The sequence below is a fragment of the Nansenia antarctica genome, assembly GCF_963989245.1.
Source record: "Nansenia antarctica genome assembly, chromosome: 15".
Taxonomy (NCBI): domain Eukaryota; kingdom Metazoa; phylum Chordata; class Actinopteri; order Argentiniformes; family Microstomatidae; genus Nansenia; species Nansenia antarctica.
Window position 1 is genome coordinate 16,598,205 of NC_137685.1, and position 144,179 is coordinate 16,742,383.

The 144,179-nt window shown below is 43.5% G+C and overlaps 3 protein-coding genes across 3 annotated transcripts; 1 reads left to right on the forward strand and 2 right to left on the reverse strand.

Annotated features, from left to right (window-relative positions):
• Window positions 1-12,836: 12,836 nt before the first annotated feature.
• Window positions 12,837-19,437, reverse strand: LOC308171191 (neuronal acetylcholine receptor subunit alpha-4-like; the record flags this gene model as incomplete). Its single annotated transcript, XM_080546043.1, has 7 exons — window positions 12,837-12,962; window positions 13,307-13,471; window positions 14,353-15,051; window positions 15,302-15,481; window positions 15,991-16,110; window positions 16,759-16,910; window positions 19,380-19,437. The coding sequence occupies 7 exons, from the start codon at window positions 19,435-19,437 to the stop codon at window positions 12,837-12,839; spliced, it is 1,500 nt and encodes a 499-aa protein (XP_080402169.1).
• A 1,015-nt stretch (window positions 19,438-20,452) lies between these two features.
• Window positions 20,453-26,522, forward strand: LOC308171192 (CMP-N-acetylneuraminate-beta-galactosamide-alpha-2,3-sialyltransferase 1-like; the record flags this gene model as incomplete). The annotated part of the gene is made up of 5 exons (XM_080546044.1): window positions 20,453-20,589; window positions 20,786-20,831; window positions 21,220-21,339; window positions 22,125-22,203; window positions 26,485-26,522. 5 exons carry the CDS (start codon window positions 20,453-20,455, stop codon window positions 26,520-26,522), a joined length of 420 nt encoding a protein of 139 aa, XP_080402170.1.
• A 68-nt stretch (window positions 26,523-26,590) lies between these two features.
• Window positions 26,591-86,286, reverse strand: LOC308171193 (beta-1,4 N-acetylgalactosaminyltransferase 2-like; the record flags this gene model as incomplete). The annotated part of the gene is made up of 11 exons (XM_080546045.1): window positions 26,591-26,775; window positions 27,180-27,408; window positions 27,779-27,922; window positions 29,207-29,388; window positions 31,222-31,308; window positions 31,836-32,013; window positions 32,981-33,037; window positions 77,524-77,804; window positions 78,798-78,981; window positions 81,096-81,103; window positions 85,959-86,286. The coding sequence occupies 11 exons, from the start codon at window positions 86,284-86,286 to the stop codon at window positions 26,591-26,593; spliced, it is 1,863 nt and encodes a 620-aa protein (XP_080402171.1).
• Between the last annotated feature and the right edge of the window lie 57,893 nt (window positions 86,287-144,179).

Consider the following 144,179-nt stretch of genomic DNA (forward strand, 5'->3'; position numbering starts at 1 on the left):
TAATCATGGTCATTCTTTCTGCCATAGTTACTGATGCTCTCTAGTTGTGGCATGCACATTTATAGCATTTTCGGTCAGGGACTTTTTGAGCTATTTGACCAAAGCGGGGAAAAAGAATAATAAGGAGTATACCACCAATAACAATACTGTTCCTACGTAGTAGTAGTAGTAGTAGTAGTAGTAGTAGTAGTAGTAGTAGTAGTAGTAGTAGTAGTAGTAGTAGTAGTAGTAGTAGTAGTAGTAGTAGGAACACTAATTAAGACAAGTATCCCAGTTCGAGTGGCAGCTGTCATGTGAAAAAGATAGGATACTACATGAAAACCATTGTCTTTTTCAACATATTTAAACATATGGACATTTGATTTTCATTTGAACAATATTGATGGATGGAGGTAATATAACTAATCAAATGAAACAGAAATTATTATTTTCTTAAATATTTAATCTATTTGTAAAATGGAATTAATGGAAATGCAATTTTCTTGTGAGCAAAAACAAGACACCCCCCACATGTATTGCTACTTTGTGTATTGCTACTCTGTGTGTAAATGATTAGAACATTGTTAGAGAGGATTTTGGAGGAGCCTGTCTTATTTAAACCTCAGACATTTAGTTTGGTTTGCTCTTGATTGTTGAAGTGAGTGGTGTCACCATGGAGAGATAAATCGAGCTCTCTGAGGCCTGCAGAAAGAGGGTTGTAGATGTGGATGAGTCTGGGAAGGGATTTTATAAAAAAAAAAAAAATGAAAAAAAAGCTCAAAAAAGCGTATCAATTAATAGATAATTGATCGTTAATTCTTGCGATTATCGAAAAAGAAATGTTGATTGTTTGCCCAGCCCTAGTTTGACTAGACTTTTTAAATAGGCACTACATAAACACTGTTATATCTGTCTGTTTTTATTGTATGTATTAATGTATGTGACCTATGTGTGTTTTAATGTGGAAATTGTATTCTTGAGCTGCACTTCTGCCTGTCAAAGGAGAATTTCTGTCACTCTGTGACAGACAATAAAGCATTTTTGAATCTTGAATCTTGAATCTTGTACCCTGTACCAGTGGTAAATGTCTCCACAACCCCCTGCCCTCGAATGGTTAATTGCTTTTCTACAAAAGCTACCACATAATATAAAAATACACAGATGTAACATTATTTAAAAAGACACAGTTGTAAGTTGTAACATTAAATTCATTTATTTACAATAATTAATCATTTCTTGACTTACTTGACTTAGGTCCTTGTTCTTCGGGTGTGAAGAGTAGGGCCTCCGACGAGTTGACGCCGCCGGTCTCAGACTCGGCATGTCCCGCTGCCTCTCGACGGTTCTCCTCCAGGTTTCTTTGGGGCGTCGTCCCCTTTTTCTTCGTCCATCATTCAGGGGTCCATCTGAGGGCTGTGCGTTGATGGTCATCCGGGCTTTTCCTCAACACGTGGCCGATGTACTTCCATCTTCTCTTTCTGACCTGCGTGCTTACTTACCATCTCTATACCAGCACGTTCTCTCACTTCTTCGTTTGACGAAGACTGACTGCTGTTCCACAACTTCTATCATTTCAGAATACATATATCCTTCCGCCACAGAATATAGTCCCATAAAACAACATTAACGATTGCATTGTAGGGGTCATCCCTATGTTCCCCGGGTCCTATGTTCCCCGGGTCCTATGTTCCCCTGTTCCGCACTTCCGAAAAAGGGTTCTATGTTCCCCGCTTCCGAAAAAGGGTTCTATGTTCCCCGCTTCCGAAAAAGGGTCCTATGTTCCCCGCCTGCCGTTGTGTCAAGCGACCTCATGTGTCGTTATGTGGTACTGCATGAGAGTTTGATTTTTTTTTTTTTCTTTTTTTTTTTGGGGGGGGTCTTAAGATGACTTGGAAATAATGAAGAACACAATGAATGTCATAGTATTGTCTCAGCATTTTATATAACTCCCTAGATAGATCATTTTCGAGATGGAATTGAAAATCTTATATTCCTAAAAGAACACCAGTGATATATATATACACATTATTAAATATTTTTTCTATATTTTTGTCAAACGAAATCAAATAAATACAGTAGAGATATCAATCCAAAATATAGGCTTTTATTGCAACCAACAACAACAACAAAAAAACTATGTTTGTGCAAACATGGTGTTTGTTTCCAAGACCAAGCATCAAAATGCCAACCTATGGGACAATACTGTACATCCCATTGGCAGGACGTCACGTAACAGCGCAGTGTGTCTCTAGGTTACAGTGTCACATATCCCATAATATAATCCCTAAGTAACTAGCCAGTTTTCGTAGCACAGTGAGTGACGTCTTCGAAATCGAAAACACAGGCTATAGTGAGACGCGCGTCAAAAAAGGCTCACAGGCGGAAACTACATCCCGAACGATAGTTCCTCCCTAGGAAATATTAGTTCCCACTTCACACGAGATAGATAGATTAGATAGTTTGACTGTGTGATAGATAGATAATTTGATATTTTGAAAGTGTGATCGATCGATAGTTTGATTGTGTGATAGATAACTTGATATTTTGAAAGTGTGATAGATAAATCGATATATCAATAAAGAAAAGAGTGTAAAAAGAAACAACTTGCATTGCTGTCATGCTAGCGTAGTGGTTAAGGCTGCGGACTGGAGTTCCAAAGGTTGCGAGTTCGAGACTTGACTAAGTCATTCATTTTTTTTTTTTTTTACATTTAACCGAAGATTTCATGCAAAGGTTTCAAACACCATTGTAATCGTGTCAGTTCTTGTAAATTAGCCTGCACCATAATTTTATAGCCTACAATACTTTTTTAGATGAGATTTTAGATTAGATTCAGACAACGAAATGCAGTAAAAAGTGCGCCTGAAGAGGGATTCGAACCACTGATATAAAATGACGATTAAATCCTATGGCAGCAGTCAATACCACTAGGCCATTGTGGCGATATGACGGTTTGTAGCCTGCTGCGGATATCACCACAGTAGTAATATTCATTTATTAAAATATGAACATATAACAATAACTGGGGCTAGTATGACCTACGCATTTAATCGGTCAGCAATTTCTTGCCAAACCATTTCCCTCGCCTTGTTAATTGCGGCAGTATTGCACTATTTTACATCTTATTTTTCCGTCTTCATAAAAATCTATAATTCGGAATGCTGCGCAAATGTAGTACCCCTGCAGAGTGGAGTATCTTCATTTCGACAGATCGACACTTCAGGGCTTTTTATGTCTGCGTGCACGCGCCCATATCGAAGATTTGTAAGCCTGTCTTCTGTGAACACTGATGACACAAGGCTGATCCTCGTTCGAGGAATCACCTGAGGCTTGATTTCCAATCTCGAGTTCCCTGAGCGCCGCTATACTGATCCACCTTTAGTGGAATGACCCGCTGATTAGTCACTTTTACAACGAGGTATGACTTGTAAGGATCATGCATTTGTGGAATGAGCAACACAGCTAAACGTGTGGGTAGCGGCCCAACATTTGCAATTGTATGCATGGATTAAAGAAATATTTTTTCTATATTTTGGTCAAACGGAATCAAATAAATACAGTAGAGATATCAATCCAAAATATAGGCTTTTATTGCAACCAACAACAACAACAAAAAAACAATGTTTGTGCAAACATGGTGTTTGTTTCCAAGACCAAGCATCAAAATGCCAACCTGAGACAATACTGTACATCCCATTGGCAGGACGTCACGTAACAGCGCAGTGTGTCTCTAGGTTACAGTGTCACATATCCCATAATATAATCCCTAAGTAACTAGCCAGTATCCGTAGCACATAGAGTGTGACACATCCTCTTGCACACATCAAATCCTCGGGGGATCCTGGCATACAGAGATGTAGTCTCTTTCACTCTAGTGTTTTAGTAGTCAGGCACTAATAAGGAGAGGCCTACTGTTTCACTGCTGAAACCTGGTAATCCTGACACATGAGCTCTAGTGCAATTATCAGTCCTAACTCTGGCATCACATATATTGTAATAATAACTATATGGCTTACTAAGTAAACAGGTCCATATAAACTGGAAAGGTACAGACATCTTTCAATAACAAAACTATGGTACAGCAATAACTTGGCAAAAACAAATGAAAGAGCTAAATAACATGTAAACAATGGCATACATGATGGCGTAAACAATGGCGTACAGCTTATTCTAACTAATAATAACAATAATAATAATAATAACAATAACACAATTAGGCCAATAACAATAATAATAACAACAACATAGGCCAAAGTGCTATCAAAATAAATGTGGAAATCTAGCCCATACGGACGCTACGGCTGACAGCCCTCCAGTACGAAGCCAGATCTCTGTGGCCCTGCATGTACTGTCCTTTCAGCCTCAGTAGACGGGCCTCCAACTCCCTCCACTTCCGTCTCCTTGTTGGGGGAGCGTGGCCTCTGTCTGCCATTCCCAGTTTACCCTCTGCAAGCGTTTGCTGATCCTTCAGGTGCCGAAGGAATTTCCAAAGTGAAGGATGGCGCACTTGGACAGCATCGTTCAGAGTACGATGATAAGCTAGAACAAAAATACAGAATTATAACTTATTAGCCTATTAATGGCCTATTAATGTGCAAACTGGTTCTACATCTGCAGGCTGATCTACTAACGGTGTGCAGTGAGGATTGTTGATCTTTCCAATGTAGAAGATAGCGGGCCTTATTTGAAGTATATCTCAACTTCCCCTGTGTGTGAACTTCAATTAGTATTCGTTATTTGGGATCTTAGTAAATCAGGCCCTAAATGTTATTAGTTTGGCATGAACATTTTGACATTGAACATTTTCCCCTCTGTGTCTCCTCCTTTCACAATTTTAAATCCTTTCTTAATCCTTTCTCAATCACGGTGCCCGCCCATGATTGGACTGATGTTATGTCCATCATCATTAGCGCGCCTGTACGTGGCAACTCGTCCACCTGTTTAAAGAGCCCTCCTGTCCTCTGCTGTGTTTGATGTTTCGTTAATTTTTGTTTCGGCTCATAGTTAAACCTCGATATACGCACAGGCCCAGAGGTGATAGGATAAGAATGAATTAACCCATAATTAGCAGACAATATTATATTAACAATATAAAATAATTAACTTAATACTTCAGATTTAGTTATTAGATGAAATTATATTTTTTTTGTTCAGATCTGTCATTGTTACACTTACATTCAACATGATTATTGGTCCTTTGCTCCATGTTTCTTTCGAACACATTCCACATCGCTGGTGGGAAGGCCGCTCCAGGATGGACATATGTGTTACGAACATACGCAAGGAAGTCTTGTAACTCAGGGTGGTTCATCAGGGCACGCCTGGTGTTTCTGTGGTTGAGGAGAAGATCAAAATTGATCTGGACCAGAGGCAGAGGCAGGTGTCCTAAGGCCATCACCTTGAGATGAGATGAGATGAGATGAGATGAGAGATGAGATAACGTTTATTGCCATTTATGCATACACATTAAGCATACACATATAGGAATTTGATTTGGCGTTACAGTAAGAGCATTTCTAAATGCAATGCAAACAAAACAACACAGGACAGACAGCAGTGCAGACAGAACACAACAAACCTTGCGGATGACTGCTGCCAGTGGATGGTCATGACGGAATGGACCAGCCAATCCAAGTGCCTGTACCCTCTTCCACAAGGCTTGGTTGAAATGGAAGTAGCATCCTCCGATTCTGGCTTGTGGCAACTCCGTTTCAAGAGCAGTTTTCAGCGCTTGCTCAAAGTCACAGATGACTTTACGCGGACGCCAAAGGTGGTGGGTGATTCTCCTGAGTGACGTTTTGACACACTGGAACACTTGTCGGTAGTGTCCAATTGTACGTTGCTCCATGAGGACATGTACAAGGGGGACAACGAAGCCATGAATGTCCCCGAGTATAGTAAATACTTGGTTGTATGGGCGTGGGCACGACTTGAATGTAGCATCCATGTATAATGTCCTGCAGTGTCGCAGCTGTCTCAGGTTGTCCTCTGTGGAAAACACTGCTATGCCCCACTCACTGTCTTGGTGCAGGAGGAAATGGTCTCTGCCCCATGTCTCAGCCCATTGACCGTCGATCCGTACATCATCAACGGTAGCTGGGACGGGAGGGATTACTGCAGCTCTGGCTCTGGCCATAACAGACCTAACTGAGGAGAATCTTTGAGGAGGACGCCCGCGACCTCCACGCTGGATGGGACGGCCCCGCTGTAGACCTACGCACTCAGCATCGTAAATGCGCTTGATTGGTACTGTGGGTTCTCTCACCACCTCTCCAGTAATCACTTGGCGAAATTGCGCATTGTTCACCATTTGTGTATCGGGGGCATGCACATGTTCGCGGACCTCCCGAACTTCTATGTTGGGATTGACCCCCTCTACATCAAAGATGTTTGTAACCAGAACTGTCCGGCAGTCTTCTCTCCAACACCGCCACCGAATATTCTGTAAATTTGTGCGGTGTTTCTGGTACCTAAAGTTATCCAGAACTAATATTTTCCCCCCTTGGTCTCCAGTAATTATTTGAGCCATTGTCACTACGCATGTGTTCCGAACATACCGGTATGTGAGGAAGTCTTGTAACTCAAGCTCAATTACAATTGACCTTAAAACAATTGATAGGGGGTGTTACGCCCTCTGGTGACTCGGAGAAGAAGGGCGCAACAGAGACACACTAAATATCAGAGTGCAACATTGTCCCCTGACACATACAAGTATATTATATCAATGTGTGTCTATGCAGTATCAATAGCATCTAATTTAGATTTTTTATTTTAGTTGTTTATCTAAAGAAAATAATATTTTAAAATAATGAATTATCTAAAACAATACATTAAAAACAATCTAAATGATATGCTACATTTAGCATATCATGCTACAATGATATGTACATTTCAAGCCTGCAAACTGCGACACTTTAAATGAATGTGCAATAACACTATGTGCAATATGACAACCCTAGGGTACATAAGGTTGCCGAGAATAGGAAATGTTAGAATAGGTATAGCATAGCATAGAGTACAGCACAGTGTTTTATTTGTACAGTATAGTATAGTGGATAGTGTACATAGCCTTTATTTATGTAAACCAGTACTATATCAATGACAATAAAGACCATTCATTGATTCATTCATTCATATTATCAATAGCATACCCCTTTTATAATTAGCATACTGAATTTCATTCTCAGATTTGATATAAAGACTATCAGAGTTGGGTCATTTGTGAAGACATTAATGTGTGAATAGAGCAGATTAATGTCTGAATAGAGCAGATTAATGTATGAATAGAGCAGATTAATGTCTGAATAGAGCAGATTAATGTCTGAATAGAGCAGATTAATGTATGAATAGAGCAGATTAATGTGTGAATAGAGCAGATTAATGTGTGAATAGAGCAGATTAATGTATGAATAGAGCAGATTAATGTATGAATAGAGCAGATTAATGTCTGAATAGAGCAGATTAATGTCTGAATAGAGCAGATTAATGTCTGAATAGTGTCGTGTTTCGTAATGTAAACGCGTGAGACAACTGTTAACTATATATCACGTACTTTATTAACCATCCAGTTCCACCATTCATTCCACTCTGCCCGCTTTCCCACTGTGCATGCTCTCCCCTCTATCCCCAACTCATTCCCATTGGTCTACAGCATAAGCGTCACACCATATATTTATTATCCTTATGTTCTAACTAACATAACACCACAAATAGAGCAGATTAATGTCTGAATAGAGCAGATTAATGTCTGAATAGAGCAGATTAATGTATGAATAGAGCAGATTAATGTTTGTCCATCAACGTCGAATTCTGACGTCTGCCGTGTGAGACCAGGGGCCTCATTCATAAAGAAATACTTGAACGTCATCTTTGACTTTCACGTAAGCACATTTTTCTAAACGGACGTGAGCATTATTTATAAAACGGGCTGAGATGGTTTAAAGTTGCGTACGTGCTTCCTTCTATAAATACCAAACATACTTGGAATTGAACGCAGGTGAATGAGGTTTGTATTAACGCCCTGTGATAGAGGCTCAATTATAGCGGCTGAATGAAGCCAAGTGCTATAATATAATATAATACAGACAGACAATACTGACAATATTATATACTGTCTGTATTATATTATATTATAGCACTTGGCTTCATTCAGCCGCTATTTGAGCCGCTATCACAGGGCGTTAATACTATATTATATAGGCGTGCGTCTGGAAGGGGAGAGGGCAGTAATACCACGTTCATTGATAAAATGACATAAGGGATGGAAAGGGGGGATGGCAGTTTTAGAAGGGGGATGATTTGGACTGTTTTTATTTCAGGGGGGATGCCATTCCCCCTCATCCCGACTCAACTCGAAATCCAGTATCATTTAGCGCGTGGCCGGGCAAGGCATAGGCATGTTGAAGAGAGATAGACAGCTCCGTAGGGATATAAAGAAAGACTGAAATACAATCATAAACATTAGTTCCCTTTCAATCTTGAATTAAACTCATTTTCTCGGCTGATAACAACATCGTTAATTTTATTACGAGCCACTTGCATGAATTACAATAGGCAACGTTTTTCCAGTGCAGCTCACATGCCTGTAATAACTCCGCATAACCAGTAGGTAATGTACGTAAGCAAGTTGAATACTCGACGTCGAGCTACGATCGTTTCCACGATCAAATTGACTCACGTTGACATTTTATAAATCACTACGTTGACGTGGTTTTCTACGTACGACACGGGTAAGATCAACATTTGATCTAAGCACCCGTTATGAATGAGGCCCCAGGCTGATTAGAGTTAGTAGATTTGTGACAGCCCCCCAGTGTGTCTGAATTGGAGTCCTAGTATACTGTACTTCCAAATGGTTTAGCATGGGTGGTCAGGTTCAGTACTAGATTTGGGCCGAGGTCCAATAGTGTCCTACCTACAAAAGGTTTTGTACATATAATCATTTTGTTCATATAATAATGTTGTACACATAGTAATCCACAGTATGATTATGCATTTGTGTATGTTGTTTAAAAAAAAAAAAAAAACCTAACAGTATAATTATGTATTTGTGTATGTTGTAAAAAAAAAAAAAAACATGCAGTACTACATAACGACACCTGGGGTCGCTTGACACAACGGCAGGCGGGGAATATACGGAAGCGGGGAACATAGAACCCTTTTTCGGAAGCGGGGAACATAGAACCCTTTTTCGGAAGTTTTCGGAAGAGGGGAACATAGAACCCTTTTTTTTTTTTTTGCTAAGAAACAGGGGAACATAGGACCCGGGCAGACCCGTCACCAGGGCCCAGTCTTAGGGTGGGCCAATGAACTGCATGGGGGGGCACAATTAGTATTAACTATTTTATATAATCCGATATGCTATGGTATTCGTCATGCAACACTGACATGCATAGTAGGTTGCAGAGGCTAAATTGGACACGTAGCCTACCGATGAAGACTAGACCTAAAATTATCAGAATGCAGCAAATAACATAACAATAAACACAGGCGAAGCTGGTTTATTACAAGGCCTTGTCGACCCGAGTAGGCCTAAGCTAAAATTATTTGAATGCAAGTTACTTTATAGCGTGGAGAGGCCAAGTTGTGCATTACAATGCGCACAGGTCAACAATTGGCACCAACCCGGCACACTTACAAGAACAAGAATTAAATAAATGCCAGGGATAGCCTACGTAACTAAAATTAGGAGACTGGCACGCAATCAGTGCACTTCCAAAAGGGATACAGTATGACCGACCGATCGTGTGATCATCACATTAAAACCACCCATCTACAGCAAATAGGATCAGCCAGATCCTCATCATTGAACACGTTATACACAAAGCACATTAAATATAGCATAACCGTGCAAACAGCTCATCTCTCCAGTTGAAAAAGCTGTCGAGAATACAACTAGCAAAACATCACCACGGCGTGTGCTCACACGGACACACACACACACACACACCCGGCTCAGAAAAGAAGGAGGCGGCGTTTTTCAGTGCTGAATCTCCTCATCAGTAAGTCCTTCCACTCATCCTTGAACTTGTGGGTGAGGTCCTTTTCGAAGGCAAGCTGAATCAGTTGAGCCTTGCGCTTGTGCAACATGCTGCGCCGATGCTCAGAGAAAACATTTTTAAGTGTTGAAAAATAGTTTTCACAAGTCGCGGTAGACGCTCCCAAAGTTAGGGCGAGTGTATAAGCTTGGATGACAGTTGGCATGGCCTGGAGTGCTGAGTGGAATGTATACTGAGAATATTGGCTATTGTCCATTGTCCATCTTTGGGGGGAAACGAGGTGTCCTCCATCTTCTTTACCAGGAACCCACCACGAGCCACAGCATATTCAGATTCAACCACTTCAGTTCGAGCTAATCTTAGGAGAGGAGTGACCTTCGATGGATCCATGAAATCCTCGGCCTCTGGGTTTAAAGCAGCCAGCGCACCAATGAGCTTGCAGCTGCGCTCTCCAAAACGCGCATCCATCTCTCCTTGCACAGCATCAATAACACTGTAAAACACTCTCAGGAACTCTGTCTTTTCGCCAGTGTCCCTCTGTGACTGTCCAACCGTTCCTTCAACTACAAATGCACCAAAGCTCTTGTTAATTGTGCGTCTTGTCTTAGTTGGACAGCTGGGACCAGCCTCTGCAGTGGCTGAGGCTGGAGGAGAGCAGAGGTCCCAGAGCACAGTAAACTCATCCTCTGTGCGCAGTGATTTTATGCATTCAGATGCACTGTTCACAAGAGTAACCGCAGTGAACAGATCCATGTTCTCGCTTTGTAGCAGTCTGTTTGGTGGCTCGAAAAGTAACAAAACTTTCATCAGGGGGCTAGCAAGGCTAGTAGTAGCCCTAGCCCTAACAGTTGGGCTAGTAGGACTTACCTCACTAGTGGTAGCCGTCGGGGTGCTAGTGTCAGGCTGCCCACAGTTGCTAATGCTGGTGCTACGTATGTCCATCGGGGTTGGGTGCAGCTGCACCTTTCGAGGATTTACCGGTAATCCACTTTCTTATATCCATCTTTATTCAAAAAGCTTTATCCATCAAAAAGCGCAGATTTCACTCAACTGCTCAGTGCTCGCCTGCCTCACACAACTGAAATGGCGGGAGCAGCAGCGTGCGTAACGTGCAACTTTCAACTTTCAACTTTCAAATGATTGGTTGTCACTAGAATCCCGTCCAACAAAATGAAAAACACACTATTGTTTCTCAATTTTAATGTCTTCATTTAACATTTTTTTTTTTTTTTTTTTTTTTTTTTTTTAAATATCTGGCTGCCAGTTGGGGGGGCACCAGCACGTCTGTGGGGGGGCCTGGCCCCCTGAGGCCCGCCCATAGTGACGGGCCTGGACCCGGGGAACATAGGACCCGGGGAACATAGGCATGCTCCCGCATTGTAGGCTTGGCCACATTCACTTGGCTTTGAGCCAACTTGTTCGTGATTGGTGCCTTGGAATGACACTCCAGATTTGTCGACTGACATTGGCTAAACAGTGGGCGGAGTCAGCACAGGTGTTCTTAATCAGATTGATTGGGAGGCGCATTGATACTGGAAATGCGGTCGGAGCTGAACTGAAGGGAGTTGGGGGTGTTTACCACTGTTGCTAGCCAATCAGAATCCAGTATCGAAACATGAATTCTATATTGTATCACAGGGTGCTTGAGGAAAATGTGAGACCATGCAAAACTGAAGCTAAAGCAGATGTGGACCATGCAACATGACAATGACCCAAAACATGCCAGTAAATCCACCAACGAACGGCTCAAAAGAAAGAAATGGAGAGTTCTGGAACGGCTGAAGTGAAAGCCCGGATCTGAATCCTATTGAGATGCTGTGGGGTGATTTGAAACGGGCTGTGCATGCAAGACAAGACATTGATTGATTGATTGAGAACTTTATTAGAAGATTTGCAGAAGTAGGTACATGAAAGTACATATTACATACAAGGTCAACTAACAGGATAAAAACCCAAGAAAGCCACTGGCTTATTTCAATTGGGGTCCTTGATACCCCTCAAACACCACACATCTGGAATAATTCTGCACGGAGGAATGGGAAAAACTGTGTCAGAGATTTAATTGAGGTTATTTCAGCCCAAAAGTGCAATACCAGCTATGAGGGCAAGTTAGTTTTCATTTTTAAAAAAAACACATTTCACTTACTTTCAGAATGTCCTTTTGGCCATTTATTTGTTATTTATAGCTCATGGACCTCAATATATCCTGTGTATCAACAGCCAGTCCAGGTGCGTCCCAATGATCTAAAGCAGCAGCGTCCTCCTCTCTCTATCTACATATCCTAAATACAAAGGTTCCAAACAACGTTCCAAACAACGTTCCAAACAACGTTGACGCTCAATATCTCTGAACGACCCTAAACGGAGATAGAACCGTATAATTCTAAGCTCACGATACTGACCTGGAAACACAGGACAGAAGAAGACAAGAGGGAGGACGACTTTCAGCTGATGGTTTTAATCTGTTCAGGTCTATAAGGTCAGTGCAGAAGAACAGTAGGAGACAAAGAGATAAGGAAAGGCAGCACTCAAGTTGAGGGGGGGTGGCATGGCCCCCCTAAATAAAAACAGTCAAAATCATCCCCCTTCTAAAACTGCCCTCCCCCCTTTCTATCCCTTATGTCATTTTATCAATGAACGTGGTATTACTGCTATTTCAACATTTAGTTTTGCGCATATTGAGTAAAACACTGTGGGCGAGGGAGGGGGCACGCACACATGCAATGACATTTTTACCAAGTCACTGACACTGAAGTCACTGACGCTGTGGGGATGCTAAAATTGTCCCCATATGATCAAATCCACCATCCCCCCTGATTGTCTTTTACAACTTGAGTCCTGAGTAAAGGAATGGAGTTTCTAGATCATTCCAGCCAGCCAAGGAGGCAGGAAGAGGCCGACGGTCCCCAGGATGCACACCAAGATGAACACACAGAGGAAGATGCGGTCGATCACCATGGCGACGTACTTCCACTCCTGCTTGACCTGTAAGGCAATGGACACAACAATACATCCGTGTCTCAGTCCAGTCAGAGAATAAGACAATGTTGATTATTAGTTCTGTTATTATGATCATAATGTTTCCTTATTATGGGAACCGGTTTTAACTCTGTTGTAGTGTGTTGTTGTGTAGTGGTCATGTGACCTTGAAGAAGGTAGCCACATCATGAACTCACTGGCATCATTTATCATTTAAACTTTGTTTTACGTAGAACAGCACAGAACCCATAAGGTTGTGAAAGAATTGATTTCTCTTTCAAAGCATGTAGCTGCATGCAACACAAAACATACACCATACTGTATCCTTATTCAGTCACTCATCCACCTACAGAGAAGTCCATGTCTTCAGCTCGGAGGTGGTCAGCGATGTACTGCACCCCCTCCACAGCCTTCCACAAGGAAGGGGACAGGGAGAGGAGACCCTGGGCGTCCCCGGAGTTGCTGGAGCCTCCAGTCTTGGTGACGTCTGCCCGGCCTGGACCCCCCCCCGCCTCCTGTGTGACGCCTACACAGGACAGGACAGCTCTGCCTCCTCTCCTCCCCCCCCCAGGGGGTGGGGCTGGTTCTGGGATAGAGGAGGCTGTGGCTTACTGAGGCTTTTACCATTCAAGCTCTGCGATGAAATACAATGAAAATAGAATAGAATAGAATAGAATGAGCATTTTCGATTTGTTGGGGGGGGGACAAGCTGATATTTGTCTTCTACCTTTGCTGACCCTCCAACACATACGCACACACACTCATCCACACACACACACACACACACACACACACACACTCATACACACACACACACACACACACACTCATAAACACACACACACACACACACACACACACACAGACACACACACACACACACACACACACACAGACACACAGACACACACCTCTAAACTGGGGTCCTGAACCAGCATCCATGCATTACCTTGGAGGCCTCCTCGTGCAGGCTGCAGTACTGGATGCTGCGAGAGCGACCGCGGACAGAGCTCTGGGGCCTCTCTCTCTCTCCCAGGCCATACTGCACACTGAGGGAACGGAGCTTAGGTCTGGCCTGGCAGTGGTGGTGGTGGTGGTGGTGGTGGTGGTGGTGGTGGTGGTGCTTCTCCCTGGGGCGATGGGGGAGGTGGGGGTGGAGCAGAGGAGGAGGAGGAGGAGGCGGTGTGGAGCAGCCTGCCCGGGTGGAAGAGAAGGAGGAGGAGGAGGAGGAGTGGGGTGGTGGTGGGGGTTCCTCCAGGAGGATGGTGTACTGGCTGTGGCTGGAGGAGAGTGACCCGCCCAGACCCAGAGGCTTCTGCTGCTGCTGTGGTAGTAGCCCCACCAGGGGGGCCTCCGTCGCCGTGCGCCGACCCAGGGAGAGAGAGGATGAACGGGCCAAGCTGTCCTCCCGGGCACCCTGAGGGGAGGTGGCAGAGGAGGAGGTGGAGGGGGAGAAGTAGGGCTCGTCCCCGGCCCCGGCCCCGGGCCCAGAACACACACCGCTACCCCAGACGCCTTTCCCCCCCCCACCGCCACCGCCGCGGCCGACCCTGGTGCGCATCATCTCCACGAGCTTCCCGCCGTCGACCTCTTTGACCGCGGCCGGAGGAGGACGCCGTATGCACAGGACGCCGGGCACGACGTCGAGGAAGACGGCGCGCACCCAGCGCGGCATGGTGTGCGTGCGCGGCGAGCGGTGGTGCACGTTGAACACGAAGATGGTGATGATGATGATGGAGAGGGTGACGAAGATCATGGTGAAGAGGAGGTACTCGCCGATCAGCGGGATCACCAGCGAGGTGGAGGGGATGATCTCGGTGATGAGGAGGAGGAAGACGGTCAGGGAGAGGAGGACGGAGATGCACAGGGTGATCTTCTCCCCGCAGTCGGAGGGCAGGTAGAAGACCAGGACGGTCAGGCAGGAGATGAGGAGGCAGGGGACGATGAGGTTGATGGTGTAGAAGAGAGGGAGCCTCAGGATGAGGAAGGAGTAGGTGATGTCGGAGTAGACCTCGTGGCAACATTCGTACTTCTTGATGTTGTAGTTGGCCACGGCGCTGACGAGCACCCACTCACTGCTCTCCCAGTAGTTCATCTGCGGTCCGAGAAAGAGGGCAGGGAGAGAGGGAGGAAGAGAGGGAGAGTAGAGGAAGGGAGGGAGGGAAAGAGAGAGAGAGAACAAAAGAGAAAGAAAGCAAGAGAGAGAGAGGTGAGAAATTATAAAGGCGTTCCGTTCATATTTACCCATAACAGCCTGGAATGGAATGACAGGGGAAAAGAGCAGAATTCTCACCTGGTCCACCGTGCAGGCCCACTCCCCTGGTACACATTGGCTGGCCACTCACCTGGTCCACATTGCTGGCCATGCTGACCAGGTCGATCTTGGCTCTGTCGTAGGTCCACGAGCCGAACTTCATGGTGCAGTTCTGCTGGTCGAAGGGGAAGAAGGTGACGTCAATGCTGCAGGAGGACTTGTAGATGTCCGGGGGGACCCACTTGATCCAGCCGTCGTGGAAGAGGTGGGCCTTGGTCAGGTGGGTGACGTTAGAATTATACGGTTCTATCTCCATTTTTGTCAAAATTTAGTTTTTTTACATAATCTGATCCATTAGGTGTTTATTAATGCCTGTGTGGTGTTATTTTTAAAATGTTGACATTTTTGAGTTCAGTAATTAATAAAATACAATGGTTCCATCTCACAGAACATAATGGAATGTAAAAACGTTGACGCTCAATATCTCTGAACTACCCTAAACGGAGAAAGAACCTTCTAATATAATAATTCTGAGCTCACAAGATGGAGAGGTAGAGTATCTTAACTCCATGGTTAGTATGTGGATGGAATGTATATGTACAGCATTCTGTATTTAGGGTATTTGGATGGAGTTTATTAGGTTGAGGCTGGTTGAGGTATCAGCTACCTCCATCAGCCTTCCCTGAAATGTATATACTATCATGTATTTGAGGGTGGCGGGTAGCCTGGAATATAGTGGGGGGCTATAGTGTATCAATAATGACACTTTGGGGTGAAAACCGAAACGTACTTGTTGTACAGAACGATGTCTGGTCTCCAGATGAGCTGTGAGGGGATCCTCATGGACGTGATGTTTTCATATTCTCTAGGGTTCCACCTCAGTTTGTAGTCGTACCACTCCTGAAAGAGCAGAACCAACAGTAGTATGGCAACAAACAGACACCTCGACACCAAAATCGCTATTGTCGACAGTATCCATATGGTTCAATGGAGAGATACTCACTTGTTTCACCCAGACATTTGTGTTCATCATTTGATTTTTCTCGTCCTTGGAGAAAAAGAACAATGAGACAGAGTTGGCTGTTGGAAGGGGATATGTACTGTATGATCATGGTCTTAAATGACTGATAAAGTGCAAAATCATGGTACCCCTTGAGAAGAAAGGTCACATGTTTCAACTGTCATACTGTACTATTAGCACCACAGATTCTAATTCATTATAATAAGGGAACGTAGGATCCCTGAAGCAGGGGGAGGCTGGTGGAGGTAGAAGTTGGAGGACGGGCTCATTGTAACGCATGGAACGGATTCAGGAACAGTATCAACACATGTTTCATGCATTACACTGAGCATGTCCACCGATTTCTACCTCCACCAGTCTCCCCCTGTCTTAAAGTCATCTGTATCTCTAGTATGATGATCATGCATCATATCACATATCAATAACAATATTTGTTGTAAGTTGCTTTAGATAAAGGCGTCTGTTAAAAGCCAAAAGTGTAAATGTAAATATCACAGGAGTGAAATCAACGGTTCATTGTCCCTCACCACGTCGATGAGCTGAGCGATGGACAGGCCGAAGCGTACACTGACCACGTCAGTGGTGTTAGCCACGGGCCGTGCTAGCTTGTTGTAGCGGCTGAAGAGAGTGTTCAACAGCCTGTCCTCCGCCTGAGCCCTGGCCCCGGGGTGGGAACACTCTGGAGGAGGGGGGGAGAGGGGGGAGAGGGGGGGAGAGAGGGGAGGGGGGAGGGGAGGAGGGGGTAGAGGTGGGAGGAGGGGAGGAGGATGTTGTTTGGGATGAGTAGGATAATGATGAGAATTAGGGGGAGCATCAAAGGGGAGGAAGAGAGACAGAGAGACAGAGATCCAGTCGGAAATGAGAGGAAGATGGAAGATGGAGGGATGTGAAGAGGGGAAGGTAAAAGGAGTGGTTTTAGAGGGAGAGGGAAGAGGGAGAGAAGGACGAAAAACAAACATTATTTTACATACAATTACACATCACACGTAAACATACATTCTTCATTGTAAAGTGTATATGCACCTGCTTGGATTGTTTGACTAACAATACAGTACACGCTTCATGGTTCAATCCCATTTTATGTCCACCATTGATCAACCGCAACATCCAACATCCAATCTCCATCTGCTTCATATTCCTCCCCTAAAATATAATGGATCAATACCCGCACAATGGAGCTCTTCATCTTTTGAGTTTGCATGCAGGGAGCATACACTACCTTCTCATCTATCCTTCTCTGGCCCTCAATGTAATCCCTGTGTTCTCTACTAGAGTAATCCCATAATGGTAATACCAAGATGCCTTTCCCGTCAGTAATATCTGTACATGAACTTGAATGACCTACAAAACGAAGTCATATAACCATAGCAGTGGAGGCTGGTGGAGGTAGACATCGGAGGATAGGGCTCATTGAAATGCATGGAACGGAATAGGGAACGGTTCCTTATTCCATCCCATCACATTACAATGAGCCCGTCCTCCGATGTCTACCTCCACCAGCCTCCCTGAGCCATACATTCAATTGCATGACACAAGACGTGTGTTCTTTTGGCTACATCATGTGGCTCATACATTTGATCATGTGTGTATCATGACTTGGTTGTTTGAAAAGATCTCAAAAATAATATAATTGATGGTATAATTTGGGTTCATTCACAACTGAGACTACCTCTTCCCACTAGAGGGCACTGTTACAACATAGAGTCCAACAGTTTCTACTAACCTTATGTGTGCGTTCTGCAACGTAAGATTAGATCAGATTCAACTTTATTGTCATTGCATTGTACAGAGTACTGAGACAACAAAGTGTAGTTTGGCATCCAACCAGATAGTGCAAATAGTGGCATAGTGCAAAAGACATGATATTATAGACTGTGCATGATACTACAGTGAGTATAAATAAATGAGTATAATATATACATGAGATGAATATCAATATGATATGTACAGCTGAACAAGGGCAATAGGTCTCGTGGTATGTTACATGTCATGTAAGTTGTATAATTGGAGACCAATAATTATTACCATAATAAATACAGTATGTATAAACAAGCAGTATAGTGCAAAAAAGTTCAATTGAAGTCCTGAGTGTGCAGCCAGTAGAGGTATGGGGGGGTACACTGATACTGGGAGATCATGTTCCTCTTGTTGGGGGGTGGAGGGAGGGTGGTGGGTTCAGCAGAGGAACAGTTGCAGGGAAGAAGAAGCTGTTCCTGAGCCTGCTAGTGTGGGAACGGAGACTCCCGTTCCTCCTCTCGGATGGTAAGACGCAGTGGCGGCTGGTGCTAAAATGTTTGGGTGGGGCACAGTCTTAATAACCAGGGTTCCCTTTAACACATTAAGGGAACATTCATTACCACGTTGTTGGGCAGTGAATGTAGGCTATGTGTTAGGATTCTGTCGTATTTTTAAATCCGCTATCCGAAAAAACCGTTACGCACATAGACCTTGCTTACTGACCTCCGATGCATTTTATTAGAGTCCGATGCATTTGTTTTGTTATATTGACTTTGCGAAATTTCGCAATATGCAGAATGGAGTCATCAAGCTGTGAGGATGATGTTGTGCTCCTGTCACTACTTGAGAATAGAAAAAGAAACACCTATAACCATACTGAATTATACCTATATGATGCATTGGCAGTCTGTGACAGTGTGTGCACCTGCCCGGACCTTGCCCTTCTGCCTGAATTTGAGTATGATGCTGTGATTGTTTAGTGCCGTACGCTTTCGTGGTATTATATTGTGTGAATTATCACCTGTATGTTGTTTGACTAACCGCCGAGATAATACTTGAGACATGTACTTCCGTAAGCATTAATTAATCCAACTGTCCTGCAGTTCTAATTTGCGACGATGTGTCGCTCCACCATGCCGGAGTGGTCAAAAACAACTCTCAAAAGGCTTTTGACGGCCGCGAAAAACGCAGAAAATAGAACCTGTTACGAAAAAAAATATGACAGACGAATATTTCGGATTTGGTGTGCAAGCGTGATCGACACAACATGAGTTCTATATATATATATATATATATATATATATATATATTTTTTTTAAACGGACGTAAAAAAGATTTGAGTGGTTATGTTTGCTCAAACGATTTGTGTTTTGTTTCGTAGGGGCTTCACATTGCCGCTTTTAATAATCACCACGGTCTCCGAACATATCAAACACGGGTTTTGAACTGCCCGTGGGAAGAATGAACATGGACGACTCTGTCCATTCTTCATTAAAAGCTCTGTTTTGCTGTCTACCTTTCTTTTTTTGGAGCACGCCATGACTTATCTCTCATTTATTTCTCGAGTAGTCTCTCTCGTCGTCGCGTCACCCCCTGTGTGTGTAGGCTATCTCATCTCACTGACTCGAGCCAACAATGCTTATCAGAATGCACAGATTCCATTGGTTGACTAGTGCCGGTAAACCAGTGCTGTAAAGGCTAAAAAAGCTGCGCAGAATAAGATAGAAACGCTCCATCAAAATTTAATAATTCTCAATAATTTATCGGTTATAGGTCTGGGTCCGGATTGGACGGCGTCCGGGTTCCGGGTTCCACCTATTAGTGACCACTGTTGTTTCTTTTTCTATTCTCAAGAAGTGACAGGAGCGCAAAATCATCCTCACTGCTTGATGACTCCATTTTAGCATATTGCGAAATTTCGCAACGTCAATATAGCCTAATATAATACGCACCGGACGTCAGTGTGCACGGTCTCTATGCGTGATGTTTTTCTTCGGATGACGGATTTTAAAATACGCATACGCCTATACGAAAAAAACGCATCAATGTGCAAAGACCTTAGAAACAACCTTGATGCACAGTGAAGTGATCAGTGGAGAGAGGAAATGTACTTGATCTAATAGCTCTGGAAAGTTAGTATAGGAAATCAAACCAAAATTATATTATTATTATTATTATTGTTATTGTTATTATTATTGTTATTATTATTGTTATTGTTGTTATTATTATTGTTGTTGTTGTTGTTATTATTATTATTATTATTATTATTATTATTATAGAGGCAAGGACATATCAGAGAATCATATACTTTTTCAACATAATGACACAAGGCATTTGCTTATTGACTCCAAAAACAAGCATATGCTGTTACTTGAGTAATTGCAATGTTACAACATGCCCCGCTGTGGCGATAGAGGGTAAACTTCTGCCTATTCAATGTGTCACCCAGAATTAACAAGGCATCTACCAAAGGCTTTGAAGAGGATGTGGGGACCACTGAACCACTCACCACATCAGGCTGTGGACCTGGACAACACCACTCATCTGGTTTTGTTCCCTTTCAAGACTCTGGACCTCCAGTGGCTCCTCGGTGCCTTAACCACAGGCTCTCCTGTCAAGCAGTGAGTGACCATGGACTTCTAACTTTCTCTGAATTCAGAAGTTCATTTACTGATACCCTATTGTTAATTACATGTTTTGAAGATCTTTAAATGCTCTTTTAGAACATTATGACAGGTATACACTAAAAGCCATGATTACACAAAAAGGACATCACATCAAAATGATCAACTGAAGTGTTTTTGTTGTATTCAACAGCACATATGCACCAATTAAATCAACGATCAAAGCCAACAAGGACTTGGTGAGTCAATAAGAAATAGTTCCTGTATGGTTTCTCTAGAGTTGAAGATGTCAAATGAATGAGAAAATATGACCTCCTCTTAATTAAATGAGTTAGCAATGTCTCAGATGAATCAAATACTATATGGTCCATAAATTGAGGTTAAAAGTTTATTTTGCCAATAGAAATGAATTACATTACTTTAACTGCAGAGTGATTCTCTACTACGGTACTTTCTCCCTGACAAAATATCAACAGGACAAAATATGTTGTTATCTCCATTTTGATGCATTGTGTGTCCATCATTCTAATGTTGTGCACACAACCACCTTTTAGGGTGTACAGTCTATAGCTTCTGTGGAATAACTGCACTGATTGAGATAGCTAATGTAATTTATAATTCATGAAGGTAATGGTCCTGCATCCAACTTTCATGAAATATGTTCGTGAGATTTGGCTTAAAAAACATGGCCGATATCCATCCACTGGATTCATGGCACTGATACTTGCCATACACATATGTGATGAGGTAAGCCTTCCTTTCCATAAAAGTAAGAATGTTTTGCTAGTAATATGTTTATGTACAGCTCAGCTCAGGTAACAGCCCAGCTAAGGTAACTTGTATACAACCTGCACTGGGAATAGAACAATGACTAATTGTGACTGTCTAATGATGAGCATCATCCATAGAGATACAGTATATGACTAGAGAAGGCACTGGCCATCTTTCCCATTTATTACATTTGTGACATCATGAAGGGTGCCATGTAGTCAACTAGGGTGGGAAGGCATCAGCCAATTGGATCAACACATGGTTTATGTAGAGATTATGAATGGTTTATGGTTTTATAGGTTTATGTATAGATTATAAATGGCTTTCTTGTGAAGGATGCATATTTTCACTGTGAGAGATGCAGTGCCCCATATTTTGCTGATATTGACCCTGAATCTGATTCTTATTGACTGTGCTGTAAACTGGCCAGTCTGCCATTTGTTTTGTTTAGTTTTTATATGGCATTGGGCACATTTATGTTATATTTTGTTAATACCTGTGGTATTCCAGTTTACTGGTAATCTGATTGTTATTACGATAACTTAACTGTGAAGTTAATGCATTTGCTTTGTGTTTGGTTTGTGCAATGTCAGGAAATGAAGGGATTATGTACATGAGAGTTTCATTTTAAGAAATAAAGGCCTCCCTCTAATATAAGCCTGCCTCCAACAAAGGCCTGGTGCTCTCTGCGCCTCAGTAAATAAAGGCCCGGGACAATATTAGAGGATTTACGGTAAGTCACTTGTTTTTTTTCTTTTCAGGTGAATGTTTATGGATTTGGGGCAGACAGATTTGGAAACTGGAACCACTACTGGGATCCACTACCAACCAAGTTGATACGTATGGCTTCAGATCATAGTAGAAATTATGAGCATGCTGTAATAATGCAGCTCTTTAATAGGCAAAAAATCCAGATATTCAAAGGATCGTGATGAAGCTGCTTTTGGCATGGCATTGAACAATCGCCACTATGTAGATTTTGTTGTGAGGAAACCAATGCAGCAGAACATCTGCTTTAGTATTGTGCACTCCCCATGTGTCTGACTTTTGGTCTAATGTTCAGGAATAGCTGGCAAAAAGACAATATTAATTTTAAAAATATCCTTACAAAAAGCACTATTGGGTGACTAATACTCAATCAATACTCAATCTGTGCAGGCTCTAAGTGTTTAAAGTTTCAGGTAATATGTGACATATCACAGCACAAATGAAAAATATATCTATCAAAAATCTATTTCACTCGGTATAACCATGTCATGACGATTTTGTTCAGTCATACACGGTTCAATTATTATGTTATGATTAGACATTGTTGGGTGATTTTGTTATGATCAGTATTATACTCATTTATGACTTTGTGTAAAACTAGAATTACTGTGTATCAGGTGAATATAATTATTTCTATTTCTCCAAATAACTCCCTCTTTTGATGTATTTTTTGGGTGTGGCTGTGTTCGGAATAGCATACGAGCGTACTATTCATACTATGTATGACGTAGATTTGAGTATGTTGTGCGTTCACACTGCATAGGATGTGAAATTTGTGCACGCGAGAAATGCTCGGATGGTATATTAGATTCGCCTATATTTCTGATTATGCGGCGTGAGGATCATTTTCATACATAATTGAAAATGCATTGCGCGTCTATTCAGGCTCGTCAAACTGCGTCATACAAAGTTGTCATGCAGCTATTGTTTACATAGCTGCATGATGCTGCTTTGACTCTATTTGATACTCTTCAGCTGCAGCACCTTAGCTAAAGCCTGGTACACACATAAAGATAATCTGACCGATTTTGGCCCAATTTCCCCCCTTCCGACCAAGGACAGCAAACACCCGATTATCGGATGGCTCTAAAGATTATCCTAAACACCCGATTATCGGATGGCTCTAAAGGCCGATTTAAAGTTCTGCGTAAAGTCGACCCGTAGGCTACGTGTAAGCTTACGTAGTCCCGCGTGACCATGCGTAGCCTTGACGCGCTCCTCTCAAAAAATCTAAGTACGCGTCAGCTCTGTGATTGGTCCGCTTGGTAGCACATGATTCAGACAAGATTCCGACTCTCTCATCGGCCAAAATGCGGAAGCCATGATAGAAATGTAATTTACTTTTTCTGTAATTACTTATTAATAAAGATTTGAAAAATTATGATAACCATCGTATTATCTTAGTTTAATGTCATTTCAATGCATCATAGAACTTTTATTTACAACAAGCATAACAACAAAAAGGTCGCTATTATGCCGCTTTGAGCTTTGAGCTCCGTTGCGTTCCTAACCGGAAGAGGCACAGCACAGGGGCATAGAAAACACACTGCCACCTAGCGATGTGACGGTGTAATTGCAGCGTGGCCTACGCAGAAGTGTAAAGTGCGAGAGCCCTTACGTAGGGAACGTAAGCTACGCAGTAAATTCGACGCAGAACTTTAAATCGGCCTTAAAGATTATCCTAAACACCCGATTATCTTATTAATTTGATTAATTATTACATTTATATTTAATATAAATACATTATTATATATAATAATTATTATTAAATTATTATTATTAAATAATAATATATATTTTTATTATTATATTATTATTAAATTATATACATTTATATACATTTATTTATTATTTTATTTACTATCAAAAGTCTTCTTGTCTGTGGTCAAAACTGACAACTCTTTTGCCTTTCTCCCAAGTCTATTTGCCCTGTTGCACATGGCTGCCTCATACAGGTCAGTCAGCGTACTACTACCCTGATCACGCGAGATTTCTGGCTTGGGGGACGAAACTCTAGACTGTTGTAGGACAGATCTTTATGTATGTGGTGTTAGGGTTAGGGTTAGGGAATATCGGAGCACACCACACACAATACGATCAAAACGGTTAAATCCATGATTTTTTATTTACATGTGTGGGGTCTCTATCAGATAAAGAAATCTGTTAAGATTTAGAAAATCTTTATATGTGTGTACCAGGCTTAAGTATGATCACGGATGAGCGGTGGTATTTTCAATATTTTGGGAATTTACATGGTGAAATGCATTCTTAGACATGTCTACGTTGTGATGATTACAAAGATGCCACTTGAAATGCTTTATTCATTTATTTGTGTGTTACACACACACATACACTTGTTTGCCTAGTATTTGACTGCCTGTAGTCTCACGAATGGTCCCAGTATTGTAGCTGTAACAAGATGTTTACTTTATTCTCTTATTGTGATTGTGTATCCTGCTGCAATGCCAATGTTGAAGGACCTATGCCAAAGAGTTTTACTGTTGTGTACCTGTACATTGGATGTAATAAAAGCTATTCTTTTTTTTGGTAATAAATTATTTATTACAAAACAGTACACATGAAAAAAACAATTATAACACCAAACAAAATAAGTGTCTGTCCTGATCATTATTATGTTTTCCTTATCTTACCCCCCCCCCCCCCCATGGCGATAACATCCCTTCCACCCCCCCCCCCATAGTTCTTCATTACACTATATTTGGTATATCATAAAATCATAATAGTACATCAATTACAGGTTACATTCACATACAACACATCCTACAAACACAGTCTGACACTGACTCCATCAGCTCTTTTATCTTTTGCACAGACATTTTTACACCTCTTTTATCTATTGCAGAGGTCCATGTTTGAATTGTCCTTTCTTTAGCTCCATGTGTTCTGGCTATAGATTGTTCCATGTATAGTATGTCCAGGAAAGACAGCAGCCATTGTTTACGCGTAAGAGTATGTGGAGGGTTCCATCGTAATGCTAACATTTTTTGGGCTGCGGTAAGACCAGCAAATAAAACACGAGACATGGAGGCTGACAGATCCAATGATGAAGTATCAGTGGTGTGCCGTCAGGGCCAGCAAGGCCTTCTCTGCTGGCCTAAACATCATCAGAATATACATTTTATTTTAATATATATTTTCCACAAATATGTATTAATGATTCCCCATAGTCTATTCTCTTCATTTCATAGCTTTCCTCTTGGTTGCGCTGCTTCCAGTCTCCGATTGAGGGCTGGCCTTTATGTTAGAGCTTTTATCCAATCAAAATGTGTTGCTAGGGGGCTCAAAAATCTGCCCGCCTTCACATTAAACGGTGCTGCGGATTCGACCTGTAACTTAACATTGGAACGAGAAAACCTGTGGCGTACCTAGTAAACCTACGTAGATGCGAGCAAAAGCAACAACGGCGCCTGCTGTAAGGCTCAATGATGTCAGCACCCAGCACGTCTTTTGATTGGATACGCACTATTGCTACGCACTATTGCTACGCACGCACTATTGATATTCACTATTGAGATGCGGAACTATGCCGGTAGATGTGAAACTTTTGAAAGGGCGCAGGGAAACGGAGCCTCACAACGAAAGCTTTCGTTGACTGATCGATAATACTGATCGATTGTGTCCTGTTTTTGGGTAAACAATAACTTTCATTTAGGGGACACAATGAAAGCGCCAAGTCCACAAACAGAGGAAACTACGTTGAGCTTCTTTCTTTTCTGGCTGAAAACAACCCAGATTTACATTACCACCTGTCCACAAACAAAGTGTTTACTGGGACGTCAGGCAAAATACAAAACGACCTGATTTTTGCTATTGCTGAAGTGATGGAAGAAGAGATCAAAATGGAGATTAAAAAGGCACCCTTTGTCGCTATTATGGTGGACGAGACGACAGACGTGGGTAATGTAGCGATCTTAAAGATGTTAGTTTAACACTCTTCATTGTAAATGCGGATTTATTGATTAAAAATGCTTCGGAAATATTAATATAACTCTGTTGTACTTGTCTGACTATGTTAAGGTGATGCAACGCCCGGTTATACTGTGTTTCTGTCTAGTTTCTAGAGCCATGGCGTCATAACGATGGTATTAAGAGGTAGAATAATTCAGGTAGGAATGTGTCGGACATCACTGAAGGCCTAGGTGTGAAATGCACCGCCCGCCACTGTGAAGTATCATTCAAAATCAACAATCTCGGACAACAAGGTATATGGATCCCCAATAGATTAGATAAAGTGGAAGATATTAGTTTCCAAAATGCCTCCACCGCAGGACATTCCCAGTACATGTGTAAAAAGGAGTAATAAAAGCTATTCTGTTTCTGATTCTGATTCAGGACAGTTGGCTGACGTGGACAGAATGTTTGGGGAGTAAAACTAAAATAACCAGAGAAATTCCTCATGCCACATATGAATATATTTCCTGGGACACTAGACTTATAACTATCCATAACGAATGCATTTCAGATGGTTCTTGAAGAAGTGATGGCCCAGTTTGAATTCACGATCATCCTTCAGGTAACGGAAGTTATAGTACAGCTTGTTTCCTGCCTTCTTGGGCTGATGTGCGATGTTGACATGACTACAGGTGGCCACCAGGAGGCTGCCCAGGCCGTCCATGAAGAACTCTGAAACAGAGGGAGGGAGGGATGAGGAGAAAGAAGAAGGATGGATGAGTATACTGTAGCGATAATTCCCAATAACTGAATAATACCTGAAGCATTCGTAATGGGGTTAAAACAACAACTTGTTCAAGGTCAAGTAAAAAATATATATTTAAAAGAGACAATCTGGGATTGCTATATCCATATTTTATTTTTTTGTATTGGTACTTTGATTCCCAGATTGCCCCTTTCATAAAACCTTGGTGACTTTAAATAAACCGTTAGCATGGGAAGAGAGTGCAACTAAATTAGATGATTTGTGTGGACCCCAGGAAGAGCAGCCCTGCTGTTGCTTTTGGAATAGATAATGAGGATAAACAAATAAAATATTATATTATATAATTTTATAATATATAATAATATTTCACCCGAGTGTGCCACTCTCTTCAGCAGGGGGTCGAAGCCAACTCTCCTTATAGCGTCTGTGCGACCCAGGAGGAAGTTGACCACCCCGTCGGTGAAAGAGCATTGTGGGAAACCAGGAAGGCTTTGGTATTTGATCTTTGACTTCCTATACAGACAGCCGCCATCTTCCCCGTCGCCTTCCTCGTAGACCAGGGAGAAGTGGAAGGTGTTGCCGGCCACAGACGCGCCCACCTGCTCACACACAGAGAGAGGTAACAGATTGAGTTGGTGAAAAGGTCAATGCTTGCAAGACAGACTGGGTTTGAATCCAGGTTTTATTTTTTGGTCATGGTATTGTAGTAGAAACCATTGGCATTTTTGTTGAAAACAATAAGAGTGTCATGTTTGTTAGTACAGACTAGTAAAGACCAGTAAAGACGGATAAAGACCAGTAGAGTCCAGTGAAGACCAGTAACACCAATCAAGACCAGTAAAGACGGATAAAGACCAGTAGAGTCCAGTAAAGACCAGTAAAGACAGATAAAGACTGATAAAGACCAGTAGAGTCCAGTAAAGACCAGTAAAGACCAGTAAAGACCGATAAAGACCAGTTTTTCCTCACCACGTCCAGTTCAGGCATCGCCTCCATCACCTCCACCAGACTCTCGATCTTGGTCTGCGCTGTAAACAGGAAGTCATCATCCACCCACAGCAGGTACTTTGTGGTTACCTGGGAGACGCCCAGGGTCCTGCCAGCGAACCAGCCCTGAAGACAACAGAGCCACCAGGAAACAGTTAATATAAATAGTTATTATTATAATACAAATTCTAATTTGTATTATTAGGGGACTAATACTACCTAATATTGGCCTAATGGGGGTGCTATAGCAAGTGTTAGAAATTGCCAACTTTGAAAGGCCTATGTCCTAGTGTTGTGTCAATGCCATGTAATACCATGTAGAAATAGATAATCTTACTAGTGAATTTTGTGTTAGAAACAATTTTTAATAGTAAATTACAGTAATAAGTGGAATTGACCTCATCGTCATAGAGGTAGGCTGCAGGATTTGACGATGAGCCACAAGAGAGACAGCATTTGCTCATCTGACTCCCTGCTTGTCCAGGCTCTCAGTCCCTTCCCATTTGATCCAGAGGTATGATCTTGTATTCTTAATTACATTATTTGTATGTGTGAGCGTGATGATCTTAGTTGCACTGTGTGATTACCACTTTTTGCACTATTTGCTTGCTGTATTTCAGAGTGTGTATACACGTGATGTGGTAAGTTGCACAAGTGGATAGCCCCCAGCTTGTATAGCTAGTATACCTCCCCCCAGTTAGCCCAGTATTTTTGTTTATTGTAATAAAGTAGTGTTAGCATTTTGCCAAGTGTTTACTGGAACCCAGTTGTTATATGCCCTGTGTGGCTGGAACATTTCTGTGGTTACTGTACGTCAAAGCAAACTCCAATGGCATTCTATCAAACTCCAATAAAACTTTTTTATGGGTGTAATTCCCACAGTGGCATTGTCTTGCTAAGGTTGGTCCCCCAACCGCACCCTCCTGTTACATAGGTACAGTTACATTAAAAACTGGTCAGATTGAGGATGGTTTCACAACAACTCTAATGGCATTCTAACAATGAGGACACTGCTTTGATAGAATGCTGCGGAAGTGGTTTGCTTTGATGTATAGTAGCTGGTGGAACGAGAACTGTAGAATCAAACTTGGTATGTAGTATCAATAGAGTGAAGTGCTCCCAGGTTCCATTTTGTTTACTATTTGAACAAACAACATGGTCGCTTTTAATTATGAATTGCCATGGGGGCGTGGCCTCTCACATAAATTGTGAATAAGGCCCTGTTAATTGCTATTATTTTTACTTGTATTATTATTATTATTATTATTATTATTACATATGTTATTATTGTTATGATTATGTGTCACTTCTGAAACTTACAATTAACAATTAAACAATTAACCGTTTTTTCCACATCATTTTCCACACTCAAATAAATGATTAAACAAGAAACATTTGTGTGGTTTGTACCTGTGCCGGGGGCATGATGTACTGCTCTATATTGGATCTGTTGACTTTCTGAGGCTTCAGGCTGTCGTCAGCGATGATGATCTTCATGACTGGGTAGAAGGTCCTGATGCTGCTGATGAGGCGTTGGAGCTCGCTGTACCGCAGGAACGTCTTGGTCACGATGGTCACCTGGGAGTTGATGTCTACAGGGACAGATTATCACTGTGGTTAGATGCTGTAGTGATGTCTACAGGGACAGATTATCACTCTGGTTAGACGCTGTAGTGATGTCTACAGGGACAGATTATCACTCTGGTTAGATGCTGTAGTGACGTCTACAGGGACAGATTATCACTCTGGTTAGATGCTGTAGTGATGTCTACAGGGACAGATTATCACTCTGGTTAGATGCTGTAGTGATGTCTACAGGGACAGATTATCACTCTGGTTAGATGCTGTAGTGATGTCTACAGGGACAGATTATCACACTGGTTAGACGCTGTAGTGATGTCTACAGGGACAGATTATCACTCTGGTTAGACGCTGTAGTGATGTCAAACACATCACATTGGAAGGTGGAGATCCTGTTTGATTTAAAGGTAGATATTTTGACAATAGTTTGTTTTGTCCTCCCTTCAATCCTATCATGTGGTAACAGGTTACAATTAGGATACTAGGATACAGGTCTGTTGAAATTGTTGTTGTGACTGTCCAGGAACATTTTGTATTAAATAAAACAAAACACATTTTGTTCACCAAAAAAAAGCTGCCAGTAATCCTATATTTGTGTTAATTTACTTAGCAAAAATTACATTGCATACAGAGCTCTTGGTAAAAGCAGTCACACCAAGATACAAAGACTGAAACAAAATCAACATGTCTAGTACACACTGTGATGGAAAAAGACTGCATCAATAGTTTGCAAATTCAGCTAGGATACTGTAATTAAGTTCAGCTAAGATACTGTATTTAAGTTCAGCTAAGATACTGTATTTAAGCGGTCCATTTAGTGATATGGCCCGCTTAGGGGAGGGGGTGGCATCTACGTATGATTCAGAGTTCAGTGGGGCAGATGGGAGGAGGCGATACTATGGAGGCTCAGGCTGGGTGTTACGTCCACATGTGTTCTTGTTGTGTTTCCTTCCACTTCTATGTTCTCCTCTGTCATTCTCCATCCAGGTGTTGTCAATTGGCCAATCATTCCCTCATTCATCATCCCACTCCTGTCCAATCAGAAGGCTGCTCATCATCCAATCAGAGGGCTGCCTGTCTGTTTAAATGTTCCTCATTGTGTCTCCTTGTTAGTTGACTGTTTGGTTGTGTTTTGTTTGTTAGTTTGTCAACTCTTAGTTTCTTAGGTTGTTTGTGTTATTTCGTGCGTATCTTTTCCATTTTCCATTTAGTTGTTTGTTTAGATGATTTAGTATTTGACTACAGTTTATTTTCTATTTGTATTGTCACACACTAGCCATAGGAAACAGGCGTAGGTGAGATACCCTTGGGTATACATTACATCACGTAGGCTCATCTATGTTAAATACATTAGGCAAAGGAGCAGCTGTCATTATGTAGAATTGTAATCACTGGTAGGGTCTCACTTTATAATTTTGTTTCTTTGGGTTGACACCGCTCATAGTCTACCTGTTGTCCTATGGCTTGTGTTTTTGTACACCACCATTTGTTTATTAAATCATTGCACTTTAGTTCGTTCGTGTTGTGCCTTTCTTTAGTTATTTTCCCTCCCACATCTAAGTGGCAACTTACTTACACCCTTTATGTTACGGCTCCCCCCCTACACCCCCTAGACGTAGAGCCATAAGATCTGGGGTTCGTAACACTGGGGCACATGGGGTTAAACATCAATGACACCTTGAGAATAATTGGGAAACATCTGACTGGAGAGTGTGATCATTGCTAACAGAAAGAGACAATTGAACATGTTTTTTGCTTTTGTTTTGCTTCCTTAGAGGGACAGGTCCTTGCGTACCGGGTGGCAAAGGTAACAGCCCCTTCTATCCACCAGTAAAACAATCTACCTTTTCCCATGTCATATAAAACAGGAATCGATGGTCGCTGGATGACTATGGGGAAGACTGCCTCGTGCTGTTCATATGTGAAGTGAGCTGGGGAGAGAGGAGAGGAGAGATGACAAGTCTAATCATGTACAGAAGGATATATTTTAAGTACATTCAAACAGGCCCCTTGTTTCTTTTTACATTTACATTCATTTAGCAGACGCTCTTACCCAGAGTGACTAAAACAACAAAGTGCATTTGTCTAGACTAGGAAGTGAAACAACTGCATATCACAATCATCACCAGTATGACCTTCTATGACCTTCTGATGCCGGTAGCAGATTCATATACAGGTCCGGTATAACCCAGGTTCTAAACCAGGTTCTAACCCAGATCTAACCTAGTTCTAACCTAGGTCTAACCTAGTTCTAGCCCAGTTCTAATCTTGATCTAACCTAGATTTAACCCAGATCTTACCCAGGACTATATAACCCACGTCTAACCTAGTTCTAACCCAGGTTTAACCCAGTTCTAACATAGTTCTAACCTAGGTCTTACCCAGGACTATACTAATTCTAACCCAGTTCTAACCCAGGTCTAACTCAGATCTAACCCAGTTCTAACCCAGGTCTTACCCAGGTCTCCAGTGTGTATGTGGTACACAGTGCTGGTGTAGGTGAGTCGTTCCAGGAGGTTGTTGAGGTCAGCGAGGCTGGGGGACTGGAGAGTGATCCGACCCTGACCCTGACCCTCCACCTGGCCAGGCTCAGGGGCCTCTACAGCCAGGACACCGCTGGACACACGAACACTCACCTGCAGGTACAGAACAGGGCTCACACCATAGACTGCTTATATTCCCTGGGTGAGACCCACCATAGACATCTTATATTCCCTGGATGAGACCCACCATAGACATCTTATACTTCCTGGATGAGACCCACCATAGACAGTAATAGCGAAGCACTGTACTATAAGGGTCAATCATAGACATAATTTCAGTAAAAGCATTTATGTATCATTCATTCATTCAATGTATTTTCAGTATCCATGTTGAAAAACCTTTACTGAAAACAGGTTTTAAGATTCCGAACCATCACCAACTAACGTGTTGTTTTTACACCCGGTAGCGACGAAGGCCCTTGAAGCCCCTTGAGTTTCCAACCAACCTGGTAATTTGTTGTTGTTGTTGTTGCATGCAGAGCTAAACCTGAAATGATGTTGAAAATAAAGTTACCTGAATAACAAGTTTATTCATTTCCTTTAAAGGAAATGCCATTGATAACTAGTTTAGGAAGTAACGATGACTAGTGGTGTGTGTGTGTGTGTGTGTGTGTGTGTGTGTGTGTGTGTGTGTGTGTGTGTGTGTGTGTGTGTGTGTGTGTGTGTGTGTGTGTGTGTGTGAGACCTGGTATGAGGCTCTTCTGGAGAGGGACCACAGTGAATCCCTGGATGGGGTACTGTAAAGGGGAGTTAGACGGAGCGAAGAGCAGCCTGTTCAGACTGGACTTGGTCCTACAAGAGACAGACATGGTATATTTGGTAGATTTTAATTCAAATATTTGTACACACACACACACACACACACAACCACAACCACACACACACACACACACACACACACACACCATAATAAATGCCATCCTGCGCTCATAACAAGTCTCTACAGTTACACTATAAATGCCATCTCTCCCACCTGAGGAGGTGTTTCCTGTACTCCTCTGCTCTCCGTTGGACGAGGTCCTCATACTGGCCTTTGGGAAGGTGATCTCTCAGTATGTACGAGCCTGCTGGACAGGAGCACGGGGACGGTGGTGTGGAGCTGTTGGATGGCATGGCGCTGGAAATACACAGGAATGAGCTAAACAGCATGACATACAGTGCCCTACATAAGTATTGGAAAGAGTTTATTTTTAGATCTATACTCCAACAGTTTGGATTTGAAATCAAACAATCACTATGAGGTTAAAGTAAAAAAAAAAAAGATCTGCGCAAGATTTATAATTATAGCATACCACCTCGTTTGTGAACCTTGGCCATGCCAAAACTCAGAGGCTAACCAACAGCTACTTCCCTCAGGCGATCAGGCTCATAAACAAGCCTACTGTAGACTATTGACATATATATATATATATATATATATATATATATATATATATATATATATATATATATATATATATATGTATACGGACTACCTAAACCACAGCCACTTTACTACTTGTCATGTAATGTGTAAATTGTACTAATACTCATGTAATGTGATGTAACAATAAAACTTGATGATATTATGTAATTACTGATTAATTATATTACTGCTGACAGTAGCATAATGAGCGTACAGACATATCTTTTCAGCTCAACTACCAACAAATGCCTCCAAATTCATTGGTAGGTGCTTCATCATACAGTAAGTATGATGTACAGAGGTAAAAGAAGACACAATGCTTCCTCTTTCCAGTACTTATGAAGGGTACTGTAGGTTTACCGTCACAGTATACAGTAGCTACTAAAGTAGTACTACGCTTTGCTCAATAACTCCTCTATATATGCATATATAAGAACTATACACTCTTTAAAGGAAACAGGTTCTAGAAACAAAATGAGATTTAATGACAGGGTTTTTCCACAGGGACAGGCAAATCCTTAGGATGGTAAGGATTATGTAAACACACTCATATTGACATTCTCCACCTGAGAGGATGAGTGACTGATGTGTCCTCCTCTGTCTTGCTCTGGGGGAACACCTGACTTGGGTAATACATCCAGTAGTACATCATCCCCAGTGGTGAGAGAAGACACAGGAGAAGGACCACCAGCCTGCTGCGTCGATCCATCTGTCAGGAACGAACGCAATGCAACAGGTTTTAGATAACTTCAATCGTAATGCTGTAGACTTTAGTCTGATACAGTCTAAACACGCAGTTTCTTTGCTCAACCCTTTATGTATTTAGCGTTCTTCATTCATTCCTCATTAACCAGGCCTCTCTTGTAAACTTGATTGTATTTCAATAAATTGAATGAGTAATAAGTTAATGCTGTGGGATTGAGTCTGATATAATCATTCAGGGCAGTTTCTCTGTTACCTAACTTAAGACAACCGGCACACCGGCTTGCCTTCCTCTGCCCGGTGGCTGTGCGCACGGAGAGGAACCCATTTGAAATAAGCACAGTGTTTTGTCATGGCTATAACTTCCCAACATGGACCAATGACTTTGTAGGCTACTCTACAGTTAGTGTTTTCACATACATTCTTTTGCACTGATTGATTTTGATTGTACCAGATCGATGATAGGCCTATTGGGTTGCAGCATCCTTTGCAGTTTAATATGGAGGACGAATCGTGAAATACAATACACACATCGAAATGCAATAGGCCTACATGTTAGGCTATAGAAATGCAAATGGCAAAAAAAGGAATATTTGTGCCAAAATGAAATCAATAAGGCCGTATTGTATTTCGAGATGTGTGCATTACATTTCGAGATGAGTGCATTGCATTTTCGATGCGAGTTTTGGCAAGATAGGCACATGATAACATTCTGGCTGGTTGGTTGGTTGGTTTTGCGGCTGGGGGGGGAGTGGCTGTAAGAGAATTGTCGGCACAAATATTCCGTATTTTCGCATTTGCTTTTCGATACACATGTATTCAGGGGTGAAAGTGGTTTGAGTTTCTTACAGGAACTATAGGCTACTACCCCAACCTTCATCGTTTCATATTGTTCTCCTCCTGCCCCCAGCTTCATGCATCCCTGAACACACACATCGTGGTGTTGGTGTCGAAATTAGAAACACTTTAGGGCTGCCATGTTTCACCAAAAGTTTGGAATGAGAGTTTTTGGTGGTGGAGCGACCCAAAACTGTGCACGTTTTGGTAGCGGCGGCCCCTCTCTCCCACACAATTATTTGTGCTAGTTTCCTGCAATTTTAAACCAGCACAAGAAATGAAAATAATTGGAACATTTGATAAAACAAGAGAAATTCAGATAATATATCTTAAGTCTTAATAAACAAATACAGTAGCCTACAGAGTCTAAAACAAAATTGGGCCTCATCAAGTGAACTCAACCCCTTGGTCAGCAGCAGAAATACCCTTGGTCATCATCTTATATACAGTGCATAGATGGCTATCATGTTATACAGTACATACCAGGGTTTTTCCTGGGTCAGAATCAAGCCTTGGAGGTTGATGTTGTGCGCGCGCAGTACGCCCAAATTTTCTTTGAGGGACCCCCAATTGTTGTATTTGTATTGTAAATTGTAATTATTATTATTAATAATAATAATAATAATAATACGATGCGATTTGAAAGTACCAGTAGGCTACCAGATACGTATGCACATATTTTGCTACCAGGGTTGCCAGATGGAATTGACAATTTCCAGCCCAACCAGTCTAAAAGCTGCCGAATCCACCCGTCCAGTGTGACCAAAAGTAGCCCAATCTGGCAACACAGCTTGCTTATGGAAGCATATAGTGGACTAAATTCAAATGTTAATGCAATTTGAGATTGCATTTGCATGTTCCACTTTTGCATGCATTCTTTCAGACAATATTCAAATTCAAATGCAATTCTAATGAGCGGATGTGTTTCCTAGAACATATAAATGCAATTGCTAATCACATTATTGCATTACAATTTGAATATTGACTCAAATAACGCAGGCAAAAGTGGCAAATGAATATGCTATTTTGGGATTGCATAGTCATTTTCACATTAGAATGACAATTTGAATTTTGTCAGCTACAAAGCGGATGTGTTTACTAGAACATGTAGGCCTAAATGCAATTGCGTATCACATTATTGCATTACAATTTGAATATTGACTCAAATAACGCAGGCAAAAGTGGCAAATGAATATGCTATTTTGGGATTGCATAGTCATTTTCACATTAGAATGAACTTTTGAATTTTGTCAGCTACAAAGCAGCGCATGACTTTGAAAATTAAATGTCAAATGGCTTTGCATTATCATTTTAATATTGACAGCGAATGTGCACATCAGGTACATGAAAATGAAAATGCAAATCATTAGAATTGCATTTGAATTTGAATATTGTCTGAAAGAATGCATGCAAAAGTGGAACATACAAATGCAATCTCAAATTGCATTAACATTTGAATTCGGTCCACTATATGCTTCCATACGGCGCAACTGTAATCCCGGTCGGACTGTCTCAGTGCCCAGTACTGCCCACCCAACCACGTCGCGTCGCATCGGGTCTACTGTAAAGCGGGTTAACATGTCCTTTTCAAAGGTATTAAAATAGACGCAACGAAACATAACGTCAGCCATGTGTTTCCTTGTTGGAAATTATGGATCGTGAATCGTGATTGCTTCTGCACTCTGCAGCAATCGGATTTTGATTGACAGGCAGCTGCATCTCTTCCCCCAACGGCGTTCCGGCACAGAAAGTCTTGCCGGAACGCAGCACCGGACCATTCCGGCCCACTTTCACCTATGCATGTATTGCATTTCGATGTGTGTATTGCATTTTCGATGTGTGTATTCTATTTCATTGTGGCACAATTCGTCCTCCATAGTAGTGTAATGTGATTGCCTAGGGAAGCTCACCCAATTAGTAATTGGCTGCACCTGTAGCCTTGCCGGTGAACTCAGAGGCTGTCAGAGGCTGTGTTCGGAATAGCGTACTAGCATACTACTCATACTAGATATGACGTAGATTTGAGTAGGCGAGAGCGTTCACACTGTACAGTATGCGAGATTTGAGTATGCGAGAAATTTAGTATGCGAGCAATATTTCCAGGACAATTTAAGTGTGTTACGACTGTACACTTCTGGAGTACTGATTCCCCAAAATGCATTTCGCGTCCAGGGTTGCCAGATGGGGCGGGTTACCGCCGAATGGGCTACTGGATTTTGAGGTTATAGAAAGTTTAGGCTGTAAATTGCAAATCCCATCTGGCAACCCTGTGCGCTTTCAGCCTCGTCAAACTGCGTCATACAAACTTGTCATACAGCTGTTGTTTACATTGTCCGATAGCCTGGGGACCGAAAGCTTGCAATAAACATAGTTTTTTGCACAGATTTGAGTGTGCAGATGCTGCTTTTTTGCACTCTATTTGATACTCTTCAGCTGCAGCACCCCAGCTAAGTCTGATCACGAATGAGCGGTGGTATTTTCACTAAACTGGGCATTAACATGGTGAAATGTATTCTTAGACAAGGCTACGTCATGATTACAAATATGCCACTTGAAATGCATGAAATCCAAGTTTATTTGTGTCTTACACACATGTTCACCTAGTATTTGACTGCTTGTAGCCCAATCACGAATGATCCCAGCAGAGTAGCTTCAGACGGACAAGTTGGTTGTAGTTCTTGCTGCAGCAAGCCCACGATATGTTATTGCTCATATATATTTATTTTAGTCATGTTATTTTACCAACTGTTAAGACAACAATATAGTAAGCTAGTTACTTGAGCTAGCTAAAGATATTGCCCCCCCAAATCATTTTACAACTTGTTGTAATTATGTTACAATGTTTCTGTCGAACTCCGTAAGTAAGCAACATATGTAAGCAACGCAGGGTGCGTTCGTAAATTCGCTCTGAGAGCGCCGGAGCGCACACTGGGTTCAACGTCATAAAGGGACCAGATAATTTGATTGGACAAGAGTGCTGATCAAATTTCCAGGGCGAATTTACGAACGCAGCAGTAATGTAGCTAGGAACAGAAGACGAAAAAAACCGTCAGATCAGATATATAAACGGGTTATTTTGATAAACTGGACACATTTTAGGAATATATGTGGTTACTTTCTCGCCTGAAAACATATTACAAATTCATAAAATGACATGTTAACACTTGTAAAGCCAAAATTACATCTTTTAGCCAATGGAGGTTTAAAATGGAGGTTTAAATCCCCTGCTCCCGGCGAAATGCATTCTGGGAGGCAGTATGCATACTGTGTAAACGGTCGGCTGGTTTTCGCATACTTATTATGAATTTAGTAGGCAGTATGCAGTATATACTCATTGAGTATGCTAGTATGCAGTATGCTAGTATACCATTCCGAACACAGCCTCTGTCAGAGACTCTGCAGGACATTTAAGTCAGAGCCGGGAGACAGGCAAGGAGAACGGGTGCGCTGCGGTCTGGGTGTCTCTCACCCACGTTACAGGACTCACACTCATCCCGGGGGGTGGCGTGTTCGTGTACCAGTTAGGGGCACCGGCACAGAAGAGCCAGTTAGACAGGGGGGTTTAGGGGTTTTTCAAGTTAGCAATTCAAGTGAGCAATTCAAATTCAAATGTCAGTAATTCAAAATCAGTTTCTAGTGGCACAGATCTCTGCCCATAGGGCTGTCCTAGACCAGGTCACTGAATACAAATACTACTAGGTATCTGGCTAGACAGCACCCTATCCTATTGTATCTCTTTTATCTTGTTTTTTATCTTTATATTTGATCTGTTAAGCACTTTGGGCGGCTCTTGTTGTTGGGCGGCTCTCGGGCGGCTCTTGTTGTTGTATAAATAAACGTTACTTACTTACTTACTATCCTTCTCACACCACATAAACAGGTTACAATCTAAGGTCAAATCTAAACTCGGTTTTCTGTATAGAATGCGTTCCACCTTCACTCACTTCACTCACTCGCTAAAATAACTCTTGTCCAAATGACAATCCTTCCCATGTTAGACTATGGGGATGTCGTATACAGGACAGCATGCAAGGGCGCACTCCAAAAGCTGGATGTTCTCTACCACTCTGCTGTTCGGTTTACCACTAATGGCCCTTTCAAAACACACCACTGCACTCTATACTCATGTTAACTGGCCATCCCTGCACACCCGTCACAATATCCACTGGCTCATGCTCATCTACAAAACCATCCTTGGTCTGTTCCCCCCCCTACCTGTGTCACTTGCTGCAAATTTCATCTGCTGCCCACAACACCGGTCTACTCACCATATTCTCCTAGAAATTCCCAAAACAAACACTGCACAAGGTCAATCTTCTTTCAGGGCTGCTGCAGCCAATGACTGGAACAATTTACAGAAAACACTCAAACTGGACACTCCAACATTCCATTTCCAAATCAGCTTGTAAGGACTCTATCATGGACATTCTCACTGACACATGCAACTGTTTTTCAACCCTCTAGTGGTTTTTCCAAACCTGTTTGGCTGCTTACTGTCTGTCCGTCCCCATCCCCCAATCCTCAACTTGACGATGACCTGAATGGAGACTACTGACACTGTACATACTTTGTGTTTTGTCCCCCGCCCCCACCTGTGGTGTATGTCCCCACCTGTCCTACCCGCTGTACATACCTTGTGTTTTGTTGTATTGTTCTTCCCATGTTGGATGTATGTTTATCTTGTAGATAGTACTAGTTATTTGTCTGTATTATCTTGTAGATAGTACTAGTTTTTTTGTCTGTCTTACATGTAACGATGAATTGAGTATCAAGGACCCCAATTGAAATAAGCCAGTGGCTTTCTTGGGTTTTTATCCTGTTAGTTGACCTTGTATGTAATATGTACTTTCATGTACCTACTTCTGCAAATCTTCTAATAAAGTTATCAATCAATCAATCAATCAATCCCATGCATGCCTGTTTGACTTCCTGTGTCTGTCCAAATTTGCATACTGTATATTGCTAATTCTTTAATGCTGTTAGTGTGCTTTCTGCTGTGCTTAATGTGTGCGGGTTTATGTGGATGTGTGACACTGTCCCTTTAACTTGATGCTGTGACTGTAAGTGGAGGAGGTGTGATGTATGTATGTATGTTTCTATCGTTTAACTGTGCTGGAAATGCTTGGATGTGTGCCGCTGCCTGTCGTGTGTTCAGCCCCTCCCCCCTCCCCCCAAGAGGCTTTTGTCTTTTGCCAGGCCGCCAATGCAAATAAGAATGAGTTCTTATTGGCCTGCCTGGTGAAATAAAGGTGAAATAAATTAAAATAAAATAAAATAACCTTTCAAAACTGGGAAACAAGTGTTTCCACTCTTGCCATCAGTGGTGTGCCGTCAGGGCCAGCAAGGCCTTCTCTGCTGGCCTAAACATCATCAGAATATACATTTTATTTAATATATTTTTTCCACAAATATGTATTAATGATTCCCCATAGTCTATTCTCTTCATTTCATAGCTTTCCTCTTGGTTGCGCTGCTTCCAGTCTCCAATTGAGATTTGGAGGGCTGGCCTTTATGTTAGAGCTTTTATCCAATCAAAATGTGTTGCTAGGGGGCTCCCAAATCTGCCCGCCTTCACAACAGACGGTGCAGGGAATTCGACCTGTAACTTAACGTTGGAACGAGAAAACCTGTGGCGTTCCTAGTAAACCTACGTAGATGCGAGCAAAATCAACAACGGCGCCTGCTGGAAGGCTCAATCTGATGTCAGCACCCAGCACGTCTTTTGATTGGATACGCACTATTGAGATGCGTAGCAAGGTAATTTGCGTATCTTTATACCATCTGCAATCAGCTACAATGGCGGAAGGGGGAGAAGAGGCAGATGTGGTGGCAGATCTTAAAACAACGCCATTTTCTAGAAGAACTTTCCAGGAAAAGATAGACATTATCAGAGAACGGCCAACCCCGACTCTTGCGAGCCTTTCTCAGCGGGGAAAAGGGTTTGTCCGGCACTTTCAGATCGCTAACTATGAGCGGTACCCCTGGCTCACAGGCTCCGAAAGGCACTGCAAATTGTACTGCTGGCAATGCCTGCTATTTGCAACAGATCGATCGGGTGTTTGGAGCCACACTGGTTTTGCAAACTTGAGTTGTCTAACCAAGGGAGCAACGAGACACCAAAGCACGGCTGGGCACTTACAAGCAACGGTGCTTTTGAACACCTTTGGGGACACTCGAGTGGATTTACAGCTCAACAGACTGTACAACAGAGTAATTGAAGTATTCCTGAGGAAAGAAAGGAGGATGGATTTTGTTTTCAAATGAAGTTGTTTTGGTGAGTACAAAGCATTTTATTTTTTATTTTATTTGTATATATTTTTGTCATTTTATTTCGTTATTTCATTTTATTTTCGTTTCAATATTAACGAATTAATATATAGGTAATTAAAATTCATTTTATTTTCGTTTCAATATTAACGAATTAATATATAGGTAATTAAAATGACAAATATAGGCTTATAAAATAAATGTTTGATGCGTCTGTTGCAGGTTGCAAGAGATGTGGAGATTACGTGGGTGGCGCACGTGAATCAGCTGTGCAGTAAAAGTACTCAAGGAGACTTGTTGAATTGTTTTGTCACGTTTCTTGACGATAAAAGTGCCTTTTATTTAAAAGTTTTGACAGTATCCAAGCGAAGCGATCTTAAAGATCACACTCTTCATTGTAAATGCGGATTTATTGATTAAAAATGCTTCGGAAATATTAATATAACTCTGTTGTACTTGTCTGATTATGTTAAGGTGATGCAACGCCCGGTTATACTGTGTTTCTGTCTAGTTTCTAGAGCCATGGCGTCATAATGATGGTATTAAGAGGTAGAATAATTCAGGTAGGACTGTGTCGGACATCACTGAAGGCCTAGGTGTGAAATGCACCGCCCGCCACTGCTTGCCATTGTAGTTATGCTCTAACTTCCCAATGTTCGTGTTTTCGCTTTGTTATTATGAGGTGTTGTATGTGGATTGGAAAAAAAAAGACATAAAGCACAATTTTATAATTGTTAAATTGAGTCTATATCACAACAACATGTGCAGGGTTCAGAATAGTTTTCGAAGCCACTTTGTGCATAGGCTATGTTTGAGTGTAGGCCTATACGAGTCGTTTATATTTTAATTGTCGTTAAATCGTTTCCTCTATCGATATCTATCTATCTCCGCTCTCCACTGGCAAGACGGCTGTCTGTGGCTGCAAGCACATATGCATGTATGTCGTTAATTATCCAGGAAATACAATTAACCGCCTATACTCACAAACATTTTCTTTAAAGTTGTTGGAATTAATTTCAGTTCCCTAGTACAGTGTTAAACTAAACACAAAACATAATTCTGGTTCAATGCATTGCATTATTGTCTTGATATTCAAATGAGTCAAGACTAGGCTAAATCGAATTAGAATAATAAATATAAATTAAATGAAATTAAAACATAAATATCATAATTTACCTAAAGCATTAACCTGTTAAACTAACCTAAAAATATTGGTCCGGATGAGAAAAAACAACAGCGCTAGAATTATTTATTTTTATTTTCTTTTTTTACCGATTATAGTGCCTCCCACACAGGTGTATGCTCTCTAATACAATGCCAAACTGAACACAAAACACCACCATATTTTTGTCTTTCTAATTTAAATAACTTGCTTAGCCTCGTCTTTTAGTTTTAATATCAATACAATAATGCATTACATCACGAGACAAATAGCCTATTGTTTTAAAGTTCCAAAACTATACAAGCTGGATAGCCAAAGGTGACATTTCAAGACTCAATATCATGAAAAAACAAGCTGATTCTCACAATCATCATATCAATTTACCTTTTCAAATATCATGATTTAACTAAACTGCATGTGAGAGGTATTACCTGTGGCCGCCTGCGATGAAAAACGTTTGAATGAAAAAGGAATGAGCGCAGATGGAAAATCCAGGGCGTTCGCGTTACGCCTTTGCAGGTGGGTGTTTTTAACACTCGGTATTTCCCCCATCTTTTCAGGATTAATACATAATTGTATCCAAAAGCATGGGATAAATTCATGAATTGCAAAATAAAAATATCTGAACAATATATAATTATGTTTAAATTCCAAGTGTTTTGCCTCAACTACAGCAGGCTACAGTAAGGTCACTGAATCAGTAGCTTTACTACAGTATATTGAGCAGCCCATGTCTGTCAACTGCCAAAGATAAACTTTACTTTTTTGTGGTACTCTGAAAACTTACCGGAGCTTGTAGTGCTTATTTTATTAATTTCAAAGGATACCGTTTATTTTGAAAACCGTAAATTGGCCAAAAGGTCCGTTTTCTTCTTTGCACCCTATTAAGATGTTTTTAACATCTTTTATATGGCCTAAATGCTAGGTATATATACTGATCATAAGATAATCATCTTTTTCAACTCTAGTGGCAAATAATTTTGACAATCACAAGGCTTGACTCGGTGTGATATGAAATGCAGTAAGCAAGAGTTTATAATTATAAGGTTCTATCTCCGTTTAGGGTCGTTCAGAGATATTGAGCGTCAACGTTTTTACATTCCATTATGTTTTGTGAGATGGAATGGAACCTTTGTATTTTATGAATTACTAACTAAAAAATGTCAACATTTAAAAAATAACACCACACAGGCATTAATAAACACCTAATGGATCAGATTATGTAAAAAACTAAATTTTGACAAAAATGGAGATAGAACCTTATAATTCTAACGTCACGATTTGCTACACTGAGCTGGCTTTTTTTCATTTGCTTCACTGAGCAGCCTGTATAGTGATACTATATATATGTGTATGTTTGTGTGACTAATACATAGCAAACCCCACACTTATGCATACACAATCTATTCTTTAACCTCTCCTCGGGGACCCACAGCCGCTCCACATATTTGATCTGTTCCACGACCAGCACACCTGATTCAACTAATCAAGTACAAACCATCAGGTGGTGGAACAGATCAAATATGTGGAGCGGCTGGGGGTCCCCGAGGAGAGGTTTGAGAACCTCTGCTTTAGATCTCAATACAAAACATTATAAAAAGACAAAAGAATACACAGCCGGTGAAACAGTGAAATCCAATTAGCGCATCAGAGACTTCATCTCCAAGATGGCTGTGTATTCTCTGTCCGTGTATGGTGCGTTTGTTTGTCCCTTTCCCTGTGTGGAAGTACAGGTTTGCTCCTATTTCCTTACAGAAAGCGATAGCCAGTACAAACACATCTGTGTCAGGACTGCTGATCACAACATGTGAGCTATACTGTGAGGCATGTGCACAGTGAAGCAACAGCCGGGTGTCTGCCTCCTTCTGTATTGAGAACAGTGTGAGCAGTGGTAAAACCTCAAGTTCTGTGCCACTGCTGTTGACTCTGATCACATGACACTCAGACCCATGTCCAACAATCAAAGTGATGTCTTGAATTTGGTCTTTCCTGGACTTGGACCATGTCTCAAAAAGAAACTGTTGTAGATTTTCTTTGTTTTGGCCACAAGCCAAGAACTTGGACCATTGTCTTGGTGTCTTCTGGGCCCTATTCCACAAAGCTCGATAAAGTTCTAAGCCTCGATAAAGTTCTAAGCCTCGAAAATGTTAGCTTGCGTTCGGTGCCATCAATGTGGCTCAAATAATTCGCTGCTTGGTTGAGCTCCTTCTGAGTCAGATATAATTAGCCTGGTCCCGACCAGGCTAAAACACAGGCTATAGTCATCCGTGCGTCAAAAAAGGCTCACAGGCGGAAACTAAAACCTGAACGAAAGTTCCTCATGTGTCTTTTAGGAAATATTAGTTCCCACTTCACACGAGATAGATAGATTAGATAGTTTGATTAGATAGTTTGACTGTGTGATAGATAGATAATTTGATATTTTGAAAGTGTGATAGATAGATCGATAAAGAAAAGAGTGTAAAAAAAAAAAGAAGTAATTGTCTCAACTTGCATGGCCGTCATCACAGCGGTCTGGCTGGCGTAGTGGGTAAGGCTGCGGACTCGAGTTCCAAAGGTTGCGAGTTCGAGACTTGACTAAGTCATTATTTTTTTTTTTTTTTACATTTAACCGAAGATTTCATGCAAAGGTTTCAAACACCATTGTAATCGTGTCAGTTCTTGTAAATTAGCCTGCACCATAATTTTATAGCCTACATACTTTTTTAGATGAGATTTTAGATTAGATTCAGACAACGAAATGCAGTAAAAAGTGCGCCTGAAGAGGGATTTGAACCACCGATATAAAATGACGAATAAATCCTATGGCAGCGGTCGATACCACTAGGCCATTGTGGCGATATGACGGTTTGTAGCCTGCTGCTGATATCACCACAGTAGTAAATATTCATTTATTAAAATATGAACATATAACAATAACTGGGGCTAGTATGACCTACGCATTTAATCGGTCAGCAATTTCTTGCCAAACCATTTCCCTCGCCTTGTTAATTGCGGCAGTATTGCACTATTTTACATCTTATTTTTCCGTCTTCATAAAAAATCAATAATTCGGAATGCTGCGCAAATGTAGTACCCCTGCAGAGTGGAGTATCTTCATTTCGACAGATCGACTCTTCTGGGCTGCGTATGTCTGCGTGCACGCGCCCATATCGAAGATTTGTAAGCCTGTCTTCTGTGAACACTGATGACACAAGGCTGATCCTCATTCGAGGAATCACCTGAGGCTTGAAATCCAATCTCGCGTTCCCTGAGCGCCGCATTTATTTATAGCGCCGCTATACTGATCCACCTTTAGTGAAATGGACCCCTGGTCAGCTGAATATATTGTTGTCAACTGACATCCTTTTGTTGCTCGTCGACCTCGTTCTGCGTTCTTTATACCCAGTGTTTTGTAGGTGTCAGGGACAAAATGCACCACTTTAGATTTACTCACTTTGGCTGTGTTGATCAGGTACATTAGTGCACTGTTGGCAAATCTTCCAAATGTATCTTGGGGTTTCATAGCCTGTACTAGTGCCATTGCATCCCACACCCAGGTTGAGCCAGGGGCGCTGCTAGGGGGGGGGGTAAGTTAGGACGATTCTAAGGGCCCAGCACTGACAGGGGCCCAAGATAATCTTTTTTTATATATATTATATTTATAATAATAATATTATTATTATCATAAGGACGTTAATGTAGCCGACTTCAAATTATAATTCTATGTATTTAAAAAAGTCACAATTTATGTTTGACAAAATTAAGCCTTATTATTTACCCCTCTATTTATTCATTGCATGGTTCAGTCCACCGCTCGCGAGCTGCTAGACTAGATAGTTGGGGGCCTTAGGGATATTTGGACCCCTAATTTGCATAATGCATTTTCTTTGTTTTGTTTGGCTTTTGGGTCAGGTCGATTGGCAAATGTCAATGTCCTTGCTGTGACGTATTGCGTCGGTCTTGCAGGTGTGATGGGTGCCGTCAAATGCATTGTACTTCTGACATTGACATTGTCATATATACAGTATATTAATATAATATATATATTGATATAGATTCTGACTAAAGCTTTGAGCCTCACATCAAATCTATCACTAGAAATGCTTTTTATCATCTACGGAATATTGCAAAAGTTTGAAATTTTCTCCGGCAAGCTGATGCAGAAGTGTTAATGCATGCTTTTGTTATTACACGTTTGGACTATTGTAACAGTCTCCTTTCTGGTCTTCCGAAGAAAGCTATTGGCCAGCTGCAATTAGTCCAAAATGCAGCAGCGAGAGTTTTAACCAAAACAAGCAGACGAGCTCATATAACTCCTATTTTAGAAACTCTACACTGGTAAGTTCAGAATAGATTTCAAGATCCTTCTGCTTGTTTATAAAGCTCTCACTGGCATAGCACCAGAATATTTGAAAGACCTTTTGCTAGCATATCAGCCCAATAGAGCTCTCAGGTCTTCTGACGCTGGTTTTCTCTGTATACCACATGTACAAAAGAAGAGATTTGGTGAGGCTGCATTCTCATTTTATGCACCCAGATTGTGGAATGCACTGCCGGTTTACAACCTCAGCAAATATATGTTCAAGTCAAGACTAAAAACCCATCTTTTTAATATTGCCTTTAAATTACTAAATAATTCAATTAAGATTATATAATGATTAAAGCACTTTGAGCTGCAACATTTGCAGGAAAAGCGCTATACAAATAAAGTTATTATTATTATTATTATTATCGGTTGCTTCTGTATTAGCTGCACAGGGTTTGAGGAACTCTGGACCATGGAGGACGATATCATTGAACACTCGTAAGGGTTCAGCAACAGATGTTGTGACACAGTTGGACAGGAAGGAGCCGTCAAATGTGTGGCAAGCAGTACTTGTGTAAAACCAAGGCAGCCCTCATCAACAGAATTGCCTCATCCTGAGCCAATTGTTCCTCTTAGCCACTTGTTCCTTGTTTGCGATGTCGGTTTCCCTCCCCTTCTGGTGTTCACTCTATTCAGGCAGATAGCTGAGGAGATGTTGCTTGAAACACCTGCGTTCTTTCATAAGGTTCCTGTAGAGTTGCCGTAATAGGAGATTGTGAAGGAGGATCTGAAACCTCAACCAGGGCAACAATTTGTGCAATAGTTAGATCAGGGGCGCCGCTAGGGGGGTAAGTTAGGACGATTCTAAGGGCCCAGCACTGACAGGGGCCCAAGATAATCTTTTTAAATATATATTATATTTATAATAATAATATTATTATTATCATAAGGACGTTAATGTAGCCGACTTCAAATGATAATTCTATGTATTAAAAAAAGTCACAATTTATGGTTGACAAAATTAAGCCTTATTATTTACCCCTCTATTTATTCATTGCATGGTTCAGTCCACCGCTCGCGAGCTGCTAGACTAGATAGTTGGGGGCCTTAGGGATATTTGGACCCCTAATTTGCATAATGCATTTTCTTTGTTTTGTTTGGCTTTTGGGTCAGGTCGATTGGCAAATGTCAATGTCCTTGCTGTGACGTATTGCGTCGGTCTTGCAGGTGTGATGGGTGCCGCCAAATGCATTGTACTTCTGACATTGACATTGTCATATATATATATTAATATAATATATATTGATATAGATTCTGACTTAAGCTTTGAGCCTCACATCAAATCTATCACTAGAAATGCTTTTTATCATCTACGGAATATTGCAAAAGTTAGACATTTTCTCCGGCAAGCTGATGCAGAAGTGTTAATGCATGCTTTTGTTATTACACGTTTGGACTATTGTAACAGTCTCCTTTCTGGTCTTCCGAAGAAAGCTATTGGCCAGCTGCAATTAGTCCAAAATGCAACAGCGAGAGTTTTAACCAAAACAAGCAGACGAGCTCATATAACTCCTATTTTAGAAACTCTACACTGGCAAGTTCAGAATAGATTTCAAGATCCTTCTGCTTGTTTATAAAGCTCTCACTGGCATAGCACCAGAATATTTGAAAGACCTTTTGCTAGCATATCAGCCCAATAGAGCTCTCAGGTCTTCTGATGCTGGTTTTCTCTGTGTACCACATGTACAAAAGAAGAGATTTGGTGAGGCTGCATTCTCATTTTATGCACCCAGATTGTAGAATGCACTGCCAGTTTACAACCTCAGCAAATATGTTCAAGTCAAGACTAAAAACCCATCTTTTTAATATTGCCTTTAAATTACTAAATAATTAAATTAAGATTATATAATGATTAAAGCACTTTGAGCTGCAACATTTGCAGGAAAAGCGCTATACAAATAAAGTTATTATTATTATTATTCGTGTTTGTGCAATAGTTAGATGGTCAAAGGTTGTCTCCCACTCACTGGTAGATGCTTCCCCTTCTGACACCCTGGCCTGGCAGTGTCATGAGATGCTTGCCGTTTTGCTGCATATCGCAACATGAGATAACATTTGGCATGTAGTACACACCTGCTGCGTGCACATCGGAAGCTTGTGTAACTAATCTACCAAGAAGCTAAAAATGTTTACAGGATTCTGCCCAGCTTTTCAGATTGGAATCAACATTATCTGTTACTGCCTTGTGAAGGTCATCCATATCTCCCCCTCACATATGACACAATGAATGCCACAGGCTTTGGGTTGACATGATCGAAGCTTTTTAGGACTCACTACTAAGGAGGAGCCAACGTCATACTTTGGAGCCCTTTTGACACGACAACTACTACAGTAGCTTCTACAGCGTTTGTGACACATAGCATTATGTGTTTTAAGCGTTGCTGCAATACCTGAACCGTCATTCAACTGATCAATTGTAACATTAACAGAAGAAGGAAGAACATTAGCAATAGCTAAGAAATCTTTTTTTCCCTTTCTAGTGATACAAGTCCTTCATTTTTGGGTCTTTGCAATGGTCAGCATCTCATTGGCAGAGACAGCATAGGTCCCAATTAATGGTGCTACTAGATGTTGCTACTAGAGAGGTAGAGGCCATATTGTGATGACATAATATATGACTTACGTGAGATTGAGGAAATTGTAGCCTACATGTTGTCGTTGCAGGAAATAGTAGTTGTAGACAGAAGTAAAACAAGACAATTTATTTGTCAATACCTTAGTTGTCTCCTATCAATTGAAATGATAAGAATGCATGACAATGGGCTGTGTTTGTGTAAACAGAAGAAGGCATCAGTCATTGTTATCTTGATAGCTAGCTACTGTAGAATATTACAGGCTGGCTCCACTACCAGCGTTGCGTCACCTCGCCATAAGCGTTGCATTAACTTGACATTGTACCTGCTCCACCATCATTTGTCGCATATAAAAATATAGATTTTTCCACCTCAAGTATCAGCCGTTCGTCATCCATTTCTGCAACAAGCTTCAAGCACCTGTGGTGATTCACAATTCGCAATAGCTGCGACCAGACACGAGCTATAGAGTATTTGGCTACGAGTATTTTCAATCTGGTATCTTCTCTATTAGTGGATTAACCGCTGTGGTGATTTAACTGATGATAAAAAGACATGTAGACTACAAACAGACAAGTAGACTACAAACAGAGCAAAACAAGAAAACAACACCAGAAAACAACCAATATACAATTATAACCAACAACCAATATACAATTGTAAATATAAGTTCGCGTTCGCCATCAGAAATTAAACTTTGCCGAATTTTTACTTTGGACGCAGCCATCGGCCGCAACGCAACGCGGACGCAACGTAGGCAGTGGAGCACCTTTCATTGATTACAAAAGCAACGTTCCCTGGCTGACAGCAATTCCGGACGCAATGCAACGCAGACGCAACGCTCGATGGCCATAGTGGAGCCTGGGCGTTAGCTAGCCAGCTAACTAGCTAGCTAATGTTGTGAGGTGCAGAGAGCGGGATCCTGGAATTATTGTAAGGTTATGAAAATGACTGATGATAAATTATGAATTATAACTTGCGTGAGGAAGAAAATAGTAGTTGTACACTTTACTGTCCATCTTTATGACTTACACACAAGCATGAAGTCACACTACTGTAAACAGCTTTTTAAAATTCAAATTCAAATTGTAACTGTCTTTAAGTTCACGAGGTCTGGCCCTCCCACATGCTCCCCAACATTCAAAATGGGCCAATTGGATTTTTCTTTTTTTTGTTATGGTAAAACTCATTTTCGGGGAGCCGCCATCTTGGAAATATGCAAATTAGGGATCCAGACACACCCAATTATAAATATAAGCATTCCAATGTGTTTCTAATGGCCAAGAAACATAAATAAGACACCAAGTTTTTATTTGAAGCTAATTTGTGACACAGCCCAATGAAAAGGGCTACCTGTAGGCGAAATCATTTTTCAGTCTTTTACATGTGCTTAAACTACAGATTGTAAGCTTTCAAATGATGCATCATACATTGAAATCGGAAACAAATTGAAGACGACATGAGTATTTGAAAGTTGCTACACCGGAAATCACTAAGCACAGAAAATCCCCATCAAAGATAATGAATCCCCATCAAACAACAAGAAACGAAGTCATTGTGTTATAGATTACACTTATTTAATGAACGTAAAACTGTTCGGAAAAATAACGAGTGGGTACTTCACATCTTCGAGTTGAATGTTAGCTAAAAAAACGAAAATGAAAAAAAAAAAAAAAAAAACTTTAAAGACGAATTTGACGTCTTTCTCATTTCCGAGAGGTGTCCAGAAACACCAGGAGCAGTCACATTTGGTTAAAAAGTTATAGCCAAAACCTTTTTTGGAGGGCGGCCATATTGATTTGGCCGCCATGGCGACCCCAGTGGTCGCTGGCTCGGGCGCCCTGGCTAAATCATTAGAGCATACTCTGAGCTACATCTGGGCCAAATTTGGTGCTTTGGTGCAAATTTGGTGCTTTTGCTTTCGCACAAATTTGCACGAACATAGCCTCATATAGCCCTAAGGCCCCCAACTAAGAGGAACGTTACCGCAAATATTCTGACAAGGAGAGAGACGATGTCGTGAAAGGCAAAGCCAAAGTCAGGGTGTCAAAAGAGAAAAGTAAAAGTAAATAACGAGGAGAGTGACAAAAAAGGGCGACAGCTAGTCACAAAGTAAAAAAATAATAGGTATTCATTCACAGACCTTCTTTTGGGGCCCATAACATGTAGGCTACCTAGACAACATTGTGTGGTTTAGCTCTAGCTAATCACTGTGTGGATGATCTAGTTAGCTCGCTATAGCTAATTAACATTAACTTCAAGTAAAGTTAACTTACAGTGCACTGTCAGTATAATTTCAGTTAAATGTATGAGATGAGTGCAATTTTGGTCCAAATATAGGTTATTAGAGCTCAGTGAATTTGTATCCAGCAGCTATGCACTCTTGCTATAGCTAGCTAGCTAGTATAATGTTACACGCTAATGACGTCATGCACAGATGCGACTCCTTCCCTCAACCCACCTCCCAGTTGAAGGAGAAGGAGGTGAGCAGTAGGAGTTTGGGGTTAACAAACAGATTTTGAATATTTTAATGTATGCTGCATTACCATGCAAGCATTGAATACAACTTTAGCTAATATTCATATTTAGTTAATAGTTCTTCCAGTAATTGCAATAACATTAACCACTGGCATCTTAATAATATTGTTAGCTAGCTAGGTAACATTTAAGTTAGCTAATCTGGTGTAATGTATGTATTACTATGTTAATACTATTATAGGACATCTATATGAATTATGTACATATGGATACTCCATGCCAGGGCCCTCTTCAAGCAAGGCAGCCAGAGAGGAGAGCAGAGGCCAAGAGGCAGAAGAAGAAGAGCAGAAGTAACAAAGGACAATGACAGCAGCACAGCAAGTTGGCTTCATCACTAGATTTCAAGGATCTTACTGTATTAAAGATTTTGCTACTAAGAAGGCCCAGCGTTTAGCTTTGATTTGATTTGATCTCTTTACTCCTATCTTGAATCGTTGTGCATTAGGCTAGATATAGTTTTTAGCTCTCCAGGTATACTATTCCACAGTACTGCCGCAGTGTGTAAAAATGACCTTTTTCCCATTTCACTATTCAATTTCGCTGGCACCATGTCTGTGTTGCTCCCTCTTGTATAAGACACTTTTGTCTTTGTGTGAAACAAGCAATGCTGAGTCAGTAAATATCTCTGCTGTAATTCTTCATTGAACTAATCCTGACAGTATTATGGCCAACTGATCTTTAAAAGATTTATTTAGACACAATACCACCCCATTAAAATTATATTTTTACTTTTTGTGTTCAATTGGGTTCAAATCTTCATTTAATTATACTTTTGTCCTTGTGTTGTTCAAGTCTTAATTTAATAAGTTAAAGAATGTTGAGATTTCTTTGCTGAATTGTTGATTCCTGTATTAACTGTAATTTTAAATTACATTTACAAAAGATGTCCATCATTGGATTTCTTGCAGTGCATCAATAGTTCATCAACTTCAACTGGGTTTTCTAGGTTGATGGGTGGTTTAGGTGGGGGGGGCCCCAAAATGATATTCTGTCATGGGGCCCAGAATCTCTAGCGGCGCCCCTGGGTTGAGCCATCAGGGATTTCAACTGTGGCTGGTGGATTTACTGATCCTTCTAGAAAGTGCATTAATTTGGCTTTGTCAGTTTTCACAAAAGAGCCATCTATGTTCGCAATTGCTGCAGGAAAGGGTCCCAGACTATAGACCAGCATTTCCCCTATGTCTATCTTCCTCACTGTTCCCACAACAATAAGCCTTGCGAAGAGATCTCTGTCTGCTTTGAACGCTATCTCCTGGCCTCTCTTTTTGGTTACACTTGAGGTTGCCGTGTCCTTAAATGTCTTCAGTTTCATCTTTTTCACTGGAGCATGACATTCCACCTCATCTGTTATGAGGCGTTTCTGAAAGAATTCAACAAATGCCTTCTCACCTCTCTCCTTTGGTTCCAATTCTATCCACCTGAGGGCCGAGATGATATTCTTCAGCAAATAATATGGTTCAATTCCAATATTCTAATTCAGAGAAAACCATTTTACTTGGAAACACATGTTTCAAAAAAATATTGTATTTATAAAATACTTATTAGATGAAGATGGAAGGATTATGACCCATAAGCAATTTGCTAAGACATATGGTAGCATTTGCCCCATCCAAGACTATAATCAGTTGACTGCAGCCCTCCCCCCCAAATGGAGGAAAATAATCAATAATGACACCCGAAATATAATTGTCTGCCACCCACACATAAAAAATTGGAAATGGCTAAAAGGGATTAAAATAAATAAACCAATCTATAATTTTTACACAACCTCAAAAGATTTAGTGGCCATCCCATATCGATTACACAATAAATGGGAGAACCTGTTTGATTGTCCACTCCCATGGAACCAAGTTTAAATCTCATTTATAAAACAACTGTCGATTCTCACATAAGATACTTTCAATTCAAGTTAATTTATAATTATTTAGCAACAAAAGAAATGTTACATATCTGGGGCCTAGAAGAAACTAACCTATGTAGGTTCTGTGACGAGGAAATTGAATCCTCCCCCCATCTATTTTGGTATTGTCCGTGTGTAGCCTTATTTTGGACACAAGTACAAAAGCTTTATTCCAATAAAAATAAAACTCTTAAGTTGGACCTTGTGAAGGTTTTAATTGGTGATCTTGACGAGGAAAATAAAATGATAAATAATAAAACCATTTTATTAGGTAAAATATTTATATTCAAAACACAAAAAAAAGAATCCCTAAATATAAGTAGATTTAAAGAACTCCTTAAGCACAACTTTATTATAGAAACATACATTGCTGAAAAGAATGGAAATATGGAACAGCATTTGTGTGGGTGGGGCGCAGTCTCTATTGGAGAGGTCCTTGATATGTTCGCTTGACCTCGGTCGGAGTGCTATGTCGGGGACCTACATTTGTAAAAAAAAAAGTGTTGTTTGTTGTTGATTATGTTATTGATTATCTGGTGGTGTTTAAGGTAGTTATTATTATTATTATTAATATTATCCTTATGTATTGTTTTATCCACTGTTGTCCTCCTACTCTAGTTTCATTCTTGCTTACTGTTGTGGTTGTTTCCCTGTCCTTCTCGTTGTCTTGTCTGTCAGTCTGTTGGTTGATTGTTTGTCTTGTATAAGTGTAGTCCCCCTTTCCATCCTCCCCTTTCCCTCCCACACTGACCTCCCCATTAACCCCCCACCCCCACTCTCCCCTTGAACCCCCTTCCCTCCTTCCCCCCACCACCCCCCCCCCATCCCTCCCATCCCTCCCACTTCCATCCCTCCCCATCCCGACCCTGGTCTCCCCCCCCTCTCCCCACCCTTCATCTTAAATATATCAAAATAAATAAATAAAAGTACTATGGTCCCCCATTCTGGGGGGGGGGGGGGGTGGAGGTAAGGGCCTTGTGCCCGGGAAAAGAAAAAAAGAAAGAAAAAAAAAGAACTTGGACCATTGTCTTGGTGTCTTCTGGTCAGCTGAATATATTGTTGTCAACTGACATCCTTTTGTTGCTCGTCGACCTCGTTCTGCGTTCTTTATACTCAGTGTTTTGTAGGTGTCAGGGACAAAATGCACCACTTTAGATTTACTCACTTTGGCTGTGTTGATCAGGTACATTAGTGCACTGTTGGCAACTCTTCCAAATGTATCTTGGGGTTTCATAGCCTGTACTAGTGCCATTGCATCCCACACCCAGGCTGAGCCATCAGGGATTTCAACTGTGGCTGGTGGATTTACTGATCCTTCTAGAAAGTGCATTAATTTGGCGTTGTCAGTTTTCACAAGAGAGACATCTATGTTCGCAATTGCTGCAGGAAAGGGTCCCAGACTATAGACCAGCATTTCCCCTATGTCTATCTTCCTCACTGTTCCCACAACAATAAGCCTTGCGAAGAGATCTCTGTCTGCTTTGAGGGCTATCTCCTGGCCTCTCACTTTGGTTACACTTGAGGTTGCTGTGTCCTTAAATGTCTTCAGTTTCATCTTTTTCACTGGAGCATGAAATTCCACCTCATCTGTTATGAGGCGTTTCTGAAAGAATTCAACAAATGCCTTCTCACCTCTCTCATTTGCACTCAACAGATCAGCAGAGACTTCTTCTGATGCTACCTGACCTGATGTAATATGGTAACGGTTCTTTTTTTCAAGTGTTTGTTCGAATGGGTTCATCATGTTTTGTATGGTTGACTTTATGCTCTGAACATCTTTTTCATCATGTTCCTTTCTTTTTTCATCCAATTCTGTTCTCTGTGTCATTGTCGTGTTCTGCCCAGCCATATCCTTGATCTCCATTGTGATGGCTGCTCTCTCATGCTGTGTCAGTGTCCACCTGTGGACTGCACCCTTGTTCAGTGAAAAACCGGTAAGCCCACCTTTGGTCTTCGAATCCCTGTTAGCCGTCTGCTCTATGACCTGGTCACATGCAGTGCCTGAGAAGCCATATGCTTGTTGCCTCTGTGCCACAAAGTCACCCGACTGTACCTGTGTGTAGATTATCGGATGAGTATCCTTTAGAATGCTCATCTCCTGCCAGTATGCTGATAGGTATCTACTGTAGTTGATTCTGTCATAGGAGAAGAACCATGGCAACATGATCCGGATGCTGGAAAGATGCAGACCCCAATTGGCCTCTCGTGTAGCCCTGATAAAGGACAGCAAGTCCTCTATCATTTCAATGTAGGAATTCCAAAATTGGAATGTCTTACTTTCTTGTTGTTTGTTGAATTTGTCATAGCCTTCAACGATTGTGTTGAACTCCTGTGATTCAACAATGGCTTCAAAGTGGTCTTCAGGGAAGGCTCTCTGGAGATCAGTGGCAACTGTTAAAGCAATTTCACGGCAGTCTTGAGGTAGGGTCTCAAGGTATTCATGCCAGCGTAACCTGTGTAGTGCCTCACATGTCAGCTTGTGGCTACGGATGCTTCTGTTATATTGGTGACCTGTTATAACTCCTCCAACTGACCCAGCAGCAATAACATCAGCCTCGATCAGGATGTCTTGTAAGCCAGCATCTCCAAAACGTTTGCCGATACAGGACAGAAATGCCATACATGTGTGAAACTCCCCCATTCTAACTGTAAGCCTTTCCTTGTATCTTTCACTACTCCATCGTATCTCTTGAGCTTTAGCATAGATGGCTTGGTCAAAGACTAGAGCTGTCTCCTGAAGTTCTAATTTGTCTGCAATTTCTGTCGACCTCTTAAGGATGGTTTCTACAGTTCCCAGTTCTGTAGGACTTGCATCAATCACTGGAAGGTACCCAGTGTTTGTTGGTGTTGGAACTGGACCTCCGTGAATGAGTGTGTTAAAACCAGTCCATCCAGGAAGGACTTTGCCATGGACTGCAGTCTTCATTAAGAAGTAGGCACTGTCTAAGGTTTGTGCTGCTTTCCTGGTAAGCATGTGGTTATCTAAATCTAGATTAACTTCTTTTCCAAAAAGTTGTGGGCCTCTCCGCTTTCCTCTGGTGTACGTCTCAAGATTAGTCGGGGGTGGATCAAGAGACCTCTTCCTTGTTTTAAGTAGATACTGATGATCAGGAGTAGGGGTAGGTGCAACACATGGAATCATTTTTTAAATAATTATGCCATTAGTGTTGTGTGTAGTCCCCTTGCCAGATAGTGTTTCCTCTCCAAAATCATTATTGTCCCAAACCAGAGTTGCTTGCAGCTTTACTTGGATGTTTTGAGGGATGTATGTGACACCTCTTTGTAACTGTAGCTGTGCTAAAGCTGTGTCGTGTTCTAACACCTGAGAATTTGAGGAACAATGACCAAGACCATTCAATACACTGATCAGCTGAGCTGATCCTGTCATGTGTCTAACGGCCATGGCTAACGAACAATGTTTGGGCATGAGCCATCTCCCTTTCATTGTTAGGTTCATGACATCCTGGCAAGTAGATATAACCTTCTGAGTCGCCTCTTCACTTGTATTCACTCTTTTGTCATCAGTAGAGGGATCGGTTGACATGCCTGTGGTCCAGGCCATGAAATTGAAGACCTTATTTGAGATTTGAGGCAGCTGACAGAGTCAGTTGTTGTGCTGTTGGTGGCCAGGTGAGTTTGGGGTTTCTTTTGCATGCATCCACTATCACATCTTTCAGTGTCATGGCTGCATGGAACAACAGTCTTGTCTGATTTGTGTCATCTGTTTCAGTTTTTGTGTCGTTGTTTGTGCTGTCTTCATCTGATGATGATGATGATGATGATCCAGCTGTGGCAACTTCATCTTGGACTACATGTGGTGTCACATTTTTCTTTAGGTACATACATTGTGTGTAGTTGCGGTAACATCGGAAATGGTACATTGCCTCTGAGGCAACAAGATCCATCCCGCCTATTTGGATGAGCAGATTTTCATCTTCACGTGCCTTCAGCAAGCAGCTTACCAGCTGTCAGTGTTTCACACAGTTGAAGAGTCTCCTTGACTCTCTTCCGGCTGTGGTGAAGTGTGAAATATTTGTCCCGTCTGCATATTATGCACTGGGCGGGAAGAACATGTGGTTTTTTATTTAGGCTGAACGTAGTGGTAGTCTTTGAGCGGAGAAGTCTAGGCTTTGGTGGTGTATCATTTTCAGTTTGACCTTCTGCTTCTACTACATTGTAAGGGGGGGGGGGGGGGGGAAGGGAGAGAGAGAGAGAGAGAGAGAGAGACATATGATACTCTATGCATTGTAATAGTAATGCTTCCAAAGTTATAGCCTAGTTTATTTACAACTCTCCTAATCTGTTTCCCCAGGTAACCCCAGATGCTCAGCCCTAGACTGCACTGCACATCTTCTGGACCTGACCTGACAGGGCTGACCCTGACCCATTGATGCCTTGTTCATATCTTGTTCATGTCATATCTTAGCTTGTTTATATCATATTGTTAATAATGTTCATGTCATATCTTAGCTTGTTTATATCATATTGTTAATAATGTTCATGTCATATCATGTCATATTAATCTTAGCTTGTTTATATAATATTGTTCTTATAAATAACTTATATTGCTATAAAACACACCTGCAGTCTCCTGTACTGATTTTCCCCTTCTCTTGCGGGCTCTTTCAATGTTTCGTATGTTGGCATACTGCATAGCATTGTCTATGCCTATGGTAGCCAATATTAGCTGGCACATCTGGAATGTAACTGTCTACTACTAGGTTATATTTTTTTACAGCCCTTCCTGCAATTTGGCTTCCTGCAGTGTGAAGATTCACCCACTGTAGAGAACAATGTACAAATTTGGTCCAACTTGCATCTGAAAATGCTATAATATTGTCTGTTGGGTTTGTTAAATGCATACAACACTCCATTATTCATGCTAGGGTTAACATCCAGCCAGTGTTTACATTTCGGGGTCCTAATGAAGCCGTACTCGAATTCTGATTGGTTTATCAACTAGAGCGACCAGCGATGTCCCTGAGCAGACAGACGATTAAAAAATAAGTTTGTGAAAATCTCCGACATAAATACAGCTGCCAACAAATTGTTATGGGCCGGTTTCACAGACAAGGCTTAAGCCTAATCCTAGACCAAAAAACATCTTCAATGGAGATTTTACATTGAAGGGGTGATTTAGTCCAGGACTAGGCCTAAGCCTTGTCTCTGAAACCGGCCCATAGACTTAAGAGAATTACTTAATATCGTATGTAAGAGATCGTTTACTCTGTAGATGGAAAAAGATAAACTTCGCGATAAACGCGTTCGGCCCACCACCTAGGGTGGGAGGGGTCAGAGATAATTGTATGTGCTCTACAGTGGCGGCTGGTGCTAAAATTTTTGGGTGGGGCACAGCAGTGTGGCGGGGGGGTCCTCTTTCGCCCGCGCAGCGCGCGTTTTTTTCCGCGTGCACGGTTTTTTCCCGCGAGCACGCGCATAAACACGCACTGGCGTTACAACCATTGTATAATTTCAACTTTCACCCTTAAAATGACCGTGTGGGCCATGGAGAAGTTACCCTGTCAACTACAGACACTGAGGTGGAAGAGTGACCGGTCTATGGACGTCGGTACGGTCCAATACCCAGTGTCAGACAAGGAGGAAGTCTAGTCAACAAGGCTAGTACAGGCCTCACAGCTACACTCAGGTTAATAAAGGTAGCAGATGAATATGTGTACTATGTGTCTGTGTGACATGGCTACATCAATGAGCAGAGATGAATGCTGCAGTCAGTAGTACAGTACTATCTATTTCATAGACACATGATGGATGATGATGGAGAGTGATGGTGGTCAACATCACAGCAGGTCAACACATTCAATGATGTATCACAACCAGACCATGTCAGAAACACAACCAGACCATGTCAGAAACACAACCAGACCATGTCAGAAACACAACCAGACCATGACTGTAACACAACCAGACCATGTCTGTAACACAACCAGACCATGTCAGTAACACAACCAGACCATGTCAGAAACACAACCAGACCATGTCAGAAACACAACCAGACCATGTCAGAAACACAACAATGCATCAGCTGAGTTAAAGAAAACCAACTCTTACCTTTGATGACAGAACATGAGCCGTGTTTACCCGTACCTCCGCCTTGCTCCGCGCATATTGCTATGAATAGTTCGAAGATAGGTGCTTGCACGTTAGGTGCGAGGCTGCTTGGTTAACCCATTAGCGGGAACATTATTAGTTGCACAAAATAGGCTGATTTAATTGACCATGAACATCAGAGACAGACATTACGAATGTTCATTTAAAATACTCCGGAAGCCCGAAGTCCGGAAAACCGGAAGTCGGGAGTCCTCAGCATAATGCATTGTCTGCAATACAACAGGAGATTCAGGAGGACGCACATTTGTGCGCCCTGGCCAAGAAATAGAGACAGCCAATTGGAGCGCTGCTACAGCTCACGTGTAAACGAAAAGTATTCGTCCTGGCATAGACATCCATTGACCGGCGCCCCCGCGTTCTCCCCTATGTATTTTAACAGTGAGTTTTACACACACACACACACACACACACACAGATAAAAATGTTTATTGTATTGGAGGATTTTTAATGAATGCTGATAGGCGCCGACAGAATATCAGCCGCATTTTGTGAATAAACAATGTTTATTTTTAAAAAAAAACTTTTTTTGTGAAGGTGGGGGCGGCGCCCCAGCGCCCTCTATCGGCCAGCCGCCACTGGTGCTCTATTTGTGGTGCGTTTGAGATACAGTGATTCAACTGATGGGAGAGGGGTGCCGATGATCTTGGATGATTTCCTTACTATTTGCTGTAGTTTCCTTTTTGATTTACTGTCCGAGCTGCCGTACCAAACTGTGATAGATGAGGTGAGTATGCTCTCAATGATGGCGGTGTAGAACTGAAGGAGGAGTTTTTGTTTTACTTTGAATTTGTTGAGCTGTCTAAGAAAGAATAGTCGTTGGTGGGCTTTTTTTGTGATGAAGTCTGTGTTGGTGTTCCATTTGAGGGAGTTGCTGATGTGAGTGCCAAGGAATTTGAAGGAGTCCGTTATGGTTATGGGTTCTCCAAGGATGTTGATGTTTTTTTTGGGGGGGGGGGGCTGTGCCTGAAGTCTACGATGATTTCTTGTGTTTTTGATGAGTTGAGCTGGAGGTTGTTGTTGAGGCACCAAGTGACTGCTTGGGCTATCTGCTCGCGGTAATGGTCTTCATTATTATTTGTTATGAGTCCGATTATGGTAGTGTCATCCGCATATTTCATAAAGGTGACTGAGCTGTGGAGAGATATCAGGTGGTTGGTGTAGAGGGAGAAGAGCCAGGGTGAGAGGACGCAGCCCTGGGGGGCGCCTGTGCTGAGGGTCAGGGGTCGAGATGAAAGGCTGTTCATCTTGACCCACTGTCGTCTTTTCCACAGGAAGCTCCGTATCCAGTGGCAGATGCAGGGGTCAATGTTCATGACCACCAGTTTGTTGAAGAGATTGACCGGGTCTATTGTATTGAAGGCTGAGCTAAAGTCAATGAATAGGATGCGGGCGTAGGTGTTGGGTGATTCCAGATGTAGTGTGTGATGGAGGGCTAGATTGACAGCATCCTCAACAGATCTGTTGGCACGATAGGCAAATTGATAAGTGTCCATCAGGGGGGTGGTGTGGGTTTTTAGGTAGGAGAGGACGATGCGCTCATACGCCTTCATGGCCACAGATGTCAGAGCGATTGGCCTGTAGTCGTTGAGAATCAGAATCAGAATCAGAATCAGAATCAGAATCAGAAGACTTTTATTGCCATGACATGTAAACATGTTAGGAATTTGGTTTGGTACCATGGAGCACGGTTTACAGAAGGACAGGTGCAAGACAGGACAAGACAGTGCAAACCAACATCAAAGTGCAAGAGTCATAATTAATATAAATATAAAGTGCAGAGATTCAAGTGTTCAAGTGTTCAAGTGGTTCATATCCAGACAGTGCAAAGCTCTCTGGGTGGGGGTGGAGGGAGGGTAGATAGATAGGGGTCAGGTCAGGGGGGGGGGGGGGGGGGGGGGGAGGGGGACCAGCGGCATTTAGGAGCCGGATGGCTGTGGGGAAAAAGCTGTTGGTATGTCGGACCTTCACAGTATTTATGGACCGCACCCTCCTGCCTGAGGGGAGCGGGGCGAAGAGACCATGTCCTGGGTGTGCGGGGTCAGCCATGATCTTCCTGGCCCTCCCCAAAGCCCTACTTTTAAACAGGGCCTCAAGGGGCTGGAGATCTTGGTTGATTTTGGTACAGGGATTATGATGGAGTCTTTGAAGCACTGAGGAACTGTGCATTGGCGGAGGGAGGTGTTGAAAATTATTGTGAAGATTGGAGCCAGTTGTTCAGCACAGACATTCAGGACAGCAAAACTGATCCTGTCTGGGCCTGCTGCTTTCCTTTTGTTCGTTTTACGGAACACGGCCCTCACCTCTGCCTCCTGGATGTGAAATGGGGGGGGGGGGGGGGGGGGGGGGGTCGGGGGGGGAGTAGGGTGGAATTGGGGACTGTTCAAACCTCCCATAGAACTCATTGAGTTTGTCCGGGAGGTCAGTGTTAATGTCAGATGTAGGGGGGGGACTTTTGTTGTAGTTGGTCATGGATTTAATTTTTTTCCAGATTGTTCTAGTGTCGCTTGATGCAATCTGCTGTTCCAGTTTTGTGGCATAATTTGATTTGGCTTTCCTGATTGCAGACCTGAGTTAATATTTGGCAGTTTTATATTGATCACAGTCTCCACTAATAAAAGCTGAGTTATTTTCCTTGCGTAGAAGTTGAATGCACATGCACATCCTGCCCCACCTGGACCTCACGGTATATTGTGACATATTATCTTTCAGTCTTACACAACATTATGAGGGCCTAGTATTTACATGGAACAAGTTGTAATACTGACTACTTATTACTCACGATGACGACAGACAGCAGACAACAACCTGGGTGTTCTCAGCATTGAAGCTAAAAGACCTAAGTCGATTGACATGGACAATGTTATCAAACTTTTTGCCAGCCATCACAAAAAAAAAAGTTTACATATACTGTTACGATACTATTAAAGTTCAAAGAGTACATGTGTGTTGGATCCAGGTGGGGTGTAGTTCAAAGTAAGGAGATGGGGCGTGAGTAAAATAAAGGTGGAGCAGTAAGGCTCGGCAAGGTGGGCAACTAATAACTGAACTAATATGTGCTGCAGACGACAAAAAAAAAGTTGAGCAATCAGGCTCCAAGTGTAAATACAATGACTAAAGAAAACGTCAAAGGTACCTGATACATACTTTACTTTTATTTATTTGTATAGCATTTATTAAGACAGCAGTCACAAAGTGCTTCACAGTACATTTGGTAGAATATTGCATAACACAGCAAATAAACAGCCAGCGTAATTCATTAAAAAAGTAAACAAGCATTTCACACAAGCAATAAAACAAATGATCAAATGATCAAATTAACGAATGATCAAATTATCAAATCAATGCAAATATCAGAAGTAAAAAGAGAAAACAACTTATAAAAATGCCATCCTATATAAGTGGGGTTTTAAACGGTTTTTAAAAAGTGGTACAGACCCAGTTAACCTGACAGTGAGGGGGAGGCGATTCCATAATGTTGGAGCTACAACAGTAAAAGCACGGCCCCCCTTTGTTTTGAGCCTGGACCGTGGGACAATTAAAAGCCGTTGGTCAGACGATCTAAGAGACCTAGGCGCAATGTATTGTATTAAAAGATCGGAGATATAGGAGGGTGCCATGCCATGGCAACCCAGTTGGCCATGGAGGGCCTTAAAGGTGATCAGGAGGATCTTGAATTGGCTTCCCGTACGTTTTATAATACAATGTAAGTGTAATACATGAACAGCCAGTATTCTTAACCTTCCTCTTCTGTTGACGGTCAAATCTGACCGAATGACTTTGTTTGTAATCATAAATATTGTGTTTTTCATCCCATTGCCTCAAGACCTTATGTTATCCTCCACCCTAGGCCCCTGAGCATATTCATAGCTTTCAGTCACGTGGTTTCTTCCCTAGCAACCACCAACCTGACGGGCAAAAAGTATCATAGCAACATCGCTCAACATGGCTGCCTACTATTTAGACCACCTCACCCATGAAGAACTATCAAGATACACGACGGTGATAGGAGTGGAGGATTGACACCATTCAAATAGTGTTGGATTCCCTGTCTTCTACTCTATCCGGACACGTTGGAATTATTATCATAACCCCCGGAGAATCAAAGTTATTGACCTGCAAAGGGTGCCTCCTTGACCGGCTTTTCCCGTGAATAACACCGGTTATGGAGGTGGTACAAACATAAGACTATTATTGCTACATTCACCATCAGTATACGGTCATTTTGAGCCCTTAACCACCGCGCTGACACCCCGAGAAGATATACTTTTAATATGAAACTCGATCAACCGGGCGTTCACCGGCTGCTGGACGAAACTCCCAACTCCCGCTGTCAGCGAGGCGAGGGAATATTTATATCCGGGAATTCGCTCCTTGCTGTGTCCACGGTGATAGGAGTGGAGGATCGATTCCATTCAAATAGTGTTGGATTCCCTGTCTTCTACTCTATCCGGACACGTTGGAATTATTTTCCTAACCCCCGGAGAATCAAAGTTATTGACCTGCAAAGGGTGCCTCCTTGACCGGCTTTTCCCGTGAATAACACCGGTTATGGAGGTGGTACAAGCATAAGACTATTATTGCTAAATTCACCATCAGTATACGGTCATTTTGAGCCCTTAACCACCGCGCTGACACCCCGAGAAGATATACTTTTAATATGAAACTTGATCAACCGGGCGTTCACCGGCTACTGGACGAAACTCCCAACTCCCGCTGTCAGCGAGGCGAGGGAATATTTATTTATGTGTCCACGGTGATAGGAGTGGAGGATCGACTCCATTCAAATAGTGTTGGATTCCCTGTCTTCTACTCTATCCGGACACGTTGGAATTATTTTCCTAACCCCCGGAGAATCAAAGTTATTAACCCGCAAAAAGTGGGTTTTGCCCGTGGGTTTTGCCCGCAAAAAGTGCCTTTTGCCCGTCAGGTGGGCGTTTCCACTATGCTGTGACGTCACATGAAAGCTATGAATACACTTGATTGCATTGAATTGCATTGCATTTTGGGGGATTTATTGAACCGTGTCACACCTATGATGTTTCCGGGCAGAATTGACCGCCATAGGAAATTAATGGGTAATAATAAAATAGAAAAATCTATAAATCAATACATCCCATACAACAATGGAACGGGAAGAATCTCAGCTACAACACTAACTAAATCATTTCCATCTCCAGTACACACAGCCTACATGGCAGGCATTTTTTTTATAATATACAGTAATGTACAGTAAACACGAACTTGCTGCAAAATTATAATATGAAATTAACCCCTGGTGTCATTATGTCTGCCACCCCTTGATTCTACTTGCTTTGACTGTTCAAATGAGATGTCAACCATCAACATTGGATAAGGGGTTCTAGAGATATCACTGTGCAAAACACACCGGTCAATTTTGACCGAAAGTAGCACAGTTGGAAAATGAAACAAACAGAAGAGGAAGGTTAAAGGCTTCTAAGGGTTCTCTCAAACACATAACACGAGTGATCGACTGACAAGGGAACAGGGAAATGGGACACACCTAAATAGCCACATACGAACATACAACAGGTGACAACCATTAGTCATTAGTCCCGGATCATAATACTCCATTTCGCCAGTAGGAGGCATCAGTCGTCAGTCAAGACTCCCCTAACAATAGGCTAGGTGCACGATCTCACTACTTCCTGAAAGGCAACTGGTATGAACATATCCTGTCTCACTCTATTGGTTTAATTGATTAATCAGCTGTGCGGTAAACCGTTGGAACACACAGTGCACAGCTGATTAATCAATTAAAGGCCCAAACCCTTAAAATATTTAAATCTAAGCTAAAAACCTTCATGTTTTGCACCAGTTATGATTAAACACAAACACTTATATCAATGTCTTTTTTCCATTAACTATTGTCTTTTTCTATTTACTTCTTCTATTTGCTTTTATTCATTGTAATTTTTATTTTCTTACTATGCTCTTCTTGCTGTATTTTTAAATAATGTATGTAAAGCACTTTGAATTGCCCTTTGTATGAAATGTACTATACAAATAAACTTGCCTTGCCTTGACTTGCCTTTCGCAAAATCATTCACTAGGCAGATCCATTGTTGGGACTACACGATGCAGCCACCAGTGAGACATATGAAAATCATTCACTAGGCAGATCCATTGTTGGGACTACATGATACAGCCACCAGTGAGACATATGCCATTCATTATTGTGTGGTGTGTGACACGCTCCCCTGGGGCAGCTCTTGCAGCAGCAGACACTAGAAGAATGGTGCTGTAGAACTGTATGGAGTGAAAGCATAGAGGGATTTGCTTACAGCCCTCATAGGACATATAGTTGCTAGACAAGAAGCGTTGGAATTTCGAATGCATCAATGAATGCCTCAAATGAATCATGCTTACATGAAGTGATTGCCAAGCCCTCCAGGTACTGTACTATAAGAAAAAATATCCACAAAAATTGAAAGTAAAGATTATATTGTAGGGATATTCATAGATCTAAAGAAAGCATTTGATACTATTGATCATAGATTATTAATAAGAAAACTTGATAGATATGGAATTAGAGGGATAGCAAATTTATGGATTAGAAACTATCTTGATAATAGACACCAGTATGTACAAATAAACAATGATAAATCTGAACTGCTAAGGGTCACATGTGGGGTCCCACAAGGTTCAGTGCTGGGTCCAAAGCTGTTTATTTTATACATCAATGATATTTGCAATGTGTCCAAGTTGTTAAATTTTGTTTTGTTTGCAGATGATACAAATTTATTTTGTTCTGGCAAAGATTTGGAGCAGCTTCTGGATACAGTGGAAACGGAACTAAAAACTATAAAACGATGGTTTGACACAAACAAGTTGTCATTGAACTTAGAAAAAACTAAACTTATGATATTTGGAAATCGAAAAATTAATAGTCAAGTACAAATCAAGATAGATAATGTTGAAATTGAAAGAGTTTATGAAAACAAATTTTGGGGAGTTGTTATAGACCACAAACTATGTTGGAAAACACACATAAACTACTTAAAGACTAAAATATCAAAGTCTATTGCAATACTGCATAAAACGAAAGACATACTTAATCCAAATTCATTACACATATTGTACCGTTCTCTAATAGTTCCATACATAACCTACTGTGTGGAAGTGTGGGGAAACACATACAAAACAATCACAAATCCAATTTATTTACTACAGAAAAGAGATATACGAATTATAAACAGAGCTGCCTATCAAGAACCAACTAACAAATTATTCATAAACACCTATGATCTCAAATTTAAAGAATTGGTGGACTTCAAAATGGTAATGTATAAAGTAATGTATAAAGTAAAAAATAAGATGCTTCCAGACTGTATCCAGAGACTATTTCAAGTTAGACAGAGTAATTATGAACTCAGAGGAATATGTATGTTTATGAAAACAAAGATTAGAACAAATGCAAAACAAAGATGTATAACAGTTAAAGGAGTTAATTTATGGAATACTTTTGAAAAGGAAATGAAAATGTGTAGTACATTAAAAGGATTTTTAAAAATATTTAAAAATAAGATGATTAAGAAGTATAAAACAGAGGTTTAAATATAGTTTTTGTTTGTTTTTGTTTTTTTACTTTTTGTTGACATGCGTAAGTGACATTTTTGTTTATAAAAGTTTCAATGTTTTGATTATGCATTCATGGGGGGACATGCATACATGTAACAAGGGTAGGCGCAATAAGCCACGGCTTCAGCCTACACCTTTTTGGTCCTGATGTTATAAATTGTGACTATGCACATCTTCTTATATCTGTATTGTGAATTGTATAGGGGACCAAAATAAACATTCTCAATCAATCAATCAATAAGTATGGGTTGATTTACAGCCATGATGGGTACACCATCAGGTAAAACCGGTGTTATAGGGCTGATGTAATGGATTTTTCACCTATATGGCATGTATAGCACGTTAGAGAATTGTATTTAGTGTTTTGTTACCTGTGTGGTTTAGAGCTGCAAAATGAGTGACAAGCAAGAAATGTGTTTGTCATTGTGAAAAATTGGTGTGAGATAAAATACACCAGTTTCAGGTCTTGGTCATTGTGTTTGAGACTCCGATCGATGTTAGTGTTAAAGCGATAGAGAAAAACTGTAAATAATAATAATAATAATACATTTTATTTGTATTGCACTTTTCATTCAAAAGAATCTCAGTGCAACAGAGAGAAAAACTACATAATGAGTTAAAAACAAAACAACCTAAAAACCTAATAAGTTGAAAACATAGTAAACATTTTAAATGTTTTAATAAATCACAAGAATGAACACGGGTTCAACAGTCAAAGGCCTTTTTGAATAAAAAGACCAGGGAAAAGCACATGAGCCAGAGACGACACAAAACAGGAGGGGCCGTTAGCCACTTAGGGATTTAATTAAAGAGAAAAAAGAACAAGGGGAATAAAGCCAACTTAGGGGTTCTCGCCATTACTCAAACTCAGGAGGGGGGGGAGGGGGAAGCATGAGCCAACAAAGATTCCTCCTCTAGGATCTCTACGCCATCAGGTTGGCGTCTAGCCCGGGGTGGCCCGGTGGCTAATGTTTGACCCCGTCTCTGCTGGGTCTGTCTCCTGTGCTGCCGGGGGTCTCTCCCACCGTCACTGGCCCTCGCTCTGGCAGCAGAGCAGAACACTTAATAACATTAAACATGGATACAGTGCCGTAGTTAAGGCCATAGGTGAAAGTGGGCCGGAACGGTCCGGTGCTGCGTTCCGGCAAGACTTTCTGTGCCGGAACGCCGTTGGGGGAAGAGATGCAGCTGCCTGTCAATCAAAATCCGATTGCTGCAGAGTGCAGAAGCAATCACGATTCACGATCCATAATTTCCCACAAGGAAACACATGGCTGACGTTATGTTTCGTTGCGTCTATTTTAATACCTTTGAAAAGGACATGTTAACCCGCTTTACAGTAGACCCGATGCGACGCGACGTGGTTGGGTGGGCAGCACTGGGCACTGAGACAGTCCGACCGGGATTACAGTTGCGCCGTATGGAAGCATATAGTGGACCCAATTCAAATGTTAATGCAATTTGAGATTGCATTTGTATGTTCCACTTTTGCATGCATTCTTTCAGACAATATCCAAATTCAAATGCAATTCTAATGATTTGCATTTTCATTTTCATGTACCTGATGTGCACATTCGCTGTCAATATTAAAATGATAATGCAAAGCCATTTGACATTTAATTTTCAAAGTCATGCGCTGCTTTGTAGCTGACAAAATTCAAAAGTTCATTCTAATGTGAAAATGACTATGCAATCCCAAAATAGCATATTCATTTGCCACTTTTGCCTGCGTTATTTGAGTCAATATTCAAATTGTAATGCAATAATGTGATACGCAATTGCATTTAGGCCTACATGTTCTAGTAAACACATCCGCTTTGTAGCTGACAAAATTCAAATTGTCATTCTAATGTGAAAATGACTATGCAATCCCAAAATAGCATATTCATTTGCCACTTTTGCCTGCGTTATTTGAGTCAATATTCAAATTGTAATGCAATAATGTGATTAGCAATTGCATTTATATGTTCTAGGAAACACATCCGCTCATTAGAATTGCATTTGAATTTGAATATTGTCTGAAAGAATGCATGCAAAAGTGGAACATGCAAATGCAATCTCAAATTGCATTAACATTTGAGTTTAGTCCACTATATGCTTCCATAAGCAAGCTGTGTTGCCAGATTGGGCTACTTTTGGTCACACTGGACGGGTGGATTCGGCAGCTTTTAGACTGGTTGGGCTGGAAATTGTCAATTCCATCTGGCAACCCTGGTAGCAAAATATGTGCATACGTATCTGGTAGCCTACTGGTACTTTCAAATCGCATCGTATTATTATTATTATTATTATTATTATTATTATTATTATTATTATGAATAATAATAATTACAATTTCCAATACAAATACAACAATTGGGGGTCCCTCAAAGAAAATTTGGGCGTACTGCGCGCGCACAACATCAACCTCCAAGGCTTGATTCTGACCCAGGAAAAACCCTGGTATGTACTGTATAACATGATAGCCATCTATGCACTGTATATAAGATGATGACCAAGGGTATTTCTGCTGCTGACCAAGGGGTTGAGTTCACTTGATGAGGCCCAATTTTGTTTTAGACTCTGTAGGCTACTGTATTTGTTTATTAAGACTTAAGATATATTATCTGAATTTCTCTTGTTTTATCAAATGTTCCAATTATTTTCATTTCTTGTGCTGGTTTAAAATTGCAGGAAACTAGCACAAATAATTGTGTGGGAGAGAGGGGCCGCCGCTACCAAAACGTGCACAGTTTTGGGTCGCTCCACCACCAAAAACTCTCATTCCAAACTTTTGGTGAAACATGGCAGCCCTAAAGTGTTTCTAATTTCGACACCAACACCACGATGTGTGTGTTCAGGGATGCATGAAGCTGGGGGCAGGAGGAGAACAATATGAAACGATGAAGGTTGGGGTAGTAGCCTATAGTTCCTGTAAGAAACTCAAACCACTTTCACCCCTGGTTAAGGCCCATTTAAACTTCTGCGTAAAATCGACGCTGTAGCCTTGCGTAGTCCCGCGTGGCCTTGCGTTGCCTACGGAGAGGGTTGACGTGCACATCTCCAAAAATTTAAGAACACGTCAGTTTCTACGCAACCATAAGCTCTGTGATTGGTCCGCTTGGTAGCACATGATTCCGACAAGATTCCGACTCTCTCGTCGGCCAAAATGCGGAAGCCATGACAGAAATGTCATTTACATTTTCTGTAATTACTTATTAATAAAGATTTGAAAAATTATGATAACCATCGTATTATCTTAGTTTAATGTCATTTCAATGCATCATAGAACTTTTATTTACAACAAGCATAACAACAAAAAGATCGCTATTATGCCGCTTTGAGCTTTGAGCTCCGTTGAGTTCCTAACCGGAAGAGGCACAGCACAGGGGCATAGAAAACACACGGCCACCTAGCGATGTGACGGTGTAATTGCAGAGCGAACTACGCAGAAGTGTAAAGTGCGAGACTGCTTACGTAGTCTACGCAGGCTACGCGCATAAATTCGACGCAGAAGCTTAAATCGGCCTTTAGTCCTGCTCTCACCGCAGCGTGCGTGCGTGCGTCTGGCTCAGCCGCTCACTTCCTCTGTTGCTGTCTCCTGCTTTCTTTATGTGCCTCCTCCTGTGAGGACTAAATATTCTTGTCATCTTTAAAAAATTTAAAAAAACACGTCTATTACTTGCTTAGGTAAATCAGAAATCAGAAATGTGCCAACTCCCGCCATTGTAAGTCATTGAATGTCATTCAGTCACGGTCGGTCAGTCTGTCACTGTCAGTGAAGCGTTGTTTGTTTGTCCGAGTTTTCAAAAGGAGTGTGGCTTAGCGATAGGTCCATTGGGAGATGCAGGGCAGCTGTGCATAGCTGTGGGGTTTCCCTGCATCTCCAATGCCCAGGGGCTGGAATGGGCGCTGTTCATGGTGCTGAGTCTCCCCTGCAGGTACTCGGCTACTCACGCCTTGAGGCGGGTGAGGAGAGGAGCAGGCCACCAGTGAGATATATGAGATTCATTATTGTACTGTGTGTGTGTGTGTGTGTGTGTGTGTGTGTGTACCTGCTCCCCATTTTATTTACTGTCCCAGTGTCTAGGTGTCATCCTTCTCCTCTGAGGTAGCGACACACAGGCATGCAGCCTCAGGTGCCAGAGGGCTCCACAAGGGGCTGAACTGGATTGTTTGCATTCAATTGTAATTTCTCACAAAATGTGCACCCAATGCACTTCACTAGGTGCAAAGAATGCAGCCTGCGTAACAGGAACATTCTTGTGAGTATGGACAGTCTTGAACAGAGATTTTACGTTCAGGTTGTGTGCAGCAACAGAATGACCAAATCAAATCCGTAACATAATTACTGAAAATGAATTGGCTACATTCACTTGTAGCTTGGCCTTTTTTTGTTTTGTTTTGTTTGTTTGTTTGTTTGCAATACAAGGATCGGAATAATCTGCCGGTCCCATAGCCACTGTCGTAATTGATTTAATCTAATCTACCCCAACCAATCATGTCCCACAACTCCTCCCGTCAGTGCTGGTCTACCACACATTGTTCATTCGGAGCCACTCCTCGCAGTCGTGAGATTCACTGGGATGAAGTAATGACAAATACACAGAAATCCACTTCTCCATGACCGAGTTTCAGTCATCCTTATTCAGATTCACATTAAATTTAATTGTCATTGGCAAAGAACAAGTACAGAGACAACGAAACGCATTCGGCATCCAGACAGATGCAAGTGCAATAGTGCAAAAGCCATAAAGATATATGTACAGATATAACACTTTAGTTAGGCCTATTCCTTTTCACTATTCCAGTGAATATAAATCCGATATATCAGATTTATATATTCAATTTTTGCATCTCTTAGTTCTAATGTTAACTCAATCGAGCACCGAACAGGGGTTTATTAAAGTTAGTTTTGTGGGTTTTTTTTTTTTTTTTCTAGTGTAGTTTTAGCAATATGAATAGCATTGCAGCCACGTGAGGTAGATATCCAAAATTAACTGACAGAACAATTCTGCCCTTTGAACAACTTTGCTACCATACAAACAGTTATGCTAACAAACAGTAATTCAGGCTGGACTATGGACTAATCATTGTTTCAGTAGAGGTTCAATAAGGATGGATTTATATGACCCCCCCCCTCTCTCTCTCTCTCTCTCTCTCTCTCTTATGGAAAGTGCACCCTTTACGAGGCTATTATTTATTTTGGCAAAAAATACTTGACAAATACGAAAACTTGTTGTAAGCATGAATTGCGCAAAATTTTTTTGCAGAAATAATCACGCTCCCTCGGGCCCACTCTGGCCATCTTGCATTAGGGCCCAGTGCATTAGGGCCCAGTGCATTAGGGCCCAGTGCAGACTCGTTACGCCACTGTGTCTTGTGATTGGTGAAGCACTGCAATCAATCACTCACTGCATGTCCACCCCCCCTGCTCTCTCAGTTTCAGGGTTGCTGAAAGTGCTCAAATTACTTTTGACCCAAGTTCTCTAAGGCCGCCCCTATGCTCTGGAATAGTCTCCCCCTCCACATCAGAGCCGCTTTCTCCCTGGCCTTTGACCTGAGGTGAGCCTGCCTTCCCGACATTGCACTCTTTGCACTTTTATTTGTACTGCACGAATCTACAACCTCACGAGTTTTGACCCATATCTATCTTCATAAATATAGGCCCTTAGAGTTCATACTTGGTTTAGTTTGTTTAGTTTATGGTAAACGATCAGATGGTGGGATCAAAAGCCTTTCCTCTTACAATGTGTTTCCTCTTAAAACCTACTTTGCATCTGATTTTCATGTTACCTAGTCAACTGACATGGAAGTACTACCTAGTATTTACATAGCCTACTAATATCATTAAAACATCTTAATAGGGTGCAAAGAAGAGAACGCACCTTTTGGCCAATTGTCAGAATATACTGTAGGCCTAAAATCCTTCCGTTTATCTTTCGCAGTTGACCCTGCTCAAGTAGACTTCAGTAAAGCTCCTGATGCAGTGACTGCTGTAGTTGAGGGAAACACTTGGAATTTAAACATATTTATATATTGTTCACATAGGCCTATCTGTATTTTGCCATGCATGAATTTATCCGATGCTTTTGGATACATTTATTCATTCATCCTGAAAAGATGGGGAAAATACCACTCCCGAAATACACCCACCTGCATAAGCGTAACACTAACCGCCCAGGTAATACCTGCTTTATGCTGGTAATACCTGCTTTAAGCTGGTATCATCTGCGCTCCATTCCTTTTTCATTCAAACATTTTTCATCGCAGGCGGCCACAGGTAATACCCCTCACTTGCAGTTTAGTTAAATTATGATATTTGAAATGGTAAATTGATATGATGATTGTGCTTGTTTTTTCATGATATTGGGTCTTGAAATGTCAATTGGCTATACAGTATATCCAGCTTGTATCGTTTTGGAACATTAAAACACTAGGCTATTTGTCTCGTAATGTAATGTATTTATTGTATTCATATTAAAAGGCCAGGCTAAGCAAGTTATTTCTTACGAAGAAAGACAAAAAAAAGTTAGAAAGACACATTAGAAAGACATAAAGAGTTAACCAGATGGTTGAATTTGGTATTGTATTAGAGAGCATACGCCTGTGTGGGAGGCACTATAACGGGTAAATGTAACTTGAACTACACTGATTAACAACTGTTTAGTTACTGAAGACCCGTTTTCTATCCCTTTTTTCTCATCCGGACCAATATTTTTAATCACAGGCGACGACAGGTTAATGCTTCAATGAAGATATGATGGTTAATTGACATTGTCGTGACTCGTGTTTGTTTCATGATGTTGGGGTTTGAAATGTCTCCCTGCATGTCCTATATATCAGACTTGTAGAATTGTGTTTTTCGTAAGGTTTTTAATATCAAGATTAAGACAATAATGCGTTAATGCGTGAGTCAAGACTAGGCTAAGCAAGTCGAATTAGAAACATAAAAAGGTTAACGATATCGATCAAGGAAACGATTTAACGACAAAATAAAATATAAACGACTGGAACAATTACACTTAAACGTAGCCTATCCACAAATACAGTGGCTTCGAAAAGTATTCTGACCCCTGCGCCTTTTCCACATTTGTTGTGTTATAGACGCAGATTTCACTTACTTTCAGAATGTCCGTTTGGCCATTTATAGCTCATGGACCTCAATATATCCTGTGTATCAACAGCCAGTCCAGGTCCCAATGATCTAAAGCAGCAGCGTCCTCCTCTCTCTATCTACATGTCCTTTATGCTAACTTGTGACGTTAGAAGTATAAGGTTCTATCTCAATTTTTGTCAAAATCGAGTTTTTTACATAATCTGATCCATTAGGTGTTTATTAATGCCGGTGTGGTGTTATTTTTAAAATGTTGAAATTTTTGAGTTAGTAATGAACAAAATACAAAGGTTCCATCTCACAAAACATAATGGAATGTACAAACTTTGACGCTCAATATCTCTGAACTACTCTAAACGGAGATAGAACCTTATCATTCTAAACGGAGATAGAACCTTATCTGTTAGGGTAGCACTAGCAAAAGAGTCAAGTGTGGCAGAACCCCAGAACAGACGGACACAAGAGGCAAACTAATAATAAAAGGATTTATTAAAATGATGGACAAAAGAATAACCCTACTCTAACGGGGCCTAAGTGGGGGGAATGTGTGGATGCCAGAGAACTGGATAATGTAAATGAGGTGTGAGTGGAACTGTACTCTATGTGTCTGGGTGTGAGTGTCTAGCGTGCAAAACTAGTGTGGTGTAGATATGTAGATGAGTGAAGTGTTGAAATATGTACGTGTACTAACCAGTCCAGAGCAGAGAGGGGGAATAGTCGGCAGGCAGGCAGACGGGGGGGTTAGGCAGGAGGAGTAGGCGGCAGGCAGGCAGGGGGTTAGGCAGGAGGAGTAGGCGGTAGGCAGGCAGGGGCATAGGCAGGAGGGGTGGTCGTTAGGCAGGCAGGGACATAGGCAGGAGACGTAGTCGATAGGCAGGCAGGAGGTCTAGGCAGGGGGAGGCAGGTTCCTTTGGGGAGCGAGGATCAACAAAGAAAACAACTACGGTTAGCAAAATACCAAACAAACAAAAACTCTGAAGAGAAACTACTTGAACGAGAAGAGACAACAGGGAGAGCCAAACTACTAACCACATGGGTCAAAATAATCAAGCGTCGGAGGAAGGTTTCTGGGGCTTCTTATAGGGCTGCCTCCTCCTGAGTTGATAGCTGGACCCAGCTGTCTCCACTTGAGCCTGATGAGGCTCAACGAGCGCCAACGAGGCAGGAGGGGGCGGAGCCGATGAGGGATTCACAACAGTACCCCCCCCCTTAGGGGAGGCACCTGACGACCGTCCTGGAGCGTCCGGGTGGGCCAGATAGAAATCCTCCAGGAGTGTGGGGTCGGCGAGGTAGGACGGGGGCACCCAGCTCCGGTCTTCGGGGCCGTAACCCACCCAGTCCACCAGATACTGGAACCCCCGTCCCCTACGGCGGACAGCCAGTAGGCGGTCAACCGTCCACACCTGGTCGCCATCCTTCAGGACCCGGGGAGGTGGGGGGGCTGGAACGGGGGGGGACAGGGGGCTAGTGGAAACAGGCTTGAGGAGGGACACGTGAAATACTGGGTGGACCTTGAGAGCAGGGGGAAGGTTTAATCGAACCGCTGCAGGGTTAATAATCCGGTCAATAGTGTAGGGCCCAACATAGCGGGGATTTAGCTTACGGGAGGAGGTCTGGGCGGTCTGGAGGGGCAGGTCCCGGGCCAACAGCCAGACCTTCTGGCCGGGACGATAGGCCGGGGCTGGCACCCTCCGCCGGTCGGCACAGCGACGGGACCGCTCAGTGGCCCGCAGCAGAGCGGTCCGGGTGGTCCTCCAGATGCGCCGACACCGGCGGAGGTGGACCCTGGTGGACGGGACTGCCACCTCCAGCTCCTGTTGGGGAAAGAGAGGAGGTTGATAGCCCAAGGAGCATTCAAAAGGGGACATACCCGTGGCGGAGCTCTCCATGGTGTTGATGGCATACTCCACCCATGGTAGGTACTTGGCCCAGGAGGCGGGGTTGCTGGTGGTGACACAACGCAGGGCTGCCTCCAGGGCCTGGTTGGTCCGCTCGGCCTGTCCGTTGGACTGCGGATGGTATCCAGAGGTGAGGCTGACCGAGGCCCCAATTCCCTTACAGAAGGCCTGCCACACCTTGGAGATGAACTGGGGGCCCCGGTCGGACACAATGTTGTGGGGAATGCCGTGAAGCCTCACCACATGGAGCGTGAGGAGGTCAGCAGTCTCGGCCGCGGAGGGGAGCTTGGGAAGGGCGACAAAGTGGACAGCCTTGGAAAACCTGTCCACAATGGTTAGGATGGTGTCCTTACCCTTGGATAAGGGGAGCCCCGTAACGAAGTCTAAAGCGATGTGGGACCAAGGACGACCGGGGATAGGGAGGGGACATAGGAGGCCCGAAGGAGGACGATGGGAGGCCTTACTTCGGGAGCAGATGGTGCAGGCACCCACAAACTCCTTAACGTCCCCCCGGAGTGTGGGCCACCAAAAACGTCGGCTGATAAACTCCGCTGTCCGGTGGGAGCCAGGGTGGCAGGCAAAGTGACTAGAGTGCCCCCACTCTAGCACTTGCGGCCGGACAGTGGAGGGAACAAAAAGTCTGTGCCGGGGTCCGGTACCTGGGTCCGGCTCGGCACGCTGGGCCTGTCTGACCACCGACTCGATGGCCCAGGTGACGACACCTACCACCCGGGTAGGGGGGAGGATGGTGTCTTGGGTCACCGGCATATCCGGGGACTCCCCCGGGAACAGCCGGGAGAGGGCGTCCGCCCTGACGTTCTTTGACCCCGGGCGGTAGGTGAGGGTGAAGTCGAATCGGCTGAAGAACAGGGCCCAGCGTGCCTGTCTAGGGTTAAGCCTTTTTGCCGTCCTCATATAGGTCAAGTTCTTGTGGTCAGACCACACTAGGAACGGCAGCTTAGCCCCCTCCAGCCAGTGCCTCCACTCTCCGAGGGCAGCGTGGATGGCCAGCAACTCCTTGTTGCCCACATCGTAGTTCCTCTCGGCAGGGTCAAACCGGCGAGAGTAGTAGGCACACGGGTGGACCTTCTGGTCCTCCTCCGACCGCTGGGTGAGAACGGCCCCGACGCCCGTGTCTGAAGCGTCTACCTCAACGATGAACTGCCTGGCTGGATCCGGGTGGGCCAACACCGGCGCGGTCGTAAAGAGGCCCTTCAGGGTGGAGAAGGCCGCCTCAGCCTCAGGGGTCCAAGAGAACGGGCGAACAGTGGAGGTAAGAGCAGTGAGAGGGGCCGCCACCTGGCTAAACCCCTTGATGAACCGCCGGGTAAACCCGGCGAACCCGAGGAAGCGCCGGAGTTGTGTTCGGTCGGTGGGTCGTGGCCACTCAGCCACCGCCTTAATCTTAGCCGGGTCGGCGCGCATTTGCCCTTCCTCCACGACGTTACCCAGGTACGTCACAGAGGAGGAGTGGAAGACGCATTTCTCCGCCTTGACGAAGAGACGATTCTCCAGGAGCCGTTGTAGGACCAGGCGCACGTGTTGGTGGTGTTCCTCCATGGTCGGGGAAAAGATCAGGATATCATCCAGGTAAACAACCACGAAAACATTTATCATGTCCCTCAGCACGTCATTGACCAGCTCCTGGAAGACTCCGGGGGCATTGGACAGGCCAAAGGGCATGACCAGGTACTCGAAGTGACCGAGGTGGGTGTTGAACCCGGTCTTCCACTCGTCCCCCTCCTTGACCCTAACCAGATGGTAGGCGTTGCGGAGGTCAAGTTTAGTGAACACCCGGGCGTGAGTGAGTGGCTCGAAAGTGGAACTCATAAGGGGGAGTGGGTATTTATTCTTAACAGTGATGGTGTTTAAACTACGAAAATCTATACAGGGCCTCAGGCCACCATCCTTCTTCGCCACAAAGAAGAAGCCCGCCGCGAGGGGGGAAGACGATGGTCGAATTACACCCGAGGCTAGGGACTCGGCTATATAATTGCGCATTGCCTCCTTCTCCGGGACCGAGAGGTTGTAGAGACGACCCTTGGGAAGGGCTGCCCCGGGAAGGAGGTTGATGGGACAATCATACGGCCGGTGAGGAGGAAGTGAAAGGGCGCGGTCCTTACTAAACACCATGGCCAGGTCAAGATACGTAGAGGGGACACCAGTGAGGTCCGGGGGAGAGACTAAGGGCCTGGGACCGCTGGACGGAGAGAGGGCGGAGCGTAGGCAGTTGGCATGACAGGGGATGCTCCAGCCCAAAATCCGTCCAGTGGTCCAGGAGATGTGGGGATCGTGTCTCTCCAACCACGGCCTACCTAATACTAGGGGTGCAGTGGGGGCGTGGAGGACAAGAAAACGTGCCGTCTCGACGTGATTACCGGACATGGTGAGGGTGAGGGATTCAGTGCTATGCGTGATCCTACCTAAGGGCCTCCCATCGATGGCTTGGGGGAACAAGGCATGGTCGAGGGGAACGAGCGGGATGCCGGCCTGACGAGCGAGGGTGATGTCCATCAAGCACTCGTCGGCCCCGGAGTCAATGAGGGCGCCGGCAGAAATGGACTCCTCACCCCAGGAGAGGGTGGCTGGGAACAGCCGGTTGTGGTTCTTGATGGGTTGGGGGATCGAGGCACGGCTCACCAAAAACCCCTCTTTTAGCGAGCCGGGTCTTTTGGCCGCGCCGGGCAGGTTCGGAGGACGTGTCCGGGTCTTCCGCAATACAGGCACAGCCCGCCCCGCATTCTCTGCTCTCTCTCTTCCTGAGAGAGGCGGGACCGGCCGACCTGCATGGGCTCCTCCGCTGACTCAGAGGTGGACGGGGCTGGGGAGAGCATGGGAACCCGAGGGGGCAGGGCCGAGTGGGCGGCCGCAAAACGGGGGAGAGAGGACGTGCGGCTGGGGACCGAGTGAGGGGGCCCCACGGCGCGTTGGCTGCGCTCCTGGCGGCGCTCCCGCAGGCGCTCATCCATTTGTAGGGACAAGGTGACCAGTTCTTGAAGGGAGCCTGGGCGGTCCCGGACGATAAGGTCCTTCACCGCCTCACTCAGACCCCGCCGGTAGGCGCAAAGGAGCGCTATGTCTCCCCACCCGCTGTCGGCGGCGAGGATCCGGAACTCTAAGGTGTAGTCCGCGACGGTCCTGGAGCCTTGCCGGAGTTCCAGCATCCTGGAGGCGGCGTCCGCGCCGTCAGAGGGGTGGTCAAACAAAAAGGAAAACTCCCGGCGGAACGCCTCGTAGTCCTGGGCAAGATGTGGGTCTCTGCCCACCACGGCTATGGCCCAGTCTAGAGCCTTGTCCACCAGGAGGGACATAATGAAGGCTACTTTAGCCTCTTCTGACCCATACTTGGACGGTTGGAAAGCAAAAAAAAGTTCACACTGGGTCAGGAACCCTCTGCCCAGATCAAAGTTCCCTCCAAAGGGTCGAGGGGTAACCAGGTTGGGCTCGGGTTGGGCGGGAGCTCGCCCTGGGGGGGCTGGGACCCCCGGTGAATCAGCAGGGGGAGCAGGGACTGCAGCTCCTCCAGGGAGCGTGTTCAGCCTCAGCTGGATGGAAGCCACCGCAGAGACAAGAGTGCCCATCTGGACAGCAAGGGAGGCGAGAGCAGCTGAGGCGGAGGTGGACGACTTCTGGAGCTCAGCGATGTTACCCTGAACGGAGGGGAAAGCCTTACACAACTCCGCCTGGAGGGACGCGAGCTCGGCCGCGTGGGCGGAAACAAGCTCGTCAACTGAATGGGACACTGGGTTGGGCTTAACTGCGGGCGTCTGCCCCGAGGTGCTGCCTTGACTCATTTTGGCTTGATTATTCTGTTAGGGTAGCACTAGCAAAAGAGTCAAGTGTGGCAGAACCCCAGAACAGACGGACACAAGAGGCAAACTAATAATAAAAGGATTTATTAAAATGATGGACAAAAGAATAACCCTACTCTAACGGGGCCTAAGTGGGGGGAATGTGTGGATGCCAGAGAACTGGATAATGTAAATGAGGTGTGAGTGGAACTGTACTCTATGTGTCTGGGTGTGAGTGTCTAGCGTGCAAAACTAGTGTGGTGTAGATATGTAGATGAGTGAAGTGTTGAAATATGTACGTGTACTAACCAGTCCAGAGCAGAGAGGGGGAATAGTCGGCAGGCAGGCAGACGGGGGGGTTAGGCAGGAGGAGTAGGCGGCAGCCAGGCAGGGGGTTAGGCAGGAGGAGTAGGCGGTAGGCAGGCAGGGGCATAGGCAGGAGGGGTGGTCGTTAGGCAGGCAGGGACATAGGCAGGAGACGTAGTCGATAGGCAGGCAGGAGGTCTAGGCAGGGGGAGGCAGGTTCCTTTGGGGAGCGAGGATCAACAAAGAAAACAACTACGGTTAGCAAAATACCAAACAAACAAAAACTCTGAAGAGAAACTACTTGAACGAGAAGAGACAACAGGGAGAGCCAAACTACTAACCACATGGGTCAAAATAATCAAGCGTCGGAGGAAGGTTTCTGGGGCTTCTTATAGGGCTGCCTCCTCCTGAGTTGATAGCTGGACCCAGCTGTCTCCACTTGAGCCTGATGAGGCTCAACGAGCGCCAACGAGGCAGGAGGGGGCGGAGCCGATGAGGGATTCACACATTCTAAACGGAGATAGAACATTCTCATTCTAAACGGAGATAGAACCTTCTCATTCTAAACGGAGATAGAACCTTCTCATTCTAAACGGAGATAGAACCTTCTCATTCTAAGCTCACGAACTGACCTGGAAACACAGGACAGAAGAAGACAAGAGGGAGGACGACTTTCATCTGATGGTTTCATCTGTTCAGGTCTATAATGTCACACACACACACACACACACACACACACACACACACAGATACACACACACACACACACACACACACACATACACACACACACACACACACACACACACACACACACACACACACACACACACACACACACACAGACAGCTCATTCAACCTGCACAGAGGAATTGAAGAATATCCAGATCTCTGGAGCCTAGTGTTATATATATGTCTCCAGGTGCCTGTGGGAGCGCACACTTCACACACTCCCTGGCGGTGCATAGCTGATCGCCGGGCCATAAAAGTACAGCTGTCTAATGATCTAGTCGTTTTTGGCAAAACATTTTGGGCCGCTACCCACACCTTTAGCTGTGTAACTCATTCCACGAATGCATGATCCTTACAAGTTGTACCTCGTTGTAAAGGTGACTAATCAGGCTTTCCAACGATATAAAATACAATACCAATTGGTATTACTAAAGGGGAGCAAGAATCGACTGAAATAACGTTTCCAAACTTTTTTTGAGGGGTTTAGTAGTTCATTCACCAGGAGTCAGGAGGTAGAGCCGCCGACTAATGATCGCAAGGTTGGCAGATCGGCGGTTCGAGTCCCCGGCTGGGCACATGTCGAAGCGTCCTTGGGCAAGACACTGAACCCCAAATTGCTCCCAGTGAGTGAGCGGGCCGGCGACCTTGCATGGTAGCTTGCCGCCGTTGGTGTGTGAATGTGTGCGTGAATGGGTGAATGAGAGGCCGTTGTAAAGCACTTTGGATAAAGGCGCTGTATAAGTGCAGTCCAGTTACCACTTAGGAGGCCTTGTTGTTGGTCTATCTGCGCTACAGAGAGTCGTGAGAACAGCACAGAAGATCACCGGCGCCCCCCTCCCCTCTCTGGAAGAGCTGTACAACACACGCTGTCTCAGGAAGGCCTCCAAGATCTCCAGGGACCCGACCCACCCTGGGTACGTACACTTTACCAGGCTGCCCTCGAAAAGGCGGTTCAGGACCCTGGCCGCTAAGACTAACAGACTGAAGAACAGCTTCTACCACAGGGCCGTCCAGGCCCTAAACACAGCAAAGACCTAAGTTCTGGGCCCTGGACAGTCTGGACGGATTGTATGGCAGCTGCTGGACTGAAAAAAAATCAGGTGTAGTGCTGAGGCACAAACATGTACATTTCAAGCCTGCAAACTGTGACACTTTAAATAACGTGAAACAATACTATTGTGCAATATGACAACCCTAGTCGTCTATCTGTACAGTATAGTACAGTGGATTGTGTACATAGCCTTTATTTATGTAAACCAGCTCCTTCCCTTCTTGTGATTTTTTTAAAAAGTTTTTTTTTTCCCCCCCCTTTTCCTAACACCAGGGGAGCCACCCCTCCTAAATTTCGTTGTTTGGTACCTGTACTCAGTAACGTGCAGTGAGGTCATTGGCTGGGTAGGCAGTGAGCTATTAAAAAAATAAAAAATGCGATTAACGCAGCAGCCAGACTTCAATAGCGCATACTATAAAGGCAATCAATAGCCCTTATATCTTTTGCCGCAAAACTCACTTCTTCAAGAAGTAGGCCTACTACCAGGATCCTCCCTCTTAAGCACCTATTGTATTGTTAGTTTGCTATTCTTCTCTATGCTATATTGCTATACTGTATTTTTTGTTTGCTATTCTTCATTTTGCCTTAAAAAAGCAGTACACTCCTACGTTAAATGCAATTATTGTAAGTTGCTTTGAATAAAAGCGTCGGCTAAATGACTGTAATGTAATGTAGGCTAATATACTATACTATAACGTCAATCACATAGCCCATATATACTATACTATCAAATAGCTGGTCAAAAATGTCAAATGTATTGTTATCTCATAACTACACACAGCGTAGCGCAACAGCCTGTATGGCATTGCCTACATTCACCTGCATCTCAACAGGATTTACAGCAGCACGCAAAACAGCTCAATGACAATATAAATTCACCTGCATCAACAACACAGGATTTACAGCATTTGAACCGGCACGCAATAGCCAAGTTCGACATAATTCCCACGATTGATGGAGCTACTGCTCTCGTCGTGCCCCCGAAATGCTCATTCTTGTTTAGCAAGGTAGCATGTTGCATCAATTAGGCTTTTCAAGATGTCCCTGTTCTCCTTTACCTTTGCGTTGTGTGCAGTAACATGCAGCCGGTGCTGCTCATCCAGGGCCATGTCTATGCGACTTTTGCCAAAGGTTTCCAAGGCCATCTGAGAGTGGATGTGGGCTGTGGATTTTTCATGCTTCTCTAAAGCTCTTCTTCACAGTAGCCCCCTTTCACCCACACACTGTCGCTAGACGAGAACAATAGGCAAAGAAATAAGAAATAAGAAATAAGGAAGCAGAATAGCTTGTTAGCCTGGCTACATCCACACAGCCAGTCCTTTTTTTTGTACCATTCCGTTTTGAAATGTTCGTACAATCTTCTGTCCCTTCCTTTGGGTTAATTGAGATAGGTCAGGTGTTGCCCTCCCATTTTCAATCACATTTCGTTTTTGCTCAAAACTGAAGGTTGAACATCTTTTTAACTGTTGGATATCCATGATGCCTATCGCAAGTTAGCTGGGGAAATTTAGAACCGCGGCGCGAACAGCAGAGGAATGCCGCTACGGCAAGCCAAACAAGCCAAACGCAAACTGTCAATCATGCTGTCAGACAGTCAGAAGCAGCGTGGGACGGTGCCTCAACGTCCATCAATGAAGACAATGTGAGAACAGACTACGCATGCGCAAACCTACGAAACCGTTGGTCTATCACTTCGCATAGCACAGAAGCACAAGCACAGTCTGCCTCTCGCACACACAGGTGCCTCTCGCCAGCAATCAGCAATCAGCTAGCTTTGGGAGCAAACTCTCCTGGTGCCAGGGCATGCATTCTATTTTTAAAACAACACATTTTACATCATTTATTTTTATTTTAACAACATTTTAACACATTAAAGTTAAGAATAATTAGTAAAATAAATTTAAAAAAAAAATATTTTTTTTAGATAAAAAAATATTTAAAAAAGACTTATATTCTTTTTCTTTCTTAAATGCCTGGGTGAGGCACTGCCTACCCTGCCTCACCTGACTGCACGCCACTGCCTGTACTGTAGCAATGACAATAAAGTCCATTCATTCATCTAGTCCAACCAGGGTTTTTACTTTTATCGTCAAGGTCCAGTTTACCCTTTTCTAGACACAGCCGAGTCCATCAATTTAATTTCCTAATGAAATAATTTATTCATTTCGTAATCGTTTTTTTTCAATGCTAACATTTTATTCCATCGGTGAATCGGTATTGTTTCATAGTCCGGGTCTCCTTTTTTATGCGTTAGCCGCTTGGAACTCTGGGAAGTGGCCAATTTTCTGTGCAGCCTCCTCAGCCCAGTGGGCCTCCAGCGCAGCGACCGCTTCATCCACCTGGTAGCGCAGCGCCTCAGGAGACGCCAGCAGGCGCAGCAGATCACGGTTGTCCCATCTCCAGCAGCATGCCCGTGACCTTGGGGGCGATGCTGGGGTGCATGCTGAGGATGGATGGGAAGAGATGCTCACCTGGAGGGAGGGGAGAATAGATATCAGTAACAGTAACTGTTGTAACTTTATAGGTTACCTGATCGATTGACAGTTAAGAGATTGATTAATATGTTACTTGTTTGATTGACAGTTAAAAGAGATTGATTAATACGTTACATGTTTGATTGACAGTTAAAAGAGACTGATTAATATGTTACATGATTGATTGACAGTTAAAAGAGATTGATTAATATGTTACATGATTGATTGACAGTTAAGAGTTATTATTTATCGTTAAGGTAGTTAAAAAACAAGAAGTACATTTCTGTTGTATTAGTTAAAGAATGGGTTTCAGAACTGCAGGTTCCAGAATGCCTTGCAACAAGACGTCTCACAGAAGTCGACAGTTTGTTGTTTTTGAGAAATGCAAATTGTACCGTCCAGAATATGAAAGTGAATATCTAACAGCTTGTTTTATTGAATTGAAAGTGATCACAAGTGTATGTCAGCAGATTTGTATATAAAGAACATTTTCGCTTGATAACACCAGTCATAGCCATCATTTCAGAAGGTAGAAATTCTACAGTAACTGTAACAGCTAATGGGGATCCATAGAAACAGACAAATAGACTCGCCTATCATCTGCTTCTGGTCCTCATGGGGAACTGTAGCCAGTATGGAGGCAGTCAGTGTCTCCTGGTCCTGGTCCTGGACATGGACAGCAGGCTGCTGCACGGGGACTTGTAGCTGGGGAGCCGTGTGCTGCTGGCGGTCGTGTACACCAGCTGTGGACTTGTTCTGGGGCACAGCGTGCAGCCGTGCCATAGCTGGATCACCATCTGCAACGGCAGGGTGCTTTCTCAAGGCCTGGGTAGCTGAGAGGGGAAGATAAGCATAACCAAAGGGATATTTATGGCAAATGTTTGGATAGTGCTCTTGTCTCTATGTCAGGGGTCCCCACACCTTCTGAAACATCCCATTCAAGCACCTTTCAAGGACTTTCAAGACTCGATTCCCTCAAATTCAAGGACCCAACACGGCATAGTTTGAGACGGAGCTAGTTGACGAGCTGAGTAAAACATTTTTGAATATATATTATTTATTTTTTAGCGAGAGAGAGAGGGGAATTCAAGCACTTTCAATGGCCCATGTCTATTTTCAAAAAACCTTTAAGACCTTGATTTATTTTTCCCAAACTCACAAACTTTCAAGGGTTTCAAGGACCCGTGGGAACCTTGCTATGCGCAGGGATGCTTCACTAAATAAACTGACCTATGTGCTGAGACGTCATCCTACGGGGCACCTGGGAAGGTGTGGCGGGGGTCATAGCATCGAAGGTCTGAGGCCCGGTAGCCCATGGAGACGTGGTGGTGTCGTCGGGCGTGTTCTTGAAGTGCTGAGGTTTCGCCTCAGGTTCGAGGGTAGCCAGGTGATGAATGGGTCTCAGCTGAGCTGAGAAGTATTGGGCGGTTCCACAGTCCTGGGTCTGTGGAATGTGAGAAGCCATGAAGAGTCCAGGTGGGGGAGCAACCTGGTAGGGTAAGTTAGGTAGGAAGTCTGGGTCGGGAACGGCGCAGACGCTGGCCATCCTCTGTGGCATGTTCCGGTTGGTTCTGAGAGCCTGGCGCTCCTCCTTGCGCTGGGCCAGGGCCACGTACAGGGGCTTGGTGGCCACGATGCGGCCGTTCATCTCGTTCACGGCCTTGGTGGCCGCCTCGGGGGAGGAGAAGCACACGAAGCCGAATCCCTTGCTGGTGATGGTTCCGAAGCGGGAGAACTCTTTGTGCAGTTGGTCGTCGTCCAAGCGGTCGTGCAAGTTCTTCACGTACAGGTTGACACCCTGCTGGTAGAGAGAGAGCATGTTTAGTGAGATGTTTTTATACCTCAAATACATCAGCAATGTTTACCGAGACTATCAGCTTCTTTTTCTTATACACATAATAATGTTAGCTGTAGCTATCTGACCCAGTGACTAACACTGACAGATATATGAAGGGGTAGTGGTGGTCTAGTGGATAGTGAGTTGGACTTGGGATCGGAAGGTTGTGAGTTCAAATCCCGCCTGAAGCCACACCACTACTAGTGTGCCCTTGAGTAAGGCACTTAGCCCTCAGTTACTCCAGGGGGAATGTCCCTGTAATTCGTAATTGTAAGTCGCTTTGGATAAAAGCGTCTGCTAAATGGCAAAATTAAATTAAATTAAAATTATATTGACAGCTGTCAATCTAGAGGGGGAGTGGTTGTGTTACCGCCCATTAGCTGGCTGTGTGAAGGTGTGAAAAACAACCAACTCTTTAAACAGCTTTTTCTCTGGATTGTGATTGTATGACACATCATTTGAAAGCGTACAATCTGCAGTTTAAAAAACAGAAAAATGACTTTGCCTACTGGTTGCTTTGACTACTTTTCACCAGCAGCTGTCACATTTTTTCCTTCATAAACACACACCTGGTATGTGGTCCTGTGGCCCTGGTTCAGTTGCTCAAACTGGCTCTTCAGGACAGCCTGGCGCTCTCCTCTCTTCTGGGCCCGGCCCACATAGACCCGCCTCCCGTTTATCTCCTGGCCGTTCATCTCCTCGACGGCCCTCTTGGCGTTCTCGTGCCTCTAGAAGTTGACGAATCCAAAACCCACGGATCTACCAGCGCCATCAGTCATGACCCGGACGCTCAGGGCCGGTCCGAATCTCTCAAACCTCTCCTTCAGGCGTCGGTCGTCCATATCCTCCCCAAAGTTCTTGACGTACACGTTAGTGAACTCTCGCTCTTTGCGAGACTTCCAGTGTCCGACAAACACTTTTTGGTCGTTCAACACCGTGCCGTCGAGTCTTTCAGAGTTATTCAAGGTCCAGTGCATGTTCAGTCCTGGGCAGACTTGGAGGCGGAGGGGAGGGGGAAGCCAGAGTCATTTAGCCTTTAATGCCATAGGCAGCCGCAACCTTCTTCCAGAGGGAAGCAGGGTGAGGAGGCCGTGGCCGGGGTGGAAGGGGTCTGCCATGATCTTCCTTGCCCTCCTCAGAGCCCTGGTGTCATGCAGGGAGTTGAGGGAGGGCAAGGGACAGCCGATCACCCTCTCTGCTGAGCGTATTACCCGCTGCAACTTGGCCTTGTCCTTGGTCGTTGCAGCAGGGAACCAGGTAATGATGGAGTGGGTGAGGATGGACTCTATGATGGCCGTGTAAAACTGGACCATCATGGACCTCGGCAGCCTGAATTTCCTCAGCTGCCGGAGGAAGAACATCCTCTTCTGGGCCTTCTTCGTGAGGGCCTCTGTGTTCCGCTCCCACTTGAGGTCCCGGGAGATGGTCATGCCTAGAAAGCGGCATGACTCCACGGAGGCCACCGGGGTACCTCCCAGCGTGATGGGAGGGGGCAGGGCTGCTTTCCTACGGAAGTCCACCACCATCTCCACTGTTTTTAGAGCATTGAGCTCCAGATTGTTAAAACTGCACCAGCTCTGCAGCCCCTCGATCTCACCCCTGTAGGCAGATTCGTCCCCCCTGGAGATGAGGCCCACCAGTGTGGTGTCGTCTGCAAACTTCAGGAGCTTGACCGAGGGGTGGTGGGAGATACAGCTGTTGGTGTATAGGGAGAATAGTGCTGGAGACAGGACGCAGCCCTGCGGGGAGCCCGTGCTGGTGGACCTGGAGCTGGAAATGCTCTTCCCCAGCTTCACCCGCTGAGACCTGTCAGTCAGGAAGTCCGTGATCCACCTGCAGGTCAACTACGTTGGCTCAGGTGGTCAACTACGAAGTGCCACAGATCATGGACTCAATCAGCACCATGGGAAAGGACTACACGTAAGAGGACCTTAAGGACCTCCTCGTGCAGGCTGCAGTACTGGATGCTGCGAGAGCGACCGCGGACAGAGCTCTGGGGCCTCTCTCTCTCTCCCAGGCCATACTGCACACTGAGGGAACGGAGCTTAGGCCTGCCCTGGCAGTGGTGGTGGTGGTGGTGGTGGTGGTGGTGGTGCTTTTCCCTGGGGCGATGGGGGAGGTGGGGGTGGAGGGGAGGAGGAGGAGGAGGAGGCGGTGTGGAGCAGCCTGGCCGGGTGGAAGAGAAGGAGGAGGAGTGGGGTGGTGGTGGGGGTTCCTCCAGGAGGATGGTGTACTGGCTGTGGCTGGAGGAGAGTGACCCGCCCAGACCCGGAGGCTTCTGCTGCTGCTGCGGTAGCCCCACCAGGGGGGCCTCCGTCTCCGTGCGCCGACCCAGGGAGAGAGAGGACGCACGGGCCAAGCTGTCCTGGTCCATAGTGTAGGCCTATGTCTTCACTGGTCCATAGTGTAGGCCTATGTCTTCACTGGTCCATAGTGTAGGCCTATGTCTTGGTCTCACCATCACTTCCTACCGATTGTCGAAAGAGAAAACACACAAGTTAAATGCCAAATGACAATGACATGATTGACACCAACCAGTCTTCAATCATGTCTTCATCTACTCTCCACCAGTCCTGTAGCTCCCTCTACTGGCCAGACGCTGCATGCTCCCCACAGGGGGCCCAACAGTGTTTACACAATTTAGTCTGGCAGTATTGTTGTTAATAGGACCACAGTTATAGTCTGGCAGTATTGTTGTTAATAGGACCACAGTTATAGTCTGGTAGTATTGTTGTTAATAGGACCACAGTTATAGTCTGGTAGTATTGTTGTGAACAGGTCTACACAGTATAAATCCTGATTTTATGACATTATAATTGTACTGTGACCGTCATATTTTTTCTCCGCCAACTTGGAATGGATCTCTTATCCTTTAACACCCTAAGGAGAGACATGCACCATGCATGTCCATATGCAATTTTGGACCAATCAGACTTACAGGTGATTTTAAGTTAATTTTTATAAGTTTGGCCAGATTTTGCACCTTCAGAAAAATCCATCATGGCGGACCTTATCGGTTCTTGAGGCAAATATGTTCCCCATGAGGAAAGACACATACGTACCAAGTTTCATACATCCGGGGTGGAAATGCCAGCATTCTGAAGTTAATTATTTACTTTTGGTTATTATAGCGCCACCTATGGTTTAATCATGGTCATTCTTTCTGCCATAGTTACTGCTGCTCTCTAGTTGTGGCATGCACATTTATAGCATTTTCGGTCAGGGACTTTTTGAGCTATTTGACCAAAGCGGGGGAAAAGAATAATAAGGAGTATACCACCAATAACAATACTGTTCCTACGTAGTAGTAGTAGTAGGAACACTAATTAAGACAAGTATCCCAGTTCTAGTGGCAGCTGTCATGTGAAAAAGATAGGATACTACATGAAAACCATTGTCTTTTTCAACATATTTAAACATATGGACATTTGATTTTCATTTGAACAATATTGATGGATGGAGGTAATATAACTAATCAAATGAAACAGAAATTATTATTTTCTTAAATATTTAATCTATTTGTAAAATGGAATTAATGGAAATGCAATTTTCTTGTGAGCAAAAACAAGACACCCCCCACATGTACTGCTACTTTGTGTATTGCTACTCTGTGTGTAAATGATTAGAACATTGTTAGAGAGGATTTTGGAGGAGCCTGTCTTATTTAAACCTCAGACATTTAGTTTGGTTTGCTCTTGATTGTTGAAGTGAGTGGTGTCACCATGGAGAGATAAATCGAGCTCTCTGAGGCCTGCAGAAAGAGGGTTGTAGATGTGTATGAGTCTGGGAAGGGAGGATTTATAAAGATCTCCAAAAAATTAGAAATCAGCCATTCCACTGTCCTGAAAATAATTTACAAGTGGAGAACATTTAAAACAACTGCCAACATGGCCAGGCCAGGCCGTCCAAGCATTTTCAAACACCATGACTTCTGGAACAATGTGTTTTGGATGAAGTATTTATGCACAGTAACAGAAGACTTGTTTGGTACAAACCAAAGACAGCATTTGAGCACAAGAACCTCATACCAGCTGTGAAGCATGGGGGTGGAAATGTAAGAAAACCCAAGAAAGCCACTGGCTTATTTCAATTGGGGTCCTTGATTCTCAAATTGATTCTCTTGATTCTTGATTGCATTGTAGGCTAGGGCCACTTTCACTTGGCCTTTGAGCCAACTTGTTCGTGATTGGTGCCTTGGAATGCCACTCCAGATTGGTAGACTGATATTGGCTAAACAGTGGGCGGAGTCAGCACAGGTGTTCTTAATCAGATTGATTGGGAGGCGCATTGATACTGGAAATGCGGTCGGAGCTGAACTGAAGGGAGTTGGGGGGTATTTACCACTGTTGCTAGCCAATCAGAATCCAGTATCCAAACATGCTGTTGGAGAAGTCATTGCTCACCATCATAGAATCCACTAGGAATTCTATATTGTATCACAGGGTGCTTGAGGAAAATGTGAGACCATGCAGAATTGAAGCTAAAGCAGATGTGGACCATGCAACATGACAATGACCCAAAACATGCCAGTAAATCCACCAACGAACGGCTCAAAAGGAAGAAATGGAGAGTTCTGGAACGGCTGAAGTGAAAGCCCGGATCTGAATCCTATTGAGATGCTGTGGGGTGATTTGAAACGGGCTGTGCATGCAAGACACCCCTCAAACACATCTGGAATAATTCTGCATGGAGGAATGGGAAAAACTGTCAGAGATTTAATTTAGGTTATTTCAGCCAAAAAGTGCAATACCAGCTATGAGGGCAAGTTAGTTTTCATTGTTTTTGAACACATTTCACTTACTTTCAGAATGTCCTTTTGGGCCATTTATTTGTTATTTATAGCTCATGGACCTCAATATATCCTGTGTATCAACAGCCAGTCCAGGTGTGTCCCAATGATCTAAAGCAGTGGCATCCTCCTCTCTCTATCTACATATCCTAAATACAAAGGTTCCATCTCACAAAACATAATGGAATGTAAAAACTTTGACGCTCAATATCTCTGAACGACCCTAAACGGAGATAGAACCGTATCATTCTAAGCACACGATACTGACCTGGAAACACAGGACAGAAGAAGACAAGAGGGAGGACGACTTTCAGCTGATGGTTTCATCTGTTCAGGTCTATATTGTCAGTGCAGAAAAACAGTAGGAGACAAAGAGAGAAGATTAATGAAATAGGGGTTGATTCATCAGAGTAGTCATACGTCATCTCCCTGTCATCAGGGATTTGTAGTTCTTCATTTGATTTGCCGTGTAATAGCTAAGCTCTTTCTGGGCTCTGATATGGGAATGTAAACGCAGCATTTAAGTAATCACTTAAGGACATGGGGAGCTTGGGGGGGATTGGTCTGCACTCTGGTACCCCTTTTAACCTATTTAGGCGCTATGCAGTATCAACTGAAGAACTACAAATCCCTGATGACAGGGAGATGACGTATGACTACTCTGATGAATCAACCCCTATTTCATTCATTTTCTCTATATAACGACGTCGATCATTGATCGGCAATGACACTATATAATAGTTTGCCTAACTGGCCATCGGATTTGGGCTCCTAATATCTAAAAAGCACTACGGTTTTCTTATTTTATCGGATTAAAGTAGGGAAGACCAGAAATGTCCATTGACCGCCAGTCAAACTACACTTCTATCACCCAAAAAGGGGCGTGGACATTACGGGAGAGCAAAGTACCCGGATGTGTTGCTCTGATGAAGAAGTGAACACCTTCCTTGGCAGTTATCGTAACTCGCTCCTTTTATTTCTAAACGTCACACGTTGTTTTACATCGCTTTGTTATTTAACAAGTCTGAGATATGGAGTCAGTTACTTTGTTACTTTCGTCTGGAGAGGCAGAAGGATTCGTCCGAAGTCTGAAAACGTTCTCTCTGAAGGAGATGGGCTCTCCCAGGTGTGTGAAGCTGCTCAGCATCGCAGGGACACACACTAGCTAGCGGCTGGTTCGCCTCTAGTCTAACGGAACTTTACATTTTGAATTTCGTGAGTTTAGAATGATAAGGTTCTATCTCCGTTTAGAATGATAAGGTTCTATCTCCGTTTAGAAGAATGATAAGGTTCTATCTCCGTTTAGGGTAGTTCAGAGATATTGAGCGTCAAAGTTTTTACATTCCATTATTATGTTTTGTGAGATGGAACCTTTGTATTTTATAAATTACTAACTCAAAAATGTCAACATTTTAAAAATAACACCACACAGGCATTAATAAACACCTAATGGATCAGATTATGTGAAAAACTAAATTTTGACAAAAATGGAGATAGAACCTCACGATTTGTCAGCAATATGATGTTCTGTTTGTAGCTAATTCCGTTGTGTTTCTTGATCGCCAGGTGGTTCAGACAACACGAGTATATAGAGAAACTCTACATGCAGGCGATAGTAACCGCTTCATTCACGCAGGACGAGTTCATCAAGGAGCTCCTGGTGTCGCACGGGAAGGTGAGAGGTCAACGTCTCTCTGTTAGAGCTACACACCCAGCCATCACCTTGTCTTGAGATGTCTTAAGATGTCTTAATTAACCAAAATAAGACATTTTGTCTGTCAAGATTGTCTTAAGTCGTCTTAAGACCTAACCTGAAGACATGCACACATGCACTCACTTAAGACATGGAGCATAAGAGCCATATTTGCTGTGTCTTGAAGACACAGAACATCTTGAGGTGTCTTAAAGACACTGAATATCAATGTCTTAAGACAGTCAGGCGATCTTGTTCCAATTGGAATAATTCAAGTATAATAATGATAATAACACTAGTAGTGTGCTTCCAATGATGGGGCCCGTTCGAATACTCTAACGATGCGTCCTTCCTTCCTCCCCCTTGAAGTAACATACTCAATTAGCTTGGATTGGGTTTGGTTTAAACACGCTTTGCACAGCATGCATTGCCTTCACCCATCGAGTCATATCAGATCAGTGATTTCATTCAGTCTAGAAAGGAAGGAAGGATCAATTTTAAGACCACTCAGTGCCCTGGTTCCATTGACAACATTCATTCTCCTCTTCCCTCTTCCTCAGATCCCCACCTTGCATAAATGGCAACGCAGAAGCATAAATCCGGCTTAACTAGCTATCTAACCTAACGTTACGCCAAGCTACAGCTGCTCACAGAGCTAGTTGATTGGCTAGCTAGCATTGCTGGCTAGACTACAGACAGCTCACGTTAGTAGGCTACGCTTGGCGCTGTTTATCTTACAGACAGCTCGCTGGTGGACTCAACATAATTGAAATAGCATTCACTTATCAAGCATCATTCATGATCATCCACCATGACTACCTGGTATTTTAATAGCGACCACCCCTCACTTCATTTCATCTCGCGTTCCCCTGGCTTCAACATGGAAAACCCCTGCTACGTAACGTTACATACAAGCGCCTCTGTCTGTCACACGCGTGCCACAGGGCAAATAAATTAATAGCACAAACGCTCATAGCATGTACAGCCCTGTCCATGAGACGTTGTTTTCCAACATGTAACAGTAAAGCTAACATAAACATTACGACCCTAACATTACAACGTTAGCTAAAACTTACCCAGCTGATTCTTGCATGGCTCCCGTTCTTTTCCTTTTTTTTTTTTATACGATGCGTCGACACTAAAATTCCACGTCGACGAGTTTTTATGATCGACGTCGTCGATTATGTCGACTAATCGTTGCAGCCCTAATCAGACGGTCTTGATTTCAAATCCCAACCTGGGAACACCACCACTAGTGTGCCCTTGAGTAAGGGCACACCTAAGTTACACCAGGGAGACTGTCCCTGTAATCTATCTAACTATAAGTCACTTTGGATAAAAGCGTCTGCTAAATGGTAAGAATGTCAAATGTAAATGTACCCTGCTTAAGAAAACATCTGAGGGAAACACAACATAAAAACATGAACACAACACTGAAAAATCTGCCGTCTGGATTCCAGGCAAGTAGAGCGTTGTTTAACCCAGGATAGAGAAGGTGCTTTGGTTGTAAGAGCTCTACTGTGCTGTGTGTGTCTGATGCAGGAGTTGCAGGGGCAGAATACTACACTGGAGTTTGACATCTCCCTCAAGGCTCTGTCTGTCCTGCGCTACATCACAGACCATACTGACAGGTATGGGATTCACTGGGACGGGTCTGTTAGGGACTTAGAGAATGTGACTTCGAGAATGTGACTTCGAGAATGTGACTTCGAGAATGTGACTTAGATAATGTGTTACATCGTGGGACTTGAAGCACTAAGATCAACGATTGCATTGTAGGTCGATTGCATTAATTAATTAATTAGGTCAGCACAGGTGTTCTTAATCAGATTGGGAGGCACATTGATACTGGAAATGCTGTCAGAACTGAAGGTTGTTGGGATATTTACCACTGTTGCTAGCTAATCAGAATCCAGTATCCAAACATGCTGTTGTAGAAAACTCAACTATGTAGTTCATGTAGATGTTCAGTAGATTAATCAAAACTATCTTTTTGGGAGTATTAATACAAATATTAACAAACAAAAGTGATTGGTGATACTGATCTGGTGAACAGACTTAATGGTCTCACCAGATTTCACCCACAGCTTGACAGCACATTCATTGAACAATGTGGTCCTTTTTCTTGTTTAAATTGTATGTATGCTCCCTTGTAAAAGAGACCTTGATCTCAGTGGGACTCCCTGCCAAAATAAAGGTTACATTTAAAAAAATAAAAAATAAAATACTAATCTTTAGATATATAGATTCTTGTGATAATAGTAATGTTGCTGATGAAAATGGTTGCCCTTGTTGTTTTACAGTATAAGTGTGATCAGTAGGATGCTGTGCACTCATAACCTGCCCTGTGTCCTGGTGCAGCTGGTAGAGAACTGCCCCTGGAGTCGCTACACTGCAGGTTTGTCACACACACACAAATGCATGCACATGGTCACATGTTAACATACTTAAATCTGTGGATAGTCTAAGTGCATGCACACGCTCAGACACACGCACACACACACACACACACACACACACACACACACACACACACACACACACACACACACACACACACGTCACTGAACATCAATCTGGAAAATAGATCAAAAGACAATTTTTGGTTTGATAACATGAAGTTGATAAACATGATCTTTATAGCCACTACAGAAACAACTGATACACTTTGATACCGTTTTTTCATTTCCATTAAACAATGAATTAAGCTTGCATGGCCCTTACCCTACATATCATTATAGCCGTACTCTGTCTCCCCCTACAGGCGAGGTGGAGAAGTACATGGCAGGTGGCAAATGGCAGAAGATTCCACCGGAGGACCGTGTGAAGATGACGAAGTTGGACGCCCAGGTGTGGATCGCTCTGTACAACCTGCTGCTGAAGGAAGACTGCCAGAGGAAGTACGACTTCCACAACTACAACAAGAACCAACTGATGAAGGTAAACAAGTTCTCTACTGTAGATAAGGTCCCACGTGTCTATTGGTCTATAAAACGCGCACTGGCGCTCAAAACAAAGACGTAATTTCACTTTACCCACGCAATACCCACTTAAACATGTGTGAGGATACGTAACAGCGTTTTGTGACAGAACTTTCACTTTCATTCATGAAATTCACCCGTCTGTGTTACGAAGCACTTGAATTTTGGACCATTGCGACTGACTATAGCGTCATATACCATCAAAGGGGGGAGATGCGACATGAAATATGTCAGAATGCAGCAATATCATGCACAGATCAGCCTTAATACTCTCGCTGCTATGTTATGATTAGCTAAATTGATGCTAACGTAGCATGCGAGCTACGAGCTAGATAACGTACAGTAGGTGCGAGCACCACAATGACAATAGGCTACCGTAGCTAGCCAGCTACATAGCTAACGTTACTAACACCAGAAGACAAGACATACAAACTGTGGTGAGCTACATTGCTTGTGTAACATTAGCTAGTAGCTATCCATTTTTCACTCATACACGGCCGGAAAAGTGAACAGAAATACAACGCTGACTTACGGTGGTATCTGTCTTCACAAAGAGCTCCAGGATGCTTTCGCTTGAGGTGCTCGTTCATTGCAGATGTACTCCTGTGATAGGCCATTTTATTTCTGCACAGTTTACAGACCACCACATTGTTTTCTTTTTTTGTAAAAGCCGGAAATTGCAAAACGTCACGTTTGACGTCAGACTTAACAACCGGATATTCAGGACGCACATTTTTGCGCCCCGGCCTAGAAATAGGAGACAGCCAATTGGAGCGCTGCTACAGCTCACGTGTAAGCGAAAAGTATTCGGCCTGCCATAGACTTGCATTGACCGGCGCCCCGACGCCTCCCCCTATGTATTTTAACAGTGAATTTTACACACACACAGATAAAATGTTTATTGTATTGGAGGATTTTTAATGAATGCTGATAGGCGCCGACAGAATATCAGCCGCATTTTGTGAATAAACAATGTTTATTTAAAAAAAAAAACTTTTACAAATCGCAACTAGGAAGTGAAGGTGGGGAACTAGGAAGTGAAGGTGGGGGCAGCGCCCCAGCGCCCTCTATCGGCCAGCCGCCACTGCTATCTATCTATCTATCAGAACCTTTAGTTACCTTCATCTCCCACTACTAAGAGATATATATATTTTAATTTTTGCTATATACCAGGGGAGACTGGTGGAGATACAAACAGGAGGATGGGCTCATTATAATGGAACGCAAACATGTGTGCTTGATACTATTCCCTGTTCCATTCCCTGCATTACAATGAGCCTGTCCTCCCATTTCTACCTCCACCAGCCTCCCCTGCTATCAGCTCAACTGTGGTAGTTGTGTGTAGTCGTGTAACTGTGTGACACACCCTCGTTACACTGCCTCACTTCACTTCCAATAATGCACGGCTACATCCTAGCGACCCCTGACCCTCAGCGTTCAGAGCTGTATCTCAGGAAGATGGTCAGTGCCAGATGATTGTCCTCTGACAGTCTTATCTGATCTCTTGGCTTATTACAGGACAGATGAGGTTAATTCAGGCTCTGTTTCCACTGAGGGGTTTCTTCATAGGATTATTTCCAAGGTTTTTCCCTTCTTCCTGACTGTGCAGGGGAGGCTGCTGGAGGTCGACGGGTTCATTGTAATACATGTGTTACAATCAAATCAAATCAAATCAAATTTTATTTGTATAGCGCATTTCTTACAAGATGCAACTCAATGCGCTTCACACAATGAAAATGTTCAGTCAATGAGCCTGTCCTCTGGTTCCTACCTCCACCAGCCTCCCCCGTCACTGAGAGCACAGCCATAGCTTACCACTTGACTGAGGAGGAGATAATTATCAAGCCCGGACTATCCATATATTGCATCGGGTGAACGCCCTGGGGCACCAGCCAATGGGGGGGCACCAAATTATTCAGACAATGAAGAGACCTTTAAAATATTTTGCGCACATTTTTAAAATATAGGCTATATTTACTGGAAGTCATCCACATAGGTACAAAACTAACGGTTATATTTAGGCTATCATGTATAAAAAGATAAATAATTGCGATTTCGGTGTAAGTGCCCCCCCCCAGTCACAGACAAGGCAAAGACTCCAGACATACGGCCACACTTAAAAATTGGACTTTTTTATTTATTTTACCTAGGCCTAAAATTAGCACCGAAGTTAACAGTGTGTGTGTAGCAGAGCGAGCGAGCCCATTCACAGCCACACTGGAGCAAGTCTTGCTGAATGTGGAGTAAGAATGGTTCATGTCATGACCTGAATGTGGAGTAAGAATGGTTCATGTCATGACCTGAATGTGGAGTAAGAATGGTTCATGTCATGACCTGAATGTGGAGTAAGAATGGTTCATGTCATGACCTGAATGTGGAGTAAGAATGGTTCATGTCATGACCTGAATGTGGAGTAAGAATGGTTCATGTCATGACCTGAATGTGGAGTAAGAATGGTTCATGTCATGACCTGAATGTGGAGTAAGAATGGTTCATGTCATGACCTGAATGTGGAGTAAGAATGGTTCATGTCATGACCTGGGGTTAGACATGTCGGGTAAATATAACGGCCTCCAGGCGCATCTTAAAAAAGCAAACCCCGCCCCGCGGTGGTGTAGCGGTCTACGCACTGGCCACTAGTGCATGCTGCCCACCGGGGCCGGGGTTCGTATCCCGGCTCGCCAGATCCAGATATGGCCGAGGCACACGGGAAGCGGCATATTGGGCGGCCGCTTCCGAGGGTGGTATAGGAGTATTTCTGGACAAGGATCAGTCGCGCAACACCGCCCCCTGGGTGCCGGAATAACGGTGCTGGGCTCGAGGAGCCAGTCAGCTAGTCTGCCTGGCGGCCTCTTCTGGGACTGCCGGCCACGGGGTCGTGCGGCGGATCCTATGCAATAGGCAGGGGATAATTGGATGCTAGGTTGGGTTCAATTGGCTACCAAATTGGGTGAAAAAGGGATAAAATCTGGAAGAAAAAATAAATAAATAAATTAAAAAAAAGCAAACCCCCTGATTCATTACGTGCCCTGTGCTGGACATTCCCTTCATGTTGTCGGTGTAAACAGCATTAATAGCTGTAAGTAAATCGGCTGTCCCTTGCCCTCCCTCAACTCCCTGCATGACACCAGGGCTCTGAGGAGGGCAAGGAAGATCATGGCAGACCCCTTCCACCCCGGCCACGGCCTCCTCACCCTGCTTCCCTCTGGAAGAAGGTTGCGGCTGCCTAAGGCACTGAAGGCCCGCCACAGGCTCAGCTTCTACCCCTCAGCCGCCAGGCTGTTAAATGACTCTGGCTCCCCCCCCCCCCCCCCCCCGCCCCCAAGTCTGCCCAGGACTGAACTGGACTCACTGTAAAAAACTCTGCACTGCACTTTACTTTATACCGCACTATCCAATGCACTGTTGTCTGTCCTGTGTTGTTGTTGTGTTGTCCTGTTTTTTGATATGTGAAAAAAGTATAAACGCACTTGCTGTGGTGACGAAGCAAATTCCTATATGTGTAATGCATAGTGGCAATAAACGTTATCTCAATCAATCTCAATCTCAATGTAAGGATGCGAGTGATTTCTTTGACCTACTTCAGTCATTGTATGCGTTTTGTGCAGCATCCCCTCACCGATGGAGCCGGATATTTAAAAAGAAGGATGTGAACATCAGCAGGACTCTAAAACCACTGTCCAGTACTAGATGGAGTTGTAGGACTGACTCTACCAAAGCGTTGAGAGAGAACTATAGTGCAATAAGTAGGGATGTCCCGATCCGATACTGATATCGGATATCGACCCGATATTGGTCCTGAATGCTGGATCGGGGATCGCACCAGAGAAAAAAAAAGGCTCCGATCCGATCCTACTGTCATCCGCAGTCAAACTTATGTGTATAAGCGATAAGGAAATAAAAACAGTGAACAGAACGCGTGTCGCAGAAATGCTTCACGCGAGTCCTATATGCGCTTAAAATGCGCATAGCGCTTCACGCGAGTCCTATATGCGCTTAAAATGCGCATAGCGCTGCGCTGTGTGCTTCCGGTTTCATTACAAAGAGGTTAACCCTATATGTGCCTGACGTCTAACAACATTCAAATGACTCTAACTTCATATTTTTTCGGATTTCAATGTATGACACATCATTTGAAAGCTTATGATCCGTAGTTCCAATCCACAACACGTCGCATTTGTTGCTTTAATAAAGGCTGGCAGTCTTTAATTTAACTGTTGTTGGTGTGGACTATATACTGGGGAGGTATTTGTTATTATTCAGGGGTCAAAAAATGTATACAAATATCGGATCGGTATCGGTATCGCCGATACCCGAAGCCCAGGTATCGGTATCGGTATCGGTAGTGAAAAAGTGGGATCGGGACATCCCTAGCAATAAGAGAGGCCTGATAATAATAAGATTCCCTGCTGGCAATTGAATCCGAGTTGGTCAAAGAGATGGACTTTGAGGATTTAGTAAACGACTTTGCCTGCGTAAAATCAAGAAAAAATAAGTTCTGCTAAAGGTAAGGCTTATTTATGATTATTTGGGGCTAATATGAGGCTGTGGCTGATTTGGGCAGGCTGTGTGATGCACAGGGCTATAGCCTACGTCTGATGCAGCATAACAGGGCTATAGCCTACGTCTGATACAGCATCACAGGGCTATAGCCTACGTCTGATACAGCATCACAGGGCTATAGCCTACGTCTGATACAGCATCACGAAGGTGAGCAGAGTGGCAAAGAGAGAGGCGCTGTTTATTTCCATAATACCTGTAGTACGCTTCATTAATGCTGACAGACAATATGTTCTTATTCTTATATGCCTGCAACAGTCGTTATTGGACTTGGTTGGTATTGAGCTTGTTTTATTGTAGTATACAGTATGTGCATTTTCCCCCTTTGTTATGGTTTAGCATGTAGTCTCAGGCCATTTATGATGGAAATAATTAGCCTATATATAGAAAGTCGTGTTGCATTGTGATGTGAGTTGCATTCAGATTTGAGCATCAGTGTCAAGGCTATACTACGGCATTAGGCCCAACTGTGATGAGCCTGTACTGTAGTTATATGCTCTTGTAAATCTATGGGTTTTGTAACCATAGTAAATATCACACTTTCACTTGCAAAGTAGGAGGGTGTGTGTGTTGGGGGGGGGGGGCACACATCATGTCTGGTCACCCAAGGGCACCCTAGGGGGTTAATCCGGGCTTGCCGGCGCTACCTGATTGGTTGGCGAAGCAGGGAAGGTAGGGCAATACCGCTACCTGATTGGTTGGCGAAGCAGGGAAGGTAGGGCAATACCGCTACATGATTGGTTGGCGAAGCAGGGAAGGTAGGGCAATACCGCTACCTGATTGGTTGGCGAAGCACTCATGAAGAGCCCCCTCATTGGCTGGCGAGTGAGGGGGCTCTTCACGATGAGGGGGCTCTTCACGAGTGCTTCGCCAACCAATCAGGTAGCGGTATTGCCCTACCTTCCCCTACCATCCTAGGTTCTGCGACCGGGGGCTGGTGCGTTCTCTGACCCAGAGGGGCCTCAGCGTGGACAGCAGAGACAACCGTGGCTGGAACGCGCTCCACGAAGCTGCGGCGCTCGGTGCCACGGCGTGTGTACGTGTGCTCCTCAGGGCTGCAGGTGAGAAACGAGTGGGAGAGCTTTGCGATGATGGCTGTCTGCATGCTTGGTGTTAAAAATGAATATTTACATTGTCACTTTAGCCATTTATGCTCTGGTGAAATAGAGAGGATGAAGGGGACGGTGCCAAATTAGGTAGTTGAAACATGCCACGATATGTACTCCCCCTCTCAATCTTCCCTATTGTTGTGACTGTAGACCTTGTGCACTCTCACCTAAGATTCCCTCTCTCCATTGACTCTGAGCAGCAGGTTCCTCCCGCGGTCATTGTGACTATTCATAACTCATTGTGAGCAGTTAAGATGTAACCTGAAGAGATAGGTCTTCAGTCTACGACGGAAGATGGGTAGTGACTCTGCCGTTCTGACAGCCGTGGGGAGCTCATTCCACCAGCGGGGAGCCAGTGTTGTGAAGAGACGTGATCGGGCAGCCCGACTGCTGTGTAGAGGAGGTGGGGCCAGTCGGGCACACACACACACACACACACACACACACACACACACACACACACACACAGAAATTCACTCCCACTCTCTCCTCAGGGTTACAGGGAGATTGTGTGTATCCTGGCGGGCAAGTGTATTCTTGAAGTGTATGACGACTACAAGATCACACCCTTGTTTGTAGCTGCACAGTACGGACAGCAGGAATGCCTGCAAATCCTCATTGATGCAGGTACACAGCTCTGCATCTGTATGCTTTTTGTAAATGGCTGCTTGTGTGTGATGGCTTACTGGTGGAGTTGTTTATATTTTTCATGTGCATAATCATTACAGTTGTTTACACGACAAAAAAGATGAAAGATAAGCATCCAATGCTATGTATGTATGTATGTATATATATATATATATGTATATATTATATGTATATATAAATATTATGGGAGCCAATATACTGCCTATAAATACTGTGATATATTGCATATTAATATATGTCTTGGTTGTAGGTGCGAATGTTAATGCCCAGGCATGGGACTTGGCTACGCCCTTGATGCTTGCCTCTCAAGAAGGGCATGAGGGTTGTGTGGATGTTCTCCTCACCCACGGTGCTGACCCAAACCTAGCCTGCCATGGCGAATGGCCACAGCTCCCCATCCACGCCGCAGCGCAGTTCGGACACATCAGGTATGCAAACATGCATTTGAAACATATTTTCTCCTGCTCAAAGAAACATGGCATCTTCTCACATGTGTGTGGGTGTGTTTGTGTTTGTGTTTGTGTGTGTGTGTGTGTGTGTGTGTGTGTGTGTGTGTGTGTGTGTGTGTGGGTGTGTGTGGGTGTGGGTGGGTGGGTCGGTGGGTGTTTTTGTCTTTGTCCTTGCAGTATCCTAGCCAAGCTTATTACTGTGACGGATCGTGCATGTGACCGTGGAGAGTCTTCAGTGAGTCCGTTGTACATGGCTGTGGTGAATGGACAGAGCCACGCTGTGGAGCTGCTGCTGAGAGAGGGCTTCAGCCCAGACGGCCAGAACTGTAACTCTGTCTTTGGCTCGGAGTCACCCCTATCCTACACCCTCAGAGATAACCGCTCTGTGTGTGTGTTGAGGTATACACACACACACACACACTATGAGTGACATGGATTGATTACTCACACACACACTTCCCTTGCACTCCACCAGTCTTACCTTTACCCTCATCTCTCTCTCTCTCTCTCTCTCTCTCTGTGTGTCTCTCTCTCTCTGTCTCTCTCTCTCTCTCTCTCTCTCTCTCTCTCTCTCTCTCTCTCTCTCTCTCTCTCTCTCTCTCTCTCTCTCTCAGTGAATCTGTCCGGTTGTTGTTAGCTGCGGGGGCAAGTTTAAATCAGGAGGTATGGATTTATGCCATTTGCACCCACAAACCCGAGCAGCTGCAGCAAATAATCCAGCAAAGGAGTATCTCCAGACCAGAGCAGTTGAGTAAGAGCATCAACATATCCGGACCAGAGGAGAAGAACAGAAGCATGTTCACGCCAGAGGAGTTGAGTGAGCTGTTGTATGTGGCGCTGCACGCAGGCTTACGGACTGCTCTCTACTGGCTTCCCGCTCTGTTGCAGGCAGGACTGGAGCCCTCCCTTTTCCTGCAGCCCATCATGTAAGACACACACACACCAGGGTTTCCGTTAGAAAAAATTGCCGCCGGACATCGTGTCCGGGAAGATTTCGATTTACCGGACAAACGTGATATATTCCGGTCATCATATTAAAATATTAAAAAAAATAAAATAAAATAAAAAAAACTAATATAGCTGTTTGTCGCGGTGATTACTGTTGTGTAGCGGCCTATATATGCCATTTAATGTCTATTTCTCATCCGATACGATTAGATGCGAGCTATATAATATATAATAATATAACATGATTCGCATGCGCGCTATGCCATTATGTCCAGCGCTGAACGGGCGCCTCACTGGGAACTGAACAGACAGCATCGATCAATGAACAGACTCCACATTACGTTAACTGAAGTTTGTTAAATTGTTTGGGATTAATGTGAGTTTTCTATTTTCTCTTTCCAGTTTTACCCTTTTTTTTATCAATAAAACAATGTCATTTCTATAACCAGGTCTCGCTGGTTGGGAAGGCATTTAGTTTAGCTGCCTGTCAAATCATACTTAATCGGACTCGGGAGTATGTCAATGAGGAGAACATAACTGTTTATTGAGAAACAATAGGCAGGCTGGGATACGTATATAAAGAAATACCACAATGTCTAGATGTATAACATTTTATTGAACAGTGCAAGCATGTAGGCTTCTGGCGTGACATCGTACCCCTAACGTTCTTAGGGCTTGTTTGAAAAGCTTAGACTGAAAGTTAGTGCCCTGGTCAGATTGTATAACAAGAGGAAGACCGAATGTGGAAAAAAACGTTGTTAAAGCTTTCACCACTGAGCTGGCTGATATGTTACGCAAAGGAACAGCTTCGGGAAAACGAGTAGCAGCGCACATAATAGTGAGCAAATACTGACTTCCACTTTTAGTCCTAGGCAAAGGTCCAACACAATCAATTATTACACGTTCAAATGGCTCCCCTATAGCAGGAATGGGATGCAATGGTGCGGGTGGAATGGATTGATTAGGCTTACCCGCCATCTGACAAGTATGGCAACAGCGGCAGTGCTTGGCAACATCCGCCTTCAGTCCGGGCCAAAAGAAATGTTTCAATATCAGCTGATAAGTTTTAGTTATACCTAAATGTCCTGACCACTGGCTCTCATGTGCTACAGATAACACCTGTTGTCTATAACCCACAGGCACAACCACTTGTTTTACAGTATTCCACTCACAACCATTTGCATTAGGAGGAGACCATTTACGCATTAATATCCCATCGTTAAGGAAATAAACTACGTTGCCCCCTATTTCAGATTCCTCACTAGCTGCATGTAAAAAACATTTGTTTAATGACTGATCAGCTACTTGAGCGACACGCAATCGCTCGCCGGTTACAGGCAGAGATAGGCTGTCAGCGGATGGTATGGTAGGACTCGGGGAGGATGGTAACTCTACCACTTTCTCCCTGGGAGAAGCTGAAACAATCGGGTTCTCATCCCTTTCAGAAAAGGCTTGCATAATCACACTATCACAGAGAGAAACATCGCTATCCTCCTCTCTGCCTCGACTCGATTGTGCACGAGTTATAGCGCACACCGGAAACAACCGCTGTTTCGCATAGGCAGCCTACACATTAGGAGTCATCATCATGCCGGTGTCAAATCATATCATAATAAAATAAATACATAGCCTATATATTCGTCTTTTTTAAAATAGAAGGAATCAGAATGTGAACTTTAGCGAATTGTATTCAAATTGTGCTTAGAGGGAATTATTTTCACCGGACATTTATGTCCGACGAGTTTTCAATTTGTCGGACTTCAAAAAAAAAATACCGGACAAAGTCCGGGAATTACCGGTTAACGGAAACCCTGACACACACACACACACACACACACACATACAGAAACTATTATAAGCTAATGTCACTGCTTTACATCGTCTGTTGTGTTTGATTGGTTTCAGGCTGAAGAAGGCGGAGCCTGAGGTGCTAAGTTACTTCCTGGAGTTTCAGAATTGGTCGACTCTCCCGCGGCCGCTATTAGACATACTTGCCCAGCGACGGACACAGAACACCTGGACTCCACGCTCACACCAAGGTAAGACACATGTCAAGTGTAAAACAGAATATAGCTGCCCAATTGCATATTGCCCTGATCCCAACACTCTACCCTGATAGTAGAGGTGTACAGAGATGTCATTATCGGTATATGTATCTTACTTTCCTGTCTGTCTTCACTATATCTGTCCAATACAATTAGAAATATGAGTGGGACTGCCCCACTCAGAAAAAAATACTTTAAAAGAAAAATCGTATCGAATCGTGAGTTGAGTGTCCTATGTTGCAAACAAAATGGGCATTTTTATTTTGTGGCCATCAACAATGATATGAATCGATTTGAAGAAACATAATGGCTGACGCACAGACATGTCAATCATAGCTTTTTTCCGAATAATAACGAGCAACTTTGGGTAGAATCTGTGTCTGGTTCCATCGCATTACTTGTGCTTTCATCTCTCACATTTCACGTGTGTATTCTCATGAACTGCCAATTATGTAGTTCACTTGTTTTTAGGTGGTATCGGCTAGTGGTCTATTTGGCGAGTATATAACAGCCACATATGTGTCTGTGTCTGTGCGTGTGTGTGTGTGTGTGTGTGTGTGTGTGTGTGTGTAGTGTCTCTGCCCTCTCTCTCTCACCTCTGCAGGCTCCAGATCAGGGTGATGTTGGGCTCTGAGACTCTGATGCAGACAGCTGTAGTTCAGCAGCTCCCTCTGCCCCCTCCACTACAGACATACCTCCAGTTTACAGACATCCTACCACCCTCACAAACATGTTTGCACCCCCACCCTTAGAGGCATCCTCATGTCCCAGAGGTGCCTGTAATCGGGCCCCTATTATAGGGGATGTACGCAAACATAAGATTCAGCTTATGTCATGCCAATTTGACGTCATTCAGTTTGTCACGCCTACAGTTTCACCTCATTCAGTGCTATGACAGCTGCATTTCTTTATGGTTTGATGAAATGCGGACAGGCAGGAGCAATGGTAACTTGTCGGTCTTCAGTAACTACTTATACTGCAATAAGAAAATGGAAAGACTGGAACCCATGCTGCACGCAGACTTAACTGTCAATGAACTGCAATCTGTCAACAATGCGCTGTGAGGTGAGTTTGTAGGAATGGTGGCAAGCTGTCTTAGCACTAAATGTGTAATGCACAACTTTAAGGTTGACCTAAACTTAACACAAGATGGCAGCATTGAGTTATTTTTTGTTTTGACATTTGTCTTTTCTAATCCACATTTGACATAAGAAGATTGCAACACAAATGTACAAAGATGTCCATACATTTTAAAATGTCATTCATATTTGAAAATAAAGAAATTTAAATAAAAAATGTTTTTTTTAAAAATAAAATGTTATCAGTAATTAAACATGACTGTGTCTGTTATTGCAAATGAAAGTACTATACTACAATTATAAAACCAGTTTGGTTATATGATACCATTTCAATATTGCTTTTACACCGTTCACACTGAGTGGGCTGGCATGGTACAATTGTTCAACACTTGCCTCTGCTTCACTTTTGGTGAGTTTGGCAGCAGACCGCATAGTCTCGCTTGAAGTCTTCTTTGCCATTAAAAACACAAGAGGTCTATTTTCCACTTCATGGCATGGTTTACCCCATCTGCCATTGTGACGGCCAGGAGCTTAAGTTGCACCAACAGAGAGTTGCCTTTGGGGGGCTGCAGGGACTGGTGTCCTTCTGTTAGCACTGTTCATGACGCTGTTCTGTGTGGCTCTTCCCATGTGGTATTCCTCCATAATGACTCATTGCATTTTCATTAAGTATGCTAGGTGGAATATGCCTAAAGACACGTAGAGGAAAATCACTTAGAAGTGTCATTTATTATATTGCTATTGTATGACAGTTTCTTTTTTGGATTTAGCTTATTTGATATGTTGTTTGCTCGATTTGATAAGCATTGTGGGGTGAGTGTGATACAGTGTTCAAATGATTAAGAAATGTGACATTTAAGAGTTTTAGAAAACATGAAAGCCCAGTTTAATATGAAGGATCTGGGGAAAATATCATCTTTCCTGGGCATTCAGTTTGAGCAAAAGGGAGAGGAAATCAAAATGAATCAGAAAACATACATCCAAAAAAATGCTTGATAGATTTGGAATGTCAAACTGTAAACCTAGATATACACCATGTGAACTAAAAGTGGAAGGTGACCGAAACGAGGAGAGTGACACCAGCAAAGATTATAGGCAGTTTGATCTATGCTATGACTTGTACCCGACCAGATATTAGCTGGATAGTTAGTAAACTATCACAAACACTGGCAAACCCAAAAGCAGAGAACCTAGTAGCTGCTAAACATGTTTTGAGATACCTAAAAGGGACAAGTGACTATGAGTTGTGCTTTAAGAAATCTAATGAAGACTTAAGTCTTATAGCTTATAGTGATTCTGATTGGGCATCTTCTGTGGAAGATAGACGTAGTACTACAGGGTACTGTTTTAGCCTGACAAAACAAGGCCCTGCCATATCTTGGAAGTCAAAGAAACAACCCACTGTAGCACTCTCGACATGTGAGGCTGAATACGTCAGTCTAGCCACCACTACTCAGGAAAGCATGTATCTAACTCAACTATTAAACGGCATGGATAATAGAGTCTACAGTATTTAAAGCTATCGTATTATCGCTATCCAACTGTTTCGTTTAGTTTGTCAAGCTGTGATATTGTTTACTGTCCATCAGAAGACATGGCTGCAGATACACTTACAAAGCCAGTAGTTAAGTTTAAGTTCAGAAAATTCAAGAGTTTTTTCTTTGGAAACTAATATGGGTATCATCCTTTTCGGCTTGAGATGATGAGAACAAGTGGGGGTGTTGGGATGTGTGTTCTCATGTGTTAGGATGAGTGTACATTCATGGTACATATTTGTGTTGTAGTGCCTTGTGCACATTTATTGTGAAGGTTATATTGTTATCTGTACATGTGACATGTGTAACACGTGAGGTTTATGTATATATATATATATATATATATATATATATATATATATATCACGTGACGTTTATGTATAAATATCCGTTTTGGCGCGTTTCAGACAAGTTGATGGATACCACAGTATTGAGGAGTTTGCTGGTGCTGTGAAGATTTTGGTAAATAAACCAATAATATGAACATGTGAGTGTGATAGTCCTTCTTTTTATATGGACGAGGATAATATATTGCACATACAGATGGCGGATCAAGAAACTGAACGTCTTACAGAGATGATTTCAACTTGCGTACGTGCCTAGCTACGGAATGTTTTCTCCTCAATAATCGTGTTTTCACGTTCGCAAGCTCTCAACGATCATATTCTGCTGTTGCACAATATTCTACTGCGCCCCATAGTGTCTTGGTGGTAAAGTGCAGGCAGTCAAAGGCATACTGTAATTCACAGGAGATTAATGCTGGTGTGTGTAGTTTTTTTGGAAAACGTGTTTATTTTAGAATATTTCTCATATAAATAAATATAAATAATACTCATTACATTTACATTTTTGATCAAATAATGGTTGTGGTAATGTATTATTAGCGACCACCACAGATGTAGGATTTAGTTTCTCTTAGAGAGAGAGCTGTCAAACACTTGTGATCTGTACATTGTGACATCATAATAGGTGACATTTCAGTGATGTCATATGATTCTATAGTAAAAACAGAGGAACGCAGTTTCAGACAGTCTTTCATTTCAGTAGGAGATGTAAGAAGTATAGCTAACAAGAGAGAGAGACGATTAATTAAAAGATGAGTTGTGTTCTAAACCAGCTGGGAGGACGCAAATGTGTCTGTGTGGCTGGCCTGGCAGCCGCTGCTGGTTACTACATCTATAAAACCTGGGGCTCTGAAGAGGCCCCTGTTATTATCACTGAGGAGGAAGGTAGGTTACAGTTATCTCTGAACTACCCTAAACGGAGATAGAACCTTATCATTCTAAGCTCACGAAATGTCAATGTCATTATTCCTTCTAGTCCACCGAGTGGACAAAGTTGGATGGTAATTTAGCTACGGCAAGCATGGCTCGAATTTTACAAATCACGTTACAGTACATAACAACAACCCACTATAATAGAGTGCATTTATTAGTTCAGGGGGCCTCATTTATAAATAAAAATAAATTAAAAAGTACTTGAACGTCATCTCATCTTTGACTTTCACGTAAGCACATTTTTCTAAACGGACGTGAGCATTATTTATAAAACGGGCTGAGATGGTTTAAAGTTGCGTGCTTCCTTCTATAAATACCAACGCAGGTAAAATGAACGCAGGTGAGGTTTGTATTAACGCCCTGTGATAGCGGCTCAATTATATGAATGAATGGTCTTTATTGTCATTGATATGGTACCAAACAACGACATTTGGGAGGGGGGGCTCCCCTGGTGCTAGGAAAAAAAAAACTAAAAACAAGAAGGGAAAAGGGAAAAGTAGATATGTACACTGCAGGTTATCAATCATATCTACATTACATATCACATTTGATTATGTACATATCAGGCGGTCGTGTTGTTAAGAGAGAGGCTATCTTTAGACTCCCCACCAAGGCGAAACAGCGGAAATATCAGTTGTTTTTCAAATGTCAGTTATTTTTCAAATGTCAGTTATTTTTCAGATGTCAGTTATTTTTCAAATGTCAGTTATTTGTTCTAATTGGTATTGGTCTCAGGTATCTGTAGTTAGTTAACGTTACAACATCCACGTCTTAACGTTAGCTGGCTATGTCCTCTGTGTTACCATAGCTACGGTACGTTAGCTCGCTGCTCTCGGGTGCGTTCGTAAACACGCTCTGGAAATCTGACCAGCACTCATGGGAATGCCTCTCGTCCAATCTAATTACTCGGTCCCTTTATGGACGTTGAACCCAGTGTGCGCTCCGGCGCTATCAGAACGACTTTACGAACGCAACCCTTGTCGGTTTTCTATGAATGAATGAATGAATGAATGAATGAATGAATGAATGAATGAATGAATGAATGAATGAATGAATGGCATTCCCATTATTCATTAGTTAGGTTACCACAGAATGAATGAATGGTCTTTATTGTCATTAATATAGTACAGGTACCAAACAACGACATTTGGGAGGGGGGGCTCCCCTGGTGCTAGGAAAAAAAAAAAAAAAAAAAAACGGCTGAATTAAGACAAGTGCTATAATATAATATAATATAATATAGGGTAGCCGTTCGTCTGGAAGCAGGAGAGGGCAGAGAAGGGTGGCTTCTCTGTAAGTTGCATTTGTAACGTTTGATCATGACAACTAACCAGGCACATGCTTAAATACTCTACTCAAGTTGTAAAAGAAATTCAGGGGAGGTGGTGGATTTGATCATAAGAGGACAATTTTAGCATCCCCACAGCGTCAGTGACTTCAGTGTCAGTAACTTGGTAAAAATGTCATTGCATGTGTGCGTGCCGTGCCCCCTCGCACCTTGAAATAGCAGTAATACCACGTTCATTGATAAAATGACATAAAGTATGGAAAGGGGGGGGCGATTTTGACTGTTTTTATCGAGTGCTGCTTATACTGTAATAATATAATGGTCTTATTCTTATATGGCTGCTCACTCCCAGACACCGGGTAAATCCAGTATAATTGAGCGCGTGGCCGGGCAAGGTCGGTTGTGGAACGCACTAGGCATGTTGAAGGGGAGACAGCTCCGGAGGGATATAAAGAAAGACTGAAATACAATCATAAACATCAGTTCCCTTTAAATCTTGAATTAAACTCATTTTCTCGGCTGATAACAACATCGTTAATTTTATTACGAGCCACTTGCATGAATTACACTAGGCAGTGCGGCTCACATGCCTGTAATAACTCAGCATAACCAGTAGGTAATGTGCGTAAGCAAGTTGAATACTCGACGTCGAGCTACGATCGGTCAAATTGACTCACGTTGAAATTGTATAAATCACTACGTTGACGTGGTTTTCTACGTACGACACGGGTAAGATCAACATTTGATCTAAGCACGTTCTATAAATGAGGCCCCAGAAATGATTACAACACTTGTGTGTTGTTGTGAACCACCTATATAGCCTGTAGAACATTCTAGAAACCCTACCAATAAACATAATCATGTTTGATATTACTAGTCCTGACCGTGGACGGCGTGGAGGATCTGCCAGTGACTCAGGCGTGTGTCCTGACCCACCCTGTGGGAAACCCAGACCTCGGTCAACCAGACCAAGACTCACCCACTGTCCTCATCTGTGAGGTAAGATCTCCCACTAGGAGAGAATGATGACAGTCTCTAGTCTAGGTGTATGTATGTTAGTAGTACAAAGCATTACGTTTATTTTGTATTGAGTATAAAACAGTATTAATGCATTTTAACATTGAGACATATATTTTGTATTGACTATAAAATAGTATTAATGCATTTAAACATTGAGACAAGAAGCTGTCTTCTGTACCCGCTCTCCCAATATCTCAAACTGTGACCCCCCTCCCCAAGAAAAAGTTTCAGGCGCAGCATTTTCCCCCACTTTAAGCCCTGATGCTGGTGCTGCTGAGTAGCCAGTCAGTTTCCCTATCCCCAACCCCCCCTTGTTCCCAGTTATCCTGTGTGTCAGACACCTGACCCTCCCAGCCTGCTTATCTGGGGTTCCCCATCTCTTGCAAGTCTTTCTCCTGCTCCTATTCCTAGCCAATGTGTTCCTCCCTTAGGTGTATCACAACCAATATGGTAAGGGCATTCAACTGCAATCCTTAAGGGCCACAGTCTCTGCTGGTTTTCTTTTTTCAATTGATGTAATGAATCACTGAGAGTGTACACGTCTGGGTTTCCAGATCTAATTCGAAGTATGAAAACCAGGAGACACTGCAGCTCCTGGGGGGTGAAGTTCAAAACACCAGAGGTGTGCTGTGTGAGAACTGATATGGTACCACCAAACTATATCCACTAGAGGGCAGCGCAATACATTAGGAACAGGCATCCTATATTACAAATGTGGGATTAGAGTGTCATTTGATGTACTTATACTACTGCTATGATGGACCTCTCTGCCACGTGTTTGTATAGGGCCCTATTTAAACTCAATACAGACCCTTCCTCAAAGACTTGCGCGATGCCAGGGATATTCAGCAGTTACCTTGTCTTGCAAGTGTATACAGAACACACTCTTTTTGAGCCAGAGTTGTCCTGTCCTATAGGTTGCCACGGTGTCCGAGAAGTCCCGCATCATGGAGCTGGAGAGGGACCTCTCTCTGCGGACAAGGGAAGTGGCCGACTTGCGGCTGCGTCTGGAATCCCAACAGGTCTCTGAGGGTGCTGACTCCACTGCCTCACCTCTTCTTGAGGAGGTGATCACACTAAGAGCTCAGCTGGCCTCTCAGGAAGCCAATCAACAGGGTGAGCTGACTGAGCTAAAGGAGAGGATGGGGGCTGAAGAGAAAGCCCACCGTGAAGCACTGGCCCAGCTTCAGGCTTCATCCGGGAGGCTCTCCGGTGACAACGAGCAGTTGCGAATGCGCCTGAGCCAAGGTGAGAAGGAAAATGCAGACATCATAGAGTTGTGGCGCTCTAAGCTGGAATCTGCCATTGCCTCTCACCAACAAGCAATGGAGGGGTTGAAGGTGTCCTTCAGCAAAGGGGAAGGTGCCCAGGCGACAGAGCTAGTAGAGACCAAGAGTGCCTTGGAGAGGCTGAAGGTGGACCACAAGTTAGCGCTGGAGGAGGCAGGGGCCAGGCACAGGGCAGGGGCTGCAGTCTTGGCACAGGAGACAGAGGAGCTAAAATCACAGCTGCTGATTGTGTCAGAAGAGAAGGAGCATCTGGATGAGTCTCTGCGGACCAGTGTGGAGAGTGCTGAGGAGCAGCACCTGGTGGAGATGGAGGATGTGCTGGGCAAACTGCATGCTGCTGAGATGAAGGTAAAGGAGCTGGAAGACAACGAAGCAAAGTTAGTCCAGCAGGTCCAGGACAGAGCCAGAGAGGCCCAAGAGCAGGTGGCAGCTATGGCAGCTATGGAGGCCCTGAATTCCCAGGAAATTCAGGGCCTCAGGCTCTGGAGCTTATTTGAGCTCCAGAGCCTGAGGACCCAGCTGGAGGAGGCCCAGAGCCAGGCCCGCTCACAGGGCGTCAAGGTGGGCCTACATCCATCTTCCCATTGTCAATCACCATTTCAATCTCCAAATGTATATCCAATCCCATATGTTATAACTAACACATTTGCCAATTGATCATGGAATACATCTGTATGATACTATCTGTTATAGCTTATCCCTTTCATCAAATTCCTTACTTGAATTTATTTTTATTCATTATTACCCTTTCCTCCATATTTATTTTGTTTACTTATTGTCATTTTGTTTTCTTCAAAATGTCCTCCATGTCCATGCATGGTGTCACCATCTGGCCTGTGCTATAGTTCAACGAGTTAAGCTCTGAGTTGGAAGGACAGCAGCAGAAGCTTCTCTCTGTGCAGCACAGCCTGACCTCTGTTCAGCAGGAAAAGAGCTCCTTGGAGCAGGAGCTGGTGAGTTATGGGGCCTACAGAAGGGTGGTGAGGAGCCAGGGGTTGGGCATGGGTGGCATGACTGTTGGGATAGGACTTAAGGTAAGCTCAGGTAAGGAAGAGCATAGCATCATCAGCATGCTAGTGAATGCTACAAAGAATGCAATGTTGTGCTACAAAGATTCATCACATGGTGGTGACACATTCTTCAAGAGGATAGATGCCTATAGAGGTTTTGACTTATTATATCATCATGGATAAACCATAATTTCAGTCTTTAGTATAAGCATAACTTGGATGTCTCATTATGAATTGTGAGTAATTTTGAGGTATGTCTTGGAACAACACATTCCAGCATGCACACACATACTAATAACTTTTTTTATTTCCTCAGAAACAAAAACTGGAAGAAAGCACAGATGAGAAGATTAAATCAACACAAACTATGCAAGGTAAATGTATTTACTTGGGTTGATCTTTCATACCCTTTTTGTTTGACAGATCTTACTTGTAGATACATGAAGTAATCTGAATTCAACTCCTTCTTTCAGAGTTGCTTGAGAAGCTTGGCAAAAAGGAGGAGCAATGCACATCTCTCTCCGATGAATCAGAGGCTCTAAGGAGCCAACTTGCAGGTCAGAGCTTTGGCCAGAATTGTGGTGTTTAACGTACAGCACACACACAGTACAAGTCACCATTTATGTGACATTGTTTTTTTGTTCTAGTTGAGTAAAGTTTGAGTAAATTCCAATGAATTGTCTTCCTTATGGGTTATTTTTCATTCCATAAAACACCGGTGTAAGTGTGAATATGCCTGGTTAAAAAGGGGACACGTGGTGATAAAAAAAATCACAAAATATCACCATTATTGCTCTCCTTGGTGATAAAGTTGTGTTTATGTCCATTGTGTGGGAAAGTTGTCTTTACTGACATGTCCATTGTGTGGGAAATATGCGTATGTTGTAACAAAACGGCGTGTGTTCTTGTTCAGGGACTGACTAGTAGATTTAATTGTGTTTCTCACATTCAGGCCTGGAGAGGAAGCTAAAGGCTGGGGATGAGAAACTTGATCAGATCACAAAGGACAAGGCCCAACTCAAAAGTGACATCTCAGACATGATGAAGTCAACAGGTGATCGCTCAGAACAGCTCACCAAAATGAATGAAGACCTCACTCAAAAAGAAAGGTACATGCCTTTAACAGCCCAAAAATGTTCTGATGAAGTCTCTCGTACATTGCATTTTCAGCAGAGGTGTGTCCTCAAACATGCCAATCCAAATGTTATTTGCTCTGTTGTAGAACAATGAAACGTTAATTTTTATCTTACAAATTTTGATACCTGACTTGCCTTTAGTGTTATTTAAGAAATTACAGTTGTATAATCTTGGGTGATGTTGAAGTGTCTTTACATTGCTTGCTGAACAGAATACAAAATATTCACAAATTACTCATCTTGTACTTGTACTGTAGTTTTAATGCTCATCTCAAATAGTAAGATGCTGCTCATAAAGCATGTGATAGTTGCTATATTAAAGTAGGTCTCACCATATTTCTATCTTGGTTTATCAGGTCTTACTGAGGTTAATTTTGTCTCCATATGTGACATGGTCTGGTGAAAAAGTCCCCAAGTAGGGCAAGGTAATTTTTCAGTTCAGAGATTATGAAAGTGCAGATTGTAAGCTTTCAAAGGATGTGTCATACATTGAAAAATAGTTGAAGAAGATTTGCTTATTTGAATGTTGGTATCATCTCGTTGAGCTACCTAGCAGCTAAAAAGAAAACATCGCTATACTGACATGTAACTGCATGTTTAGCACATCAGAACACGCTGATAGAACATCAACATAACTACACATAATTAGATGATCACACTGTCCTTGCTTTTGAACATGAACATTTTAAAACATGTTTGTTTAAAAGCCATGTATCTCTAACCCAGTAGCCTAGGAACAGGACGGCTGGCGATACAGTGAATCCAATTCACAAATTATAAGTAGTTAGTGATTCTAAAACGGTTATTTGTATATTGAGTGGGTTTTTCAACACTTCAGACCTCCTATCTGCAAAATTCACTTTTTCACAGACAGACTTATCATGTGCAGCCTGAAGGCCGATTTAAACTTCTGCGTAAAATCGACGCCGTAGCCTTGCGTGGGCCCGCGTGGGCCCGCCTTGCCTATGGAGAGGCTTGACGCGCACATCTCCAAAAATTTAAGAACGCGTCAGTTTCTACGCAACCATAAGCTCTGTGATTGGTCCGCTTGGTAGCACATGATTCCGACTCTCTCGTCGGCCAAAATGCGGAAGCCATGACAGAAATGTCATTTACTTTTTCTGTAATTACTCATTAATAAAGATTTGAAAAATTATGATAACCATCGTATTATCTTAGTTTAGTGTCATTTCAATGGATCATAGAACTTTTATTTACAACAAGCATAACAACAAAAAGATCGCTATTATGCAGCTTTGAGCTTTGAGCTCCGTTGAGTTCCTAACCGGAAGAGGCACAGCACAGGGGCATAGAAAACACACTGCCACCTAGCGATGTGATGGTGTAATTGCAGCGCGGCCTACGCAGAAGTGTAAAGTGCGAGACCCCTTACGTAGATTACGTAAGCTACGCACGTAAATTCGATGCAGAACTTTAAATCGGCCTTTACTTTAATTTAAAGTGAAAACCGCAAATCAGAACATTTTGCAGATAGGAGGTTTTGCGTTTCGGCCATCGATATGATCAATATTCAGTCTATCATTCTTTAAAACTGTCCCATAGAATGAGCCTCTAGTTTGTAGTAGTAGTTTAGTTATCCCCCTCTCCGACTCCTTTTCCTAGGCAGTTAGAGGAGTTACAGACCCAACTGGCAGAGGAGAAGGAACGGATGGCACGTTCTGAAGAGCAACAACAGCAGGAACTGGGCCGGAAGGACCAGGAGCTGAAGGAGATCACAGACAAACATCAGGGTCAGCTAAACAGCCTGCAGAAGAAAATTGTTGACCTGGTGAGTGATGATCTGGATAAAACATTGAAAGTCAGGGACAATAAGAGGTTGGTGAAGACTACCGAAATGGCTTTGAATGTTATTAGAAATGCCTTTTCTTGAGTGCTGCCACATATTAACCTATAACACATAAATTATAGGGACTTGACCAGACCTTTTCCTGATCATTCTCTCCCTCCCTGTCCCTTTCCTAACAATTGGTGATGTAATTAGTTAAAATGTCTCTCTTCTTATGCATTGTATAGGAAAAGCATGTGCAGCAGTGTGAGACCCAGGCCAAGGAGCTTGAGGCCTCTCAGGAGAAGGGCCTGTCTGAGGCCTCAGAGCGCCATGCACAGGAGCTTCAGGGTCAGGCTAACAAGGCGAGGCAGGAACTGAGCATCTCCAGGGAGAAAACCCAGGAGCTGGAGAGGCTGGTATCTGACTTGCAATCTTATAAGGAGAAGGCCCAGGTAAGCACCAATTTATCATAGCATCATATTGTTTGTCTCCAGTGTATTAGAATCACAGATTCTGTGGAGGTGCTGCCTTTTAGTACCAAATATCCACCAATGCAGTGTTTCCTCTATATGCATTTATTCGTGGCAGGCCGCCACGAATGAATTTCCTCCGCCACTAATTGATTCAGACAGTCCACTTTGATTCAGGCTGCGCAGAAAGGCAGCGAGTTATTATGACCGGAGAACAGAAAAAAAGCAGATTGAAGCTAGATTTAGGCCGCTTCCAGACCTACATTTCGTTACGATTTAGGGCGTAGTTAGTTACAATATGTTACAATGTTGCAATTAACCTCGTCGTTTGTGTTCGCACTGCAATCGAGACTGAATCGCTCTCAACAGGCACGCGGCGCGAGGCGACGCGCTTTCAAAACAGTTTTGTGATTGGTCCGAATTTAGCGGGACATTTGGATTTCTCTTTTAGCCCGTCGCCGGTGCCTTTAATCCCGTATCCTAATCGAAAATGCAACATCATCAGCGACGACTGTGGGTTATTGCATTTACTGCTGTTCTCTGGTTCATGTTCTTATACCAGTGCTCAGTATAGAGTATTTTAAATGAACATTCGTAATGTATGTCTCTGATGTTCATGGTCAACTAAATCAGCCTATTTTGTGAAACAAATAATGTTCCCGCTAATGGGTTAACCGAGCATTTTCGCACCTAACGTGCAAGCACCTAGCTTCGAACTATTCATAGCAATATAATCTATTGCCTCTAAAATCACCACGAACAGAACGGCGGAGGTACGGGTAAGCAGGGCTCATGTTGGTGTCCTCAAAGGTAAGAGTTGGTTTTCTTTAACTCAACTGATAGCATTACCTTGCTGTTGTTGTTTACCGAATGCTCCATCTGACTGTCACACTGTGATTTTACTTGTGTAAACAGTTAATGAGTAACGTTAGCCGGTTTTGTGCGTGTACTCTCATGTAGGCCTACTTCGTATTGATCTTTCTCTGTGTGTGTGTGTGTGTGTAATGCGCCTTCCGCATGTTCCGCTGCAGCTGTAGGATATATTGGTATTTGATCACCTTCTATATAAAATCACCTGCTCGGCTTTAATGACTTATCCGCTATTTAAGAAATTATAATTGTTGCCACCCTCTAGTTTTGGGTGAAATTACGTCATTGTTTTGAGCGCCAGTGCGCATTGCGCGCGAAAAATTAGCGCTCCGCCACTAATATGAAAAATCCTTGAGGAAACACTGCAATGGCCATGTTTTGTGCTGTTAAGTAATGTTTGATTGTTGTAATGCAAACTGTGATTCCCACATGTAGTGGCTATAGACATACAGGATGTTCACATTTTGTTGCCTCAGAGCCTGGAATCTGATTTTATTGTCTTTGTTTCACTGATCTAGACAGCAATACAGAAATACAAATTCTAAATATTTGTAGTAGTAATTTATAAAAATAAAAATAAAAAATACCTGTTTGTAAAAGACCCCCCTCGCTGTGGCTCAAATGCAAATCAATAATTGTGTTTGCAACAATGAATTCAAGTGATGCTAGAAATGTGTTTCTTTGGCTTTACTACAAAGCATTACGTTTATTGCAAACCCAGCACACTGGTGCACCTTGTCCCATTTGAAGAATAGTGGTAGCTGCAGCATGTTATGGGTGTGCTTGTCACTTGATCAGGGGTCAAGAGAAAGTTGAGAAATTTGCTGAGTTGGTAGTGACATCCTAATCTACACAGTGTGTAATTGTTTTCTATTAAAATCGGGGACCCTACAAGGACAATGATATTCATTCCGATATCACATGAACTATTATCCTTGCACTCAGATGGACTCAATTCATCTGAATAAATTGTTGAATAAATGTTTGCATTTTAGCTAATTTTAGGAGCGCCACAGCAAGGGGGGTGTAGACCTTTGCAAACAGGTCTTTACTTCACTTTGTAAGTGTCCAGTAGGCTGTGTAGATCAGTGTGAAAGAAATCCTAATTTAATGTATTTCGATTCCAGCCGCTGGCGCAAAAAAAGATGAAAATGTTCAAAGAAGGTGTAGCCTTTCTATAGGCACTGTATATACACTTTATACTACAAATGTCATTGCACATATTTTATTAAGGTTGCTCACCCTGCTTCCTTCTACTACATATTTTGGATGTGTGTAAGAAAATTTGCCTTTGGTCAGGATGGGTGTGAGAAAATGTTTATGAATGTTGGAACCCAGCTCGTCCCTTCAAATGCCCTAGCAGTAATCATAAATGTTCATGTTTATGTTACAATTAACAACCAGCAAATTATGGTCCTAATATTCATCTTCATTTCAGCATTTTCTGTGTGGCTATGTTTTTTTTTTTATGGGCTACTTTGAAAGCAGGGGTACTATAAACTGATGCTTGGTGGTGGTTTTAGTTTACCACCTTGCTCTTATAGATGGAGTTTGATAAACGTATGTGTGACTTGTGAGTTTGTTTTGTAATTGTACCTCAACTTCTTAAGAATCTTGATTGATTGAATGGAACTGCTCTGATCATTTAGCATAGTGTTTTGGATGCAGTATGCATTATGCCATATGAAAAGGCTAATTGATATTTCAACACATGAACTGCTCTCCTGGTTTAGTCAGTGTTTATCCTGTTTTACATGCAAAATGTAAGTAATGGAAAAGTAGACACTTTGGTCCTTGAGAAATCACTAACATAGACCTAAAAAGAGTTGCCATCACAATTATAATTCACACACAAACCCATACTCTCAATTGAAAATGTTTGATTGCTGTACCCCTGTTTTCAATGTATTTGTTGTAAGTTCAGGGTGGTGTCTGCTGTGGTATCTTTTCCCCCATAATGTTTATGCTTGCACCAGCTTAACCCTTCCAGTTGCATTTTATTACTTTTGTTCATTTGCTTTACTTCATTTTTGGTTGTGTTCACTTCACCTTTCCCCTTTTTCTTTCAACTTTTTTCCCTCAGTCTCTTTCTGCTGAACTTGACTCCTCCAAGCAGGACGTTGAGCGTTTGTCTGCAGACCTGCAGAAGCAAATCACAGCTCTGGATTGTATATCTAAGGAAAGTGCTACGTTCAAGGCTCAGAAGGAGAATCTTGAGAAGCAGCTCTCAGATGTACAGGCCAATCTCTCTGCCTCTGAGGCTTGTCACAAGGAGCTCTCATTCAAGACAGAAGAACTCTTGACATTTAGGGACAAACTCACAAAAGATCAAGATAAACTTTTGACCACAAACCAGCAGTTAGATAGAGAGAAGGCTTCACTGTCCAAAGAGGTGGAGAATCTGAGAGCTGTTGTTCAGGAGGCACAGGTCAAAAACACAAGCCTGAAGAATGCTGAAGCTGAGCACCAAGCCCAAATTGAAGAGCTTCAAAAGGTCAATACAGAGAAGAATGAGGTCCTCCTGAAGTACCAGCAAGAGATTCAGCAGCAGGAGACTAAGAGGGAGGAGCTTGAAAAAGACAAAACCGATCTTGCAGAGGAGCACAGCAAACTAAAAGTTGAAGCTGAATCTGTAGGTTTGGAGCTTGTTCAACAGAGGAATAACCTAACAAAAGAGAGGGAGCTCCTGCTGTCCCAGCAGGCAGAGCTTCACAAGAGCCTACAGCTCCTGCAGAAGGGCAAAGATAATCTACTTCTGCAGGTTAAGGAGCTCAAAGGCCAGGCAGAATCATCTGCAGAGGCAAAGAAGCTTCTTGAATCTCAGCTGCAGGCTAAAGCCAATGAGCAAAATACACTGACCTCTGCTAAGGATGCCCTCTCTAAAGAAGTACAGGACTTACAGACAAAACTGTCAACTGTGACACATGAAAGGACTACTCTCCTGGAGTCTGAATCCAATCTGAAGGCAGAGGTTGCCTCTGTTTGCATTGAAAGAGATACAGTGGCCTCTGAACAACATCGCTTGCTTAAAGAGGTAGAACAATTTAAGGCCACTCACACTGGATTGATAGCTGAGAAACAGGGTCTGCTTGACGAGAAAGTCCAACTGCAAGCCAAAGTACAGGACATTACTCAACAATCTCTCACTGGAGACAAGGCCATGGATGAGATGTCTTCCAGCCTTAACAATGCTGCACAGGAAATAAAAGCCTTGAATGCAGAGGTTAAGGCCTTGAAGTCTGAACTGAAGCAGAGAGACCAGGCAAAGGGGGACTTGGCTGGAGAAAAAGAGTGTCTGTCTACCAAGCTGGAAGAGCTTGGCAAAGAGGCCTCCTCCCTGGCTAAGGAGAAAATGGACCTCCTAGCTGTACAGTCAAGGCTGGAGCAGGACATTTCCTCTCTCCGCAGCAGCCAAGAGAGCGGTGATGGGGAATGCTCAAGGCTCCTTAGTGAGGTAGAGAAGCTGCGAGCTATCCAGAAAAGGCTTGAAGCAGATGCCCAGGCCCTACATGCTGAAAGGGCACTGATAGAGGGACATTTCAATGCTGCCACGGAGGAGGCATCAGTGTCTGCTAAGGCAAGAGAAGAATTGGACACCAAGGTGTTATCCCTGAGTGTTCATAAGGAAGCCTTGCAGAACGAGAGAGACAAAGCCACTCAGCAAGTCACCCAGCTTGAGGACCAACTCAAAAATGCTCTTTCCAAGCAGCTTGAGGTATTCCACACTAACATGTCCTGAAACTAATAATCATATTTGAATGGCTGAGGTTGTGCTGCACCCTTAATGCTTGCATGCTGATTTGGTCTCCTTTCCTGTTGTGCTTACATTTTTATTTATTTTTATTTTACATCTTCACATACTAACTTCTTTATCTTGCTTTTAGTCCCTTACAAATAAGTGCTATTAAAAACCTGGAATCCTGTGGACTAAGAACGTGATTTGAAAAGTTGGGGTCTTCTGTTCTGGACTAAACGCCATGTTCAATAGTTAATTTCCTAATGCGTTCTAGTCCAGGAGTAGGCTTAACCTACTAACGGATTTGCACTGTCGGACATTAGTTGTGTTTCTACATGCACACATGATTCAAAGACGCAGCCATCAGAAACAGAAAGGCGAAAATCAGTGAGCCCACTCCCCTAGAACATCCCCTGGCCACAACATGTTTGTATACATACTGAGTATTGGGTAGGACACATTTTAAAAACCGCTTTTGTGGGACCAAAATAAATAAACATTGTTATACAGTACAGCTGTAAATCACTGATGGATATTTCCATTGACACAACAGATTGAAAGTAAGGTAATTATTGAAAGTATCCGTTCTCAGACCACAGGATGTAATAAATATATTTTCTCAACTCACTTTTCACTTTTAAGTTAACCTTTCATGAGGTCCCTCTCATTAATGCTGTAGACAAAGCCATTTGCCTGTTGCGTAGCTGTAGATCTGAAAATTACGACTAAATCACACAAGATCATTGTAAACCCACTAAAGCCTCAAAATCTAATTTGGAATGGGATGACTGACATGCAAAGCATGCAATTTAATTCTGCATGGTATTACACATTTTGAATAATTGTCTCACTAACTAGTTAAAGGTAATTTGGGCTGTACAAAACAACGCTTAACCAGAGGATCTGCAAATCTCATGATATCTGAGTTTGCCACTCACCTCAACCAACCCACACACTAGTGAGTTCTTCTGGCATTATATTTGTCTGGTTGACAATGTCCATCTTTCCATACAAAGGCAGCCGAGACCTCAGGGAAGACTTCAGAGGCCCTGGAACAGCTGACACAAGAGAAATGCCGTCTGCAGCAGGAGAAGAGCGAGGCCCAATCTCTGCTGGAGGAGTTCCGCAGTGCCAAACAGGAGATGCAAAGTCAGGTGAGACAGGAATTCCAATGCTGGAATACCCTAAGGGGAGCATTGTGGGTTGTAAAAGTAGGAGGAGTGTAGAGTGGCAAGTCACTTAGCTTGGGGTTTCCTGATAGATCAATACAATCAAGGGAGATTAGGGGTGTAACGGATCGCCCCCCACGGTTCGGCACGCATGTGTACCGCGGATCAATTGCAAAATGTAACCAAGTAATAATATTACTTAATATTAGTTAATATCCCTTGTAAATCACAATGTAGAGTTGCCATGAAAAGATAGACGCGACAGTTGCGTGCTTTGTTTTACTCTAAAGCGCAATGATAGGTTGATAATGGGAAAAAAACCTCCAGAACAACAAGGCTGCGTTCGTAAATTTGCTCTGGAATCTGATCAGCATTCATGGAACGCCTCTTGTCCAATCAAATTACTTGGTCCATTTATGACGTCGGACCCAGTGTGCTCTCCGGCGCTCTCAGAGCAAATTTACGAACGCAGCCCAAGTGTATCATGGCGAGTGCTGCTAATGTTGGCGACAGAGAAGAACTCGAAATGCCTCCCTCGTCATTTAAATCCCATGTATGGGAGCACTTCGGCTTCTCTGTCAATTATAACAATGACGGACAGTGTCATTGGAAGTGTGGTCGATAAAAAAGTTACGGTGTTTAAGCGTTGTGCAACGAGAAAGTCGTACAAGCATGGCCACACATTTGCCGCGACATCACCCTGGTGTGTTGACGGGAGGCACGAAAAAGGCAGCTTGACAACTTCTGATAATGTAGCCAATTTTTTCATACCATGTTTAAAGTAAGGTTTCACTTTATTATTTAGTTAAAAGTGGCATAAAACATGTTTATTTGTCTGCTTTAAAGAGCCCAGTGATTCACTGCTGCAACCAGGTGTCTCCTCCCTCTCTCCTACTGCATCATTTAAGTTGAATGTGTGTTTCTGTTTAATATGTAGCCTAATGTTTGAGTGTAGAATATGTTATGTATGTATATATATATACACACATACACACATATATATATATATTCCAGTTTTGACATCTTGAATGTTGTTGGGTTTTACACAGTGAAAGTGGTTTTTTTACAGAATTCGAGGAAAAAGTTTTATTTTATTTTTATTTTTATGTTTTGTGTTGATCCGAAAAATGATCCGATCCGTGACTCAAAAACCGTGACACGATCCGATCCGTGAGTTAGGTGATCCGTTACACCCCTAGTAGAGAGACAGACAAGACATCATCATTGTGTCTTTATGTCCATGCATTCTCCGTGGTAGGCTACAAGCAACTGTTGGTACTAATCCACATGTCCATTAGAGAGCCAAGAAAACCATCATTGATAAACAAATACAGTACAAGACAGAAGATTACAACTGAATATGATTGGGAGGAGTCATTGTTCAAGGGCAAGGGTCAAAGGTCACCCCAGAGAACCCACTTAGGGCTTGATTAGGTTTTGCTCGTGCAAAAAAAAAAAAAAATCACCGTCAGCCCCCAGTTGGACTTTCAAAAAGGAACGTCCAAATGGTGAGTATAATATCCAGTCGATTTGGAATGGAATGGAATGGACTTTATTTGTCATTGCTACAGTACAGGTACCAAACAACGAAATTTAGGAGGGGAGGCTCCCCTGGTGTTTAGGAAAGGAAAAAGAAAACACATTTTAGACACAACTGTTCCCTATAAGTACTAGAATAAAAGTGTACATACAAATGTATTTACAAACATAAAGAAACACCAGTGTGGTCGCCCCCCGAGCTGCGCGGACTAAGCGCGCGGCCATCTTGGATTACACATCTTGGATTACACTTGGATCACAGCAGACCTGTGTTCCCATGAAACACATAAGTATGCTTGATTTACTTTTCCTATTGCAATGAAAACAATGGAATTTCAATGGGGTTGGTTGGCAAAAGTGAAAAAGAAATCCTATTTTACTACATTCACAGTCATCTCCACCCTATCAATTATAGACCACCATATATAATGACATTAATAATAATATAATGTATACATATTTAGGCCCTCTCTGGCCCTGGCCCCGCCCCTGGACATAGCTCCGCCCCTGGTGTGTGTGAGTGAGAATAGCAAAGAGGGAGGGTTTGTGATGGTCTTCTCCTGTGTGGCTGTGTGACAGAGAGAGAGAAAGTTTATTGTGAGTTTACTATGCAGGCTGGGAACTGTGTGTGTGTGTGTGTGTGTGTGTGTGTGTGTGTGTGTGTGTTTGTAGTATGTGTGTGTACGTTTGCGATGTTGAATCTAGACTGGTAGATCTTGGCAGACTGGCTACTTGAAAAGTAGATCTTGGGCACCCCTGGTGTATAGTATATCCATCCCTGAAAAACAAATAAGAGAAAAATGAAATCAGCATCTCCACATTTCTGGCAGCCATTCCATTCCAGTGTCTGTTGAATTCCAACACAGACACACCTTATTCTACTTAGTGAGGTACTGATTAGGTGATGACCAGAACCAAATCTTATTTAACAACAAAAAGTATAAAAACCACTGCTGTGGTCATCACTATCCTCTTAGTCATACTAAAAACAGTGCTAGTTGTACCTCAAAAGTAATTGGAATAATAATTTAAAAAAAATACTGACCATGCCAAAACAGTTGAAACTAAAAGTTTTTGAGTGAGGAAAAGAACTGTTAAGCAACACTCACTCATCAACTTAAGATATGCGCAATTAATCTCTCAAATACCATCATGATTTGTATCCTACCACAGTTTACAAGTCATATAGAGCCTGTTTCAGCTACACGTCAAGAAAACATTAATGATTGGTAATGAAAAATAACTGGCCCCCACAATGAAGGCTTTGCTGCTTGACGCAGTCAGAGGTAACTGCGTCAAGCAGAGGTAAGAGGTAAGCAGAGGTAACTGCGTCAAGCAGAGGTAAGAGGTAAGCAGAGGTAACTGCGGCTCTCGACAGTGCCTTTCTCTAAAGCAGTGGTTCTCAAACCTCTCTTCCGGGACCCCCAGGCCCTCCACATAATATTTGATCTGTTCCACCACCAGCACACCTGATTCAACTTGATTAGTTGGAACAGATCAAATATGTGGAGAGGCTGGGGGTCCCCGAGGAGAGGTTTGAGAACCACTGCTCTAAAGTGAATGAGCCTCGATCTCCCAACTCTCCAAAATCTCTTATTTATTAATACTAACATAGAAGTTGATGTACTTTGTAATTATGTATTTGAGGGGTTGAAAAATCATCTCACTAAACAGGGTCTCTCTCTACCAGGGTGTAAATCTGTATGTGAAGAACCTGGACGACAGCATGGATGACGAGGCCCTGCGCAAGGTGTTCGCCCCCTTCGGAACAATCACCAGTGCAAAGGTGGCGACGGAGGGTGGACGCAGCCAGGGCTATGGCTTTGTGTGCTTCTCCTCCCATGAGGCGGCCACCAAGGCCATGGCTGGCATGAACGGCCGCATCGTGGCCACCAAGCCGCTGTTAGTGGCTCTGGACAATGGCAGGGAGAGAGCAAGGCCCTCACCACCAGCCAGCGCAGGGCGAGTCAGGCCTCCAGCCCAGAAGCTGGACCGCACGACCAGAGACAAGGTTTGTGAATTTATTAATACTAACATAGAAGTTGATGTACTTTGTAATTATTGTCTATGTATTTGAGGGGTTGAAAAATCATCTCACTAAACAGGGTCTCTCTCTACCAGGGTGTAAATCTGTATGTGAAGAACCTGGACGACAGCATGGATGACGAGGCCCTGCGCAAGGTGTTTGCCCCCTTCGGAACAATCACCAGTGCAAAGGTGGCGACGGAGGGTGGACGCAGCCAGGGCTATGGCTTTGTGTGCTTCTCCTCCCATGAGGCGGCCACCAAGGCCATGGCTGGCATGAACGGCCGCATCGTGGCCACCAAGCCGCTGTTAGTGGCTCTGGACAATGGCAGGGAGAGAGCAAGGCCCTCACCACCAGCCAGTGCATACAGAGGACGGCCAGCGCCCACGCCACGCCATTCTGCATCCCTTAGGCCCAGACACTGAGAAGTGTGTGAGGGGTTGGATTGGACTCTCATGGCCAAACACACACACACACACCAGGGTTTCCGTTAGAAAAATTTGCCGTCGGACATCGTGTCCGGGAAGAATTCGATTTACCGGACAAACGTGATATATTCCGGTCATCATATTTAAAATATAATAAAAATAAAAAAAATCAAAATCATAATTTTCCCCCCAAATCTAATATAGCTGTTTGACGCGGTGATTACTGTTGTGTAGCGGCCTATATATGCCATTTAATGTCTATTTCTCATCCGATACGATTAGATGCGAGCTATATAATATATAATAATATAACATGATTTGACACATGCGCGCTATGCCATGCGTCAAATCCAGCGCTGAACGGGTCCAGCGCTGAATGGGCGCCTCACTGGGAACTGAACAGACAGCATCGATCAATGAACGGACTCCACATTACGTTAACTGAAGTTTGTTAAATTGTTTGGGATTAATGTGAGTTTTCTATTTTCTCTTTCCAGTTTTACCCTTTTTTTTTTAAATCAATAAAACAACGTCATTTCTATAAGTCTCGCTGGTTGGGAAGGCATTTCGTTTAGCTCGGGAGTATGACAATGGGAAGAACATAACTGTATAACTGAATGACAACAAATGTATGAGTAATGAGTAAAACAATGTCACTTTTATAGTATGTTGTTTAACTTGCCGTTCGGTCGCCATGGCTCTGGTGTGTGTAGCAGCTTCAGCTAGCTGGCTAGAAACTTCTAGGGGTGCGTTCGTAAACACGCTCTGAGAGCGCCGGAGCGCACGCTGGCTTCGATGTCACAGAGCGACCGAGTCGTTCGATTGGACGAGAGGCGTTCCGCGAGTGCTGATCGGATTTCCAGAGCGTGTTTACGAACGCACCCATAGATGGGAAATCAAGAAACCGTATTACTATGGTGGACGGGTTGGCAGGGTTGCCAGATAGGCATGGGTTACCGCCGAATGGGCTACTGTGTTTAAGCGGTAATAGACTGGTTAAGCTGTAATCCCATCTGGCATCAATCCCATGTGGCACCTGTGCGCTGTTTCGCATAGGCCGGCCTACACATTAGGAGTCATCATCATGCCGGTGTCAAATCATATCATAATAAAAGAAATACATAGCCTATATATTCGTCTTTTTTAAAATAGAAGGAATCAGAATGTGAACTTTAGCGAATTGTATTCAAAGGGAATTATTTTCACCGGACAATATGTCCGACGACTTTTCAATTTGTCGGACTTCAACAAAATTTACCGGACAAAGACCGGTAATTGCCGGTTAACGGAAACCCAGACACACACACACACACACGCACACACACACACACACACACACAGTCACACATACAGACAATACACAGAATACACAATAAAATTATTTAAATTTAGATTCTCTCCTATTGACTTATTGTTTGCCCCAAATACACCTATCGCACTAAAGACACCTAACTTGGCTATATGACAAGCTCTTTTGGAGTCGGTGTGTGTACACAGGTGAAATAGGATGCTGACATCCTGATAGATATATTTACCTGATAGTGAGCCTGAAAGGTATTCCAAGAGCTTTCCACGGAACCTCATCGGATATATGCTATCAGATATATGCTACACAATTACCATCATGGCATGGATCAAAATAAAGCTTCTGCAAAGCTTCTCTGGACTTCATGAAATGCATTTATGCAACGAAGTGTGTCTATAGGTTCTAAACTTTATGTCCACTATCGCAGCGAGTAGGACTGGGGCGCTCAATACACACACACACACACACACACACACACACACACACACACACACACACACACACACACTTGTCTGACATGGGGAATTAGCCTCCTGTGTTTGTGTGTGAAGTCTTTCTAATCTCTGATCTCTTGGATAAGAGCTCAGATGTGCCAGAGTTAACCTGTAGCGGGGCGTCCGGTGTCCTGGTGTCATTTTACGCACACATTTTCAGGTCGGTTCAAGACGGTTGCATATTTTAAGAAATAAATAACATTTTAAGTCATTTTTTCTGAGTTGGGTTGTCCCACTCACATTTCATTTTATTGGACAGATATAGTAAAGACAGACAGGAAAGTAAGGAGAGAGACATGTCAGCAGGGCATGGGCCAGACTCGAACCCATGCCAACATGGGCACATGTGTGCACTGTAGACAGCGGTGCCAGACCACCACAGGCCACGGTTGCATATTTTCTGACTTATATATCTTCTTCACTACTTTTGTTTTCCCCTTTGCTTCTGGGTTTGGATATCGTGTCTGGACATGTGTGTGTGTGCGTGTGTGCGTGTGTCTGTGTGTGCATGTGCGCGTGTGTCTGTGTGTGTCTATGTGTGTGTGTGTGTGTGCGCTTTCATGTATGTATGTACTTTTTTTTACTGTCTAGCCTGGGGAGCTGTGACCAAGGTCTCTTTTACAAGGGAGCCATGCAAACAGAAGAGTAGATCATGGAGAGAGACACGGACAGTACAAACACGCAGACAATGAAGACAGTAACAGCCATGTCACAGTCAGAAACAGACAAAACACAGACAGCAAGACAAGACACAGAGTGAAAAGAGGACAGATGGAGAGAGAACAGAAGTGGGTTGATAGTACAGGCATTATACAATATGACCTCAGACAAATTGCAACAGAAACTCTTTCAACTGTCCTAGTCTCATGGATATGTCCTTCATAACATATCAAAAGTCTTAAGAAATCCAAGTGGTGGAAAGTATTGAAAAATACTGAAACTGGTGATGCCACAATTTCCCCTTGACGCCCATGTTAAATAATGTTTTTATGCATGTCTTCTTGTCTGATGTCCACACAAAGTGTTCAATACTGTCCACAATCACCCAGAAACTGTTTTACATGAGACATGGAGTTGGATGCAGTACTATATGTGTGTAAAAGGAAATTCTTAACCCATAGATGCATACAGGTAAGTGGGTCAAGAGGAACCAGTGGGTTCGTTTTCTTGCAATATATTTGTAATGAAAGGTTTTTATCATTTCATATTCCAGGTATTCCTAAAAATATATATATCAGACCATCTAACCCTAACCCATTTAAAAAAAAAAAAAGATTTACCTTTTACACTTTTTAAGTATTTTTTGTATTACTAGCCCAAGCTTCCATAAGAGGGTCAAAGATACCTGCATGCATCTGATCTGGATGAAGTTGCTGTCCTCTATGCACAGTTGATGGAGGGATCAGTGTCTGCAGAGAAGGCTTGCAATGCTGATGTGATACTCAGAATAAAGGAACAACTCAAAAGCAAAAGTGAATACTTAAAATCCTGTAGCAGGACAGCTGCCCTCTGGTTGCAGTACATGGATATGGTGGACATACTTCGCAAGTTTCTGAGAGCTGAACGTACTGGCAATTGGGCACTGCACCTTGTCTGTCTCAAGAGGTGGTGGATCACAATACCCAAGACAATAAATCAGCCCTCAGATCTTCAGTTCTAGTTCTAGTGAAACCCTCGGCCACCATAGTACAGTAGGTGATTGGGTCCATCCTTCTGTTCTGAACGATGAAACCAGAAGGACTGTTGTCGCTGAACCGGAAGTTGATCGGGTGTTTCATCATTTTCAGCCGCCGATGTTGGGGTCCAGGAAGTTGTGTTCGCTGTCCGACCAGTACTCCTCGTCGCACGGGTCCCCCCTCTGGCTCTCGGCGTCGCTCTCCGTCCGGTTGGGGTCCCAGCAGGCCTGGGGATCCGGCGGCTGCAGGGCGTCGGGGAAGAGGCGCCCCTCCGGGGCCGGGGACGGGGTTCCGGCCATGGAGCCTCCGCACGACTTCCAGGCGTTCTACTGGAGCCCCAGCGGGGTCGAGCCTCGACTCTCTCCCGCCTTGGGCCACATCTTGTCGGGGAAGCCCCCTCCGGCTGGGTTGCCGTACCCCATGGGCCAGGCCTTGGGCTGGGGGCTGGGAGCGGGGCTGTCCCAGTGGCGGGGGGTGCCTGGGTGTGGGGAGGGAGAGGGGGAAGGGGCGACCTTCAGTGAGGGTGATGGGGAGGGGGCGGGAGAGGCCATAGGGGTGTTTGGACCGGGGTAAGTGTTCCACTGCTGCTGCTGCTTTTATTGCCTTGCTGGGGGTGAGGGGAGCCAGCGTGCCGGACCTCCGTTTTGACGACCGCGGTCTTCTCCGGCGTCTCTCCCGACGCGGCCGCCTTCTCCTGCTGCTTGCCTTTCTTCTTCTCCGAGGTGGCCTTCTTGGCCTCCAGGCGGCGCTGTCGGCAGGACTTGGCCGGCTCGGGGAGCTTGCGGACGGCGCGGCGGAAGTTGTCCAGCACCTGGATGGTGTCGGACTTCATCTTCTGCCGCTGGCCCTCCTCGTCGGTGAGCGACACCTTGTAGAGGGGCAGCACATGGAGCTGCTCGTCCTCGGGGATCTCCCCCACCTTGCGGTTGTCCTCTTTCGTCAGGGTGCACACCTGGGAGAGAGGCGGTGGTGGGGGGGGGGAAGGGGAAGGGGAGAGGAGAGAAGAAGAAGGGACAAGGTTTAGTGTCTGCTGAGTCATCGTGGCGGTGACCGGGCAGGGGGACGTTGTACTGCGGACACACACACAAGTCTCTCTGGCAACTACCCCCCTGAGAAACAGACGAACGACCTAAGAACAACATAGACATGCACAGATAGAGTGAGAAGGAGCGAGAGAGAAAGACAGACAGAGAGGCAGACAAACAGAGAGACAGATGGACAGAGAGAGACAGACGAACAGACGAGAGAAAGAGAGCGCGAGAGAGACAGAAAGAAAGAGCGAGAGAGAGCAAGAGAGAGAGAGAGGTAGTGGGGGGTAGTGGACGTCGACACATCGTCCCAGCCCTACTTACAGGATAAGCTGTTGAACTCAGACATACCCTGTCTGAGACCAGAGTGTTGTGGAATTTAACGTGTATGCAGAGTGAACATAACACACTCCGGCTTATATGAGAGAGGTCACTTAGAGTACCGAATGGACACAATTGTCTCATGTCAGCGCAACCAAGACCTCTCTGGCTTCCCAACTGTCTGTTGAAGAACCCGTCGGAAGACAATGGTATGGGCTGTCAACTGATTATCATGTTGGGATAACAACAATCCCCTTCAATTCCTCTATTAAGTTACATTTACCCATCTGTCTTGCATTGTTGAATATAATAAACGTGTAATAACAATGAACAGATTTCCAAATTACACCTAGCGGAGTAGATATCACAGATGCCAATACCAGTGTTTCCTCTATATGCATTTATTGGTGGCGGGCCGCCACGAATGTATTTCCTCCGCCACCAATTGATTCAGTCCACTTAAAATAAAAATAAAAATAAAAATAAAAAAATCCACCTCTGAACATTTTAGCTGATTAAAATATATCTGATCCTAGATCAGCGCTATAATGGATGTTGACTAATGCGGGGTACACACATAAGGATTTTTTGGATGTCTGAAAACGACAGAAAACGCCCGGTTATCAGATGGATCTTAACATTTTCCAATAACAAAATCCTGGGGTGTGAGGTGTGTTAAGAGTCACTTCTCTTCAATTGTGCAATCAACTCTCCCAGCAACCTGCTCGGAAAATGGGCGTGGCCGGCAATCGTAAATGTGAAATGCGTTCAATACTTCCGACCAGAAACCATAGGGTTGCCAGACTGTTTGGTGAAATTAGCGGTTTTAGAGAGAAATCTCGCGTGAACCCATCGTTTTTAATATTGCCTTTATGGATATGATTTTGTTTGTGGTTTATTTTCTCTTATTGACATGGCTTGGGGAACGAGACTAGAGAGTTTGGAGTCTGTCGTAACGAACATCTTTATGTCTGTGGGGTGCTGAAATGGGGAAATTGGCGCACACCACACACAACACGATCAAGGCTGTTCAAATCCAAGATTTTGTTTCTTCATGTGTGGGGTCTGTCTCAGATAAGATTTCTGTTAAGATTTTGAAATTCCTTTTGTGTGTACCCCGCTTAAAAGTGCACCTAAATCCACGCCCATCTCTCTCTAACCGCTGATCCAAAATCAGATTAATGACATTAAACATTCAGTTGACGACGTGACACAAGGGCTACTCCTGATTGGTCTAAATGTGAACCGGCATGAGAACCGTGCAGACTCAACCATCCCTGCTGAAAACTGTCGCAAGTTGGAGAACTCGCGCAAGTTGGAAATACTCGGAAACTTTCGCCAAGTTGGACATACTTTTCCTGTTGTGTTTGAGACGGAGCCAAGACTGCTCGTTTGGAAGGACATTGGATCCGTGAGTAACGTAAACCTTCAGAGCTGATGGATGGAAACCGGTATCACAAGTTTATATTCTGTATATTCTTTTTATTTATTTTTTCATCCTCCCTCTAGTTTTGGTTGAAATTAGGTCGTTGTTTTGAGCGCGCATGCGCGTTTCATGCGCGTGCACGCAAAAAAAATCGAGGGCTCTCCGCCACTAATGTAAAAATTCCTGGAGGAAACACTGCACTGCTATGTTTAGCCAACTTGAATGCCAACATGGCCATCAGGGTTTTTCCTGGCTCAAAATGAGGCGGAGGTGGTACCAGTGGTGTTTGACATCGGGGGGGGACCTATGAAGCAGGGCTGTCTGGGGGTCCTTAAACATCAAACACTTAATTTCTTGCATTCTGGTGAATTGATATGCACCAATTTGTGCCCTTTCTGCATCAATTTATGGTGGAAATGTAATTATTTATGTAAAGGAAAAAAACAATATTCAGGCACCAGATGACCATTCAAGGATTCTTAATAGGACTAGATGTTAAAATCCCTAAATAATTAGCACAACAATTGACTGAGTGGAGTTGGAGATGTCCTCTTGGGTGGAGTGGAATTTGGCAATGATCACGTGGTGCCACCAGTACGACACATCTTCAGTTGTGGTCCCCGACCTCATTGGGTGTTTCGGCCATTTATCACAAGACACCCTCTGCCGAGGTTGGCCCACCACAGGCTGATCAGGCCTGGGTGTGTGTCGCACGGTGGCACCACGTGGTCATTTGGGAGCCCATGTTGGGTCCCTACGTTTCAGCCACAGCCAGTGACTGCTCCGTTCTGCTGCAGTGGACAGTTCTTTAATTGCCTTCCGTTGGGCCTGTCCTCTGATCCCTACTGCCCTCAGGAGCCTTGTGGTGGAGCTGGCTGCAAAGCCTCTGCAGCCCACCTCCACTGGCAACACCTTCACGTTCCAGCCCCGCCCCTCTGCTTCGACTGCTAAGTTGGCATACCGCAGCCTCTTCCGTTCGAATGCCTCATCGATGGCCTCCTCCCATGGGACCGTCAGTTCTACGATGAAGACACGCCGGCAGGACTTGGACCAGAGGACTAGGTCTGGGCGCAGGTTGGTCGCTGCAATTTCGGGTGGGAAGGTGAGCCTCTGGCTGAGGTCTACCCGCATTTCCCAATCCCGGGCTGCGTTCAGTGGGCCTGAGTCTGGAGGTGATGGCTTGGTCCGCTGTTTCTCCCCTTCCCGGATGAAGATTGTTTTCCGTGGAAAGGTAGTCTGGGCATTTAGAGGCATGGCGTTGGTGGTTACCCTCTTGTGCTCAAGTTCGGCAGCCAAGCACTTTAGCACTTGGTTGTGGCACCAGGTGTATCTTCCTTGAGTTAGACTGGTCTTGCAACCCACCAAGATGTGTTTGAGGCTTGCTGGGGCTGCACACTGGAGACAGGCTGGGTCCTCTCCATACCAGAGATGTAGGTTGGTAGGAGAGGGCAGGACATCATATGTGGCTCTGATGATGAAACTTAGCCTATTAGACTCCATGCTCCACAGCTCATTCCATGTGATTTTCCTCCTCTCCACGCTCTCCCACTTCATCCAGCGGCCTTGCTGGGCTTGGGAGACTGCCTTGGCGCACCTGGCTGCTTCCTCCTGGTGGCGCACCTCCTCAACCACCATCTTCCGCCGTTCGGTTGGAGTAGCCTTTTGCCATGTGGGTGTTGTTGTTTCCAAACCAAGGCCCCCTCTGCCATGTTGGACATGCCCCACTATATCCCGGTGTCTGAGGGCGGTCTTTGCCACTGCAACTGCTGCAGATGGCTTCCATTTCCTCCCCGTTGCTAGGATCGGAGCAGCACCTCTGACGAATGGATCCCGGGATTCTGTGAGAGTCATTTCCAGCCTTGATTTGGCACATTTGTACTCCTCCACCAGGCTTGAGATTGGTAGGGAGAGGGCTCCGTTGCCATACAGGCCTATGCTGCTAAGGCCTCTCGGCAGTAAAATATAATGTAATATAATGCAATATAAGGCTCTCAGGCATTCTGTACTTTCAAATATGTATTCTCCTTGAGCAGTCAACATACTATCAGCTATTTCGCTAGCAAAAACGAAAGCTAACTTATTTGCGAAACAGCGCCCCCGCCACCACGTCGGCGCAGCGCCGCAATTGCAGTTAGATTTTTTTTGCGACTTTGCGACGCACCGACGCACATTACGCAAGTCGAAGTATTGACATAGTCGACGCGTCGTCCCAGCCCTAACACACACACACACACACACACACACACGCACACACACACACACGCACACCTCTAAACTGGGGTCCTGAACCAGCATTCATGCATTACCTTGGAGGCCTCCTCGTGCAGGCTGCAGTACTGGATGCTGCGAGAGCGACCGCGGACAGAGCTCTGGGGCCTCTCTCTCTCTCCCAGGCCATACTGCACACTGAGGGAACGGAGCTTAGGCCTGCCCTGGCAGTGGTGGTGGTGGTGGTGCTTTTCCCTGGGGCGATGGGGGAGGTGGGGGTGGAGGGGAGGAGGAGGAGGAGGTACCAGTGGTGTTTGACATCGGGGGGGACCCATGAAGCAGGGCTGTCTGGGGGTTAATTAATTATAGGAGGAGGCGGTGTGGAGCAGCCTGGCCGGGTGGAAGAGAAGGAGGAGGAGTGGGGTGGTGGTGGGGGTTCCTCCAGGAGGATGGTGTACTGGCTGTGGCTGGAGGAGAGTGACCCGCCCAGACCCGGAGGCTTCTGCTGCTGCTGCTGCGGTAGCCCCACCAGGGGGGCCTCCGTCTCCGTGCGCCGACCCAGGGAGAGAGAGGGCGAACGGGCCAAGCTGTCCTGGGGGGCACCCTGAGGGGAGGAGGCGGAGGAGGAGGTGGAGGGGGAGAAGTAGGGCTCGTCCCCGGCCCCGGGCCCCCCGCTACCCCAGACGCCGTCCCCCCCCCCACCGCCATATTGGTTATGAAATCAAACATACTGTATTTACATATGGTTTTCCCATTTCAGGCATGCAAGTTGTTTTTTGATGCATAAATTGTTGTTGATTGTCTCCCCCAATTATTTCAGGGGATCATCCGAGTGCCTGCACCCTGCCAGTATGCCCACAAGCTTGCTTTCCTGGTGGGACAGAGCATCCACAGAGAGCCCAACATGAACCTGGATGACTTCCTCTACTACCTGTGAGAGGGGAGCAGCTACCTGAAGAGCACTTTGGAGTGAACTTGCCTGCCCTGGCAGTGGTGGTGGTGGTGGTGGTGCTTTTCCCTGGGGCGATGGGGGAGGTGGGGGTGGAGGGGAGGAGGAGGAGGAGGCGGTGTGGAGCAGCCTGGCCGGGTGGAAGAGAAGGAGGAGGAGTGGGGTGGTGGTGGGGGTTCCTCCAGGAGGATGGTGTACTGGCTGTGGCTGGAGGAGAGTGACCCGCCCAGACCCGGAGGCTTCGGCTGCTGCTGCTGCGGTAGTCCCACCAGGGGGGCCTCCGTCTCCGTGCGCCGACCCAGGGAGAGAGAGGACGCACGGGCCAAGCTGTCCTGGTCCATAGTGTAGGCCTATGTCTTCACTGGTCCATAGTGTAGGCCTATGTCTTCACTGGTCCATAGTGTAGGCCTATGTCTTGGTCTCACCATCACTTCCTACCGATTGTCGGAAGAGAAAAAAAACACACAAGTTAAATGCCAAATGACAATGACATGATTGACACCAACCAGTCTTCAATCATGTCTTCATCTACTCTCCACCAGTCCTGTAGCTCCCTCTACTGGCCAGACGCTGCATGCTCCCCACAGGGGGCCCAACAGTGTTTACACAATTTAGTCTGGCAGTATTGTTGTTAATAGGACCACAGTTATAGTCTGGCAGTAGGGCTGGGTTCAAAAAAATCAATTTCACGATTCTGAATCGATCTTCATTAAATGAGCGATTATCGATTCATAAATCCCGAGATCGATCTTTCATTTATTTTTTTTATTTTTTTTGCTTGCAGCTTCAACCCGCAACGAGATCTCGTGGCCAGATCTCGCGCTACAAGAATTTATCATATCTCACGCAACGTGAGGTCTCAACACTAAAATCTAAAAACATGGCGATGGCAGGGACACTCAAGTCACCACCAGGCTTAAAGTCAGATGTCTGGGTGCATTTTGGATTTAAAAAATGTGACGATAGAGATGAGCTGGACAAAAGCAAAGTCATATGTAAATAAAAAGTACATTCATGTAACTGCTTTGGAGTCAATTCATTGATATGTTTAACAATGCTACATGTTATAGGGTTCCTTGAACCATTTATAGCATTAGTTCGGAGAATCTCTTTCATATTCAAGCAAAAAATGTATATTGTAATTTGTAACTAGATCGAATCGGAATCGAATCAAATCGTGAATCGAATCGAAAGCTGTGAATCGGAATCGAATCGTTTTGGGAAATCAGTGGCGATACCCAGCCCTATCTGGCAGTATTGTTGTTAATAGGACCACAGTTATAGTCTGGTAGTATTGTTGTGAACAGGTCTACACAGTATAAATCCTGATTTTATGACATTATAATTGTACTGTGACTGTCATATTTTTTCTCCGCCAACTTGGAATGGATCTCTTATCCTTTAACACCATAAGGAGAGACATGCACCATGCATGTCCATATGCAATTTTGGACCAATGTCAGGGCTCTACAGTGCGACCATTTCACTCGCATTTGCGACTAAAAATACATCTGTGCGACTAGAGAAATACATTCACGAGCACACGTGCGAGTACAGATTTTTATTTTTTTATTCTAAAAATAAATCTGCGCGAACCGTGTGGCCACATTTTAAGCCGTCAGCCAGCCCGCTACGACCACGGGAAGTCATGTTAAAAGTGAAGTTACTTCTGTTAAACTGGCGCTAAGCTAACATCGCTAATCGCTAACTCCCTCCTGGGCCTTAAAGAGACAAGCACCCTTTTCTCATCTCAAGCTTCATTAGCTTCATTAGCTCACCACATCTACAGATTTGGTCCCACACACTCCAGATTTGAACCCAAGGTTACAACCAGGGTTAACTACCCAGGGTAGAAAGTAGAAAGCTCTCAGACCTTCAGAACCCATTGAAAGTAGTGGAGGTACTCCAGAAGTCCAAATGCATCTCTAATCCTAGGAAACCCTAGGAAGCAAGTTGCCTAATGGCATGAAAATGCAACATGTTGTACTTGAGTGTGGCAGAGAGGTGGGACCCCCGGGGATGGTGGTGTGCTAACAGCTAGCCGCCGCAGAGGCACCGTGCTGGGCTGGCCACCTCCACATGTCACCACCCCGGGCAGCATGGGGCTGGGGACTGGTCATCTGGATGTGGGGTAGTTTAATACCCCTAGATGTGGAGTTGTCTGGCCACCGTGTGTGACTGATGTAGCCTGACCCAGCAGCAGGGAGGTGGGCAGCATGGAGACAGACCTCTGCATGGCCTGGCTGGGCTGCTAGCTGACAGACCTAGCCCTAAAGCCTGGCTGGGCTGCTAGCTGCTAGCTGACAGGCATGACATGGATGAATGAATGAACATGCTGCTAACCAGGAGAACTTGACACAGCTAGTAACCATAATACAATGCCATCAACTCTGCGTCTAGTAGGGCTGTAGGCATGGGCCAATGTGTGATTTTGGTGCAAAAATTGCAAAATCACTATACAATAAAAATGTGTTATAATTACATTTTTCACTGTGCTCCTAAATTTCTTTGTGTGCCCCTAACATTTTTCATTTAGGAGCACATGTGCTCCTAGTGAAAAAGGTTAGCGTAGAGCCCTGACCAATCAGACTTACAGGTGATTAAGTTAATTTTTATAAGTTTGGCCAGATTTTGCACCTTCAGAAAAATCCATCATGGCGGACCTTATCGGTTCTTGAGGCAAATATGTTCCCCATGAGGAAAGACACATACGTACCAAGTTTCATACATCCGGGGTGGAAATGCCAGCATTCTGAAGTGAATTATTTACTTTTGGTTATTATAGCGCCACCTATGGTTTAATCATGGTCATTCTTTCTGCCATAGTTACTGATGCTCACTAGTTGTGGCATGCACATTTATAGCATTTTCGGTCAGGGACTTTGAGCTATTTGACCAAAGCGGGGGAAAATAATAATAAGGAGTATACCACCAATAACAATACTGTTCCTACGTAGTAGTAGTAGTAGTAGTAGTAGTAGTAGTAGTAGTAGTAGTAGTAGTAGTAGTAGTAGTAGTAGTAGTAGTAGTAGTAGTAGTAGTAGTAGGAACACTAATTAAGACAAGTATCCCAGTTCTAGTGGCAGCTGTCATGTGAAAAAGATAGGATACTACATGAAAACCATTGTCTTTTTCAATATATGTGTGTGTGAGTGTGTGTGTAGGTGCTTTGTATTGTTATTTGTTATGTGTTACGATTATGTTTGTATCGTCATGTGAGGACCCCCTCGAAAATGAGAAGATTCTTCTCAAGGGGCTTACCTCAAATAAACAATCTCAATCAATCTCAATATTTAAACATATGGACATTTGATTTTCATTTGAACAATATTGATGGATGGAGGTAATATAACTAATCAAATGAAACAGAAATTATTATTTTCTTAAATATCTCATCTATTTGTAAAATGGAATTAATGGAAATGCAATTTTCTTGTGAGCAAAAACAAGACACTCCCCACATGTATTGCTACTTTGTGTATTGCTACTCTGTGTGTAAATGATTAGAACATTGTTAGAGAGGATTTTGGAGGAGCCTGTCTTATTTAAACCTCAGACATTTAGTTTGGTTTGCTCTTGATTGTTGAAGTGAGTGGTGTCACCATGGAGAGATCAATCAAAGTGGAGAACATTTAAAACAACTGCCAACATGGCCAGGTCAGGCCGTCCAAGCATTTTCAAACACCATGACTTCTGGAACAATGTGTTTTGGATGAAGTATTTATGCACAGTAACAGAAGACTTGTTTGGTACAAACCAAAGACAGCATTTGAGCACAAGAACCTCATACCAGCTGTGAAGCCTGGGGGTGGAAATGTAAGCAACTTACCATGAGAGGAAGGGGGTTGTGGATAGGGGTGGGTATCAATGATCGACAATTGATCGATAAGGATCTTGGTCGATCACAAAATATTTTGCTCGATTATCTTTTTTTTATTTTTTATAATAATAATAATGGAAATGAGTTTGTCCACGTGTCACCAGATTGCGTTCGTCTCTCACCCCTGAACATGTTAACATGATCATCTTTCTGAACAAGAACCAGTAGGCCTGCCGCCTAGTCTCTCGCTGGAGTTTAAATGTAAGTTAAGCTGGACGCTCTTAAGGACACTAACGTTTTCAGTCATCCTCCTATTTGTGAGTGTCGTATATTTTCTACTTAAACACACACATGCATAGATAGTATGATAGGGGCCATATATATGCTGAAGGGGAGTGTTGTGCAATGTTGTGCAAATAGCCCCCTGAGTGTTGTGCAATGGCTCTTGTAATCTGACCAGCCCTCTGACTTCAGGCCATAGTGACATCACAGGGGACGGCCCTCTTGACCATCTAGGCGACTGATAGGATCACTGGTAGATATTTGCATAAGAGGGCAGGGATCTAGGGGACTGGGACAAAACAGCCAGGAAGGGAGGGAGCTTCCTCTTTTCCAGCCCAGGCCCACGGAGAACACATGTAATGTATATATCTGTCTGTAACTCTGATTAAATCGTCTTAAACTCAATAACTGTTCTTTGATTCATAACCAATAGGATAAATACACAACATGAGTAACAGTTGTTTTACTGCTCCTATGGTGAGTTACTTATTTTCTATATTTTTATTTATAACGTAAAATGTGTTTTTAAGTTAAACAATTTAGGCTACTCACTGCCTTGTTTAAGAGGATTGTTATCTGACTGTAGTTTGAATGTGAATGAATGAATGTGTGCAAAGCAACACAAATAACGTTTTTTCCCCAAGGGAAGGGGTTTTTTTAATGAAAAAAAAGCATACCAATTAATCGATAATTGATCGTTTTACTTAATTCTTGCGATTATCGAAAAAGAAATGTTGATTGTTTGCCCAGCCCTAGTTGTGGAGTACCCTGTACCAGTGGTAAATGTCTCCACAACCCCCTGCCCTCGAATGGTTAATTGCTTTTCTACAAAAGCTACCACATATTATAAAAAATACACAGATGTAACATTATAAAAAATACACAGTTGTAAGTTGTAACATTAAATTCATTTATTTACAATCATTAATCATTTCTTGACTTACTTGACTTAGGTCCTTTTTCTTCGGGTGTGAAGAGTAGGGCCTCCAACGAGTTTACGCCACCGGTCTCTGTCCCTCGCCACAGCGGCCGCCGCCTCCCGGGGTCTCAGACCCGGCATGTCCCGCTGCCTCTCGACGGTTCTCCTCCAGGTTTCTTTGGGGGGCGTCCCCTTGTTCTTCGTCCATCAGGGGTCCATCTGAGGGCTATTATATATTATATATTATATTATATGCGTTGATGGTCATCCGGGCTTTTCCTCAACACGTGGCCGATGTACTTCCATCTTCTCTTTCTGATCTGCGTGCTTACTTACCATCTCTATACCAGCACGTTTTCTCACTTCTTCGTTTGACGAAGACTGACTGCTGTTCCACAACTTCTTTAAACGATTAATCATTTCAGAATACATATATCCTTCCGCCACAGAATATAGTCCCATAAACAACATTAACATTGCATTGTAGGCTTGGCCACATTCACTTGGCCTTTGAGCCAACTCGTTCGTGATTGGTGCCTTGGAATGACACTCCAGATTTGTCGACCGCTATTGGCTAAACAGTGGGCGGAGTCAGCACAGGTGTTCTTAATCAGATTGATTGGGAGGCGCATTGATACTGGAAATGCGGTCGGAGCTGAACTGAAGGGAGTTGGGGGTATTTACCACTGTTGCTAGCCAATCAGAATCCAGTATCCAAACATGCTGTTGGAGAAGTCATTGCTCACCATCATAGAATCCACTAGGAATTCTATATTGTATCATAGGGTGCTTGAGGAAAATGTGAGACCATGCACAATTGAAGCTAAAACAGATTGTGGACCATGCAACATGACAATGACCCAAAACATTCCAGTAAATCCACCAACGAACGGCTCAAAAGAAAGAATGGAGAGTTCTGGAAGGGCCAAGTGAAAGCCCGGATCTTAATCCTATTGAGATGCTGTGGGGTGATTTGAAACGGGCTGTGCATGCAAGACAAGACACCCCTCAAACACAAACACATCTGGAATAATTCTGCAAGGAGGAATGGGAAAAAACTGTGTCAGAGATTTAATTGAGGTTATTTCAGCCAAAAAGTGCAATACCAGCTATGAGGGCAAGTTAGTTTTCATTGTTTTTGAACACATTTCACTTACTTTCAGAATGTCCTTTTCGGCCATTTATTTGTTATTTATAGCTCATGGACCTCAATATATCCCGTGTATCAACAGCCAGTCCAGGTGTGTCCCAATGATCTAAAGCAGCAGTATCCTCCTCTCTCTATCTCAGGGTTCCCACGGGTCCTGGAAATCCTTGAAAATGTGTGAATTTGAGAAAAGAAAATCAAGGCCTTAAAAGTTTTTGAAAATAGACATGGGTCATTGAAAGTGCTTGAATTCCCCTCTCTCTCTCTTTCTCTAAAAAAAAGATTTAAATATATCTTTTACGTAATTATAGTACATAAGTCTGTATTGCTTAACACAGCAACTTTAACACAGTAACTTTACACATATTTCACAATATATTGTTTTGCTCTGCTGTGGTAGAGAAGGCAAGAGACCATCTCGTGTTCAAGCCTCTACATTTAAAAGCCTCTCTTTTTAATTGTTGTCTGTGAGCGGATAGTTCCTATTAGATAAATTCTCATCTCGATCTGTCTCAAACTATGCCGTGTTGGGTCCTTGAATTTGAGGGAATTGAGTCTTGAAAGTCCTTGAAAAGTGCTTGAATTTGATGTTTCAGAAGGTGTGGGAACCCTGCTACATGTCCTTTATGCTAACTGACCTGGAAACACAGGACAGAAGAAGACAAGAGGGAGGACGACTTTCAGCTGATGGTTTAATCTGTTCAGGTCTATAAGGTCAGTGCAGAAGAACAGTAGGAGACAAAGAGAGAAGTAAAGGCAGCACTCAAGTTGAGGGGGGGTGGCATCCCCCCCTGAAATAAAAACAGTCAAAATCATCCCCCTTCTAAAAACTGCCCTCCCCCCTTTCTATCCCTTATGTCATTTTATCAGTGAACGTGGTATTACTGCTATTTCAACATTTAGTTTTGCGCATATTGAGTAAAACACTGTGGGCGAGGGAGGGGGCACGCACACATGCAATGACATTTTTACCATTTTTTGTCACTGACGCTGTGGGGATGCTAAAATTGTCCCCATATGATAAAATCCACCATCCCCCCCGATTGTCTTTTACAACTTGAGTACTGAGTAAAGGAATGGAGCTTCTAGGGCGCTTAGGTGGCATAGCGGGTTAAGCGTTGACCATGTAACCGCAGGGTCCCCGGTTCGATTCTG